We start from the raw sequence: 121,896 nt of genomic DNA, 5'->3' as shown, positions 1-121,896 counted from the left end.
GGACCTATATACTGGGCGGTGTCAGAGGAAGGCCCAAAACTTGTCAAAGACTCCAGTCACCCAAGTCATAGACGGTTCTCTCTGCTACCGCACGGCAAGCGGTACCAGAGCGCCAAGTCTAGGTCCAAAAGGCTCCTTAAAACCTCTCTGGGGTATGTGGGACGCTATTCAACAGCCAGTGAAATAGCAGGGCACCAAATTCAAAACAACAAAAATCTCATAATTCAAATTTCTCAAACATACAACTATTATATCCCATTTTAAAGATACACTTCTCGTTAATCCAACCACATTGTCCGATTTCAAAAAGGCTTTACGGCGAAAGCATAACATTAGATTATGTTAGGACAGCGCCTAGACAAGAAAAAACACACAGCCATTTTCCAAGCAAGGAGAGCCGTCACAAAAACCAGAAATACAGCTAAAATTAATCACTAACCTTTGATGATCTTCATCAGATGGCACTCATAGGACTTCATGTTACACAATACATGTATGTTTTGCTCGATAAAGTTCATATTTATATCCAAAAACCCCATTTTACATTGGCGTGTAATGTTCAGAAATGTTTTGCCTCCCAAAACTGCCGGTGAATGAGCACATCAATTTACAGAAATACTCATCATAAACGCTGATAAAATATTAAACTGTTATTCAAAGAATTATAGATACACTTCTCCTTAATGCAACCGCTGTGTCAGATTTCAAAAAAGCTTTACGGCGAAAGCAAACTTTGCAATAATCTGAGTACAGCGCTCAGATATCAAAACAAGCCATACAGATACCTGCCATTTTGGAGTCAACAGAAATGACCAAAATTACATTAGAAATATTCACTTACCTTTGATGATCTTCATCGGAATGCACTCCCAGGAATCCCAGTTCCAGAATAAATGTTTGTTTTGTTCGATAAAGTTCATCTTTATGTCCAAATACCTCCATTTTGTTCACACGTTCAGTCAAGTAATCCAAATCCACCGTGCTCGCGCAGTGAGTTCAGACGAAAAGTCTAAAAAGTTATATTACAGTTCGTAGAAACATGTCAAACGATGTATAGAATCAATCTTTAGGATGTTTTTATCATAAATCGTCCATAATATTCCAACCGGACGATTCCTTTGTCTTCAGAAATGCGCGATTGAGCTCATGTCATTTTCTCAGTCATCTGACTCCATATGCTCATATTCTCTCCCCATTCACAGTAGAAGCATGAAACAACGTTCTAAAGACTGTTGACATCTAGTGGATGCCTTAGGAAGTGCAAAATGACCCCATTGACACTGTGTATGAGATAGGCAATCACTTGAAAAACTACAAACCTCAGATTTCCATACTTCCTGGTTGGATTTGTTCTCAGGTTTTTGCCTGCCATATGAGTTCTGTTATACTCACAGACATCATTCAAACAGTTTTAGAAACTTCAGAGCCTTCTGGGCCTGAGTAGCAGGCAGATTACTACGGGCACGCTTTTCATCCGGATGTCAAAATACTGCCCCCTACTCCGATGAAGTTAACAGCTTCTATCCCCAAGCCATAAGACTGCTGGCCACCCGGACTATTTACATTGACACCCCCCCACCCCTTTGTTTTTACACTGCTGCTACTCGCTGTTTATTATCAATGCCTAGTCACTTTACCCCTACCTACATGTACAAATTACCTCAACTAACCTGTACCCCCACACATTGACTCGGTACCAACCCCCTGTATATAGCCTCGTTATTGTTTTTCATTGTTACTTTTTATTACACTTTTTACTTAAGTTTATTTAGTAAATATTTTCTTAACTCTATTTCTTGAACTGCATTGTTGGTTAAGGGCTTGTAAGTAAGCATTTCATGGTATTCGGCGCCAGTGACAAATACAATTGGATTTGTTTGCTGTCACTCACAATTTACCATAAGGTGTAAAAAAAAATACCAAACAAAATTTGTAACTAGCACTTAAGTAGTTTTCTAACCGGATACTTATTTACTCTTACCTGCCTCGTTTCTTAAGAGGGCTACTTTTACATTTTACAAATTACAATCTATGAAACAGTACTTTTTCTTAAGTACATATTTTTTGTATTCTACAATTTTTTTGTGAACTACAATTCCGACACTGTATTTGAACATTTTAGAAATGTCAATCATTGCTTGCGAAACGGGTTTCCAAACATATGCTGATATTCCCCTTATCTTTCATATCAGTGAGAAAGAATCTTTCAAATAAAGATACACTTACTGTAGCAGTTTTGCGCAGATCCATTTACATTTATATTTACGTCATTTAGCAGACACTCTTATCCAGAGCCATATGCTGTATGCCTCCAGTTGACAAACTACATTTCCTCCCCAGTTACGATTGCACACGTGTTCGGCATGCTAGACAGCTAATTAGCACAGGTGGCTGCCTATGTCTTCCGTAAACAAGCGCTGTTCAGTGGCAACCCGTTCAGTGCAGGTGGGGCATTCAGTGCAGGTGGAGCATTTAGCAAAAATAAATAAATACAAAATATACTGCTGAAAAAAATAAAGGGAACACTTAAACAACATAATGTAACTCCAAGTCAATCACACTTCTGTGAAATCAAACTGTCCACTTAGGAAGCAACACTGATTGACAATAAATTTCACATGCTGTTGTGCAAATGGAATAGACAACAGGTGGAAATTATAGGCAATTAGCAAGACACCCCCAATAAAGGAGTGGTTCTGCAGGTGGTGACCATAGACCACTTCTCAGTTCCTATGCTTCCTGGCTGATGTTTTGGTCACTTTTGAATGCTGGTGGTGCTTTCACTCTAGTGGTAGCATGAGATGGAGTCTACAACCCACACAAGTGGCTCAGGTAGTGCAGCTCATCCAGGATGGCACATCAATGCGAGCTGTGGCAAGAAGGTTTGCTGTGTCTGTCAGCATAGTGTCCAGAGCATGGAGGCGCTACCAGGAGACAGGCCAGTACATCAGGAGACGTGGAGGAGGTCGTAGGAGGGCAACAACCCAGCAGCAGGACCGCTACCTCCGCCTTTGTGCAAGGAGGAGCAGGAGGAGCACTGCCAGAGCCCTGAAAAATGACCTCCAGCAGGCCACAAATGTGAATGTGTCTGCTCAAACGGTCAGAAACAGACTCCATGAGGGTGGTATGAGGGCCTGACGTCCACAGGTGGGGGTTGTGCTTACAGCCCAACACCGTGCAGGACGTTTGGCATTTGCCAGAGAACACCAAGTTGGCAAATTCGCCACTGGCACCCTGTGCTCTTCACAGATGAAAGCAAGTTCACACTGAGCACATGTGACAGACGTGACAGAGTCTGGAGACGCCGTGGAGAACATTCTGCTGCCTGCAACATCCTCCAGCATGACCGGTTTGGCGGTGGGTCAGTCATGGTGTGGGATGGCATTTCTTTGGGGGGCCGCACAGCCCTCCATGTGCTCGCCAGAGGTAGCCTGACTGCCATTAGGTACCGAGATGAGATCCTCAGACCCCTTGTGAGACCATATGCTGGTGCGGTTGGCCCTGGGTTCCTCCTAATGCAAGACAATACTAGACCTCATGTGGCTGGAGTGTGTCAGCAGTTCCTGCAAGAGGAAGGCATTGATGCCATGGACTGGCCCGCCCGCCCGTTCCCCAGACCTGAATCCAATTGAGCACATCTGGGACATCATGTCTCGCTCCATCCACCAACGCCACGTTGCACCACAGACTGTCCAGGAGTTGGCGGATGCTTTAGTCCAGGTCTGGGAGGAGATCCCTCAGGAGACCATAAGCCACCTCATCAGGAGCATGCCCAGGCATTGTAGGGAGGTCATACAGGCACGTGGAGGCCACACACACTACTGAGCCTCATTTTGACTTGTTTTAAGGACATTACATCAAAGTTGGATCAGCCTGTAGTGTGGTTTTCCACTTTAATTTTGAGTGTGACTCCAAATCCAGACCTCCATGGGTTGATAAATTGGATTTCCATGTATTATTTTTGTGTGATTTTGTTGTCAGCACATTCAACTATGTAAAGAAAAAGTATTTAATAAGATTATTTCATTCATTCAGATCTAGGATGTGTTATTTTAGTGTTCCCTTTATTTTTTTCAGCAGTGTAAAAATAAATTTTTTGGGGGGGCTTGCCTGTTTTGCTTGTTATTTTGGCATTAATACGTGTCACGTATCAGTTTACAAACAATGTAAAAAAAAAAATATATATATATATATATATATATATCATTGAGTTAATAAAGCCACATACAAACATGGTCTCTTTTTTGTTTTCTTGAGTAAGTCAGCTCCAAAATGCAGGTGTTTCAGCCTAACTCAGTGTTTTCTGTGGTGGTGGGGCAAGCCAGCAGAAAATACAGAGCATTACTCCGCGATTGGATCAGTGTTCTGTCACTCAGGGGGACACTACTTCACCGCCAAGTTTAAGGGTAGAGCTAAAAAATTCAAGCCTCTTGGTTGCTGCCATAAAGTTAGAAGTGCCCATCCAAGAAGGCTCAAGGTCATTGGCCCCAGATAAAATGACATCAAATCACGTTATATCTACAGTAGCGTTGATTGGACTGATCATGTCAACATCATATTTTCCAAATCTTAGCTAGCAGTCATCATCATGAATCAAGTCGACAATCTACTGGAAAATCTTTTTTAATCCTTGTCATATGAAGATAAATGATAGATAAAATGTATCGGTGCTCATCGGCCATTGGACATAAACATTACACAACAAGTTGGAATTCGCAAATTCAGCAATGAGTGGTTTGGAAGGAAGCAGTGGCTAACTGTAAGCATTGCACATTGCAAAGCAATCATTAGCCTGCTATTCAGTGGAGTGGCTGTGTAGTCCCAAGTCTAAGATTAAGGGCCTTTTTTCCTAGTTAAAAATGATAAACATTCAACATTGGCCATGCTGTCAATGAAGCATAATTTCTGCCGTGCTCAAAACAACTTAACTCGGAACTGCAAAATCTGACTTTAGTGAGTTCAAGACAACTGGGAGCTCGGGGAAAACGAGCTACGACTGAGAAAATACATTTTGAACTTTCATCTAACTCGGAATTGTTAATCGGGAGCTCGGGCCTCTTTCTAGAGCTACGACCTGAAGATCACTGACGTCATCACGATTCAACCTTTTTCGAGTTCCCATTTGTCTTGAAAGCACCATAAAACCAGAGAATGCCAGACTTTGATGACAAAATTTGCCCACGAAGGACTGCCACCTTCCTGTTCAAGTGAGTCCAAAAATGTTTTGTATGCTGCTGCTTAAATTATGTAATATGCCAGGGAGATATGTATACTGTAGCTAAGAAAGTAATTCTAAGTGGATGTTGTGTAGTAAGCTGTTTGTAGCCCATGTGCCTTACCCTAATAATTTGGTCTATTTACCACGCTTAATTTCACCTATTGTTCTGACTTGGTGGTGAACATGTAGCCTATAACCTGTTTTTGAGAAATGTAATAATCTAATATTGTAAGAGCTTTCATTATCTGCTTATATGCCCCCTTTATTTATCCTACGGTTCTGAATTGGTGTATAGGGAGAACACTGTAAGAACAGTCCATGTTCTGAATTCTGTCGCTGTACATTTCAAAAGTGCTGAACAAATAGTTATATTGACTACGTCCGTCCTAGCTCGCTCATTAATGTCTTAAACGAAATTACGGATTGCCTCTTATCCACTTGTCGTCCCCTTATGCCATAGTTTGTACATCACAATTGTCAGTAGAAACCACATTTGTTTAAGCAAGTCAACCACATCAGCTATGTTTTCACTGCCAGACAAGGCTCATCTGATAGCCAGGTGTAGCAGTGGTAAGGTGTTGGGACTGCTGTTGGGGCTCTGCTGTTGGGACAGCTTTATGTAGGCCCTAACAGTTTGTGGGCAACGTTTGTCACCGTTATAGTGCAATTAATGTATTGTTTAGTGTTGTGTTGTGTAGTGGCTTTGCTGGCATGCATCCCACATGTTTTGATATTTGCATCACCAAGATTGACATGCTAAATTCGCCACTGGTGCTGTTACATGGAGATATGGCTGTGTGGGAACACTACACAGAACCCTATAAAGGTGTGTAGTAATTTAATGCCTAGTGTAGGGTTGAGAAGCTACTGGAAGTGTTGTTGAATCCAATAGGTTGCTTTACCATTAGCTAGCTTAGCATGCTGACAAAAACAGCAGTTTAATTAAAAACTTGCAGGTATTTCAATCTTTTCGTTTCACCTTTCATCCTTACTGGATGATTAGCAGTACAACAATATATTCCATCCCAGAATTATTAAGGTACATTTTCCCAGCCAAACACCATGTGGTCTGGCTGACCACATACCGGCATAGCACCGTTCCGACTCAAGATAAATGAACGAGAGTCTAATCGTTTTGGCTACATTGCACCGCACCCAGACAAAAAGAGTTCACAGAGAAAGGCTTCTAGTGGCCAAAAGGCTGTATTAGAACGGTTAGCGCCATTGAGGCCCAACATCATTGGCTTATTCCTCCTGGTGACCCTGTTGGAGTCATGTCCAACCGCGTCATCAGGAGGGTTCAGCCAATTGTGAATTAGAAAATGAACTACTTTAAAATGGAGACCATTTCGAATCCCACCATACCCTCTCTCCTATGCAATCTGGTTTCCGAGCTGGTCATGGGTGCACCTCAGCCACACTCAAGGTCCTAAACGATATCATAACCGTCATCGATAAAAGACAGTACTGTGCAGCCGTCTTCATCGACCTGGCCAAGGCTTTTGACTCTGTCAATCACCGCATTCTCATCGGCAGACTCAATAGCCTTGGTTTCTCAAATATCTGCCTCGCCTGGTTCACCAAGTACTTCTCAGATAGAGTTCAGTGTGTCAAATCAGAGGGCCTGTTGTCTGGACCTCTGGCAGTCTCTATGGGGGTGCCACAGGGTTCAATTCTCGGGCCGACTCTTTTCTCTGTATATATCAATGATGTCGCTCTTGCTGCTGGTGATTCTCTGATCCACCTCTACGCAGACGACACCATTCTGTATACTTCTGGCCCTTCTTTGGACACTGTGTTAACAAACCTCCAAACGAGCTTCAATGCCATACAACACTCCTTCCGTGGCCTCCAACTGCTTTTAAATGCTAGTAAAACGAAATGCATGCTCTTCAACCGATTGTTGCCCGCACCCGCCTAACATCACTACTCTGGACAGTTCTGACTTAGAATATGTGGACAACTACAAATACCTAGGTGTCTGGTTAGACTGTAAACTCTCCTTCCAGACTCACATTAACCTCTCTTGGGTAGGGGGCAGTATTTTCACATCCGGATGAAAAGCGTGCCCAAAGTAAACTGCCTGTTACTCAGGCCCAGAAGCTAGGATATGCATATAAATAGAAAGATAGAAAACACTCTAAAGTTTCTAAAACTGTTAAGATTATGTCTGTGAGCATAACAGAATTGATATGGCAGGTGAAACCCCGAGGACAAACCATTAAAAAAAAATAGATCCAGCCTACTACTGTTTTCAATGGCTGTCACTTTTATTATAAGGCGAAATCCTCCCAGATTGCAGTTCCTAGAGCTTCCACTAGATGTCAACAGTCTTTAGAAAGAGTTTCATGCTGGTTTTTGGAAAAATTTCCCAGAAATTGTAGTTTTTCTAGGTGGCTCCCATTTTGGCTGTAGTGTTTCCAAGTGCGTGGAAGAGAACGCGTTCTTTGGTATTTTTCTCCGGGAAAGACAATAACGATTCTCCATCTTAAATTTGATCGTTTATTTACGTATTAGGGTACCTAAGGTTTGATTATAAATGTTGTTTGACTTGTTTGGAAAAGTTTATTAGTAACGTTTGGGATTCATTTTCTATGCATTTTGATGGAGGGAAACTGGGTTGATTATTGACTGAAGCGCGCCAGCTAAACTGAGTTTTTAATGGATATAAAGAAGGACATTATTGAACAAAAGGACCATTTATGATGTATCTGGGACCTTTTGGAGTGCCAACAGAAGAAGATCATCAAAGGTAAGGCATTTATTATATCGCTATTTCTGACTTTCATGGCGCACCTGCCTGGTTGAAATATGTTTTTCATGCTTTTGTATGCGGGGCGCTGTCCTCAGATAACCGCATGGTGTGCTTTCCCCGTAAAGCCTTTTTGAAATCTGACACAGCGGCTGGATTAACAAGAGGTTAAGCTTTATTTTGATGTATTACACTTGTGTTTTTAAGAAAGTAAAATATTTATAATTCTGTAGTTTGAATTTCACGCTCTGCAATTTCACCGGATGTTGGCCAGGTGGGACGCTATCGTCCCACCTGCCCGTAAGAAGTTTAAGCATCTCCAATCCAAAATTAAATCGAGAATTGGCGTCCTATTTCGCAATAAAGCCTCCTTCACTCATGCTGCCAAACACCCTCGAAAACTGACTATCCTACCGATCCTTGACTTCGGCGATATCATTTACAAAATAGCCTTCAACACTCTACTCAGCAAATTGGATGTAGTCTATCACAGTGCCATCCGTCACAGTGCCCCGCCTTATCGCAGCTCACTGGTAACCAATAACACCCACCCGTAGCACACGCTCCAGCAGGTATATTTCACTGGTCATCCCCAAAGCCAACACCTCCTTTGGCCACCTTTCCTTCCAGTTCTCTGCTGCCAATGACTGGAACGAATTGCAAAAATCACTGAAGCTGGAGTCTTATCTCCCTCTCTAACTTTAAGCATCAGCTGTCAGAGCAGCTTACCAATCACTGTACCTGTACACAGCCCATCTGTAAATAGCACACCCAACTACCTCATCCCCATATATATATTTTTTGTTGCCCCTTAGCACCCCAGTATCTCTACTTGCACATCTATCACGCCAGTGTTAATGCTATATTGTAATTATTTCGCCACTATGGCCTATTTATTGCCATGTATAACTGTTGTTTTTGTCGCACTGCTTTGCTTTATCTTGGCCAGGTTTGTAGTTGTAAATGAGAACTTGTTCTCAACTGGCCTACCTGGTTAAATAAAGGTGAAATTAAAAAATTAAAAATAAATAGCATCTTATGTATTAACATGCAAAAACATTTAACACTTTCATTCAATACTCAGACACAACTAGACCTTCATAAACGTTTTTATTTTATTGCAAAACGTTACAGTAACTGGTTTAAAGTTGTACTTTATTTGAAGAGCGCAGCATTTCATGTCGCTAAATAAAATCATACCTGTTTCCAATCGATTATTCTGTGTTCAATACAATTCTACTAGGCGCTAGTGATGGGCATTCCGGCGCTTTTCAGTGAGCCGGCTCGTTTCAGTGAGCCGGCTCGTTCAGCTCAGCTCACCAAAAAGCGCCGGCTCTTTTGGCTCTTTAAAGAAAATATGTTTTGTATTTTTTCAAGTCAAAGTTTGCGTTAGTTTGACTATGATTGGTGTTAAAACAATTCTAATTAAATTATTAAATGAAATCATGCTCTACCTTAACCACAATGTATTTAAAAATGCATTGGTTTGTTATGAAAAATAATGCTATTAAACATTTGCATTTAAAGTACTTTTGAGTGTATATATTTTGAATGTATATAAACAAAGTGAATATAAAATTAACCACTCAAAACGAATACAATATGAACAGCATAATAGAATATTGCACCATATCAAAGAAAAATAAATAACGTGCAAAACTGCAGCATCCCACAAATTGAAATGTAAAAAAGGATGCTATTACACATGTGCATTTAAAGTATAACTTTAATGTATATAAACAAAGTGCATATAAATGTAACAATTCAAAACGAATACAATCTGAAAAACATAAGAATATTGCACCATAAAGAAAAATAAATGTGCAAACTACAGCATCCCACTTAAAACATTAAACTAGTCCCTCTTTTCTCTTTCATTATTGCCATGTTATAACCAGCAGCACACAGCAATGCTGACCATATTTTGCTTTTATGAAAGATTTGCATTCAGAAATGCAAGCTGCCTCACTTTAGAGGGGCTGATGCGGTTTCTTCTCTCAGTAATTATTTGTCCCGTTTTCGAGAAGACCCTATAAGGGAACAGATTTTGCCACAATGCAGAGTCTCCCTGTCATGACTTTAGTAAGCCGTGGGTAGACAGAGGCCTTGTTCTTCCACCAGCTCAGAGGATCTGCAGATCTTTGGAGGGGCTCCTCCAAATAGGATCGGACCTCCATTATGGCATCTGCTGAGGGATTCCTTCGTGCTGCATCCCCAGTTGCTCTCTCATCAAACAGCATCCAAACAGCAGACATTTGTGGCACTACTGCTGGTGCTTCTGCTCCCTCTTCTTCCTGTTTCCCTGGTGCCTGAGCTAGCTGACTGCTGGGGCTGTCCCTCCCTGCTGCGGTGATTATTCTTTGAAGTGCCTCATCAATCGCTCTGGCATCACTGAAGGCTAACTTCTTAAACCTGGGGTCAAGTGCAGCGGTTTCTGATAGCACGTGATTATATTCCATTCTGTGGAACTTTCTGTCCATTGATGAACATAGGGTGTCCATCAACTCTGTCACATGTCCAGTGGTTACATTTGCTTCTCTCTGGCAGCTGGCTGTGATTTGCTGCAGATCCTTACACAGGAGTATAATTTCAGGCTGTCACATAGCTGAAAAGAGAGAACAGCAACTTATTAGTTCAGGTTTATGTTTGTCTACTGATACTACATTCATCTACATATATAATACTGGATTAAATGATGTACAGTAAGCAGTTATTACAACCTCCCTCCACAGTGACCTGCTCAAAGGGTTCCAGGACTCTGCACACCTCCTCCACCAACTCCCATTCCTCTTGGGTCAGAGCATCAACAGGTGCATTGACAATGGCCAGGGTAGAGACGATGGCATCCTTTGATTCAAGAAACCACTTCAACATATAAAATGTTGAATTCCACCTTGTAGTGCAGTCTTGTTCAGGCCTCAGCTCTGGCATCCCCATCTGGCTTTGTGTAGACTTTAGTTTTTCAGCACCTACTGTGGTCCTGTGGAAGTACTCCAACAGCTGCTTTCACTTTGTCCACAGTGGGCTTCACCTTCAGAGCATCTCTTACAAATCAGGTGGATTGTGTGGGCAAGACATGGATGATGGGTCCATTTTAAAATGTTCATGCTTTGGTTATGTTAGCTGCATTGTCGCTAGCACAACATACCACTTTTACATATACTTGCCATTCTCTGGCCACTCTCAACAGTTCCTCTGCCAAGTTCTCTGGCGTGTCTGTCGCTGAACTGAAAGCAGTCCAGAAGACAGCTAGACATCAATATCTTCAATGAAGTGACATATAACCGACACGTAAGAAGTTGTGTTACCCTTGCTGTTCAGCAGTCAGTGGTAAGGCAAACTGCAGTAGCTTTTTGGACTCTTTCCCGCATTGAAGCCTGTGTGCTCTCGTACAGTTGTGGAATAAGTGATTTTGAGAGTGTTTTCCTGCTTGGAATTGTGTACATTGGATTTAGACTATTGCCATAATTTTTAAAACCTCTGATTATTCATATCTCAATTGTTTTATATTTTTATGAATAGATTCGGCTCTTCTGATATGCGACCCGGCTCCCAACATTCACCTACAAGAGCCGGCTCTAAGAGCCGACTCGTTCGCGAACGAACCGTCACCACCACACATCCAGTACTAAGCGCAAGTGAGATAAGGCTCTGCTTCGTTCATCACAGGCTCGCACACCCTGTCATTCATTCTGCCCTCCCTCGCTTCGGCGCACGCTGCATTCCTCCGGTAGTTTTTGGATAGCGCATAGCGATGTTTCTCTGCAGAACGGCCTGGCAAAGATGTGGGCATTTGGCAAGGAAGTCAGCCTACCAGTTATCTAGAGATGGTGAGTATGACAAAATCGGTTCAAATGATAGCGAAGTCTTACCACATTAAAGTTGTAACGTTACATGAGACAAGATGGCAACTGTATCCCTGTTGGCTTTTCTTTCCTCTCTATGTATAGGCTAAAGGTAGCCTGTGGGTAGAGGAATATGCGTACATTTCAGAATATAACATTTTGTTCTCATGTGGTTTGGCTTAACTAAAACCGTCTCATCCCAAATTTGAAAGATGGCACCTGTTTTACATGACAAGGGACGTGAAGGTCAATTGGAATGTTGGCCAATTATGCTCTAAATCTTTTCGTTGTGTTAATTTTGATATTGGAGCGTTAAATTGTTAGATTACACATTTTAAAGAGAAACTCGTTTCCCCCATGTTCAATCCACTCCCTCAAATTATCCAAACGAGATGGGCCCCATGTAATTTTGTTACGAAATTGTTACTATGCAGAGTCCGTGGTGGACTGTGCCAACAAATCTTTAATCCTCTCCAATCGTGAATTACTTTGTTTCCTTGTCGGTGCCAGTTTGTCACTTTCCTGTCGAGGACGATTGCATGGCCTAGGTGTGCATATGATACATTATTAACCGTATTTACGAAACACGAGCTTGGAAGGCAACAATTAACTGGTTACATAACCTTGTTATTAAACATCCTTAATATTTGACCTTAACTAAATCGGAGGCGGTATAGATATGGTTCCTACTTTTGCTCACGTGGTAAAGAACGTGTGACGGGCGTCTCAATGTATGGACTGCGGACAAAAGCACGCGTCACCATACAGCGCCCTCTGCGGGACCACGCACCAATGAACTTGCATTCTCCTGAACAGAAAACGGTAACTCATTGCATTTCGACGCCGCTTTAAACCTTAATATAAAATACTTTCACTAGTCATCGATTTTAGAAATCAGACAACCATATGCTGTGCTGACAACTACAGGTAACTGCCATTCTGGGCGTTTTTATACGTGACCCTAAGCATGATGGGATGTTAATTGCTTAATTAACTCAGGAACCACACCTGTTTTCAACATACTTAGTATTAATCAAGTGTTTATTTTTATTTTGGTAGTTATTTACAGTTAAGCTTCTGACAGAAAACCTACTAAATGTTTCCCTGTGTGCTTTACCTTGCACTATTTTCCTTCACCTTTCAGTGGAATCTACACACTGTTTGTTGGCACCATGGCATTGCTCATTCTTTGCTGTAGCCCCTGCAGAAACTGGTTTAGCTACTCTTAGAAATGGCCCAAGGGCTAAGCAACGATAGCAACATGACATGAGCTTTTGCTCCAGCATTCTCCCCACTGACACACACACACACAAATATGAGCTTGTCCGATGTCCTGCTACCAAACACCATTGGTGGCATTTTAGGGGATTACGCAACACTGGCCCCTGATTTGCGTTTGTACAGCATACAACTCTACATGCACAAAAGGGACTCATGTTATCGCAGTGGGACCCTTCCTGCCCACTCCCCTCCCTTGACCAGTATTTAGGCACAGGGCGGGTATCATAGCTTAATCCTATGACATTGATCCACGGCCACTTGTGTTATCACAATCCCACGCCACTATAACCCTGGGACTGCAGTGGGGGTTGAACCGATTAGCTGGTCTAGAGCCTTGTTACAGAGGTAGGGCCACAGTGATTGGATTACAGGGATGAGAACTTTGAGGGTTAAAATCCCCCTGCAGTGACACTCCCTATTTTGCCATCGGGGTGTTCCTTTTTGAAAGGAGAACCTACTGGTGCTCTTCCAATGGGACTAGTTATGTCTTGACTAAACTCTAGACAGAATTTAACTTGAGCCTAAATAACTGGTCCCCCACTTATGCTCACTCATTGTGAAAGGCTTGCAGGCTCTCCTGTTAGTTTGGGGTGTGCTTGTTTGCTGTACGAGTGAAACCGGGGAGTGACTTGCTGTACATTGTGTCCTCAACTGTAGCTACTTGACCCATTTTATTTCCACCGTGGCAAAGCTGTAACAAGTGCAAGTCTGTCTGCACGATAGCTGTATATGCACGTCTGTCTTCGTGGGTTGTGTGTGTCAGTCACAAAGACAGTCGTCTAGAAGTGCGTGCTTGTGGTGTTATAAGTGTGCGTAAGATTGTCCATCTTTGTTGTCCGTGTCTATGCCGTTTGTGCGCCTGTCTGCCATGAGGGCAGGGCACTGAGGAGGAAACGCTGACTCTGGTCCAAGTCTTGGCGTAAGTAAGCAAAGCGCCTGGCTACACTGTTTTTTTCTGCTGATGTAATGGCACTCCGGGAAAGCAAAGTGAAAGAACTATGTGAAATGACAAAGCATCCCCTTGTGCTGATTATCATAAGAAATATGCTGCAGGAGAAAGAGGAATATTGGTGGTGGGTCATTTGACCTGCTTTTGAATATTGCTATTGCACTGACCTTCTAGGCAAATTACGTTAGCTAGAATTCGACAAAACTTTTATTTTACACTAGCCTATTTCGCTTTATTCCTTTTGCCTAGTGTTAGTCTGGTTGGAGTTCTACCAGCCGACCACTGTTTTTCAGTTGGAGTCAAATGAGCACTGACAGGCATATTCCTGGACACCTAAACCCGTTCCACCTAATCCAATAAAAAATCCAGGGATCACGCTTCAACAAATCCTCTGTCCTCATGCTTCCCTCTCACTGCATTAGGTCGATCCTATTGTAATCTTTTTAAACCAATCTCGTGCGGTCAAGATCAAATGTTGAATATCCTGTGACATCTACCGTGTTTCCTGATTACCTCTGAAGGCCGGGTGACCTTTACTGATTTTTTTTTTGTAGTGCTGCCACGGCGACAGATGTCGTCGCTCCCCGGTGGTACTGGGGATAACATCATCTATGCCCTGCTGTGTGGTGGGGCCTTTGTTGGAGCAGTCGCCTATGTGAGTATACACTTGTAAATGTATACTTTTATCTGTTTGAGTTTAGATGACGTAGCTCATAGGGGGAAAAATAATACCAGACTGGCCTTTTTCCATAAACCTTTTAACTTTATAATGTGCTCTTTTATTCTGTTACATGGCTAAAGTTGCCCTCAGAAGAATGTTATAATGTGTTTCATTGGTAGAGTTAAATATGTAACTATTTTGAGCATTGAAATTATCTTTTGTTTCTTCTAACAGACGTACAGCACTGTGACCACAGACCACGCCAGATTCACCGACCGTGTGGCGGATATCAACGCTCGTCCCAAGGCTGAGTGGGTTCCCAAACCATGGCCCCCCAAGAGTAAGTCTCCCCTCACCCACCGTCTTACCTCACAACCTCACCCACCGTCTTACCTCACAACCTCACCCACCGTCTTACCTCACAACCTCACCCATCGTCTTACCTCACAACCTCACCCATCGTCTTACCTCACAACCTCACCCACCGTCTTACCTCACAACCTCACCCACCGTCTTACCTCACAACCTCACCCACCGTCTTACCTCACAACCTCAACTAACCCCTCGTGTCATTCACCTCCCAGGTTATTGGATTAGACCCTGTTTGGTTTGGGGTTTAACGACTGTGACCCCCCCCCCCCCCCTCCCTTCCCTCAGTTCAGTGGCCTCAGCTCTCTCTATTCATGAGTCATGGTTGGCAGTGCAGCTCAAAGGCCGTCCTGTCTGTGTGAGGCAGAAAGAGATGTGAGCCAAGCTAGAGTTTGTGGGACAGCAGGCCTGGATAATCCTCTACTTATGACCAAGGAATGTCACTGAGTGACCACGCACCTACAACTATAGCCTGGCTATTCGGTGTGTGTCCCCCCGGGAGAGCCTTTCTGATGCAGTAGACAGCCTGCTGAGTTCATTAGAATTCACACACACGCTGATAGTTGTCTCCGTCCCCCCCCCCCCCCCCCTGTCGTTGTCATAGTGTATTAATAACTGTTGACCCAGACGGGACAGCCCAGTCAACTCTGTTGGCGGCAATAACAAGCGGTCAGTAGTTTTGGCCAGACCACCATTGACTCTTAGCCAAGCGGGCCAGCCAGCCCCCCCCCCCCCCCCCCCCCACGTTCTCCAGGCAGCTGTCGGAGCCCTGCATATCGCTCTCAAGTCATCCCACTATCACTCCTCACTTTAGCCATAATCACTTCCTACAAACACACTCCGTGTCCAATACCGTTCTATTTATATGACCAGCTATTATGTCATCCAACAGTGGCCAGGCAGTTGGGTATTGATACTGGGAGAGGTCCATAATTGACTACTTCTGCTGTATAAACAGTTGAGATAAGATGTATAAGTACAGTACCTTTTGTTGTCCAGTGGTAATGGGTGTTTATTTTGGCAGGCTACAGCATAACCATAAACTCCCAACGACACAGATATCACACAAGCGCACGGCTGTCACGCTAATACAAGTGTGTAAAGATAAAACCCACCGTGCCTGTATCATATATCATAACTGGGTACAGATCAGACATGCCTACTAAGACAACCTCCTTCATATACGTACACGATTTATACACGTATCAGCCGGATCACTATAATCATACACTCCATATAATCCACATGTAAACCTGTGACAATGCGTTTCTGTCTGTTTCCAGGCAGGGATGAGGAAGAGGAGGGTGAGTTCCTATGTGTGGCTTTTATAGCTAATGTCCTTCATTTATTATAACTCACAGCCTGTTAAATAACTCTTTCTGAATGACCAATGAAACTTAGTTTTTAGACTGACTAAGCGTACCTTGGCATGGATTTGATTTTTATTCACTTTCTCTCACTGATTGCCTTGAAATGTATCTGTTTCTCTATAGTTACACTCACAAACCTAGGTTTTCCTCTTGACACGTTCACAAAACGCATTCTGAGAACCAATGCTGGCGAAAAGGAGTGGATTCAGAAATGGGTGGAGTCTTCACGTATTGCATTTCAGTGATAAAACCCCCCCCAAATGCTATGAAATGCCACGATAATCTACTTTATGGTTATTAGTGACGTCTCCACTCATCGTAGGGTTCCTTAATCCTCATTGGTTATTCACTGCAGAGCACCAATCACATCGATTCTTACACCCACGCTAGAAGGTCTCCCTGTTCTGGTTGAAAACTGCCTGAGCCATTTGCCTCATCTGATCAATCTTCAGTCAATGAATTGATCAGCAACGAGTTCTACATGCTTTTAACCTTTTTAGTCTTTAATGTGTTAAAGCATAGTGTAAATGGGATAACTGTCTGAGATTAACATGTTTATTTTAATTTAAACCCAGATAAGATGTCGGGTCTAGAACAGGTTCTGCTCTTAGAGTTTTCTGGAGTTGGTCTTGGCTTTCTGTCATTAGCTAGGTTTCCATCCAGTTCGCAACAGTCTGCAAAAATAAAATTGTGATTTTCCCACCACAGATGGTGGGAAAATGGGTTAAATTCCCATGTACAGAAAACAAGTTAAATAGGTTTCCATCGCATTCTCAGAATTGTTTTGTGATATATAGCACATGTTCCCACTCTGGTATTGGCATGTGCACGCTAGCCAACCGCTCACAGATACAGTGCTGGTATAGCCTACATGAGATTATTATGGACAATAGAGCAAGATTATTTTAATTGATGCTAGGCTGCAGTTTCACAAATCATCATGTCACCAGAATAAGACCCTTAATATTTATTGGAAAGGAGCATCAAGGTCATCACCTTGCACTTTCACCACCCTGTGAAGTTCATAATTTATTTCAGCTGTAGCCTAATAAACTGCATGCTTTCCTGAGTCGTAGTGGGAGGACCTTATATTTGTACTTTTTTTATTTCACCTTTATTTAACCAGGTAGGCTAGTTGAGAACAAGTTCTCATTTACAACTGCGACCTGGCCAAGATAAAGCAAAGCAGTGCGACACAAACAGCAACACAGAGTTACACATGGAATAAACAAACATACAGTCAATAATACAATAGAAAAAGTCGATATACAGTGTGTGCAAATGAGGTAGGATAAGGGGGGTAAGGCAATAATAGGCCATAGTGGCAAAATAATTACAATATAGCAATTAAACACTGGAGTGATAGATGTGCAGAAGATGAATGTGCAAGTAGAGATACTGGGGTGCAAAGGAGCAAAATAAATAAATAGCAGTATGGGGATGAGGTAGTTGGATGGGCTATTTACAGATGGGCTATGTACAGGTGTAGGGATCTGTGAGCTGCTCTGACAGCTGGTGCTTAAAGTTAGTGAGGGAGATCTGAGTCTCCAGCTTCAGGGATTTTTGCAGTTCGTTCCAGTCATTGGCAGCAGAGAACTGGAAGGAAATGCGGCCAAAGGAGGATCAGAGAATCACCAGCAGTACGAGCGGCATCATTGATGTATACAGAGAAGAGAGTCGGCCCGAGAATTGAACCCTGTGGCACCCCCATAGAGACTGCCAGAGGTTCGGACAACAGGCCCTCCGACTTGACACACTGAACTCTGTCTGAGAAGTAGTTGGTGAACCAGGCGAGGCAGTCATTTGAGAAACCAAGGCTGATGAGTCTGCCGATAAGAATGTGGTGATTGACAGAGTCGAAAGCCTTGGCCAGGTCAATTTTTATTTATTTTTATTTTATTTATTTCACCTTTATTTAACCAGGTAGGCAAGTTGAGAACAAGTTCTCATTTACAATTGCGACCTGGCCAAGATAAAGCAAAGCAGTTCGACAACATACAACAACACAGAGTTACACATGGAGTAAAACAACATACAATCAATGATGCAGTAGAAAAAAAATAAGACTATATACAATGTGAGCAAATGATGTGAGATAAGGGAGGTAAAGGCAAAAAATGACATGGTGGCAAAGTAAATAAAGTATAGCAAGAAAAACACTGGAATGGTAGATTTGTAGTTTGAAAAAAGTTCAAAGTTAAAATATAAATAATATGGTGCAAAGGAGCAAAATAAATAAAATAAATAAATACAGTAAGGGAAGAGGTAGTAGTTTGGGCTAAATTATAGATGGGCTATGTACAGGTGCAGTGATCTGTGAGCTGCTCTGACAGCTGGTGCTTAAAGCTAGTGAGGGAGATAAGTGTTTCCAGTTTCAGAGATTTTTGTAGTTCGTTCCAGTCATTGGCAGCAGAGAACTGGAAGGAGAGACGACCAAAGGAGGAGTTGGCTTTGGGGGTGACCAGAGAGATATACCTGCTGGAGCGCGTGCTACAGGTGGGTGCTGCTATGGTGACCAGTGAGCGGAGATAAGGGGGGACTTTACCTAGCAGGGTCTTGTAGATGACCTGGAGCCAATGTGTTTGGCGACGATTATGAAGCGAAGGCCAGCCAACGAGAGCATACAGGTCGCAGTGGTGGGTAGTATATGGGGCTTTGGTGACAAAACGGATGGCACTGTGATAGACTGCATCCAGCTTGTTGAGTAGGGTATTGGAGGCTATTTTGTAAATGACATCGCCGAAGTCGAGGATTGGTAGGATGGTCAGTTTTACGAGGGTATGTTTGGCAGCATGAGTGAAGGATGCTTTGTTGCGAAATAGGAAGCCAATTCTAGATTTCACTTTGGATTGGAGATGATTGATGTGAGTCTGGAAGGAGAGTTTACAGTCTAACCAGACACCTAGGTATTTGTAGTTGTCCACAAATTCTAAGTTAGAACCGTCCAGAGAAGTTATGCTGGACGGGCGGGCAAGTGCAGGCAGCGATCGGTTGAAGAGCATGCATTTAGTTTTACTTGTGTTTAGGAGCAGTTGGAGACCACGGAAGGAGAGTTGAATGGCATTGAAGCTCGTCTGGAGGGTTGTTAACACAGTGTCCAAAGAAGGGCCAGAAGTATACAGAATGGTGTCGTCTGCGTAGAGGTGGATCAGAGATTCACCAGCAGCAAGAGCGACATCATTTATGTATACAGAGAAAAGAGTTGGCCCAAGAATTGAACCCTGTGGTACCCCCATAGAGACTGCCAGAGGTCCAGACAGTAGGCCCTCCGATTTGACACACTGAATTCTGTCAGAGAAGTAGTTGGTGAACCAGGCGACGCAATCGTTTGAGAAACCAAGGCTACTGAGTCTGCCGATGAGGATGTGGTGATTAACAGTCAAAAGCTTTGGCCAGGTCAATGAATACGGCAGCACAGTATTGTTTCTTATCGATGGCGGTTACGATGTCGTTTAGGACCTTGAGCGTGGCTGAGGTGCACCCATGACCAGCTCTGAAACCAGATTGCATAGCGGAGAGGGTGCGGTGGGATTCAAAATAGTCGGTAATCTGTTTGTTGACTTGGCTTTCGAAGACCTTAGAAAGGCAGGGTAGGATGGATATAGGTCTGTAGCAATTTGGGTCAAGAGTGCCACCTCCTTTGAAGAGGGGGATGACAGCAGCTGCTTTCCAATCTATGGGAATCTCAGACGACACGAAAGAGAGGTTGAACAGGCTAGTAATAGGGGTTGCAATAATTTCGGCAGATAATTTTAGAAAGAAATTGAGAGATTGTCAAGCCCAGCTGATTTGTAGGGGTCCAGATTTTGCAGCTCTTTCAGAACATCAGCTGAATGGATTTGGGAGAAGGAGAAATGGGGAGGCTTGGGCGAGTAGCTGTGGGGGGTGCAGTGCTGTTGAATGCAGTAGGGGTAGTTAGGTGGAAAGCATGGCCAGCCGTAGAAAAATGCTTATTGAAATTCTCAATTATAGTGGGCTTATCGGTGGTGACAGAGTTTCCTATCCTCAGTGCAGTGGGCAGTTGGGAGGAGGTGTTCTTATTCTCCATGGACTTTACAATGGCCCAGAACTTTTTAGAGTTGGAGTTGCACGAAGCAAATTTCTGTTTGAAAAAGCTAGCCTTGGCGTTTCTAACTGCCTGTGTGTATTGGTTTCTAACTTCCCTAAAAAGTTGCATATCGTGGGGGCAGTTCGATGCTAATGCAGAACGCCACAGGATATTTTTGTGTTGGTTAAGGGCAGTCAGGTCTGGGGAGAACCAAGGGCTATATCTGTTCCTGGTTCTAAATTTCTTGAAAGGGGCATGCTTATTTAAAATGGAGAGGAAGGCATTTTTAAAAAATAACCAGGCATCCTCTACTGATGGGATGAGGTCAATATCCTTCCAGGATACCAGGGCCAGGTCGATTAGAAAGGCTTGCTCGTTGAAATGTTTCAGGGAGCGTTTGACAGTGATGAGTGGAGGTCGTTTGACCGCTGACCCATTACGGGTGCAGGCAATGAGGCAGTGATCGCTGAGATCTTGGTTGAAAACAGCAGAGGTGTATTTAGAGGGCACGTTGGTTAGGATGATATCTATGAGGGTGCCAGTGTTTGCGGCTTTGGGGTTGTACCTGGTGGGTTCATTAATAATTTGTGTGAGATTGAGGGCATCAAGCTTGGATTGTAGAATGGCTGGGGTGTTAAGCATGTCCCAGTTTAGGTCACCTAGTAGCACGAGCTCTGAAGATAGATGGGGGCAATCAATTCACATATCGTGTCCAGAGCACAGCTAGGGGCCGAGGGGGGTCTATAGCAGGCGGCAACGGTGAGAGACTTGTTTTTGGAGAGGTGGATTTTTAAAAGTAGAAGTTCAAATTGTTTGGGTACAGACCTGGATAGCAGGACAGAACTCTGCAGGCTATCTCTGCAGTAGATTGCAACACCGCCCCCTTTTGTCGTTCTATCTTGTCTGAAAACGTTGTAGTTAGGGATGAAGATTTCACAGTTTTTGGTGGACTTCCTAAGCCAAGATTCAGACACAGCTAGGACATCCGGGTTGGCAGAGTGTGCTAAAGCAGTGAATAAAACAAACTTAGGGAGGAGGCTTCTAATGTTAACATGCATGAAACCAAGGTTATTACGGTTACAGAAGTCATCAAAAGAGAGCGCCTGGGGAGTAGGAGTGGAGCCAGGCACTGCAGGACCTGGATTCACCTCTACATCCCCAGAGGAGCAGAGAAGAATAAGTATGAGGGTACGGCTAAAAGCTATAAGAATTGGTCGTCTGTGACGTCCAGAATAGAGAGAAAAAGGAGCAGGATTCTGGGGGCGATAAAATAGCTTCAAGGTATAATGTACAGACAAAGGTATGGTGGGATGTGAGTACAGAGGAGGTAAACCTAGGCATTTAGTGATTATGAGAGAGATATTGTCTCTAGAAACATCATTGAAACCAGAATATGTCATAGCATGTGTGGGTGGAGGAACTGAGAGGTTGGATAAGGTATAATGAGCAGGGCTAGAGGCTCTACAGTGAAATAAGCCAATAAACACTAACCAGAACAGCAATGGACAATGCATATTGACATTAAGGAGAGGCATGCTTAGCCGAGTGATCATAAGGGTCCAGTGAGATTCAGACAGCTAGCCGGACCATAGGTAGCAAGCTGGTGGAAGATGGGAGGGAGGTCTGTTTTTAGCCACCTCGTGCGTTTCCGTCTGTGGGTTAGTGGGGTTCCGTGTGGAAGGGGGGACCTGTCCAAGTTGGCAAAATAGTTAGTTATAGTGGCCCAAGAAAAGTGTCCGATAGACCTATTCAGATCGCAGCCGAAAAGACAGCTAACGATTAGCCGGCCGCAGATGGGCGATCAGGTTACGTCGCGACGGAGGGGCCAGTTGGATAACCCCCTCGGGCAGATAACGTCGGTGGTCCAGTCGTGAAGACCCGGTGGGGCTCCGCATCGGCAGTAAAACGGGTCAGGATAGGTGAGTTGTAGCCCAGGAGACACTTCAGCTGGCTAGCTCAGGAATAGCCCACGAGTGGCTGACGGAACTCTTCAGCTGGCTAGCTGGCTAGCTCCGTAATAATGTGTTAATTCCGTGACCGACGTTGCCAATAGTCACTCAGGTAGCAGCTAGTTAGCTGCAAGATCCAGGTGTAAATGTCCAGAGCCTGCGGTAGAAATCGGGGAAAGGAGAGAGAATAGGTCCGATATGCTCTGGTCTGAGTCGCGCTGTACAAAAACTGGCGATAGCTTTTCGAGCTAATGGATAGCTGAGGACAGCTAACCGTGGCTAGCTGAACTTCAACGTTAGCCAGTGAAAATGGCTAACCTCTGGCTAGCTTCTGTTGTGGAATTCAGATGAGGTAAATAATACTTTCTTTTTAAATTGGTGAGGCGGGTTGCAGGAGAGTGCTTTGAGGTTGAGTATTTAGAATAAAAAAAAAGTAAAAAGATAAGTGAAGAAAAAAATATGTAAATATATATATACATGGGACACGACAGGACGTCTGAACTGCTACGCCATCTTGGATTAGTTGCCAATGAATACAGCTGCACAGTATTGTCTCTTATCGATGGCGGTTATGATATCGTTTAGGACCTTGAGCGTGGTTGAGGTTGTTGGGCTGTTGACCGAAGTAGGGGTAGCCAGGTGGAAAGCATGGCCAGCCGTAGAGAAATGCTTATTGACATTCCCAATTATCGTGGATTTATTGGTGGTGACAGTGTTTCCTAGCCTCAGTGCAGTGGGCAGCTGGGAGGAGATGCTCTTATTCTCCATGGACTTCAGTGTCCCAGAACTTTTTGGAGTTTGTGCTATAGGATGCAAATATCTGTTAGGAAAGCAAAGGCTAGCTTTTTCAAACTGCTTGTGTATATTGGTTCCTAACTTCCCTGAAAAGTTGCATATCGCGGGGGCTATTCGATGCTTATGCAGTATGCCACAGTATGTTTTTGTGCTGGTCAAGGGCAGTCAGGTCTGGAGTGAACCATGGGCTATATCTGTTCCTGGTTCTACATTTTTTGAATGGGGCATGCTTATTTAAGATGGTGAGGAAAGCACTTTTAAAGAATAACCAGGCATCCTCGACTGACGGAATGACATCAATATCCTTCCAGGATACCCGGGCCAGGTCAATTAGAAAGGCTTGCTCGCTGAAGTGTTTTAGGCAGCGTTTGACCGTGATGAGGGGTGGTCGTTTGACCGCAGACCCATTACGGACACAGGCAATGAGGCAGTGATCGCTGAGATCCTGATTGAAGACAGCAGAGGTGTATTTGGAGGGCAGGTTGGTTAGGATGATATCTATGAGGGTGCCCGTGTTTACGGATTTGGGGTTGTACCTGGTAGGTTCATTGATAATTTGTGTGAGATTGAGGGCATCAGGCATAGATTGTAGGATGGCCGGGGTGTTAAGCATGTCCAAGTTTAGGTCACCTAACAGCACGAGCTCTGAAGATGGATAAGGGGCAATCAATTCACATATGGTGTCCAGGGCACAGCTGGGGGCAGAAGGTGGTCTTTTTGGAAGCAGCAACGGTGAGAGACTTGTTTCTGGAAAAGTGGATTTTTAAAAGTAGAAGCTCAAATTGTTTGAGCACAGACCTGGATAGTAAGACAGAATTCTGCAGGCTATCTCTGCAGTAGATTGCAACTCCGCCCCCTTTGGCAGTTCTATCTTGTCAGAAAATGTTATAGTTAGGGATGGAAATTTCTGTGTTTTTGAGGGTCTAAGCTAGGATTCAGACATGGCTAGGACATCTGGGTTGGCAGAGTGTGCTAAAGCAGTGAATAAAACAAACTTAGGGAGGAGGCTTCTAATGTTAACATGCATGAAACCAAGGCTTTTACGGTTACAGAAGTCAACAAATGAGAGTGCCTGGGGAATGGGAGTGGAGCTAGGCACTGCAGGACCTGGATTAACTTTTACATCACTAGAGGAACAGAGGAGCAGTAGGATAAGAGTACGTCTAAAGGCTATAAGAACTGGTCGTCTAGTACGTTATGGACAGAGAGTAAAAGGAGCAGGTTTCGGGGCACGGTAGAATACATGTCATAGCGTGACTCCCAAGTTTACTTCGATAGGATGGTTATTATATCAATATTTGCGCATAAAAAGCATTTTCATCACCATTTCTCTAATTAATTTTACAGACACAAAAAGATCCCACCTTGTCTAGCGTGTTTTGTCGACGTTTGGAAAGTTTAGACTTGCTGTTTCAATCAGGCCTGTCAAAAAAATTCTGACACGTACTTTTAACATGCATAAAAAGGTTGGCTGGAAACCTGGTTAATGCCAGAAAAGATTGTTAGGGGACCATAAGCATCTGGTTGGTGTAAAACCTACTGTTGATGGTAATATTTGGAAGGACCTGTTCAGAAATAGTTTGCCTGCACAAAATATTTAGGTTTCTCTAGATTGTAAACTTAAGACTAATGCTGTTGATGACTTTGATATATACATTTTATTGGTGGTCCTTTGGATTCTGAAAGTAAACTCATTTTTTCCCTATCTGATCCCACCCCACCCAGCTTCTCCCATCTGACCCTAACCTATCCTTTTGTCTGAAATACCTGTTAATCAGAACAGGGGGTCCCCCTCCTTGACACTACTCCTTTCCTATTGGACGATCCATCCCAAAACACGTGTCCCCCTTCTCTTTCACTTTTAATCCTCTGTCTCCCCTTACCTCTTTAAAACCTGTACCTCTTTATTAGAGGCTCTTTATTCGCTACCAAACAGAGACAACAGGTGATGTCATCTTAGTGCGCCCTTAAGGGGGTTATGCACCTAGAATGCTAACGCACTGTTAGCATTATCAGTGCATTGCACAAGCAAGAGAATCGCGTAGGGAATTGATTATCATATTCTTGGATGTTGAACTTTAATTTTCTATAATGGTGATATTTTTATCTGATTTTAAAGTTATTTTGGTTAAAGGTTCTCTTCCTCCCTTTCCGCTAACTCTCCTATTTTTACTCTTTTCAGTGTAAAAGTAAATTGCCTACACATCAGGGGACTTTATAGCCTACTGGACTGTTTGGATGAATCTGAAAAGGGGGAAATCTCTTCTACTTTCCTGCTACGTCCCATACATTCAACTATTGTCTGTTTCTGAAAGTTTCTCTGCTGGATGCTCCCTCCTCTTATTTCCCTATTTTTGATTTGACGAACTCTTGTATGTGGCCTCTTCCAGGATGGATTAATGTTAATGGGTACATTTTAAAATTAAATATGCACAAACCACCTTGGTTGTCTCTGTGTTATTGTTGGAATTTCCAGGTACTGGTAGCTTTGAGTGGATGGTAAGATTTGCCATCTTTATCCTCTCACCCTCTACCCTCTGACCTGACCCTGTCGACCTTCACTATGTCACTTTAATTTTGCCTGCCTCCCTCTGTCATTTTTCTTCTTCTCTCCCTCCCTTTCTGTCTTTGGGTTTGCATGTGGTTCTGTAGTGAATTCTCCTGTGCAGTGATTTGCTTTGCTGGGGTTTTCCCCTTCTAGGTGGAGTGTGGTATGAGCCGGAGGTGTGGTAAGAGGAGTGGCATGGGCATGTGTGACGCGGTGTATGATTGAGTGTGTAGTTGTGCACACGGCAGCTCAGGATACAGAACTAGATCAGAGCTACACATGATCAGATATAACTTAGAAATAGTTCTTTATGTGAATATTCTGTTATTGTAGGTGTTATGTAGGGAAATTCACATGCTCTGTAAATCCACTTATTTCTTTGAGTATTGTGTTGTAGAGCATGGCTTACTCGGGCAGTGTGGTGTTGGTGCCCTTCAACGATCGATGCCATCTTTACTGATTTATACATTTTTCCCTCCCCCCCTGTTTCAGGTGAGGAAGCAGTAGCCGATGGAGAGGAGGAAGCAGAGGAGGCGGCGGCTGGAGAGGAGGCTGCAGCTGAAGAGGCTGTAGAGGCGGAAAACGTAGCAGAACCTGCTGAAGAGGCCGAGGCAGTCTCTGAAGAACCTGCTGTGGAGGCAGCCGTAGAGGAAGTGGCTGTAGTAGAAGCAGAGACTGTGGTGGAGGAGATCGCAGAGGCTGTCGCCGAGGCTGCTGAAGTCATCGTCGAGGTCGCTGAGGAGGTCGTTGAGGTGGCTAAGGAAGTAGAGGCGGCAGCAGAGGAAGTGGTCATAGTGGCCGAGGCTGTGGAGGATGCTGCAGAGGCCATTGCCGTGCCCACCATCGCCGAGGAAGCAGTTGCTGTGGCAGAGCTAGAGAGCAATGGTACGGCCGCACAGGAGGAGGTAGCTCACGAGGCTGCTGTTACTGCGGAGTAACAGGCGCGTACACTGTCCTTCACCACCAGCCCAACACACATACACACTGATAGACAAGCAACTAGAAGAAGGTTAGGTGTGCACTATTTACCCACACCATATAATACAGTACCACCTAAAACTGATCCCACCTTTTCCAAAAACCACTTTAGCGCTTGACTCCTCAGATATAAAGGTTCTTCTCTGGAAAGAACACATTTTATTTATTAGAGTTTATATAGATGGCAGAGGTGTAATTAATGATATGACTGATTAAGTTAAAGTGAGAAGACTGAGTAGAATATTGTTATTTCCCCCCTTCACACTAGAAGCTTCCAGACTTTGTGGGGTTTGATTACTTTATGTAGTTCAGTCTCTCCTGGCTGTGTACAGTATAGTTGTTGTGATTCCTGGAGATGGTAAAAGCCCTAAAAAGCTTTCACTGCTGAGGCTGTTTTTTCCTGAATTCCCTATCCAATCAGAACAGCAGATCGCCACAGTGAGACCCTTTAGAAAGTGTCAGTGATGTCATCAATGCTATCTCTTACACAGTCTCTTGCACAGATGTAATGGTTTCAACCTTGTATCATTACAGTAAGGATAAAACTACACAGCTGCAAATCACTTCTCCCTCCAAACTACCTTTTCACCCTTCTCCCTTCCTCTCAAACATTGCCCACTCATCTTTCACCATTCTGTTTACGATCTCCACTGACCTAGCGTATCAACAATCTTTAAGCTCTCACCTGCCTTGCCTCAGAGGCCCGCCGTCTCATGCGAACACAATCAGGAAAACACCTCCAACGAGCCATTTGATTATTTTGTTTGTAATGTGTACGCCCAGTCCACGGCTAACCAATGACTAATACTCAGGGTTTATTTGGGAGATATTACATTTACTGTACTTTTTTTAAGCCTCTTTTAATACGCTTCTCTGCCAGATATCACCGAGTTGGTACACGCCGACGTAATGATAAAAGCTTTGTTTAACCTAACCCGCTGCACAGCTCATGCAGCCATGTGATAGCTTCTGCTAGTACAGAGAACCCTACCTGTGCAAGCTCTGTAACTGTAACACAACAAACTGTTGCCGTGTGTTTTATTCTTCACTGTAAAACTGGAACTTTGAGGGAAAGACCTCGTAAGGTTAACTTGATGAACTCAACCATTCAGATTTTGCTCTTTTTTTAAAAACTGGTTAACGCAGTGAGTCGTTGTGTAATGGGATTTCATCGAGCCAAACAATAAAAGTATTGAGAAACTGGAAAGATCCCTTACCGTGTTTAATTTGTCTGGAATTGGTTTGCTTGCGCTAGTACGCTACGCTTGTAGGGCTTTTTTGCTGCAGAATATCATTGTCTTTCCAAAACAATAGTTTCCATCACAAGGAAAAATAATGAGACAATCTGCCTTCAGAATGTTATAAATGTGATAATTGCGTAAATATCGAACACCTTTAACTAAACATTATAATATATTTTGATATAATATACTATAGCTTTACCATTAAGGACCTGGGGATAAATCCACCACACTGACACGAGTTAATTCTTCTCTGCACTGTTGCCCCACGAGTCTACAACTTATTTACTTTAGACCAGCACACAAATCAGAATATCCCTAGTTGTGAAAATATGTCAAGACCAATGTGTTTCAAATCAAACCATTATCCCATTTGGTGTGTGTGTGTGTTTGTGTGCCTTTGTGATATTTGGCAGGAAGGCATTTTATTTGAGGTGGCCTCTTTTTATAAAGGGTGGTGGACAACATGCAAAAATATGGTCTTTACATGTATATTCTGATACACTTATTTTAATGTCTGTATTCACATTGGACATGACTCATTCACACTTCTATTCTTACAAGGCATTTTGTGCTGCATACATGCACTGTATGTGGAATTTTTATGCTCAGTTAACTGCTATTCCAGACACTTCCTTCATCACTTCCTGTACCCTCATCTGCTCAAGGGAACGATGTAGTGGTACACTGCAATGCCTTTCTTTGCTATGCCTGCTATCTGCACCTATGCCACTGCTGGTTGGAGGTGCTATTGCAGGACTGGCTCAATGGAATGGAGTCAAACGTGGTTTCCATATGTTTGAAACCATTCCATTCATGCCATTCGGACGTTAAAATGAGCCTGTCCTATAGCTCCTCCCACCAGCCTCCACTGTGTAGGGGTTGAAATTCTGCACCTGTAGGCTCCATCCTAACCCACTCAACACCACCCATTCTCCTGCGGTCACTCAGTGCTCTGGTGGGTACATTCTTTCCGTTGTCTGTTAGCCCGCATTGGTCAAATGCATTTCTGCTTTGCATTATTCACCGAAAATGTGCCCCCCAAAAAATGTACATGTCTTAGTTGAAATGTGGGAATTTTGGAAAACAAGTGAGGAATAATAGAGGTCAATGCCACAATGCACGGTGAAGGTCTATGTTCACCTCGAACTGGACAATATTGATGCAAATGCAAAAAATAGTCTCAACCCATTTGGATTGCCATTTTCTCTCTGAAGTAGCACTAGCTAACGCCTGTCTGTCTTTCGTTTTTGCAAAGATGTAACTTTGTTTGTACAACACAAGCTACCTTCTTCGGTTTAGTCTCACTGCGTCTTTCAACTAGCATGGCTTCCCTGTAAGTCATTGACTTCTGTCTGGCTAATGGCTAAGTGGTGTTTGTCTGCTCTTGTTCGTATTCTCCCTAACCCATGAAGTCCAGTGATGGTAACGTTTCTGGTTAAACTGCACTTTTATAACAAGAATGTGTCACCATCTCTTGGGATTTGTACACAAAATACTACAACTTCCATGATGGCATGGCTAACTGCTTCTATTTTTCTCGGTCGCCTTTTTACGCATCACAATGGGTGAGTGTGGTACAGTGACTTATTCCACATTTTGTTATGTTACAGCATTATTCTGAAATGGACAAAAAAATAATAATCTAGACATTACCCATGATAAAAACAGGTTTAGAAATGTTTGCAAATGAATTAAAAAAATAAACTGATATCACATTTACATACAGTACCAATCAAAAGTTTGGACGCACCTACTCATTCCAGGGTTTTTCTTTATTTTTCCTATTTCCTACATTGTAGAATAATAGTGAAGACATCAACTATGAAATAACACATGGAATCATGTTGTAACCCAAAAAATGTGAAACAAATCAAAATATATTTGAGATTCTTCAAAGTAGCCACCCTTGGCCTTGACAGCTTTGCACACTTTTGCCATTCTCTCAACCAGCTTCATGAGGTAGTCACCTGGAATGCATTTAAATTAACAGGTATGCCTAGTTAAAAGACAATTTGGGGAATTCCTTAAATGCTCAAATAAGAAAAGAGAAAGGACAGTCCATTATTACTTTAAGACATGAAGTTCAGTCAATCCGGAACATTTCAAGACTTCAAGTGCAGTCACAAAAACCATCAAGCTCTATGATGAAACTGGCTCTCACGAGGACTGCCACAGGAAAAGAAGACGAGTTACCTCTGCTGCAGAGGATACATTCATTAGAGTTAACTGCACCTCATATTGCAGCACAAATAAATGCTTCACACAAGTAACAGACACATCTCAATATCAACTGTTCAGAGGAGACTGTGTGAATCAAGCCTTCATGGTCAAATTGCTGCAAAAAAACACTACGAAGAAGAGACTTGCTTGGGCCAAGAAACACGAGCAATGGGCATTAGACCGGTGGAAATCTGTTCTTTGGTCTGATGAGTCCAAATTTGAGATTTATGATTCCAACCGCCTTGTCTTTGTGAGACGCAGAGTAAGTGAATGGATGATCTCCTCGTGTGTAGTTCCCACCGTAAAGCATGGAGGAGGCGGTGTGGGGGTGCTTTACTGGTGACACTAGTAACCAGCATGGCTACCACAGCATTCTGCAGCGATAAGCTATCCCATCTGGTTTGCGCTTAGTGGGACTATCATTCGTTTTTCAACACGACAATGACCCAAATACACCTCCAGGCTGTGTAAGGGCTATTTGACCCAGGAGAGTGATGGACTGCTGCACCAGATGACCTGGCATCCACAATCACCCGACCTCAACCAAATTGGGATGGTTTGGGATGAGTTGGATCGCAGAGTGAAGGAAAAGCAGCCAACAAGTGCTCAGCATATGTGGGAACTCCTTCAAGACTGTTGCATTCCTCATGAAGCTGGTTGAGAGAATGCCAAGAGTGGGCAAAGCTGTCATCAAGGCAAAGGGGGGCTACTTTGAAGAATCTCAAATATAAAATATATTTTGATTTGTTTAACACTTTTTTGGTTACTATATGATGCCATATGTTATTTCATAGTTTTGATGTCTTCACTATTATTCTTCAATGTAGATTTTTTTATTATTTTTTTTAAACCTGAAATTAGTAGGTGTGTCCAAACTTTTGACTGGTACTGTAAGTAGTTAGACCCTTGACTCAGTACTTTGTTGATGCACCTTTGGCAGCGATTACAGCCTTGTCTTGTTGGGTATGACGCTACAAGCTTGGCACAACTGTATTTGAGGAGCTTCTCACATTTTTCTCTGCAGATCCTCTCAAGCTCTGTCAGGTTGCATGGGTTGCGTCGCTGCACAGCTATTTTCAGGTCTCTCCAGAGATGTTCAAGTCCCGGCTCTGGCTGGGCCACTCAAGGACAATTAGAGACTTGTCCTGAAGCCTCTCCAGCTTTGTCTTGGCTTTTTGCTTAAGGTCGTTGTCCTGTTGGAAGGTGAACCTTCGCCCCAGTCTGAGCGCATTGGGGCAGGTTTTCATCAAGTATCTCTCTGTACTTTACACCGTTCATCTTTCCCTCGATCCTGACTAGTCTCCCAGTCCCTGCCACTGAAAAACATCCATACAGCATGATGCTGCCACCATGCTTCACTGTAGGGATGGTATTGGCCAGGTGATGAGCGGTGCCTGGTTTCCCCCAGATGTGACGCTTGGCATTCAGGCCAAAGAGTTCAATCTTGGTTTCTTCAGACCAGAGAATCTTGTTTCTCATGGTCTGATGGAGGCATCTGTGTTCTTGGGGACCATCAATGCTGCAGAAATGTTTTGGTACCCTTACCCAGATCTTTGCCTTGACACAATCCTGTCTCGGAGCTCTACAGACATTTCCTTCGACCTCATGGCTTGGTTTTTGCTCTGACTTGTACTGTCAACTGTGGGACCTTTTATATAGACAGGTGTGTACCTTTCCAAATCATGTCCAATCAATTTAATTTACCACAGGTGGACCCCAAATTGTAGAAACACCTCAAGGATGATCAATGAAAACAGGATGCACCTGAGCTTAATTTCGAGTCTCATAGCAAAGGGTCTGAAAACCTGTTTTGTCATTGTGTGTGTTGATTGAGGATTTTTATTTATTTAATCCATTTTGGAATTCGGCTGTAACGTGACAGTGAGGAAAAAGTTGAGCTGTCTGAATACTTTCCGAATGCACTGTATGTTGATTGAGTTGGAGATATTGAGTCTTTTTGTGACATGAGTGTGAGTGATGTATCGGCGCTTGGTTCTGTTTTTCAGTGGCACCAGTCGCTATGGCAGCAGCCTCTGCTTTGGCGGTGGCAACAGTCGCTGAAGTAGTTTTAGAAGTCAAGGAGGCTGCCCCAGTGGAGGCCCCAGCTGCAGAAGAAGCAGCTCCAGTCGAGGCCGCACCCATAGAAGAGGCTCCAACTGCAGTCGAAGAAGCTCCAATTGAGGCTGCCGCAGCAGAGATTGTGGAGGCAGACGCTGCACCTGTGGAGGCAGACGCTGCACCTGTGGAGGCAGACGCTGCACCTGTGGAGGCAGAAGCTGCACCTGTGGAGGCAGACGCTGCACCTGTGGAGGCAGACGCTGCACCTGCGGTGGAAGAGGCGCCAGCTGCGGTGGAAGAGGCGCCAGCTGCGGTGGAAGAGGCGCCAGCTGCTAAGGAGTACATTGTAGTGGTGCTGGAGGGAGCGAGCAAGTCAGACAAGAGGCCCAAAGTCCTGGGGGTTGGCCCCATGACCGGCAGGATGATCCCAGACGAAGATGAGGCCCCTGCTGCTGAGGTAACAGGTAATTTGACAAATAAACAGGATGCAACTGATCAGGTAGCCTAGCCTAGCGGCAGGTAGCCTAGTGGTTAGAGCGTTGGACTAGGAACCGAAAGGTTACAAGATCGAATCCCCGAGCTGACAAGGTAAAAATCTGTCATTCTGCCCCTGAACAAGGCAGTTAACCCACTGTTCCTAGGCTGCCATTGAAAATAAGAATTTGTTCTTAACTGACTTGCCAAGTTAAATAAATAGAATGTCTGATCAGTTGGATGAGTAGATTATTAAAAACAAAAATAGGACTGACACTGTTTATAAATGCACAGGCATTCAGGATTTTGTTGAAAATGATCTATTTGAGCTAAATGTAACCGATGATGCGACCCAGTCATACTAGTACTCGTAGTTGTACAGAGGTAGGATCTTAACTTGACCCCTTTCTCACAGCAGGAAAATAATCCTGCAGCAACCGGAAATGTGAATTATGTGGATTATAATTCATGGACATTTTTGGTAGGGGTTGATACATTTTTAGTTGGGGCAAATTAAGTCTGAAATGTTTAAGAAGAAATTACAAACTTCAGATGCCTTTTTTAAACCTTTTAATAGACTACACGTTTGCCGTTCCTGCTTTGCAGTTTTTTGTCCTGCAACAACCGGGTGATCAAATTTAAGATTCTGTATCTCACATTTTGAAACCTAGATTAACAGGCTACTGCCATTTCAGTGTTAGTCAGAGTATTGTGATCTCATGTGATCTCACCACGTTGGTCTTCAGGGCAAGCGACGGGGCCTTAGGATGAAGATGCAGTTGAACCAACTGACAGGTATTGAACTTCTGTAGTCACTTCTCTAAGTAGGCATCTATTCACCAGGGGAAAACACTACACAGGTTTAGGTTAGATTACAATACGCAAGGAACATTTCCCTTTTTGTGTAACCTAAAACGATAGTGTTTTTCCTTGGTTATTAGATGCATACTTGTTTATATTACTTTTTCTGTCTCTGGTCTGTCATGCACCAGTCTTGATGCCATGTGTTTTTATGTCACTTTTCTTCTCATTCTATTCATCACAGTAAGCACTTGGAGCCCCTGGATGATATATCTACCCTGAGGAAGACAAGGGATGTGCCTTCCCCCACACTTTAACCCTTCCACGCACTTTGGCCCCTAACCCTTGATTTTTATCTGTATTATAAAACTTGTCTCCCCGTCTTGCATCGGGGAATTGTCTGTGTATATGTTCAGATAATGCCTGCTTTATGGAAACAAAAGTCTGATATATTATTCTAATGTACTCCACCTGTTCCAAGAAGAGGTACATCTTCCGATTGTATCACATCGGAGCCGTTTAGAAATGGTCCATCTATATAGGCTTCACAACCGAACATGTGACACTGCAGATAGTCAGTCATATAGTACAATACATTACTCTTCTCAACTTTTTAGATGCGCACAGTCACAAAACCCCTGGGAGTTTACTACTGGTTCATCTGCACAACCTTTATAAGGAGACCATCTTTCTCACAATGGGAGTTCTATTTTCTTAGTTTTCAGTATGGTTACAGCTGTGAAGGCTAAGGATACTCTCACAGCATCGTATGTCATAGTTTACTTCACCCAAGAAACCTCACACTAGACTCACTCCAATGGTGTTTTATGATTTTCACCATCCAAGGCAGTACTACACATCTGATGCTCAGCCAGCAATTGCCTCATGTCCGGGTAGGAATGCGACCAGCATTCTTTAACTATCCTCATGTTTTAACTCTTTGGGCTGATTCCAATGTGAACATCACAAGTATTTAACTCTCAAAGGGAATTCGATCAGACTGCTTTTGGAAATCACTCTATTTCTGAGTCACTGACTTGTTTTTGGGAGACCAGTATTAATTATCTTACCACCTCAGTATTCCTCCAGCTTGTGATCCACAGACCTTTTATCAATGCAGTGTTACAGTTGAACAAACCTTCTCAGTTGCATGCCAGACATGTGATTCATATTGGGAAAGGAGCATGACAACGAATGAGTCAGGTTTTTACAGTCGGTGATGTCTCTTCAAGCTAGACGCCATTGCGTAGTCCATGATGTCGCTCTTCAAGATTTCATAAGGCAGACATTTTCATCTCTCTTTTTACTTTCTCCCTCCCCCTCTGTTGTAGAGCCTTTCTCTGCTCAGCACCATGGCTATAGAGTACACAGCTGTTAGATAGTCCATTTATTTAAGTGACCCTCTATAGCTTATTGTGGTGAAAAGCTGTATCTGAAATAGGAAAAGCCATGATTTGAGTGTATAGCATGTTTTCGTAGGCTGGTATAAACAGTTGAGTGTTGTGCTTGTTATCATATGAAAGTAGATTTTTTTTTACTCTGCAGTCAGGCTTATGTGGTGGCATACGTTAATTCAGCGCTTGATATGGCTCACTAAGTGTTTCTAAAGTTTTTTTCTGCTTTTCAAATTAGATGACTTACTAGTTAGTTTAGATTCATAAATACATGTTCATAACTTTGTCAGAACCAGTTAAAATAATCTGCAGGCCATACAAGGCTTTCACTGTAGACAGACATACTCTACATATGTGTTGTAGGACTAGTTTCCTCACATATATTTTATTTTTGCTGTGTTAGGCATATTTGAAACGGTACCGAGACCGTTGATAAGAAGTGAATGTAGGATAATTCCTAATTAAGGAGTGGGATAATTCAGTGTGTATGTCCTAATGTTTGCAGGCAGGTTTTGAATGGGCTATATAGTGGCTTGTCATGTGAGTGAATGGCTTCATGCTGTGCATCTGGCCTAGCATGGGCTACAAACTGGGACTATTTGAAACATTGCTGTTTTTCTGAAATAAAGGAATATTTCAGTTTTGTCTACTGCTTTATTTTGTGTGTGTGTGTGTGTCAACTGAAAAACCTGTCTGCTATTGAAAATACACCATGACAAATGATGTCCTATATATGAGCATTCACTATCGTTGTCATAGTAAACCCAAAAACCCTCCCCAGGGTCATATATATATATATATATATATATATATAGTTAAAATGGTGAAATGCTCAGTTATCCAGCAATCACAAAGCCATTTCTATTTACAGAAGTGTGTCTGGAATAACAAAGCCATTTCTATTTACAGAAGTGTGTCTGAAATAACTTATTTATCGATAAATAACTTTTTTGTAACGTCAGGGCCACCTTTGGATGGGTCCACTGCCAGGGGATAGTAGCGCGATGCTCTGACGTCATCGTGGCCAATGTGTCATTCGCTAGCGGGCTACAGAAGGTTGGCCCGACTTCCCTCAGCAAAGAGACGGCGCGCAGGAAAGTAGTGAGATCGAAACAGCCTGTAAAATAGGACTAACTTAAAACAAATGCAATATACAGCATTTCAGTATTGTTTGTCGGTGAAAATCAACCTAAGAGCACATAGCAAGCTATTTGGCTGAAATATTGTGCAAGCTTGCAAACACTTGAGAGTATTCAAATTAAGGAGCGCGTCGACGTCGGCCTGGTCAATTTGGCTAGCCAGCTAGCTTTCAGAGCTAGACCTATCTTGAAGTTATCGACTGCAGGACAAGCAACATAAGAGGCAAGGAACGTTATTTTGCCAAATTTTACGTAATAACATGATTGGATCTGTGGTGTTCAACGGGCAAGGATGGCCATATGACAGCCAACCGTAGCTAGCTGGCGCTGCTAACTGTAGCTAACAAGCGAACTAGGTTAGCCGCTAACAAACGAACTAAAATATTATTAAACATTTCCTGTATAGTAGTTAGTTCGGCAAGTTAACTTAACGTGTCATCTCTGATAACACAACTTGGAACACACCTATCTACCAGTCAATGTACATTAAAGCTACAATGTAGAACCTATAGTTAGCTAGTTCGAACGTTACTAACTAGCTGGCTAATGTAGCTACAACCTAGATACTGCACAAATGATGTAAACATTGGGGTCACGCTTGTGAACGTGAAGTGCTTGTGAACGTGATGCGCAAAAACCAACTATCGCATTCTACAGAGTGTGCAGAGTTTCCTCAGCCCTATTGCTGAACATGGTCAATTGTAGCTAAATTGATGTTTGTTCTTGTTACTGTTGCAGTGTAAGCTAGCTAGTTTCGTTTATCCGTTAGCTGTGATGACAACGCTAGTGCATACTACAGGAATCAGGGCCCAATACAGAACTGTTCCTAGTCTGTGTGATGGATTGTGGTTGGGGAAGAGGCTGCCTCTGATTCCGTGTTTTATTTTCATAGGAATGAGTGATGACCTCTGTTGTGGTGGCAGACGGTGGAGGGAATATGGTGGAGTACATCACTGTCATGGAAGAGACTGAGCAGGTAAGAGACAACCGGCCCTAACCTTCCCTATGCAACATTTAAAAGGTGTTTTACTTGCAATACCACTGCCACACACAAGCCCATTCCAAGCTTAAAGCACCAGGGTCAGGGCTGATATAAATATCTTATTGACATTAATAATATTGTAAAGTGAACCAATGAATAACATGTTTTCTGGTGACCATGGTATCTCTGTTATCCTGATATTATAAATGATTCAACAAATGTTCAAATACACAAAACACATGATGTACGTTTCAGCTTGCGCTCCCTTCAATGTGTGTCTGTTCTTTTTCCAGAGTGAGGAGAACCTCTGTGAGGAGGGGGAGGTGGTGCAGGAGATGGTGGAGACTGTAATAGGGGAGGATGGGGAGGAGTATCCTGCTGTGGTGGTGGAAGAGGTGCCCAGTGCCCAGTTGGAGCAGTGCTACGCTGCCCAGGTGCTGGTCTATGATGACGGGACCTACCTGATGCAGGACGTGGGAGACGAGCAGGAGGTGGTCACAGAGGTAGTGGAGACAGGTGAGAGGGAGGGTGGTGCAGGATTGTGATTTTTTTGTTTTGCAGTTAGAGGGTTTGGATAGTGTTTTTGAAAGATTGCTTTAGAGGAGTGTGGGTGTAAAAGGCTGTAGCCCCTGTACAGGCCCTCCCGCACTCACCTATCGTCAAACCAATCATGTCCACACGGAGCTATACGGAGCCCTCTGCATTGTTAAAAAATTTGGGAGGTGTACAGCGATGCGGTACGGTGCTCGAGTTGGCCTCCGGAGGCTCCGCAATTGTCACACCCTACGTACAGAGCCTCTGGATCGCATTGCCTGAACAAGCATAAATTTGGTTTTAGACTTTCCAATATATCAGGAGTATTATTTTCTTCTAGGACCACCTCAAGAAGGACATCTAGTGGTGTATGAACTGAGCCCATTGGAAGAGTGACAGAAGTCATTGAGGTTTGAGTGAGGGGACAGCTATATTGGATGTTGACCAATGACCATCCTCAAGATAGATCTTCTGTAGGCAGTAGTTACTATGCACAACCAAACATGGAATGGGGGAGGGTTGTGAATGAGTGAGATAAAGAGCGGGGAAATAGAAGACTTAGGGTGATAGCTGGTGCAGGCTACGTCACTCCTCTCCAGAGCTACAAGGATAAAGGCTACACGGTTTACTATCAGTGTCCCAAAAGTACAGGTTCACTTAGCCTAACCTCTCATTATTTCATGAAAGGAAACATCCATCTTGCCCAGCTAACTGCTTCCAAGGGTGAACGTCCATGGTATCTGCTGCTGTAGGGCCCCAGGCATAGGAAGATACGGTTGAATACTCATTGAAACAAAGTAATTGAATGAACATTACATTGAAATGAAATGTCAAATGTATTTTCGCCACTCCTTTAACCTACCCCCGTCCCATCTCCTGTGTTGTTGTAGTAGAGGTGTCATCACACGGGGGCATGGTGTGCTTTGATAAGACCTTCGAGGCGGCCGAGGCCCTTCTTCACATGGACTCCCCCAGCAGTTTCCATGGAGACCGCAACAACACAGGTAACAAACCCTCCTCCATTGGCCTTGCCGGGGGCCAGGCATTATAAGTGGGTGGCAGGCCATGATGTCGGTTGAAAAATATGAGCGTAAAATGTGGCAAAGTTTGTTCTACCACAAAGTTTTTGTGACCATTTGGCAGTCTGAGTTGAATCTTCACACTGCTCTGTGGCTGTAATAATGAACTATTGTCTGTATGTGTCTCAGTGGAGGACGTGATGATGGAGACGGTGGTGGAGGTGTCTACAGAGTGTGAGCCCATAGAGGAGGACAGCTTCCCTATACCCCCCGACTATGAGCCTCCGTCTGCCAAGAAGAAGAAAGGTCTGCCTCAGACACAACCAAATGCATTCTTACCATCTGTCTCTGTGTTGGTCACTGTGTGCAACCCAGTATTAAAAGTTCATTTTATATAATATACAACTTTCCGAAGTTATGTTTGGTTGGTTTCCTTGCAGGGGGACGGAAGCCGAAGACACAACAGCCTCAGCCTGACACCAACGGAAACATTGACCTGGGAATCAGGCAGAGACCCAGAGAGGGAAAAGGTACCACACACACAGCGAGGGCTAGGGTTTGTCAAGCCCATGAAGGGATTCTTCTCTACGTAAAGCAACTCAAGATGGGACCATATCCCTTCAGTAGTTAGCCTGTGTGTGAGCGATCCTCTGTATGAATGACGTTGGTCTTCTCTCTCCCTCCGTCCTCCAGGGAGCACCACCTACCTATGGGAGTTCCTGTTGGATCTCCTCCAGGATAAGAACACCTGTCCCAGGTACATCAAGTGGATGCAGCGGGACAAGGGAATCTTCAAGCTGGTCGACTCCAAGGCCGTGTCCAAGCTGTGGGGCAAACACAAGAACAAACCTGACATGAACTATGAAACCATGGGCAGGGCACTCAGGTAACTATGGGATACCATTCTACTATATTGGATAGCCAATTCCTCACTATAGTTAGTAAGGCTTACTGTTGGCCCAACATATCTTTACTATTTTTATGCTAAGGAATGAGTAATGCAATTTTTGATTTGTGTCTGTTTAAAATGCATGCATTTAACCCTTAAGTTCCCCTTTTAAAATGCATGCAACAGTATGACACTTAGGTTAGGTAAACTGAGTGTATTTCCGCAAGTATTGTCAGTGTAAGTGCAGTCGTCTGCCTGGTACGGTTGTTCCTGTCCAGGTATTACTACCAGAGGGGGATCCTAGCCAAGGTGGCGGGCCAGAGGCTAGCCTACCAGTTTAAAGACATGCCCAAGAACATCAGGGTGCTCGACGATGACGGGGAGGAGGAGGAGGGGGAAGCCTCTGATCACCACCAGACACTGATTATTGACCCTGCCACCTCCACCCAGACACAGCAGAGTTACGTCACCGTCATCCCCACCTCGTCCGGCAACAGGTGAGAGGCATGATTGGAGAAGTCATGAAATAATTATAATAAATTTTTTGTAGCGCTCCCCCCCCCCCCCCCCCCCCCCCCAGGTGAAAATCATCCAAATGCACGGTGAAGTAGTTACATCTTTGTTTCTGTCTTATGTACAGGACCATGCGTTTGGCCATGCCCATGGTCATGACGACGACACTGGGTCAGATGACCATCAACTCCTCCACCGTTTTCACCACCCAGGCTCCCATCACTCTGGGCAACGCCCACGCTGGCGGGCCCAAGCTGGTGATCCAGACCCTGCCCGCCATGATGCCCGCTGGGGCCAAGAGCGGTGAGAAGATCACCATCATCACCATCCCGGCGGCCCAGCTAGCTCAGCTAACGCAGGGCAACCTCTCAGCCCAGCTCTCAGGCCAGCTAGCTCAGCTCATACAGGCTAAACCAGTCACCCAGCTGGTGCAGGCTAAACCAGTCACCCAGCTGGTGCAGGCTAAACCAGTCACCCAGCTGGTGCAGGCTAAACCAGTCACCCAGCTGGTGCAGGCTAAACCAGTCAACCAGCTGGTGCAGGCTAAACCAGTCACCCAGCTGGTGCAGGCTAAACCAGCCCCTCCACTCATACTGGCAAAGCCTGTGACTGTGACCCAGCAGCCACCTGCCACCTCCCCTGTAGGTAAACCACAGCTCCCTCCCTCCACCACAATCACAATCCCTGTACCTACCCCCTCTACACACCCTGAAAAAGAGGCCATCTCATCCCACACAGCCCTCCCAGAGTCCACCCCTTCAGTGAGCACAGCGCTCCCCCAGTCTAGCCCGGAAGACCCCTCTGACTCGGAGTCGGCACAGAACCCAGTGGACCCTGAATCTTGAATTCGAGGCCAAGGGGCCCGACAGCTACTGACTCCATATTGACCCTGTGTTTTGAAGTGGAGTCTTCCCATCCTCCAATCACTGGGCAGTGGAGCTGTAGGACCTTACAGAGGAGGAGAGCTCTGAACTGAACCTCAGCTATGGAGCTCCTAGTTACCAGGGAGCTAGTCTTCAAACTGGAGCTGCAATGCCATCCCTCCCTCCACATCAGAAAACCAGGAAAAGAGATGAGAGGATAAAGGGACTTCGTATACATAATACATAGCTACACTCTCCTACTTATTGATTTGGACAGTGAAGTTAACCTTTAATTTGGCTCTATACTCCAGCATTTTGGATTTTATTAATTATTTAATGTGAGGTGACCGTACAGAATGTGACCTTTTTTATTTGAGGGTATTTTCATGCATATATTTTCACCATTTAGAAAGGAAATCACTTTATGTATCTAGTCCCCCCACTTGAAGGTGTTATAAGTATTTGGACAAATTCACTAGTATGTGTATTAAAGTAGTCAAAAGTTGAGTATTTGGTTCCATATTCCTAGCACGCAATGACATCAAGCTTGTGATTCTGCATTTGCAGTTTGCTTTGGCTGTGTTTCAGAATTATGCCCAATAGAAATTAATAGTAAATAATGTGTTGTCATTTTGGAGTCACTTTTCATTGAAATATTACAGAATGTTTCTAAACACTTATACATGAATGTGGATGTTACCAAGATTACTGATAATGGTGAATAGGTGAGAGGCATAAATATCATACCCCCAAAAAGTGATGAGAGTTTAGCCTTGGGGGTATGATCTTTATGCCTCTAACTTTCTAACTCATCATTGTTCATTCAAGATTATCAGTAATTATGGTAGCATCCACATTTAATGTAGAAGTGTTCAGTAAGATATCACATTTATATTTTTTGTGACTCCAAAATGACACTACATTATTTACCATTTCTATTGGGCACAACATAATCCGAAACAAGAGAGTCACAAGCTTGATGTAGTCATTGCATGCCAGGAATATGGAACCAAATACTAAACTTGATTACTTTAGACAAATTCACTTATGTATATTTTAATACTGATACCTTCAAACGGACTGGTGTTTTCATTTAACGGTAAAACCAATATGTAGGAAAATACCCTCAAATAACAGGTGACATTCTGAACGGTCCCCTCATATGAAACAATTTGATCTCAAATTTTAAATGCTGGAGTATAGAGCCAAATTAAAAGTTTTAGCTTCACCGTCCAGATAAATATGTAGGAGTGTGTACATGCTTTAGAAGCTCTTTGGATCTCAAACGATGGGCAAGCCTTAGATTGTACATTGAACATGCTTCTTTTAATCAAAAACATAATATAAAGGAAGCCTGAAAGATTTGTGCAAACTTTTTGATACTCTGCAGCAGGTTACGTATGATGTATTCTAAGTTCAATGCAAGTGTAGTTCTTTTGTCTCGTAGTTGAAATCTTTGGGTTTTCCTCTGACTGGTTGGTTCCCATCATCTGGCTATGGAAAGTAGTCTAGTCCTCCACAGCACTGTCCCTCCACACTCAATGTTTTTTTTTGTGTTATTATATATATTTTTTACTGTTCAGAAAAGGGAGCGAAAGGATGTTTGTGTTAAGAAAAGACAGATCCAGATGGTATATTCCCACATTTGAAGCATATGCTATTTTCATGTACTCTCAAAGTGTATTGATGTAGATTTTACTGAAGTATGTATTATAAAAAAACAAACATGAATTGAAACATCTTGTCTTGGTCAATACTTGTTGGCACTGAATCTCTTTCAGACGGAGTTGAAAAACGTAAAGGACGAGACAAATCAAAACCGTGTATGCTAGATCACCTGGGTGTCAATGAATGGTGACGTTTCACCAAGTAAAATTGTCAGAAAATGATAGCCGGTGGTCAGTCGCGGTAGACCGGCAGTGGTGGAAAAAGTACCCAATTGTCATACTTGAGTAAAAGTATAAATACCTTTTTAATTGAAAGTTACTCAAGTGAAAGTCAGCTAGTAAAATACTACTTGTCTAAAATTATTTGGTTTTAAGTATCAAAAGTAATTAAAATTACTCAAATATACTTAAGTATCAAGTAAAAATAATAGAAAATTACTTATTAAGCAAAGCAGACAGCACCATTTTTTTTGTTTTTAAAGTGTATGGATAGCCAGGGGCACACTCCAGCACTAAGACATTATTTACAAAAGATGCATTTGTGTTTAGTGAGTCTGCCAGGCCAGAGTCAGTAGGGATGACCATGTGTTCTTTTGATAAGTGCTTGAATTTGACAATTTTCCTGTCCTGCTAAGGATTCAAAATGTAACTTTTGGTTGTCATGGAAAATGTATGGAGTAAAAAGTACATTATTTTCTTTAGGAATGTAGTGAAGTAAAAGTTGTCAAAAATATAAATAGTAAAGTACAGATTCCCCCAAAACTACTTAAGTAAAAATACTTGAAAGTACTACTTAAGTACTTTACACCACTGTAGAATGGCAACCCACAGCTGATGTTTGTGTTGGTCTTCAAACTCAGCTGGATACCTTTTACTGTCAATGACCTTGTATTCAATATACAGTGCACTTAAAGTATTCAGATGCTTTCCCCTTTTCCACATGTTATTACATCCTTATTCTAAAATTAATTAAATAAAACATTTTCCTCAATCTACACACAATGCCCCAAAAGCAAAAACAGGTTTTTAGAAATGTTTAAAAAAAATATATACTGACAATATATCCCTATTTGGTGAAAGAACAAGTCCATATTATGAAACAGCTCAAATAAGCAGAGAGAAATGACAGTCCATCATTACTTTAAGACATGTAGGTCAGACAATCCGGAAAACTTCAAGAACTTTGAACATTTCTTCAGGTGCAGTCACAAAAATCATCAAGGGCTATGATGAAGCTGGCTCTCATGAGGACCGCCACTGGAAAGGAAGACAGAGTTACCTCTGCTGTAGGGGATAAGTTCGTTGGAGTTAACTGCACCTCAGATTGCAGCCCAGAGTTCAAGTAACAGACACATCTCAACATTAACTGTTTAGAGGAGACTGTGAATCAGGCCTTCACGGTTGAATTGCTGCAAAGAAACCACTAAAGGACACCAATAAGAAGAGAGACTTGCTTGGGCCAAGAAACACAAGCAATGGACATTAGACCGGTGTAAATCTGTACTTAGGTCTGAAGAGTCCAAATTTGAGATTTTTGATTCCAACCCCCGTGTTTTTATGAGACATAGAGTAGGTGAACAGATGATCTCCACATGTGTAGTACCCACCATGAAGCATGAAGGAGGTGTGTGGGTGCTTTGCTGGTTACACTGTCAGTCATTTATTTAGAATTCAATGCACACTTAACCAGCATGGTTACCACAGCATTCTGTAGCGATACACCATCCAATCTGGTTTGCCCTTAGTGGGACTATCATGTGTTTTCCAACAGGACAATGATCCAACACACCTCCACGCTGTGTAAGGGCTGTTTGACCAAGAAGGAGAGTGATGGAGTGCTGCATTAGATGACCTGGCCTCCACAATCACCTGACCTCAACCCAATTGAGATGGTTTGGGATGCGTTGGACTGCAGAGTGAAGGAAAAGCAGCCAACAAGTGCTCAGTATATATGGGAACTCCTTCAAGACTGTTGGAAAAGCATTCCAGGTGAAGCTGGTTGATAGAATGCCAAGAGTGTGCAAAGCTGTCATCAAGGCAAAGGGTGGCTACTTTGAAGAATCTCAAATATAAAATATATTTAGATTTGTTTAACACTTTTTTGGTTACTACATGATTCCATATGTGTTATTTCTTAGTTTTAATGTCTTCACTATTATTCTGTCCAAAACCAAGCCATGAGGTCGAAGGAATTGTCCGTAGAGCTCCGAGACAGGATTGTGTCGAGGCACAGATCTGGGGAAGGGTACCAAAACATTTCTGCAGCATTGAAGGTCCCCAAGAAAACAGTGGCCACCATCATTCTTAAATGGAAGAAGTTTGGAACCACTAAGACTCATCCTAGAGTTGGCCGCCCAGCCAAACTGAACAATTGTGGGAGAAGGGTCTTTCTCAGGGAGGTGACCAAGAATCTGATGGTCAGTCTGACAGAGCTCCAGAGTTCCTCTGTGGAGATGGGAGAACCTTCCAGAAGGACAACCATCTCTGCAGAACTCCACCAATCAGGCCTTTATGGTAGAGTGGCCAGACGGAAGCCACTCCTCAGTAAAAGGCACATGATAGCCCCCTTGGAGTTTGTCAAAAGGCAACTAAAGGACTCTGACCATGAGATTCTCTGGTCTGATGAAACCAAGATGTAACTCTTTGGCCTGAATGCCAAGCGTCACATCTGGAGGAAACCTGGCACCATCCCTACGGTGAAGCCTGGTGGTGACAGCATCATGCTGTATGGATGTTTTTCAGCGGCAGGGACTGGGAGACAAGTCAGGATTGAAGGAAAGATGAACAGAGCAAAGTACAGAGAGATCTTTGATGAAAACCTGCTCCAGAGCGCTCAGGACCTCAGACTGGGTCGAAGGTTCACCTTCTAACAGGACAACAACCCTAAGCACACAGCAAAGACAACGTAGGAGTCGCTTCGGGACAAGTCTCTGAATGTCCTTGAGTGGCTCAGCCAGTGCCCGGACTTGAACCCGATCGAACATCTCTGGAGAGACCTGAAAATAGCTGTGCAGCGACTCAACCCATCCAACCTGACAGAGCTAGAGAGGATCTGCAAAGAAGAATGGGAGAAACTCCCCAAATACAGGTGTGCCAAGCTTGTAGCGTCATACCCAAGGAGACTCTAGGCTGTAATCGCTGCAAAAGGTACTTCAACAAAGTACTGTGTAAAGGGTCTGAATGCTTAAGTAAATGTGATATTTCAGATTTGATTTCTTTTTCCAAAATGTCTAAAAACCTGTTTTCACTTTGTCATTATGGTTTATTGTGTGTAGATTGAAGAGTTAAACAAACAATTTAATACATTTTAGAATAAGGCTGTAACGTAACAAAAAGTAGAACAAGTCAAGGGGTCTGAATACTTTCCGAATGCACTGTAAATGTCCTATCCTGGCCTCAAGAACATCTGAAACTACTTGACACATGAATGGTATATGATAAAAAGATGCACACAATATTGGTAGTAACCCATCGTCACATCACATTTACTGTCAAAGTGCCTATTTACGAGGATCATTTTTTATTTTACCAGGTCATTTGACTGAGAAGATATTCTAATTTACAGCAACGACCTGGGGAATAGTTACAGGGGAGAGGAGGGGGGATGAATGAGCCAATTGGTGCAGACATTCTGTGCAGTCGTTTACCCATCATTGCAGATGGAGGAGAAATGCTAAGGACTTGGATCACTGCACACTGTGCTATTAGGTATTCATTTACCTTCTGGGCTCCGTCACCTGTTATATCCCAGTGTTATGTCCTCTCACAGTACGGCCTGATGGGATTGGAAGGGATCAGGTGAGATCAGGGTTAGAGGCCCCATGTAACTTCCTGTCCACACATTCCCTCACACTCACCCTATTCTGACTCACCATTGTGTCCAGAGTCATGCTCAAGGGCAGCAGACTTAAGGGCTAACCGGCTGAGGGGTCATTACCACACACACACACTTACCTATGGTCAGCCTCCGATGCAACTAAATGTTTTCTTTATTATCCATCTCTGTGTTGTCCACTGTCCCTGTGTGTCTGTAATAAACATGAAGTTGTATATTATATGAAGTGTACTACCGGTAAGTTATATTTGGTTGGTTTCCTTGCAGGGGGAAGGAAGCCGAAGACACAACAACCTCAGCCTGACGCCAACGGGAACATTGACCTGGGGAGACTTGGAGAGGGAAAGGTACCACACACACCCGATTACTTATGCAGGGTGTGGGGGTCTTTCTCCAGTCCCTGTGGTGCTGGTTGGAGGGCTGTGATGCTCTCAAGTCCCTCTGAAAGTGCAACGTTTCACACAGTGACAAATATCCCTGTGAACAGTATACAAAACTTTAAGAACACCTGCTATTTCCATGACATACACTGACCAGGTGAAAGCTATGATCCCTTACTGATGTCACTTGTTGAATCCACTTCAATCAGTGTAGACGAAGGGGAGGAGAAAGGCTAAATAATGATTTTTAAGCTTTGAGACAATTTAGACATGGATTGTGTCTGTGTGCCTTTAAGTACCTTTGAACAGGGTTTGGAAGTAGGTGCAAGGCGCACCGGTTTGTGTCAAGAACTGCAACGCTGCTGGGTTTTTCCCGCTCAACAGTTTCCCGTGTGTATCAAGAATGGTCCACCACCCAAAGGATATCCAGCCAATTTGATACAACTGTGGGAAGCATTGGAGTCAACATGGGCCAGCATCACGTTGGAATGCTTTTGACACCTTGCAAAGTCCATGCCCCTATGAATTGAGGCTGTTTTGAGGGCAAAAGGGGGTACAACTCAATATTAGGAAGGCGTTCCTAATGTTTTGTACACACATATATATATATTGTACCAGTCAAAAGTTTGGACACGGTCTACTCAGAGTTCCTCTGTCCAGTGTGTGTGTTCTTTTGCCCATTTTAATCTTTTCTTTTTATTGGCCAGTCTGAGATATGTCTTTTTCTTTGCAACTCTGCCTAGGCCAGCATCTCGGAGTCGCCTCTTCACTGTTGACGTTGAGACTGGTGTTTTGCGGGTAATATTTAATGAAGCTGCCAGTTGAGGACTTGTGAGGCATCTGTTTCTCAAACTAGACACTCTAATGTACTTGTCTTCTTGCTCAGTTGTGCACCGGGGCCTCCCACTCCTCTTTCTATTCTGTGAAGGGAGTAGTACACAGCGTTGTACGAGATCGTCAATTTCTTGGCAATTTCTCGCTTGGAATAGCCATCATTTCTCAGAACAAGAATAGACTGACGAGTTTCAGAAGAAAGTTCTTTGTTTCTGGCCATGTTGAGCCTGTAATCGAACTCACAAATGCTGGCGCTACAGATAGTCAACTAGTCTAAAGAAGGCCAGTTTTATGCTTCTTTAAAATCAGAGCAACAGTTTCCAGCTGTGCTAACGTAATTGCAAAAGGATTTTCTAGTGATCAATTAGTCTTTTAAAATGATAAACTTGGATTAGCTAACACAACGTGCCATTGGAACACAGGAGTGATGGTTGCTGATAATGAGCCTCTGTACACCTATGTAGATATTCTATTATAAAAAAAATAACAGCTGTTTTCAGCTACAACATCTACACTATTTCTGATCAAGTTGTTATTTTAATTGACAAACAAATGTGCTTTCTTTCAAAAACAAGGACATTTCTAAGTGACCTCAAACTTTTGAACGGTAGTGTATATAAATTTTTTTTAGGAATTCAGTCGGGGTCTCAACCTACTGTTGAGTTTGTAGTAGAATACACAAGGTGCAATTTCAAAATGTGCATTGTCTTTATGCCAGTCACTAAATTAGCATGTCAATTCAATATTAGGAAGGTGTTCCTAATGCTTGGTACAGTGTATGCTGTCAAGCTGCTAGTTCTGCTTTCTACACTACATGGCAGTATTGTTAATAGCCTGCTGTTGTTGCCTGATAGGTGCTGTAGACTAGCTGCTGTAGACTAGCTGCCCAACCAAAGGCTGCAGAAGTGAGGTGGGAGGCTAAAGTCATGCCTGTTTTATTCTCAACAGAGATTTGAGGGGGAGGCCCCAAGACAACGTGGCGCAGAACAATGGAGACTGAGCTCCAACCATATATAAAACATGTTATATTGTCGATGGCCACAACATCATCAGCAGAGCTGGGTCACAGTGGAGAAGATGGCCTGAGACCGTCAGAAGTGGAGAACAATTGCTGCTTGCCTATGCACCAGCCGGAAAGACGGGGATGAGTGAGAGAGATTTTTCAGAATGTTTGTGGTTTGTGCTTAAGCATTTAGTAAATACACTGGGCAAATTTGACATCAAGGACATTGTGTCATAAACAATATTAACAGGGCTGGGAATTTCCAGCAAACCTCACGATACCATCACGATCCTTAGGTGCCGATACGATATGTATTGAGATTCTCACGATTCTATATATGTATTGCGATTCTATACTGCGATTTGATGTTCCAAACAGATTGCTCACTATATGTCTGCTGCAGCAGCGAGACATGACAAAACTAGTTTTAAAATCAGTCATGGAAGTACGTGCTGAAAACATGTTGGCTCACAAAAAAGAAGCAAAACAAAAACAATTGCCACATACATTTTACCGTTTTAAAGGGTCAGCCATAACAGAGCTACTGGATGTAATGACCAGATGCTTATGTCTCCGCCCTATCAAACGGATTCGTTGTCCACAGAGCGGAATGGCGGGCTGTCAAACTCCTGCCTATTCTTCTCTTTGGATTGGTGGATACATCTCGTTATTTGAATATTTGATGAGGGTTGTTGACGTCAACTGCCTGTAATCAATGGAGAGTGAGATGTTACGCTACCCTCCTGAATATGCATAGACTGTCTCAAGTTACATGTTCATCTTAGATACAAAGTGTTGCCGGGGTGTCACGTGCATCACATTTATCAGGACAGTCGTAACAACCTAAGGATTGCAAAATTTCTATTCGATCAAATAAGAAATTCATTTTTATCTTGACTAAATTCGACACATTGCCCCCACATACAAAAACTTAACTTGCTTAACAATGAATGATCTGCCTAATGTGGCCAGATCTTGGGAGGAATAAACCCTCTCGCGGCACCCCTGGAGCAAATTAGACTTAAGAGCACATCAGATTTTAGCTCAAGAGCACATCAGATTTTTCACCTTGTTGGCTCGGTTATTCGAATCAGCGATCTTTCGGTTACTGGCCCAAGATGATGGAGAACAAGCTATAGGATGAAAAATACCGGAGTTTTTGCCCAGGTAAAGCAGACCAGCGCTAGCTAAAACAAATAAAAAAATTGTTTTTACAAATCGATATTTGTAGTCGAAGTATCGCATTAATATCGTCCAAAAATATTTTGTGATAGGTAACTGTATCAACCCCCCCATCACTAAATATGAACATACAAAACTACCCAAGTATTAAAACACTAAAATAATTAAGTAAACATGACATGAACAAAAATAAAAAAACAAGATGCCTAAGTATTTTATTTTGACATGCTCATTGGCATTCTTGCTGCCACAGCACTGAAAATAATAGCAGTTACAGTATTGATATGATCCTATTCTCCAGTTCCTTTAAAACCCGTTATATACCTCATATGAAGAAAAACGATCATGAGGGATAATATCTCACTTGACAGAAAACAAGTACTGGTTTAAAAAATAAATAAATAACTAACTACTCTCTGGTGTCAAGTCTGCAGAATCAAATTGCAGCACCAGGTCAAGTAAAATAAGCATTCACTTCTCCAGTATCACACTCCCACACGTTGTTTGATCCAGTTGATTCTTCCTGCATTGTCCTGAACTGGGACCCTATTGGCCGATGCCGCTGATAGGCAACCTACATCAGCCTATGAGGTTGGTCCCTGGGCTCCCTGAAGCTGACATCACAGAGCAGTGAGAGGTGGTCGGAGGGGTAGTGGTATGAGGGCAGGCGGTCAGGTCCTATCTGTTCCTCAGTGGGTATGTCCAGCAGGGTGTCCACAGTGAAAGCACCGTGAGAGTACCAGATGTAGTCCAGGGTACAGCAGCTCTCCCCTGAGGGACGGATCTTCCAGGTAGTGTAGGCCGGCTCCGTCTGCCCGTCTGCACTCAGCAGCTTATAGGCGGAGTCCAGACCCAGGGGGGAGGACATAAAACGCCTGTACACGTCCTCCGTGGGCTCAGCGTTAAAGTCCCCACACACTATCAGAGGCACCCCCTCTGTCCCACTCCCTCCCCCAGGTCCCCTACTGACTGGGTCTGACCCAGCCGCCCGCGAGGTGATAGCCTTTAGGCTCTGCAGCAGGTCAGCCCCTTGGGCCCCCCTCAGCCTCTCCCAGCCGCTCCTTGCCTTCAGGTGGGTCACGGCCACGCACAGCCTCTGGCCCGTCTCCCGGCAACGCAGCGTCTGCACGATGGCCACCTGATTGGTAGGCAGCATCATGGCAGAGAGGCGCAGGTGGGAGGTGTGGAGGAGGCTGAAGCGGGCGCGGCGGTAGAAGAGTGCACAGCCGTCAGGGCCGTTGTTGCTGGCCACGTCCAGGCAGGGGGACCAGGGCTTGGGCAGGAATGTGCTGTGGTAGCCCAGGCTGGCCAAGATGGGCTGGAAGGTGTCGTAGTAGTGGTCCACTTCCTGGAGACACAGGATGTCAGGGCGGTAGGTGAGGATCTCTTCCAGGATCAGGTACTTCCTCTCAGCCCAGTTCAGAGCATCCAGAGGACATTGCACAAAGCCATCCTTACCCTCCCCTAGAGCTGAGAGGAGGAGAGAGGACAGTTACCAGACATTAGCAGTAGACATTACTGTATAGCGTTGTACACTTCACCCCATTTCTGATCGAAAGCCATTGTGAGCACTGAGCAGTACGATGGTCTGAAGTCTTAAGAGCTAGAGTCTTGGATATTCATAGAGTGTACAAAACATTAAGAACACCTGCTCTTTCCATGACAGACTGACCAGGTGAATACAGGTGAAAGCTATGATCCCTTATTGACACCACTTGTTAAATCCACTTCAAATCAGTGCAGATGAAGGGGAGGAGACAGGTTAAAGAAGGATTTTTAAGTCTTGAGACAATTGAGACATGGATTGTGTATGTGTGCCATTCAGAGGGTGAATTGGCAAGACAAAATATTTAAGTGCCTTTGAACGGGGTATGGTAGGTGCCAGGTTCACCGGTTTGTGTCAAGAACTGCAACGCTGCTGGGTTTTTCACACTCAACAGTTTCCTGTGTGTATCAATAATGGTCCACCACCCAAAGGACATCCAGCCAAACTCAATACAACGTGTCAACTGTGGCAGGCATTGGAGTCAACATAGGCCAGCATCCCTATGGAACGCTTTTGACACCTTGTAGAGTCCATGCCCCAATGGGGCTGTTCTAAGGGCAAAAACTTGGGGGGGGGGGGTGCAACTCAATATTAAGAAGGTGCTCATACAGTACATGTTCTGCTCTGGTGGTCTTCTGTAATATATAGTCTATCATCTATCAGAGGTCTATGTACCTTGAGCTAGGATGTTCCATGTCATGACCCGTATGGATGGCGTTTGCTGCTGCTCATTGTTCCTGTATTGGTGCTGGTGTTTTGGGTCTGCAGGGTAGACCAGGTCCCGGTGTGGACGGGCCGGCCGGTTCTGGAGGATCTCCTCGCACTCCTTGAGCAGCTGGTCTGGGTCGGCCTGCTCCAGGCCCTCCGGGTCCTGGTCTGAGTCCTGGTGCTCTGGGTCGTAGTCCTGCTGGGCCAGTGGAGCACTGTTCAGGGTCTGGGCCAGGGTACCAAACAGCCTGCTGCTGCTACTGCTGCCCATCAGACACACTGAGGACAAGGAGACAACATATTAGAGAAATACAAAACACTGCACACATACAGCAGGCGCACATAATCACACACACCCACACACACGAGACATTGTAAAACATGAGTGCTGTCATGTTACCCTGCAGTCAGCAGAGACTGTCTCTCAGGCTCTCACACGAAAGACCATGTCTGAATCAGACTAAATAAATAATCTGTAACCACTTGTATATGTGGCATGCAATATGCTCTTAGGTGGACGAGTCAACAGCGATACATTATTTTGCTCCGTTTACCAAAACAATGCCCACAGATTAAAAAGGCTAGCACATTCACAGGACGACAGACAGGCAGACACTCCCTCGTGAATTAGGCTCCGACTCATCCTCTGCGTTCCTTGGAAGCCATTTTGTGAGCGAGAGTAGCTAGAAAAAGAATAGTTAGAGTGGATCTAAAGAGAGACATACATAAATAAGCTTGATAGAACTGTGGTCAAACCGATCATCTCCGTCCTTAGACTACGTACGTCACTGTGGTTTAGTGAAATCCTCACCACTGTTTTGTCTCGTTTATCTCGGTGTCTGAGAACAGCAGCACTACTCTCTAGCTCTATTCCTCTCGCTGTTTTGATGACTCCTTCACTGTCTTTCTCCTCCTTGTACTTCAGTTTCTTCTGATTTTTTTCCCCCCACTCAGTCGATTTTCAGACAATCCGACTCCTTCCACTTTAGTTCTCTGCTGCTTTCAGTTTGTCGTACTCAGTCTCTCTCCCCCTCTGTCTCAGTCCCTCCCTCAGTTTTTGTGTCAGTGTGACATTCCAGCTAGTGACAGCGTGACTGTTTAGACACAGTTAGTCTGTGTGAGACTGATGGGAGGACAAGGGAAGGGAGAGAAAGGAAAGGAAGGGGGAGGATATGAGGTCATCACCATGGCTAGTCATATGTCAGGTGGAGCTGACAGATCGATGCATCCGGACACTTGGAAAACACACAGGGGAGTGGAAGGTGGACAGTAACACACTTGAGTTGCCCACACACTTGAGTTGCCCACACACTTGAGTTGCCCACACACACACACACACACACACACACACACACACACACACACACACACACACACACACACACACACTTGGAGTGCATGGGGGCAAGGGTTGGCGAGTTACTCAATACCCAGGACACAGTGTTCTAGTGCAGGATCATGTTTACACACTATAAACTTCTCCAGAGAGAGAGAAAAGCAGGGAGGAAGAGCGCAGTATTTATTTGCTACCATTTGCTGACCTCTAGTGGAGCTGCAGTTTGGATTCTGGAGTTATTACTTATTCTTCTCATCTGAAACGTTTTTTTTTACCTACAGACACATTTCAGATGTGAACACATATCTTCACATCTTACAACTATTTCTTAGAGCGCTCTTAAATACGGTCCAGACAATTTTCTCAGTCGAACACTCAGTTTTTCCGATTGAGTTGAGAGATGATAGACAGTTACTCACAAAGAAAACGTAGAGTCGATGGAGAAGAATCACACACGCCCTCTTTTAAAAATCTTGCTTTGTGATTCACGCTCGACCCAGTGTCCAGGCTGTCTCCATGGCGCTACATAGAGCACTCTCTCTCGTGCCTCCTCTCTGTTTCTCTCTCCTTCTCTTTCTCCAGGGGTTCTTTCTCCTGAGAGAGATTGGACTCTTCTGAAACTGATGTATTGACGTGAAAGAATGTTCCGGAGCAAGCGGATGTGACTCTACTGCTCGGTGTGTGTGAGAGTATAAGAGACTGGACTGCTCTGTGTGTGTGAGAGAGAGAGAGAGTTTTCGAGAGACGGGGATTCTGCGAGCTACCGAGCATTCCTGAATAGACCAGTGTCAAACTCACTCTCCTCTCTTCATCCCCACTCTGCTCATCTGGCTGCCACAATGGCTTATTATAACCGTCCCGTGACGGTCACACACATGGCATACAACCACTCGCATAGAGATATGGCACACAAACATCATAAATGACCAAATTAAATGAGATTAGTGTGGCTTGTCCTTAGTTAATCTGTGTGATAGAGGAGAGACTCAACTGAGTGGAATGTGATTCAATAAGCTGACTCAGTCTGCTGCTCATAGAGCACATACACTGGAATGCTTCAGGGCCCCATTCAGCACGAGTATTGAACTGCTGCATGTACAATATGTTGAATGTACATACGGTATGTGGCATCCGAGTGTAGGTGTTTCCCAAACATAAGGTTAAAAATAGCTGGAAACACCGGTGGAGTGGACATTATGTTTCTGACTCAACTGAGAAAGAACATGACTGTTTCTGTGTTTTCAGTTGGCTATACTTACTTTACTTAGCATCTCCCTAGAGGACAAAAGCTAAAAGAAAGGAGACGAAGGAAACTGTTTCAATAATTGGCATGTAGACCTACTCAATTATACTGTAGACCTAAAATCTGTTGTTCTCCATAAAAAAAATACTGCGTTGACAGCACAGCAGGCCAGGCCTATCTACGGGCCTACATTTCAACTGGAGAGCAGAATCTCTCCATAGGAATGTTGGTGACATCAGCGTTGAATGAGACAATCACATGACTGCTCCAGGCAATTATCAAATGAAGGATGGGAGCATGACAGAGATTAGGTAGCCAGGTAGACTAAAATTCAAACATTTGGGAAGCAGGGGGTCAATGCCCCTTGAAGTCCTGTCCATGGATAGGAAGGAGATGTAAGGGGAACAGCAAAATAGCCTGGTCCCCTCATTTTCAGAGTGTTTCTGAGTGTGTGTGCGCCTGAGTGTTTGCTTGTTTCAAAGTTTGTCACTTGCACAGGACACAGCAGGTGTAAAACAGTACAGTGAAATGCTTACTTGCAAGCTCTTTACCATCAATGCAGTAATAAAACTAATAATAAAAGGTAAGAAAACACAAGAAATATGAGACAAGAAAAAACTAATTGTGTGCATTCTTAAAGCTGGACTCCTTAGTTGAAATAAAGTGTGTTTTGGTAAACAGCTGAGGGATGAACCTGGACAAATGTAAGCACTCATATTCAAAGTGAGAGCTATGTATGCAAGAACTGACCATCTATGATATCAAAATTATAGTTTTAACCATGTTTTGGAGGCAACAGTATTTGTTTACATTTACTTTGTTTACAAACATTGGAGTATAACAATCTTATATTTTGGGTTCTGATAGGGTATGACAGTTGAACTAAGCTCATGAGACATTTAAGTTATATTCTTCAAGAATCAAAATCCAAAATGGATGTAGCAACTTAGGATTCTAGCTTCAATAAGGAAACCTCTCGAGTCGTAACACAGTTATGCACCACTAATCTCATTAAAACAGGCAGCACTCCAAGGAAGAAACCAAATTAAGCTATTTTGGTTTATACTTTATACCCCCATCATCATTAGATAAGTTTAACCCACTGGTGGAGTCAAACCAATAAACCCCCTCATCCACACTCTAGACATTAATATATCAGTGTACTGTTAGCTGAGAGGTACAAGGGCTTCTCTCACCATGACCTGATTTTACGGACATGACAGAACCTAAAATAACTTAACCCTTCTGACCTCCTCCTCAGTCAGCACGGGTAGGAAAAGGTGTGCTGCCAGTTTTAATGAGATTAGTGTTGCATAACAGTAATGAGGTCGGCTTTTATTTTTTGGTCTGACCTTTTGTCTTGTTGGAGCCATTTAGCGGAGTGGTTGAACAGAGATGGCATAGGAAACATACCAGATCTCCAGCCTTTTTTATACTACAGTAAATGGTTACAGGCTAGACCAGGGGACTTGAGCAGAGGGTTGGGACATCATAAATCATTTGTACACTGCAAGTTGACTGCAAGAAGCAGATATAGTATGACAAAAACAATGATTTCCAACATGCTTACATTGGGAACAGATTTCCTAAATTAAAATCACTGAGCTGATTTCCTGGTGATTTTACAGTATTTAAAAAAGGGTAGGAAGCATGAGTTTGCACTATACACCATTTCTCAACGTCATATGGAGAATCTACTCTGTGCTCCCATGTTCATTTGCTAACTGTAGCTAGCTCAAGCGCTTCACGGACTGTGTGGCTGTGTTATCTAGTGGGAACTCGTTAGCACGGCAGGCTCTGGTGCCTTCTTGCGCTAATTGTGTAGTTCCTTGTCTGTTATCTATTTTGTTTTGTCAACTTTTTGGCATGTTCTCTTTGAAGTAGGCTATGGGAGTTCCGTAACCTTTCCCACCTTGGCTTAGTGCTAGTGCGCTAGCTGACTGACATCTGGAATCTATTTTGGTTCTCTCTCACTATATAGCTATTGGATTTCCCTCACCGACTCTCCCTCGGCCCGGTGAAGCACCTGCCTCCCCCTGGCTTTGGTAGCTAACTCAGCCTGCCCTCTTTCATTATTGGATGGGCCCCAGCCAACAATCTGCAAGTCTCTGCTCTCTCTTTGCTTGTGGTCTGTGGTTATGTTTTAGTTGTGTTCTAGCTGGTCTCCAGTTGTTGGGCCCTGGCTTGCCAACCATAACTGTGATGGTTGGCTAGGCTGGCTAATATCTAGTTGGCTAAAAGCTAAAGTTAGCTGGCTGGCTAAGATAACTGCATATAGCTAACATTCTTTAGGAATAAGCTGGCTTCCCGGGTCCTCCATTTTACATCACACCCATGAAAAACATTTTCCAACATGACTTTGGCATTCTGATCAGTTTTATGTAATAACTCCAAAAACAGAAAAGTGAGGTGTAACTTTGCATTGGGACTTTTGATGTGTATACTAATGCAAATCCATTTGTTACCAGATGCTACCCTCCACAGCATAACCTTCACTCCAGATCAAAATGCCAAACCTACAACCTAATTTTGGACAGACCAGATACAACTTCAATTAGCACTGAGGCATGAAGTGAAAGGTATCGAAGCCTTTGAGCCCAACACATGGCAGGAGTCTCACAGGATACCCCTCCCAAATCCAGAGGCCTTGAAGCACCCTCCTGCTGTTCAGGGCCATCCACTGACATTTTCTACAAGAAATCTGCCTCCAGAAATAAAGCTTCTCCCAAATGGGTGTGACTCCTACTCCCGCTGCCTGCTGCTTGGATTCCACCTGGCGATCTGTTCACCGTCTGCCATGGCTTGTCTCCCCCTGTCTGGTACAGGTACCTCCACCACACCCCCCCCCTACCAAGCTTTCGCTCGCCTCCAGCACACAGGCACTGTATGGGGCGAGTGACTCTGAACTTACAATGGCTAGCCCCAAGTCCATTTAAAAAAAAAAATTGTGCATTTTGCCTCATGACTCCTGCATGCTTTGTTGGCTATGAACTTTCTTGTTTACCCTACCGTGGGACAGACTGTTTGTTCCCACACTCAGGACGCTGACTCTCTAATGGTTACACAGACTTTTGGCCCCCCATCCTATTCTAATCACCTCTCGCTGGCTTTGTATTCATGTTACCTGATGAAATTGCTGTATATTATGATCCTGTTGCCATCTAATGCACATTCAAATGTCAGAAATCAACACTGCAGAGCTCTCCCTGTCCTCTGCCGTGCCTTGATTGTTTTACTGTTGTTGATATCTGGAAATGTGCATGTACAGCCTGGCCCATCTACTGTTGCTAGCCCCAATTCTGACTTGTGCTCTGATATCTGTTTCACTGATTTCTGCTCTCGTAAAAGACTGGGTTTTCTGCACGTTAACACAAGAAGCTTATTACCTAAAATGGATCAATTGAAAGTGTGGGTTCACAGCTCCAATCCAGATGTGTTGGTCATTACTGAGACGTGGTTAAGGAAGAGTGTTTTGAATACTGATGTTAACCTTTCTGGTTATAACCTTTTTCAGATCTTCCAAAAGTGGGGGAGTGGCAATCTTTGCCAAGGATCACCGTCAATGCTCGGTTGTCTCCACCAAGTCTGTCCCCAAACAATTTGATTTGTTGGTTTTAAGCATTAAACTTTCAAATAGCTCCTCATTGACTGTTACGGGGTGTTATCATCCTTCATCAGCCCCGGCCTGTACCCTACCTGCCCTAAGCTCTCTCCTGGCCCTTTACACTAAGTCTGAATTTGTCCTGCTAGGTGACCTAAACTGGGACATGCTTAAACTACCTGACCAAGTCCTAAAGCAATGGGACTCCCTAAATCTTTCTCAGATTATTACCAATCCCACAAGGTGACTCCAAAACACCCAGATGCTACTCTCCTCGATGTTATCTTCACAAATAATCCTGATAGGTATCAGTCTGGTGTTTTCTGTAATGACCTTAGTGACCACTGTTTTACAGCCTGTGTTCGTAATGGCTGCTCAGTGAAATGTCCTGTCCTGATTTGTCATAGACACTTGCTAAAAACCTTTAATGAGCAAGCCTTCCTTCTTGACCTGGCCTCTGTAAATTGGTATAGAATAAGCTTGATATTGCTAACAAACATGCCCCATAAAGAAAATTTGAATTAAAAACTGGTTCAGCCCCTGATTCGACCATGATCTGGCAGAGTTACTCCACCTCAAGAATTGCATTTGACGAAAGGCTCGGCACATGCATACTCAGGCTGACTGGCTCTCGTTCAGGCAAATGAGAAATAAGTGCACTCAGGCTATCCGGAAGGGCAAAGTTAGTTACTTTAAGGAGCAGTTCTCTCTCTGTGGGTCTAGAACCAAGAAGCTCTGGAAAATGGTTAAAGACCTGGAGAATAAAACACTCCTCTTCACAGCTACCCATGTCCCTTAAAGTTGATGTGGTTGTAACTGACAAGAAGGACATGGCTGAGCTCTTTAAAATCACCACCTCATTAAGTCAGGATTCCTATTTGGCTCAGCCATGCCTCCTTGCCCATCCAACATTTCCTCATCTCCCACCCCTTCTAATGCGACTAGCCCTGATGATCCTCCCTCTTTTTCCCCTGCCCTACTACAAAGTTTCTCCCTGCAGGCGGTCACTGAGTCTGAGGTGCTAAAGGAGCTCCTTAAATTTGACCCCCAAAAAACATCTGTGTCAGATGGTTTAGACCCTTTCTTCTTTAAGGTTGCTTCCCATATAATAACCAAGCCTGTCTCTCCTCTCTGGGGAGGTTCCCATTGCTTGGAAGGCAGACACCATTAGTCCTTTATTTAAAGGGGGAGATCAAGCTGATCCTAACTGTTATAGGCATATTTCTATTTTGCCCTGTTTATCAAAAGTGTTAGAAAAACTTGTCAATAATCAACTGACTGGCTTTCTTGATGTCTATAGCATTCGCTCTGGTATGTAATCTGGTTTCCACTCAGGTTATGGATGTTTCACTGCAACCTTAAAAAGGTCCTCAATGATGTCACAATTTCCCTTGATTCTAAGCAATGTTGTGCTGCTATTTTTATTGACTTGGCCAAAGCTCTTGATACGGTAGACCATTCCATTCTTGTGGGCCGGCTAAGGAATATTGGTGTCTCTGAGGTGTCTTTGGACTGGCTTGCTAACTACCTCTCTCAAAGAGTGCAGGGAATAAAGTCAGAACATCTGCTGTCTTAGCTACTGCCTGTCACCGAGGGTGTACACCAAGGCTCTCTCCTATGCCCCACGCTCTTCTCAATTTACATCAACAACATAGCTCAGGCAGTAGGAAGCTCTCTCATCCATTTATATGCAGATGAGTCACTCATCTATATGCAGTCTTATACTCAACTGGCCCCTCCCTGGATTTTGTGTTAAACGCTCTACAACAAAGCTTTCTTAGTGTCCAACAAGCTTCCTCTGCCCTTAACCTTGCTCTCAACACCTCCAAAACAAAGGTAATGTGGTTTGGTAAGAGGACTGCCCCTCTCCCCACAGGTGTGATTACTACCTCTGCGGGTTTAGAGCTTGAAGTAGTCACCTCATACAAGTACTTGGGAGTATGGCTAGACAGTACACTGTCCTTCTCTCAGCACATATCAAAGCGACAGGCTCAAGTTAAATCTAGACTTTGTTTCCTCTATCGTAATCTCTCCTCTTTCACCCCAGCTGATAAACTAATCCTGATTCAGATGACCATCCTACCCATGCTAGATTATGGAGACGTAATTTATAAATCGGAAGTAAGGGTACTCTCGAGCGGCAGGTAAGGGTGCTCTCGAGTGGCTAGGTGTTCTTTACCATTCGGCCATCAGATTTGCCACCAATGCTCCCTATTAGATCACGTCACCGCATTCTATACTCTTCTGTAAACTGGTCATCTCTGTATACCCGTCGCAAGACCCACTGGTTGTTGCTCATTGATAAAACCCTTTTAGGCCTCACTCCCCCCTATCTGAGATATCTACTGCAGCCCTAATCCTCCACATACAACATCCATTCTGCCAGTCACATTCTGTTAAAGGTCCCCAAAGCATACACATCCCTGGGTCGCTCATCTTTTCAGTTCGCTGCTGCTGCTGCTATTGACTGGAATGAGGTGCAACAAACACTCTTTATCTCAATCTTTTCATTCAAAGACTCAAATCATGGACACTCTTACTGACAGTTGTGGCTGCTTTGCGTGATGTATTGTTGTCTCTACCTTCTTGCCCTTTATGCTGCTGTCTGTGCCCAACAAATGTTTGTACCCTGTTTTGTGCTGCTGCCATGTTGCGTTGCTATCATGTTGTGTTGCTGCTATGCTATGTTGTAAAGTGTTTCTGCCATGCTGTGTTGTAAAGTGTTGCTGCTATGCTATGTTGTCATCTTAGGTCTCTCTTTATGTAGTGTTGTCTCTCTTGTCATGATGTGTGTTTTGTCCTATATTTTTATTTAATTTATTTTTATTTCCAGCCCCCATCCCCGCAGGAGGCCTTTTGGTAGGCCGTTATTGTAAATAAGAATTTGACTTGCCTAGTTAAATAAATAAAAAAACCTGATGGTTATGATTATGTTACCTACCCTTTTAAATGTCCAACAATGAAATAAATACATTTACAATTATATATATATATATATATATATATATATATATATATATATATATATATATATATATATATATATATATATATATATATATATATATATATATATATATATATATATATATATATATAAATAATGATAGAAAATCAATGAGGCAGAGGCAAACCTGTACGCTAGGAGGAAATAGCCTACCCATACAAAATGTCATTTTATTTCTATGGAATACCCTCGGACTGTTTTTACTGGTCCAGTCCTTTGCGGTGAACAAGCTATCCAGGACAAGCAGCGTGAGGGAGAAAGGCCACAGGAAAGGAGACCCCCTTGAGATGCTGAAGAGGTCAACCCTGAGCCTCTCAGTGGCACGGTTGTTGCGTAATGCTGTTCTGGTCAATTTTGTCAACAATTATAGTGACTAAAATATTCATCAAACACCTATTTTTCAGTGGCAATTGACTATAACTGACTAAATAGACCTAGAAAAAACTATCAGTAAACAAAAATGATTTTTCATTTCAGTTGACTAAAACAAGATTAAATTATCTCACTGACTAAAATATGATTACTAAATAGACCGGACAAGAGTTTAGAGAGATAAGCACAAATAATAGCAGCATAGATGCACAGTTCTGTTCAGCAATGGGAGGGACTTGCCACACCCAGCACACGCAAGTGGTGAGTGTGGGCAGACAGGTTCCACTCCGGATTATACATCCCCGTCACCACCAGCTTTCTAGTTAGCTACACTTTGCCTGGTTAAGAAAGCTGCTTTACGAAATTAAAAACAATAATAGCATTGAGTTAATTAATTAAACAGTCTAGCTATGTTTTTCTCTCTCTTGAGTATAGAAAAGTAGGCGGTCTTTGAATTTGTAGTCTTACTCAACACTCCTACATTCTCCACTGCATTTCATAGCCAGGTTATGTAGGCCAATAGTCTCCCTCTTTTCCTCTGAGAAAACAGCCTGATTCCTTACCGTTCAAAAGATATGATCCAAAATACCAGCGCGTAGTTTTTTCTGTCTGTCGTGAATTGGTGTGCGGCATTTTACATTTATCCAGGACCATTTTAAAACTAGGCTACTTGCGGATCGGACCGTTATTAACCATGTTTAGGCTACATCTTGTTCAGCCATGTTACCTCATTACATAGCTTTAGATAACAACCTGGGGCGTGTTCAGCAGGATGCAGTGTTTTGTAACGTTCAGATTTAAGCTATATAGAACAAGCATGCCTCTCTGACATGTTGAATAAGGAATAACTTTGTCTCTACTCATGGAATTTCTATCTGCAACGTTTAAGAATGGTTTGCAACTGATCGTGGTCCTAGTAACATTACCAGTAGCCTATATGCAAACATTTGGTGGCACAGAAAGAAAGAAAAAGGGATAGCTAAAATGTCTTGACTAAATTCCTCTTGCCACTACACTAACTTTATTTTGAGTTAATGTGGACCCAATGACTCAGACTTGAGCACTGGGACTTCAGCCATAGGGACTTGTGACTCAAGCACAGGAGACTCAATTCGGACCAAGGTTTAGTGACGCGACTACATCGCTGTTCATTAGCCCCCATTCTACCTTTGGACATCAATAAAATAAAAAGTGCCAACAATTAAGTCTTGAACTAACATTGTTATGAAAGTGACATGGGACAAACTAAAAACAATAAAACAAACTCTCTCTCTCTCTCATATTTTCCACGTTTTGAATGTCTGAAGATGTAGAAGCGCATATGAGACTTCACATAGGCCTAATCGGTTTGAATAATAATTCTGGCCAAACAATAGAAATACACCCCTCCCAACCGTAGGCAATATTGTTTAGAATGTTATTTAAAACAGAACCCAACAAAATGTATTATATAATTGTCATTATTTTTAAACAGACATGAGAAAGGTCTAATAAGATGCCTCCTGAACACTGAACATGCCTACCTGGTATAGAGCTCACTGACGCGGGCGATGAGCCGCGTGATTTCACCTGTGGCTTGCAGCGTCTGCCGTCTTCTCCTCCGGTGTGACAGTGCCGTGGAGCCGGGAGGGATAATTTCTTCGGAGGTGGCTGTTTCTTAGCTGCCGGCCCCAGGGAGGAGAGACAAAACGCTGCCAAGTCTCGGTGGAAGAAGGAACACCGACGAGCCGGATACATGCCTCGCGCCGGTTCTGCTACAACTAGTGTGGCCAAATGAACGAGAGAGCGGTGAGAAGATACTGTAATAGCCTCACTTCAGTCCCAACACTCGATAATCCTGTCAAATAATAACTATTTGTATACAAATAGAGATATCATTCTACGGACACAAAATGTTGGTCACTGCGGCATTCTTTCACGTTTGTATCAGAAACAAAGTAGCCGGCAAATGTTTCATCATATTTCTGACAGGCTCTTTGAACTAGAGTTTCGAGGGTGGATAACGAAGAAGGAGGATTTTAAAACCCTAAATACAGAGGCTGGAAAATATCTTGTCAATACAAATATATCCTTAGTAATTATTAGTTTAAAGATACCCGTAATCAAACCACATTACGCATTATATTGAGAGATTTAAAGCAACTTTCGCAAAGAACCCCCCTAATTCAAACTGCCAATGGATTGATCTGTACAGTAGCGTTTTCATAACAAACAGGAAGAGGGCGGGTTTAAGGGTAGGGAGAGGGCGTGGTCTCACCTCTGATCTAATCAGAGGCCAGTGCGCGTGTTGGAAAAACAGCATAATGACGCAAATCTCTCCAAACAAAACGCCACCTCTCCTCCCGCGCCCACATGCTTATGCAATGTCCTGTTATGTCAGCAACTGTACGTTTGGACTAGGCTAATAGCGTTCTAAAAACAGCTTTACACACAACATAACCTACACAAGCATTGTAATACAAATAGTGAAATAAACAATATCAAATAAGGTAGGCCTAGTGAACAAAACAACCGTTTTACAAGGCATACTTAGGGCTTTTGCATTCAGACATTTCCTATCAGTAACATATCCATTAAAGTTGGGCATGCCAGATAATCTATGACATTGGTTTCCAGACTTGTGGTCGGTACCCCATGTGGGGTCCCCTGAAATTGAAATGTTGCCTGCTTGAGAAAATCTTTAATCTTATCAAACAAATGAATAACCGTTTTCTCTTTAAATGGGTTGACACCTTTTAGTGTCAACTAAGAACCTCTTAGACTCTTACAATATGCTTTCATGTCATGATTATGTGTTGGGGCAGCCTGTGGGACCTAAAATTGAGTAAATATGCCCCAACAACTATTGGATGATGGTTAAGTGGAATTAATAATTTATTATCTAATGTTGTTATATAACTTACCAGGCGGGTCAAGGGTCTTCAGTAGTCAAAGTTTACTCCAGTTAATCATTGATCAGGGGGGATCATTTACATACACACCACCCAGACAGGGGTTTTCTAGTGCAGCAATCCTGCCTTGAAATATCTGCATTTATGTAACATTGTTATGAACAGCAGAATAGACCAAACAACAACAAATAACAGGTTTCTTATTGCCTGCACATGTACAGTACGCTTTGCTGTAGAGAACAGGAGCTAAAGTAGAGAGAAAGTTCTATACACGTTGGCACATAGGAGATGGATGAGCGTTATATATTGCGTGTGTGTGTAATGCTGACAGGTGTGCGGCTGAATTAAGACACATGCCCATGTCTCTCTCTGTCCGTTCTCAACACAGGGCTGCAGGTGGTAAAACTGATTACATTTTAATCTGGTTTCATTGAGGGGGACAATGGCTCTGTAAGTACAGCCGCTTGGCAGAAAGAGACTGAGATGAAAAAGAAAGAGAGAGGAAAATCTCCCCAGCGATAGTATCTCTCTCACTCAGGCCTATTAAATTATGAATTATGAAATTAATGGGTTAAAGAGGAGAACTAAGACACACACACACACACACACACACACACACACACACACACACACACACACACACACACACACACACACACACACATTTCCCTCAATGGAACATGAGTGAACCTTTGCCCCAACCAGCGTACCATCTGTAATGTACGGTGCATTTGGAAAGTATTCAGACCCCTTTACTTTTTCCACATTTTGTTACGTTATAGTTTCTCTCAAGCTATGTCAGGTTGGATGGGAGCATTGCTGAACAGCTACAGTGGCAAGAAAAAGTATGTGAACCCTTTGGAATTACCTGGATTTCTGTATAAATTAGTCATAACATTTGACCTGATCTTCATCTCAGTCACAACAATAGACAAACACAAAGTGCTTAAACTAATGACACACAAATCATTGTATTTTTATTTTCTATATTGAATACATCATTTAAACATTCACAGTGTAGGTTGGAAAAAGTATGTGAACCCCTAGGCTAATGACTTTTCCAAAAGCTAATTGGAGTCAGGAGTCAGCTAACCTGGAGTCCAATAAATGAGACGAGATGGATATGTTGGTTAGAGCTGCCCTGCCCTATAAAAAACACTCACAAAATTTGAGTTTGCTATTCACAAGAAGCATTGCCTGATGTGAACCATGCCTCGAACAAAAGAGATCTCAGAAAACCTAAGATTAAGAATTGTTGACTTGCATGAAGCTGGGTTTCAAAAGTATTTCTAAAAGCTGTGGTGTTCATCATTCCACGGTAAGATAAATTGTCTATAAATGGAGAAAGTTCAGCACTGTTGCTACTCTCCCTAGGAGTGGCCGTCCTGCGAAGATGACTACAAGAGCACAGTGCAGAATGCTCAATGAGGTTAAGAAGAATCCTTGAGTGTCAGCTAAAGACTTACAGAAATCTTTGGAACATGCTAACATCTCTGTTTACGAGTCTACGATAAGTAAAACACTAAACAAGAATGTTTTCATTGGAGGACATGACGGAAGAAGCCACTGCTGTCCAAAAAAAACATTGCTGCACGTCTGAAGTTCACAAAGAGCACCTGGATGTTCCACAGCGCTTCTGGTAAAATATTCTGTGAACAGATAAAACTAAAGTTGAGTTGTTTGGAAGGAACACACAACACTATGTGTGGAAAAAAATCTCATCCCAACTGTAAAGTATGGTGGAGGGAGCATCATGTTTGGGGTTGCTTTGCTGCCTCAGGGACTGGACAGCTTGCTATCATCAACGAAAAAATGAATTCCCAATTTTATCAAGACATTTTGCAGGAGAATGTAATCTGTCTGCCAATTGAAACTCAACAGAAGTTGGGTGATGCAACAGCACAACGACCCAAAACACAGAAGTAAATCAACAACAGAATGGCTTCAACAGAAGAAAATACGCCTTCTGGAGTGGCCCGGTCAGAGTCCTGACCTCAACCTGATTTAAAATACTGTAGCATGAACTCGAGAGCGGTTCACACCAGACATCCTAAGAATATTGCTGAACTGAAACAGTTTTGTAATGATGAATGGTCCAAAATTCCTCCTGATCGTTGTACAGGTCTGATCCGCAACTACAGAAAACGTTTGGTTGAGTTTATTGCTGCCAAAGGAGGGTCAACCATTTATTAAATCCAAGGGTTCACATACTTTTTCCACCCTACACTGTAAATGTTTACACAGTGTGTTCAATAAAGACATGAAAACGTATCATTGTTTGTGTGTTATTAGTTTAAGCAGACTGTGTTTGTCTATTGTTGTGACTTAGATGAAGATCAGATCACATTTTGTGACCAATTTATGTAGAAATCCAGGTAATTCCAAAGGGTTCACATACTTTTTCTTGCTGCTGTATTTTCAGATCTCTCCAGAGATGTTAGATCAGGTTCAAGTCCGGGCTCTGGCTGGGCCATTCAAGGACATTCAGAGACTTGTCCCGAAGCCACTCTTAGATTGTCTTGGCTGTGTGCTTAGGGCCATTGTCCTGTTGGAAGGTGAACCTTCGCCCCAGTCTGAGGTCCTGAGCGCTCTGGAGCAGGTTTTCATCAAAGATCTCTCTCTACTTTGCTCCGATCTTTCCCTCAATCCTGACTAGTCTCCCAGTCGCTGCTGCTGAAAAACATCCCCACAGCATGATGCTGCCACCACCATGCTTCACCGTAGGGATGGTGCCAGGTTTCTTGCAGATGTGATGCTTGGAATTCAGGCCAAAGAGTTCAATCTTGGTTTCATCAGACCAGACAATGGTCTGAGAGTCCTTTAGTTGCCTTTTGGCAAATTCCAAGAGTCATGGTCTTTTTACTGAAGAGTGGCTTTGGTCCTTCTACCATAAAGGCCTGATTGGTGGAGTGCTGCAGAGATTGTTGTCCTTCTGGAAGTTTCTCCCATCTCCACAGAGGAGCTCTGGAGCTCTGCCAGAGTGACCATCAGGTTCTTGGTCACTTGACCCTTCTCCCCCAATTGCTCTGTTTGGCCGGGTGGCCAGCTCTAGGAAGAGTCTTGGTGGTTCCAAACTTCTTCCATTTAAGAATGATGGAGGCCACTGTGTTCTTGGGGACCTTCAATGCTGCAGACATTGTTTTGGTACCCTTCCCCAGATCTGTGCCTTGACACAATCCTGTCTCTGAGCTTTATGAACAATTCCTTCGACTTCATTGTTTGGTTTTTGCTCTGACATGCATTGTCAACTGTGGGACCTTATATATACAGGTGTGGGCCTTTCCAATCATGTCAAATCAATTACATTTACAACAGGTGGACTCCAATCAAGTTGTAGAAACGATCAATGGAAACAGGATGCACCTAAGCTCAATTTCGAGTCTCATAGCAAAGGGTCTGAAAACCTGTTTTTGCTTTGTCATTATGGGGAATTGTGTAGATTGATGAGGAAAATGTGTATTTAATACATTTTAGAATAGAGCTGTAATGTAACAAAATGTGGAAAAAGTCAAGAGGTCTGAATACTTTCCGAATGCACTGTATGTTTACCCATGGTTTGACCACACCCCACACCCCTCACATCTGTCCTCTCATCACCTCCCCACTGGGCACAGACATCATTTTAACGTCTAGTTTTGATTTACGTCTGGTTGAGTTATCAACTAACGTGAATTAAATGTGAAATCAACAAAATATCACCGTCATTGGATTTAGGTTTAAAGTTTGGTGAAAAAATATATGAATTTCCCTGACATTTGCAAATCCAATCAGTATTCCACGTTGATTTAACGTCATCATTTCAACAACAAAATTAAATGTGATGTAGAAACAACATTGAATCAACCAGTTTTTGCTCTGTGGGTCACCTCTCTTTCACTTCTACCTCCTCTCTTTCTCCTGCAATCTCTCTTTCATTCTTTCCTGCGGATTTAGGGAGAGAACCAGCTAAAACGAGAACAAGCTGTAAGTGAGATTTATACCTCGGTCTCACCTTCCCTTCCCTCATCACAGGATGAGCAGGCAGAGCTCCGCTCCCCTCAGCATGCTAACAGCTTACAGTACCTGAGCAGAGCTTTCTGTAATTAGTATCTTTTTGAAGCCTGTCTGGGAGGGATTGCTGCTGTGCTGAGTAGGAGAACAAGAGGACTTACAGGGCATACAGCAGATCCTTACCCTAACGAGCACGCTCCACAGCACTGGCTCCATCAGAGAAACCTGCTACCCGCAAAATGTGTGTTAGGTGTTTGAAAAATGTGTTTCCTTTGAAAAGAGAGATTATGGTTCAGGCACTTTGCGCTAATTATTTCTTGTCGGTTTGACACGAGAAACATGCATTCATTCTTCTTCTTCCATCCCAAAAGAGCTTTTAGATCTTAGGAAAAATGAGGAAAAATAAGACTGTTGAGGGGGGGGGGGGGGGCGAGAGAGAGCGATTCCGATAATTGATGAGGAAAACATTTTATTTAATACATTTTAGAATAGGGCTGTAATGTAACAAAATGTGGAAAAAGTCAAGGGGTCTGAATACTTTCCAAATGCAATGTATGTTTACCCATAGTTTGACCACGCCCCTCACATGGCTGTCCCCTCATCACCTCCCCACTGGGCACATAGAACATTTTAATGTCTAGTTTTGATTTACATCTGGTTTTGATTTACATTACGGGGCGGCAGGTGTTTAGAGCATTGGGCCAGTAACCGAAAGGTTGGTTGATTGAATCCCCGCGCTGACAAAGTAAACATTTGTCCTTCTGCCCCTGATCAAGGCAGTTAACCCACTGTTCCTAGGCTGTCATTGTAAATAAGAATTTGTTCTTAACTGACTTGCCTAGTTAAATAAAGGTTAAAATAATAATAATTCAAGGAGCTAATTTATCTTCATAAAGAGGTCGTGCATGTAGGTACAGAAGCAGACACACATGCATAGGGTAGCTACCTAACACGCGATTGAACAAGAGAAAGATTCAGCTTGATAAATGACAACAGCTAACATCAAATGTTAGGCAGTGTCAGTATGGTAAACAGAGTGAGAGTTTTTGACCTTGGATTCTAGTGAGTGGTTTATGAACAACCTGTACTAGCCTGCTTAACATAAGAGCATTTCCTCATGATTTTCCAAGCCATTGCCTTGGACATGCTGCTAAAGCAAAAATGGCTTATTGTGTGTGTGTTTGTGTGTGTGCGCGTGCGCGCGCGCGCGCGCACATGCAAGTTATGGTCAACGACCATTGACTTGCCCCCTTGTCTGACACTAACCTTCTGGTTAATTAATCATAACAGGGCCCTCAGTCATTTAAGTGGAGATTTAGTGGCCTCCCCATTTAGACTGATACACATTGAATGTGATCTGACATTACTATTAGACATTTGGTTGACTTATAACAACTAACATTAGCCTAAATGTATGAAAAAGAGGAACTGAGCATCGAACCACAGAATGTAGAGCTTACCGTCTCTATATGAGTAGATTGGGTGTTGTTCAGTGGTGGTTATATTTGCATGGATAACAGCTATCACAAATCACACTTAAAACTGCTAGACTGTGTGTCAATTTTGATATTTGATATTTTATAGATGATTAACCACTGTGTGTGTGCCACAGTTTACGTGCAGTTTTAGAAATGATACAGGTTATATCTATACTTAGCACTGGGTGGCGCTCCAACCCCACATTTGACCAACGTTCTGATAACTGCTCGGGAAAAACAGAAAATACTCTCGTATTATCAAGTGCCACACAAGAAAAGGGTGTTTCCTACATAACTATACCATGTGGTATGCTCTTTGTCAAATTACAAAGTAGGCCTAAAGTCTTGATATGTGTAATTTGAATTGACATGTACATGAACACCCGTCTGATATGTACTTCCAGGACTGAAGCTGTGTCTGTGGCACAATGGTCATTTGTAGTGCCCCCCCTCTCTCTTTCTCCCCCTCTGACCTGTTGAACTTTCTATAATTCCTTGTATTACTACCTCATCGTTCTGAAGACGTCTGAGATCCAGACATAGATCAGACATCTGTTCATCACACACAGTGGCATAGATATGAAATAAACTCAATTCAATATGAACATAGAAACAGTAATAAAAGTGATGCCCTGAAGCAGCTCTCCTAACAGACACAGATAGCTAAGGCATACGTACAGACAGACACAGTATTGTACTGTGAGGCAATTGATTATTTTTCTCTCCGCTGTTAGACATTGCCTGCATTGATTAATTCTCCCTGTGTAGCGGAGGTGTTGGCTGAGTGAGGATGTTGCCTGAGGGAGCGGAGAAGAAAAGATTCAAAAACAGAAAGCAGCCATGGGTGCCTACTCCTATCTCCTGTTGAGATGTGGTGTGGCCTGACGAGACTAGAGTGGGCTGCCAAGGTCGCAGGGGGACACTTCGTAACCTTTCCACACCGAGAGATGGATAGTTTCTGAATTCAAGAAAGCTTTTTGGAACACAACACCGATGCACTCTCGGCTCCTGCTATTGCCTCTCTCTGCCTCTCTCGCCTCTACATGTGAACGTGTCTCTTCTCCTGCCGTTCTTCTCTGGTGGAGGAGAAGTTCTTAACCCAGAGGCGCCTGAAAGGAAGATGACGTGTTGTGTTGTAGCTCAAGGCTGGAGGCTACAGAGGCTCCTTCCAGGACAGGCTCAGCTCCTCGTACATACACTCACAACCAACAGTTTTTTGATGAGTTTGACGTCTTTCCGCTTGACATCTAAATCAAAAGGGTTGAGCGCTCTAAAAGCTCAGGCAGAATCCACAGGGGATAACTTTGATCTTTTTGTGTCTTTCCACCTCCTCTCTCTTTTTCTCTTGTTTCATTTTTTCTCTCTCTGTGATTGATTGATTTTTCACTGTAGTGTGTGCAGGTGCTAACACGACCCAACCCATCAACCCTTCATCCTGCCCTGCTCTTTCCCTCTCTCTCTCTCTCTCTCTCTCTCTCTCTCTCTCTCTCTCTCTCTCTCTCTCTCAGTGGCGGTTCTAGACCATTTCAACTGGGGGGGGGGGGGGCCAAGCTGGGGCCAGTTGTACTGTTAAAGGGGCCAGTTACATTAGACGTTATTGTTGTCATATCGTTTTCTTCACTGCATTGCAGGCATTAGCAGGCAAAAGAGACCATGTTCATAATTATTAGTGTTTCGCGTTGCCACTGTCTAATAACGGATGTAAAAAAAGAACGATAGCAAAAATTAGTTATATAAAAATGATTTCATACTCCACATTTAGGGGGGCCACAAGGGGGTCCAAAATTGTTGTCACAGGGGCACTGGCCCCCCCTGCCCCCCCCAGAACCGCCCCTGTTCTCTCTCACTCTCTTTCTATCTCTCTTTCACCCTCCCTCTTTCTCTTTTCCTCTTAACATGGTCCCTGTTCTCCTCCTCTGATGCAGAGAGCTGAGCGGACGGGAGGAACAAACAGGAAAAAATCAATGCTGGAGTAGATTAGCTATGAACAGTGTATGTTTCAATACATGTGTTTGTTTTTGGTGCGTGCGTGCGTGCAGTGGAGGTGAGTGGTGAAAAGGTGTGAGGGACAGCTCAATGAGTGTATTAAAAGGGGAGAATGAATATGTCATAGTATATGTATGTGCGTGTATTTGTGTGAAAGGTGAATGAACAGCCTGGTCACCAGAAACACACGCGATTTCGGCTGTTTAAACCCGGTAACCATGCAGAATGAACCCTGTAACCACGCAGAATTAATGGGTTAAAATTAGACGTTCATCCACATTACGTCAAACTTGAAGCTATGAGATCAGGTTGCAGTGAAGTGAACAGAAGAGAGTGAGTGCTATTTAACTTTTGACCTCTGATGCTCTCTGTGCTCTGTGCTTTGGCCTTCAAATGCTGGTAAGGAAAAGGATTGTCAAAGAGGAGAATACACATTAGTAAGTAATTTATTTTTCAAAGTAGGTGACTCTCTGAGGCATTGACACTCGTACAATTTCACACACACACACACACACACACACACACACACACACACACACACACACACACACACACACACACACACACACACACACACACACACACACACATACACACACACACACACACACACACACACACACACACACACACACACACACACACACACACACACACACACACACACACACACACACACACACAACCAAACCTACATATACAGAATAGAAACATCTCTCTTATCGCAGACCAGGATCCCAGCCCATATTTCCTCCTTCTCTCCCTCATCTATCTCCTTGTAAGGTACTATGAGTCAGTGTCCTGAGGGCTCGGGCTGCCCTCTGTTTTGTATTCAGGGTTGTTGTAAATTAACCAGTAGAGTATGTTTTTTATATAACAGCCTCCATTACATGGGCTAATGAGAGAGGACCGAGTACACATGTACTCACACATAATGCATGCACACACGTAACACATACAGTGGGGAGAACAAGTATTTGATACACTGCCAATTTTGCAGGTTTTCCTACTTACAAAGCATGTAAGTATGTAGGTAGCATGTCTGTAATTGTTATCATAGGTACACTTCAACTGTGAGAGACGGAATCTAAAACAAAAATCCAGAAAATCACATTGTATGATTTTTAAGTAATTCATTTGCATTTTATTGCAGCTTGGTGAGAAGGCAACAACTGTTGGCAATTATTAGAAAATGGAAGAAGTTCAAGATGACGGTCAATCACCCTCGGTCTGGGGCTCCATGCAAGATCTCACCTCGTGGGGCATCAATGATCATGAGGAAGGTGAGGGATCAGCCCAGAACTACACGGCAGGACCTGGTCAATGACCTGAAGAGAGCTGGGACCACAGTCTCAAAGAAAACCATTAGTAACACACTACGCCGTCATGGAATAAAATCCTGCAGCACACGCAAGGTCCCCCTGCTCAAGCCAGCGCATGTCCAGGCTCGTCTGAAGTTTGCCAATGACCATCTGGATGATCCAGAGGAGGAATGGGAGAAGGTCATGTGGTCTGATGAGACAAAAATAGAGCTTTTTGGTCTAAACTCCACTCGCCGTGTTTGGAGGAAGAAGAAGGATGTGTACAACCCCAAGAACACCATCCCAACCGTGAAGCATGGAGGTGGAAACATCATTATTTGGGGATGCTTTTCTGCCAAGGCGACAGGACGACTGCACCGTATTGAGGGGAGGATGGATCGGGCCATGTATCGCGAGATCTTGGCCAACAACCTCCTTCCCTCAGTAAGAGCATTGAAGATGGGTTGTGGCTGGGTCTTCCAGCATGACAACGACCCGAAATACACAGACAGGGCAACTAAGGAGTGGCTCCGTAAGAAGCATCTCAAGGTCCTGGAGTGGCCTAGCCAGTCTCCAGACCTGAACCCAATAGAAAATCTTTGGAGGGAGCTGAAAGTCCGTATTGCCCAGCGACAGCCCCGAAACCTGAAGGATCTGGAGAAGGTCTGTATGGAGGAGTGGGCCAAAATCCCTGCTGCAGTGTGTGCAAACCTGGTCAAGAACTACAGGAAACGTATGATCTCTGTAATTGCAAACAAAGGTTTCTGTACCAAATATTAAGTTCTGCTTTTCTGATGTATGAAATACTTATGTCATGCAATAAAATGCTAATTAATTACTTAAAAATCATACAATGTGATTTTCTGATTTTTGTTTTAGATTCCGTCTCTCACAGTTGAAGTGTACCTATGATAAAAATTACAGACCTCTACATGCTTTGTAAGTAGGAAAACCTTCAAAATCGGCAGTGTATCAAACACTTGTTCTCCCCACTGTACATGCATGCCAGAGGAAGATTGTGGGAGGAGCTATAGGAAGACAGGCTCATTTTAATGGCTGGAATGGAATTAATGGAACAGAGTTAAACATGTGCTTTGACAACATTCTATCTATTCCATTCCAGCCATTACAATGAGCCTGTCCTCCTATAGCTCCCCCCCCACCAGCCTCCTCTGATGCATCCTTACACACACTTTGATTTAGCAATAACATTTTCTCTCTGTTTTACCTGCAGCCTGAGTAGGCTATTTATCAATTAACATTATAACTGAATTTTGTTCCCCAAGAATAGATCATCTTCTAGGTTTATAGGAAGAGTAGCAGATACGCCATTGCTCCAGGCTGCTTATATATTACGTTAAACTAACCACTACTCGTCTTGCAATCATCTCAAACTCACTTTTATCCTCAAGCCTTTCTTTCTAGAGTACCCTCCCTCTCTCCCTTCCTCTCCTCTTCCCTGCCTCTCTCTGTATCCTCTCTCTCTTATCCTTCTTTACCTCTCTCTGCATCTTTTCTCTCCGTTCAGGGAAAGGAAATAGCACATAAACACATTCAGTGTTATGAATTAAATATGTAAAATAAATAATGTATTCTTCTGTTATTGGGTTTTCTTGTCATCCTTTTATGCAAACTGTGTTGTGAGGCGACTATTGAGTTGTGTTGCAGGCCCATTAAATTTGATTGTTACCGCGGTTACATGACGTTTATTAAAATGTCCCTGGCTGGCTCTGCTCTGGCATGTGTTAAGTTGGTTATTTTTAGAGGGTGTTAATGGCTTACAAATTGTAGCGGGTTGTGGAACAGACGGCAGAACTTTGTAATAAGACTTAATGGAAGATGAACCTTTCAGATTTGCTCTTGTTTCAGAAGTGCTGTGCTCTCTTTCTCTTTCTCTCTCTCTCTCTCTCTCTCTCTCTCTCTCTCTCTCTCTCTCTCTCTCTCTCTCTCTCTCTCACGTCTAGATAAGTAGCTGTTTATCAAACCAACCGGATGGAGAAAAAGATTGATTCTAGCATAGAAATTACTGTTAGCGATTCGGGAAAGAGGAGAAAAGTGTTATTCCTCAGACCGCTGCTCCCATAGGGCGGCGCACAATTGGCCCAGCGTCGTCCGGGTTTGGCTGGGGTAGGCCGTCATTGTAAATAAGAATTTGTTCTTAACTGACTTGCCTAGTTAAATAAAGGTTAAATCAAAAAATCTAAAAAAATAAACATTTATGTTTGCAGGAAAACATAAAGACTGCATGATGCTAGATTCTCATTTGAAAGCGTCTCTCAGAGATTTGGATGTTTGTCTGGCACACATATGCCACTACACTTAATAGAGATGGCTTTTTAGAACAGGGACTCTGAAGAGGTTGTGGCCTTTCCCAGTCTATTGGTGATAACTGTTTGTCAAACATAAGGGAGAAATCATTTTTTATAAGAGATGCCATTGAATGTTTTTAGTTCATCCAGTAGTATAACACAGCCCAACGCATTGCCTCACAAATATGAAAGCTTACACAGTAAAAGATTTCCATTTATTTGAAGTTTCCTCTTCTCTCTATGAACTTGCCAAGCCAGCCAACTGCCCTTGACTCCAACACCTTCCTTCTGTGACTGTTCGGGCTGCTTTCCTTTTATGGGAAACATTGAAATGTACTTGTGCTACAGAAGATTGTTAAAAGTGTGAATTCAACGATTTGTTTGAGTGATTCATCCTCTCCCATTCCTCTCTTTCTTTCTTTCTTTCTTTCTTTCTCTCTCTCTCTCTCTCTCTCTCTCTCTCTCTCCCCTCTTCCCCCTCTCCCATCATATCCATCCCTCTCTCCCTCTCTCTCACACCTTGCTCTTTGTCTCTCTCCTTCTGCATCTCTTGCTCTTTGTCACCTCTCCTGCATCCTCCGTCTCTCCTCCTCTCCATCCATCTCTCTCTCAGCAGGGTGCAGCCCGGCTGGTGGGGTAATATCTGCTGTGGAGCTGGCTGGCGGATCCTGGTGTGAGGTAGAATGAATGCGGACACAGAGAGAGCACAGTGTGTTTGTCTCTGGCTGCACTCTCATCTACGTGAGCCTCTGTAGCATTACAGCAATAACACACCTCTCCTGCATTCATCAATAACACTAAAGACAACATGGCACAGATGTCAAACCATAATATTTATGATGAGACCGTGTTGAGATAGACTTAGGGGCTCTGCAAATGGAAGTTCAAAGATTTTCATTTGTCAAGAATACATTGTTTTGAAACGTGAGCCTTGACTTTTATAATCAGATGGCGTGCCTTTGTATTGGTGAGTGTTCTGTGTGTGCGCGCACACACACACACACACACATACACACACACACACACACACGCACACACACACGCCCCCCTCCCCCCACCACACACACACAGACAATCAACTCCTCTCCGTTTCAGGTGTCTGCTGTTTCTCCCTCTGAGTTTCCAACTCATTTAACTTGATCAGTTCATTAAGGCCCCCTAATGAGTGCTTAATTCTGAGAGAGAGCAGATTGCCTCGACTGGCTCACAATCTAATTGGGAGGGGAGAGAGGGCAAATCAAAAAAGAAGAGAGAGAAAGAGAGAATGGGAGAAAGGGGAAGTGAGTGATGTGATAAACAACTTTCAGTGATTCTCAGAGACATGCTGATTGAAAAACAAGCAGACTGTGTTTGCGTGTGTGTGTTTGTGTGTTTTTTGTGTGAGAAAGAGAGAGAAAGAGAGATATGAGCTCATGCTGTGTGTGTGTGTGTGGTGTGGGAGGGTGTTTTTAGGAACATATTGGTTCTCGTTGTGAAACGAAAACATTCAATGAGATCATTTTGTGGATGGTTTCTATTCAGCGGTAATTGACCCTTGAACTAACTTTCAGAGAACCCTGCCATTTCTCAGATATTAAGGTCACCAACGTCACACACACACATTCTTCTCTGGACCCCCGCAAGGTCAGAGTTCCACTCCCCCCTAAAATAAAATAAAAACAGAATGTGTCAGCCAGACAGCCACTCACAAAGTATAGACTACCGCTGTCCATGGTGCTGAAATTGCTACATGTCTATGCGGCTGCCTTTCGAATCGATGATAGGCTTTCTGTGGTGCCAGGGTATGTAGCCTATAGCTTTGCTTTAGCTAATGGATAAATGTTTATTGGTAGAACTATTTGAACATAATTTTCTCATGTTATGCCAAACATTTCACGAAGCTGTACATGATGTTGCCAGGCTGCCATTTAGACTGCTGTCTGTCAGCAATAATGTCATTAATGTTTCAGTAATTCAAGTTGGAAATTCAAACATTGCAGATTGTAAAATGTATTTTTGATGCAACAGCATTTAGATGCAAATCCTGTCATTTCATTCCTCTCTCTGGTCTCCCTACTGCTCTCCAGGTCACTGAGACACTATTCCAGCAGGTCTTCTGGCATTATGGCCTTCTGGAGGATATCGTCTCCGACCGTGGCCTTCTGGAGAGCCTTTATGGAGTTGCTTGGGGTCAAGGTCAGCCTCATTTCTGGGTATAGGCCTCAGTCCAACTGGCAGGGGGAGAGGATGAACCCGGAGCTGGGGAGGTTCCTGAGGAGTCACTGCCAGGACCGGCAGGGGAAGTGGGCCAGCATTTGTTACGTCACTCCTCCACCGGGCTGACTCCCTTCTAGTGTGCTCTGGGTTTTCAGTCAGCTCTGTCTCCCTGGCCCTCGGGCCAGACCGAAGCTCCTGCGTTTGATGAGTGGTTCAGGTGCGCAGAGGAAGTGTGGAGCGAGGCTCGCGTGAGACTCCAGCGTGCCGTCCACCATCAGAAGGAGCAGGCAGACTGCCACCGCAGTGAGACATCCGTGTTACATCTTGGGGATAATGTATGGCTCTCTACCAGTAACCTCCCACTCCGCCTGCCCTGCAAAAACCTGAGCCCCCAGTTTGTTGGGCCGTTCAAGGTTCTCCGGCGAGTTAACGAGGTGACATATAGGCTACAGCTTCCCAGTGACTACCGTAGCTCACCTTCTTTTCATGTCTCAGGCCGGTGGTTCCTGGTCCCTTGGCTGATGCTGTCCCCCACGACACCTCTCCTCTCCCCATGGATGTCGAGGGAGCTCCCGCCTATGCCATCAGATCCCTACTGGTCTCCCGACGTCGTGGTTGTCGGGTCTAGTACCCAAAGGAGTGGTGTTGGGTTCCAGTGGAGAGCATTCTGGATCCCAACATCATCCATGATTTCCATCTTCGCCCGGACCGGCCCGCTCCTCGTCCTCGGGGCCGTCCCTCTGGTCGGCATCATCCTGCGGCTGGAGCCGCGCGTCAGGGGGGTATTGTCATGTCTACTCCCGCTCCTCCCCTCCGGCGTTCGACGTTGCTGGTTTACTAACCACTGGTCCTGGGAACCATCATTACGCGCACCTGGCTTTCATCATTACACACACCTGCGCTTCATCTTTAAGCACACCTGGACTCCATTACCTCACTCATTACCTCCCCTTTATCTGGCACTCCCTTAGGGTCCTTCCCCAGGCAGTATTGTTTCTGTTGTTCATGTCTAGATGCTACTCCTACGTTGTATCGTTCCATGTTATTTGTTATATTAAACCTACCACCTGCACCTAACCTACGTTACACTATATGTGACTCACCACCTGGATTCGGTCTTATGTAGCAACATTAGAATTTCTGTTTTTTACATTGGATAAAAGTAGAGACTCAGAGCTACAAAATGGTATATCATACACTGCATTTGAGGAAGCAATGGGAAAGTAATTCTGTAGCTAGATAGCTAGCTAGGTAAAAAATTAATCCCAACGTATGATGTAACATTAGTTAGCGAGCCAGCCAGCTTACATTAGCTTTGTCAAAATTAGAGTGGAATCTTTTGTTAAGACATGTTGCTAGCTAGCTTAACAATGGACCATAATCACAACTCATGACGTTACTACCCTGCATGAATCTGCAGGTAGCTAACCAAACAGGTTCTATGGCTATAACTAGTCAAGCAAATGTGTCTGAGATACGAAGAATAAGATCATATGCATAACGTTAGCCAGCAACCCAGCCAGCTATTGTTAGCTAGCTAACAGTACTTGAAATGAAACCACTTTCTGTCAAAATTAGAAATGTGTAATATCTGAAAATCTTACCAGTATACATCATGGTTGGACATGTCTCCTGTATGATGTCATGCATGGTTGCCTTAGTTTGACGATGTAATCCAGACTGGTGTTTTCTCCATCTCCTTAGCTATCTTTCTCGAATTCCACTGATTTCAAAACTCCGACCTCCAGAAAGTGGAGAGCATACACATTGTTAGCTAGCTAACAATACACTTTAACTTGACATTAGGTTAATGCTGTTTTGCTACGCAATACTTTTTTTAAAAAGCCGCCTTTGACACGATTACCTAAACATACTGACCAGCTCCAATAGACAGACACGTGCTATATGGTAGACCAATCCAAACTCATCTCTCGGCATGTACATCCCACTCATTATCTCAGCCAATCATGGCCAACGGGAAGGTTGCTCACTTTTTCTGTGGCTAAACCAACTAGGCTCGTAATTTAACAATTTTATTTGTATTTACAGACAAGTTTGACATTGAGGCACGTGAAAGTTCACATGTTCGAGAAGGCACTTCTGCCCCAAAAATGTTTTAACGTTCAAACAGCTCTCCTGTGAATTTGTGACTTGCGACATACACCTAGTTTCCTGAATCAGGTCACCTATATAGTATTTAGTTGCTATTTACATGCTATTTCTAAATTGTTTATAAAAAGTGACACATCAAATAGCCAACAATGAAGAAGAGGATGAGGATGAATTCAGCAACTATTTATTGTTGGACTCAGTGGGTTTTGTCTGGCTAATAGCCTACAGAAATGGGTTGCGATCAAGGTAAATTAAATGTAATCAAATTAAATTAAATCCAACTTCAGATACTCCCCTGGTCTCCTGAAGAGCTCCTTGCTGCTTCTCTCTCTGTCTCCTTTTTCTATTTCTTTCTCTTACATATCTTTGTGTCTGTGCTTATCTCTCTCTTTTTTTCTACGTAGAGGCCTATTACCTACAGTATGCGACTGTGTCACTTGCATTTTTGTGAGCAAATGTTTTCACCACAGCCTGTATGTCCAGGTTGCTGGCCCGATTGTATAGGCCTACTGAGTATTGCCAACACAGGCAGTCTTTCCTGATACATTGTGCATTATATGTCCCTTGCGCTGCACACAGTTGAAACTTTGTCTTGAATGATCCATGCCAAGATATACCAGAGATAAGGGACTGTTGATATTGCAACCACACAACTCAACTCGGGGGCTGCGGGGGCGTCTGGTACGCCAGTGCAGCCTTTTAGAAACACAGAAAGGATTATCATCATGACTCATACGTCTGTGTTGATTCTCTCTCCATGGCTGTGCCCACACTCCTCCTCTCCCAGACTGAAACAGAGCACAGAGCAAAAGACACATCAATGTGAGTCTCTGTGATTATTTTTATGTGATAGGGTCCATTGAATAGAAAAGAGAAGGTAATCAGTTAATAGTATATGTTAGGTGTTGTATACAATATATTGTATTTGATACTGTGATTGAACATCCAAGGAATTTAAGTTATTTATCTGACAGAAATACAGTCAACTAAAAATGTTGAGGAGCTGAATAAATATTGATTTCTAAGTTGGTTGGAAAGGTATTCAAAGGCATTCAATGGCAAGTTCCATCATAATTAATTATCCTAACTATAGAAGTATTTCATGAGAGAAATAGTAGCTAAAATATGATGAATCAGTTGTTTGCAATTAAAGGGGTAATTGATGATCTACCCAGCAACTACTTTGATCTATTCTGATCGGTCAGATGTTGGTTAATGTGGAAGAGAATAGAAAGTAGTTGCCCTGATGCATGGCTGTGAATCACTGAGGTCTATATGATCTGGAGCAGAGAGGAATAAGCGAAGCGAGAGGGTCCACTCCCATCAAAATATGTCCACAGGGCAATACAGCGATAAGCAGACTGATAACTAAACCGATAAGCAGACTGCCTTTTGGACAATGACTCCCATTGTTAGGGTGGAGACAAGCCCATCTTGTCATTATATACTGTATCTTTGACTGGAGACAGCATCCAAGATGGTCGAACATTGTTTTCAACATAATATACTCACGTTCGCATACACCGTTTCGTGGGGGTTGCCATCTGCTTTACAGAGCGCACAGGAAGCAGTGACGACCTCATCACGTCATCCAGAAACATGACAGACATTGGATTAATATAAAACGTAAATATATTCTGCTGTGAGTGATGAAAAGAATATCTGCCTCAAAGACAATTACTTCAATAATTCAATGGATACTGTTGCCACAAAGCTGATTATGAAAGTGTATTTTTTAATTTTCAAATTTGACTTCTCTGTGGGTCTGTCTATGGGAATTGTCCTTTTGGGCTCAACTTTAGCTAAACTGCAGTACTGAAAGTGCCCTCTGACCACAGTGGAAAGTGTGCTTCCAGACTGGATTCCTGGCCTCCTGTGAATGTGGTCAGTTCATCATTAATTACTGTCCATCCAGTGTTAATCTACATAGATAGTCATCCATTTACCTTCTAAAGAACCCTCAAAGTGCACAAATAAAGAAGTGAAGTTGAGGGCATCAGATGGGTCTATTTCCTGCTGAAAAGCTCTGGTATGTGTCTGGCCAATGGTGAAAGCATTGGGATATCCAATACTTACTCATCTTGTAAGGTCATTTCATCCACATAGAGAATAGAGACACCTGTGACATCCCTTTACCCTATCACATCTTCAAAAAAATATCTTCAGAGAGAAAGAGAGAGAGCGAAAGGGAGTGTGTTCAGGAGGAAGAGGAGGGAAATTACAGGTAGAGAGGGTACAGGTGCCACACAGCAAATGGCGGTACCTTTGAATCTCTGAAATTGGAATCTGAATGTCTCTCCTTTGCCCCAAGTGCAATAAACACTGCTGCTAACTCACTCTCCAACCAAGGTGCATGAATTGAGAAGCAAACTAAAGTGAAGAGGAAATCCTTGGGCCCAAGGCAGAGGAAGGTAATTAAAGTCATGGTACAATTGTGTTGGATTGAAAGGAAGAATAAAAATATGAATAATCCCAGAGAAACTTCCATTTCATGTTGTATCAGAAACTGACGCAAATTGCTCCGTGTGTGGGTGGAGGAAAGAGACAAACTCACTCAAGCTCAAGGCTATTATGTTTTCTGTTTTTATATTACTTTTTATTTCTGTTAGTTTTCACTTTTTATTTTAAATTCAGTTTAGTTTCAGTTAGTTTTCCGACTTGATTTACTAGTTTTTTTATTCAGTTTGACTTTGATAGAAACATTCCCATTTCGTTTTTATATTATTTTATTTGGTTTCAGTTTTAGGGACAGGAAGTAGCCTATGCATGGGAGGCTAGCAGCCATTTATGTGTTGTGGGTTGTATTTCTTCCATTAGCTAGTGATAGCTAGCAGTCTCCTGTTAGCTAGTGATAGCTATTAGTTTCCTGTTAGCTAGTTATATCTAGTAGTCTCCTGTTAGCTAGTGATAGCTATTAGTTTCCTGTTAGCTAGTTATATCTAGTAGTCTCCTGTTAGCTAGTGATAGCTAGTAGTTTCGGAAATCCCAGACATAGAGCAACAGCACTAGGTCTGGGGAGGCTGTCGGATTCTCTTGAAGATTTCAGATTATTTTAGACTGACAACTCTCCCAACAAATCACGAGTTTGGGTAGGCGGGCCAAGCTTGAAAAATCTAACTTTTTCTGTAGCATGTAGACAGACATCTCAGAATGTCGCGATTTGAAACCAAAGTTTGCAGGCCAAACCTTGCAGTGTTTTAGTGAAGGTAGATGATGCAAACTAGCTACTTATGAAAGGCACTCATTAAAAATAACCTCTGCGTTCTCCATCTTGCTAGCTAGCTACTACTTTGTGTACAGTGGAGATGTTGATGATAGGGCAAAAAGCGGATAAGGCCGTTATGTCACTGTCTAAGGCAGTGACGCACTTCTCTGTTCCATAGAGATGTATAGAGATCATTACATTGCAATAACCCATTTTTGCATGGACATTGCCATTGAGGGATTCCACCATTTTGAAGTAGTCAACTGGGTTGGGATCCTATGGATTGGGAACTATCAGCCAATGATCAGAGCATTGTCTTCTTCAAATTGGTTTTCCTAGTTTGTAGATGGCTTTAAGCTATATCACCACCATCTAGTGGCCACAATAAATGAATTACACACAAGGTTTGATTCAAGACTACAGCACTGCAGGTGGTGGTAAGACACCATTATTAGCTTTACACTTTTTTCACACATCAAAAGAATAAGAAAATGTATTAATTTAAACTGGAGATAGCATCAATGGCGATGACCATGCTGTCACAGATGCCATAACGGCATAGATACAACTTGCGATCTCTATACATCTCTATGTCCTACTCTGAATGATTTAGATACAGTACTTGTATAGACAAGATGTGTATGCTGGAACCATAGAGAGCGCTCACAGACACCAATATCTCGTCCACCAGCCTCTCAACCATCTGGTTTCCAAGTGCCTCAGAACAGGACTTGACTGGAAGCCTATGGCGCTGGAGGGTAGGGCTGCCGTCTTATCGGCTCTTAACCAACCATGCTATTTTGTTAGTTTTTTCATGTTGTTCGTAACTTGTTTTGTACATAATGTTGCTGCTACCGTCTCTTATGACCGAAAAGAGCTTCTGGACATCAGAACTGGGATTACTCACCTCAAATTGGACGAGGAGTTCTTCAATGAGTTGGATGTGAGGGATATACTACGGACACTACTATATAATACGGATACTAGGCCCAGATCCCCGTGATTCACTGGAAAAGGAAATGTAGGTTTCGCGGAAAGAGATCAGGATGCCTTGTGAGAATCAGGCAAAGAATGGCTAATCTAACCCTTAACTTCCATTCTGCTAGCTAACGTTCAATCGCTGGAAAATAAATGGGACAAACTGAAAGCGTGTATATCCTACCAATGGGACATTAAAAACTGTAATATCTTATGTTTCACCGAGTCGTAGCTGAACGACGACATGAAGAACATACAGCTGGCGGGCTGTACACTCTATCGGCAGGACAGAACAGCAGCCGCTGGTAAGACACGGGGTGGGGGCCTATGCATATTTGTTAACAATAGCTGGTGCACGATATCTAAGGAAGTCTCAGGGTTTTGCTCGTCGGAGGTAGAGTATCTCAAGATAAGCTGTAGACCACACTATCTACCTAGAGAGTTTTCATCTGTATTTTTCGTAGCTGTCTACATACCACCACAGACCGAGGCTGGCACTAAAACCACACTCAATGAGCTATATTCCACCATAAGCAAATAGGAAAACACTCATCCAGAGACGTCGCTCCTAGTGGCCGGGGACTTTTATGCAGGGAAACTTAAATCAGTTTTACCTAATTTCTATCAGCATGTTAAATGTGCAACCAGAGGGAAAAAACTCTGGACCACCTTTACTCCACACACAGAGACACGTACAAAGCTCTCCTTCGCCCTCCATTTGGCAAATCTGACCATAACTCTATCCTCCTGATTCCTGCTTACAAGCAAAAATGAAAGCAAGAAGCACCAGTGACTCGGTCTATAAAACAATGGTCAGATGAAGCAGATGCTAAACTACAGGACTGTTTTGCTAGCACAGACTGGAATATGTTCCGGGATTCTTCTGATGGCATTGAGGAGTACACCGCTGTCGTGTCTTTGGCTATGCCGGATTAAGTGATATGACATGCTAACTTATAAAATTATTTCTCTGTAATTGATATTACCTGATTAAGCTAATCATGTAAATGTAATTAACTAGAAAGTCGGGGCACCACAGAAGAACGTTTATAGAGCTGTTATCCTCTGAATAAACTCTTAAAATACTTAGTAATATTTTACATCGATAGCAGTCAATCTTAACCCGTATGTTGTTTCAGTCTCATCATGAAAGTTGTAATTCTTGGTTATCTGCACGAACCCAGTCTTTACTAAAATCATCCATACATCAATTGTCTTAAAATCATTTATTTACTACACTAAGTAATTAACAGAAAACATACAAACAGTAATTATCGTCACACAGGATTGGTAGGGGAATCTGCCCTACTGGCTAACAAGCATGGCTGGTCTGTTAGACAATGGGTCATAAAACGGTAAGCTGAGAAGTTACACAGAGTTCATTAATATTAACAATTGCCAATTGAAGGCTCACTCATTCGGGAACCTTTGCAATCAATATATATTTACGCTCATGTGTCGTCGGGATTCTTGTTGGAGAGTTTTGTTCTGATGGAGAGTTTGTCAGCGTTCTCTCTCTCTCTCGGTTAGAATGGATCTGTCAGAGCGACATTCATGAATGTCGTCATAGAATGGATGTGGTTGGTCTTCGCGTTCGATGATATAATTTACTTAGCTGCAGACTAATAATTAATATCAAAGACTTGTTCTTATTCTGTCGGTCTCGATAGTAAAAGTTAACCACGTGGTATAGTTCACTTTCAGTAGAGTACTTGGATGGTCAAACCTATGAGCCAACTCGCAATGGAGTGTAGGCCTGGTCTGTAGAAATGTAAATCAGGGGGTCTTTTATAGTACCCAGAGAACAGGCTTGTCAAATGACGCCTGGTCCTGTATGTGTCCCTGGGGGCGTGCCTATGACTGAGCTAGACTTGGTTACAGAAATATAATTCTATCACATTAACATCAGTACATAGCATCTCAATGTATTACAAATAGCTTTATCCTTAATAATACATTGTATACACCCATGTGGATTCAGTCTCATCGCTGAGGCTATCCTGTAGACCGTTTTAGGGTAATATGGCTATATTGTCTCTTCTGAGTATCACAAAATTGTACCAAGCGGATCAGTTCGTAGCTGGAGTCTTCATCAATCTTCCATATCTTCTCCAGAACACACATGTCGCTAGGTTCTCCAATTCTATGAGTTGGAAGAATTTCCTTTGTCTCTCTATGAAACATGTTGTAGTAGATTCTCCTCTTGGAATTTTTACAACCCTGGGTTGGGGGGGAAGGTAGGTTGGGTGATGGTACAAAGGGGAGGGGGTCAACTGTCCTTCCTGTACCCAAAGAGGCCAACGTCATGACACCGCCATGGATTAAAGGCAACATCCACACTGAGCAAAAGGGTAGAGCTGCTGCTTTCAAGGAGCGGGACTCTTACCCGGAAGCTTATAAGAAATCCCACTATGCCCTCCGACGAACGATCAAACAGGCAAAGCGTCAATACATGACTAAGATCGAATCGTACTACCCCGGCTCCGACGCTCGTCGGATGTGGCAGGGCTCGCAAACTATTACAGACTACGAAGGGAAGCACAGCCGAGAGATGCCCAGTGACACGAGTCTACCAGACGAGGTAAATAACTTATTTGCTTGCTTCGAGGCAAGTAACACTGAAACATACATGAGAGAATCAGCTGTTCTGGACGACTGTGTGATCACTCTCTCCACAGCCGATGTGAGTAAGACCTTTGAACAGGTCAACATTTACAAGGCCACTGGGCCAGACGGATTACAAGGCTGTGTACTCCGAGCATTCGCTGACAAACTGGCAAGTGTCTTCACTGACATTTTCAACCTCTCCCTGTCTGAGTCTGTAATACCAACATGTTTCAAGCAGACCACGAATGTCCCTGTGCCCAAGAAAACTAAGGTAACCTGCCTAAATGACTGCCGACCCGTAGCACTCAAGTCTGTAGTCATGAAATGCTTTGAAAGGCTAGTCATGGCTCACATCAACACCATTATCCCAGAAACCCTAGACCCATTCCAATTTGCATAATGTACCAACAGATCCACAGATGATGCAATCTCTATTGCACTCCACACTGCCCTTTCCCAAAAGGAACACCTATGTGAGAATGCTATTTATTGAGTACAGCTCAGCGTTCAACACCATAGTGCCCTCAAAGCTCATCACTAAGCTAAGGACCCTGGGACTAAACACCTCCCTCTGCAACTGGATCCTGGACTTCCTGACGGGCCTCCCCCAGGTGGTAAGGGTAGGTAACAACACATCCGCCACATTGATCCTCAACACAGGGGCCCCTCAGGGGTGCGTGCTCAGTCCCCTCACTCATGACTGCATGGCCAGGCACGACTCCAACACCATCATTAAGTTTGTTGATGACACAACAGTGGTAGGCCTGATCACCGACAACGATGAAACAGCCTATAGGGAGGGGGTCAGAGACCTGACCATGTTATGCAACAACCTCTCCCTCAACTTTATCAAGACAACGATGAAACAGCCCATAGGGAGGAGGTCAGAGACCTGACCGTGTGGTGCAACAACCTCTCCCTCAACTTGATCAAGACAAAGGAGATGATTGTGAACTACAGGAAAAGGAGGACCGAGCACACCCCCATTTTCATCGACGGGGTTGTAGTGGAGCAGGTTGAGAGCTTCAAGTTCCTTAGCATCCACATCATCAACAAACTAACATGGTCCAAGCACACCAAGACAGTCGTGAAGAAGGCACGACAAAACATACTCCCCTTCAGGAGACTGAAAAGATTTGGCATTGGTCCTCAGATCCTCAAAAGGTTTTACAGCTGCACCATCAAGAGCATCCTGGCGGGTTGCATCACTGCCTGGTATGGCAACTGCTTGGCCTCCGACCGCAAGGCACTACAGAGGGTAGTGCGTACGGCCCAGTACATCACTGGGGCCAAGTTTCCTGCCATCCAGGACCTCTATACCAGGTGGTGTCAGATGAAGGCCCTAAAATTGTCACAGACTCCAGCCACCCTAGTTTTAGACCGTTCTCTCTGCTACCACACAGCAAGCGGTACCGGAGCATCAAGTCTAGGTCCAAGAGGCTTCTAAACAGCTTCTACCCCCAAGCCATAAGACTCCTGAACAGCTAATCAAATGGCTACCCAAAATATTTTCATTGCCCCCCCCCACGCTGTTGCTACTCTCTGTTATTATCTATACGTAGCCACTTTAATAACTCTACCTACATGTACATAATTACCTCAATTACCTCGACACCGGTGCCCCTCGCACAATGACACTGGACCGGTACTCCCTGTCTATAACAACGCTATTGTTATTTACTGCTGCTCTTTAATTATTTGTTATTCTTAGCTCTTACTTTTTGGGGGATTTTCTTAAAACTGCATTATTGGTTAAGGGCTTGTAAGTAAGTATTTCACTGTAAGGTCTACCTACACCTGTTGTATTCAGCGCATGTGACAAATAACATTTGATTTGATTTGAGTGGACAAAACAACCACCGGTTTTAATTGGCTGATCTCTCAGTCCATCACCATCTAGTGCAAGCTGTAGAACCTACGTGCTGCATCCGGGGGCCAGTACTGTTTTTTTGTTTGTGTGCAACAAAGAGAATTTATGCAATATGGATATTCTCTTTCTCTAAATAAACTGCCTATTCTCGCTGATTCACAGCAGCTTTTATAGTATCTTCTAAGAAGAGTTCTAAGAAGTGCAACCCTTTTTGCAAACTGCCAGTGGCAAGCCGTCTCCCATAGAGATGGGTCCAACAATCTCCAGTGCTTTACAGTAGTCATAGCGTTCTGCATCATTGACATTGGTACAGAAAGGACTGTGCTTGTACTTTTTACTGCAATAGCGTTCTGCACAACCACGACATCATTCTGCTTTTTATGGCATCTTTACTTTTTCTACAAGAATACATTAGTGTTCACTGTACATCACGTTACAGGATGGCTAGCAGAGTTACGCTGGCTAGCCATTAGCATCAACGGTGATGTCAAAGTTGGTTAAGTAGTTTAAGAACTCTGTGGCAACATGTTCCTACTACCTCTGGTTATTTTCATGGTGCACCATAACAAACACTTTTCCGCCTTGACTTGGAGCCACGCCTCATAGTCGTGTGATTTACTCAGAATTTGATTTGATTATCATGTCACTCAGTAAATCCACACCCCCTAAGTCACAAAACAGTTGCACACTGTAACCAGGATCTATGTGCCAACAATACATCTGCGTCTACTTCTGCATTGCTTGCTCTTTGGGTTTTTTGGCTGGGTATTTGTATAGCACTTTGTGACTGCTGATATTTAAAAAATATTGATTGGTTACGGACACCATAATGGGACAGATACAACGCTGTGCTCTCTATTCATCTCTATGGTTGGAACATTGTTACATTGTGTGAGGCAACCCATCTGTCTAGAGACTAGGTAACTAGTGATAGTGAAGCTAGGCTTATTTGAAACATCACCATCTCCTGTCAGCATTTACCTGCCAGATTCAGAAGCTTGATAACCCCATTAGAAAAAAAATGATTTAAAACATTAGATTTTTCTTCAAAGTTTAGAAGAGAAAAAAATAAAACTGAACATAATTTATGATGGTTTTATTAGATTTTGGAGTCAAAGATAATAGTTTCAGTATAATTTTAGTTTTTCAAATGGGTTTCTTAATTATTTTATTTAAGTTTACTAAATCATTTTTTCATGATTAGTTTTAGTTTCAATTTTAGTTTACTATAATACCCTTAAGGTTACCTGAAGTTGAAGTTACCTCAAGCCTGAGACAGTTTTTGAAACGCAACACAAACTAACAAGAAAACGAAATTACCACGTTTATCATAGCCAGGAAGGACTCAGCAGGAAGGCCAGGATACAGCTCCACACCTGTAGGATTGGCTGTTGTCAGCAGGAGACACCAACAAAGAGAAGCCTGAAGAGAGTTTCAGTTCTAACAAACCTGTTGCAAAAGCAGCAGCTACTCTTCCTGGGGTCCACACAACACATGAAACATAATACAGAATGACATAATACAGAACATCATTAGACAAGAACAGCTCAAGGACAGAACTACATACATTTAAAAAAAATCACATTTAGTCTACATATCAATGCATACACACAAACTATCTAGGTCAAATAGGGGAGAGGAGTTTATCTGTTTTTTGAAACCAGGTTTGCTGTTTATTTGAGAAATATGAGATGGAAGGAAGTTCCATGTAATAAGGGCTCTATATAATACTGTATGTTTTCTTGAATTTGTTCTGGATTTGGGGACTATGAAAAGACCCCTGGTGGCATGTCTGGTGGGATAAGTGTGTGTGTCAGAGCTGTGTGTAAGTTGACTATGCAAACCATTTGGGATTTTCAACACAATGTTTCTTATAAAAAGAAGAAGTGATGCAGTCAGTCTCTCCTCAACTCTTAGCCAAGAGAGACTGGCATGGATAGTATTTATATCAGCCCTCTGATTATCCAGGCACTTGTCATCTCCCGTCTGGATTACTGCAACTCGCTGTTGGCTGGGCTCCCTGCCTGTGCCATTAAACCCCTACAACTCATCCAGAACGCCGCAGCCCGTCTGGTGTTCAACCTTCCCAAGTTCTCTCACGTCACCCCGCTCCTCCGCTCTCTCCACTGGCTTCCAGTTGAAGCTCGCATCCGCTACAAGACCATGGTGCTTGCCTACGGAGCTGTGAGGGGAACGGCACCTCCATACCTTCAGGCTCTGATCAGGCCCTACACCCAAACAAGGGCACTGCGTTCATCCACCTCTGGCCTGCTGGCCCCCCTACCTCTGAGGAAGCACGGTTCCCGCTCAGCCCAGTCCAAACTGTTCGCTGCTCTGGCACCCCAATGGTGGAACAAGCTCCCTCACGACGCCAGGACAGCGGAGTCAATCACCACCTTCCGGAGACACCTGAAACCCCACCTCTTTAAGGAATACCTGGGATAGGATAAAGTAATCCTTCTAACCCCCCCCCTTAAAAGATTTAGATGCACTATTGTAAAGTGGTTGTTCCACTGGATATCATAAAGTGAATGCACCAATTTGTAAGTCGCTCTGGATAAGAGCGTCTGCTAAATGACTTAAATGTAAATGTAAATGTAAATGATTACTATTAAGAGCAAAACGTGTCAGTCTGTTTTGGGCCAGCTGCAGCTTAACTAGGTCTTTCTTTGCAGCACTGGACCACACGACTGGACAATAATCAAGATTAGACAAAACTAGAGCCTGCAGAACTTGCTTTTTGGAGTGTGGTGTCAAAAAAGCAGAGAATCTCTTTATTACGGCTAGACCTCTCCCCATCTTTGCAACCATTGAATCTATATGTTTTGACCATGACAGTTTATAATCTAAGGTAACACCAAGTAATTTAGTCTCCTCAACTTGTTCAACAGCCACACCATTCATTACCAGATTCAGCTGAGGTCTAGCACTTAAGGAATGATTTGTACCAAATACAATGCTCTTAGTTTTAGAGATGTTCAGGACCAGTTTATTACTGGCCACCCATTCCAAAACAGACTGCAACTCTTTGTTAAGGGTTTCAGTGACTTCATTGGCTGTGGTTGCTGATGCGTATATGGTTGAATCATCAGCATACATGGACACACATGCTTTGTTTATTGCCAGTGGTAGGTCATTGGTAAAAATAGAAAAGAATAGAGGGCCAAAGGAGCTGCCCTGCGGTACACCACACTTTACGCGTTTGACATTAAAGAAAACCCTTTGAGTTCTATTAGATAGACAGCTCTGAATCCACGATATGGCAGAGGTTGAAAAGCCATGGCACTTAAGTTTTTCAAACAACAGGTTATGGTCAATAATATCAAAAGCGGCACTGAAATCTAACATACAGCTCCCACAATCTTCTTATTATCAATTTATTTCAACCAATCATCAGTAATTTGTGTCAGTGCAGCACATGTTGAGTGCCCTTCTCTATAAGCATGCTGAAAGTCTGTTGTTAATTTGTTTACAGAGAAATAGCATTGTATTTGGTCAAACACCATTTTTTCCAACAATTTGCTAAGAGCTGGCAGCAAGCTTATAGGTCTGCTGTTAGAACCAGTAAAGGCCGCTTAACCCCTCTTGGGTAGCGGAATTACTTTGGCTTCCCTCAGGCCTGAGGACAAAGACTTTCCTCTAGGCTCAGATTAAAAATATGACAGATAGAAGTGGCTATAGAGTCAGCCACCATCCTCAGTAGCTTTCCATCTAAGTTGTCAATGCCAGGAGGTTTGTCTTTATTGATAACAATAATTTTTCCACCTCTCCAACAATGTGCTGTAAGTGTTACTATAAGGGCACAAGGCTAGACCCAAATACAGACACAGGAGGCAGATGGTTGAGATCCGATATTTATTATACCAAAACGGGTAGGCAAAAGGCAGGTCGGGGACAGGCGAGAGTTCATAAACCAGGTCAGAGTCCAAACAGTACCAGACGTTAGGTAGGCTCGAGGCAAGGACAGGCAGGGGTTCAGTGAACAGGTCCGAGTCCAAACAGTACAAGGGGATAGGCAGGGTCGAGGTCAGAGCAGGCAGAAAGGTCAGGCAGGCGGGTACGGCATCAGGACAGGCAAGGGTCAAAACCAGGAAGACTAGGAAAAAACAGAGACTGGGGAAAATAGGAGCTAGGAGAAACGCTGGTTGACTTGACAAAATAAGACGAACTGGCACAGAGAGACAGGAAACACAGGGATAAATACACCAAGGACTAATGGGGAAAACAGGAGACACCTGGAGGTGGGTGGAGACAATCAAAATGACAGGTCAAACAGATCAGGGCGTGACAGTTACTGTACAATACCTTCAGAAAGTATTCACACATTTTGTTGTTACAAAGTCGGATTAAAATGGATTTAATTGTAGTTTTTTGTCAACGATCTACACTAAAACCTCAGTCAAAGTGGGAGAAAAATTCTAACATTTGAAAAATGTATAAAAAAGAAAACACTAATATACAGTATCTTGATTAGATAAGTATTCAACCCCCTGAGTCAATACTGTACATCTTAGGTTTATCTTTGGCAGTGATTACAGCTGTGGGTCTTTCTGGGCAAGTCTCTAAGAGCTTTGCACACCTGGTTTGTACAATATTTGCAGATTATTATTTTTTAAATTCTTCAAGCTCTGTCAAGTTGGTTGTTGATCATTGCTAGACAGGCATTTTCATGTCTTGCCATAGGTTTTCAAGCCGATTTACATTAAGTCAAAACTGTTACTAGGCCACTCAGGAACATTCAATGTCGTCTTTGTAAGCAACTCCAGTGTTTATTTGACCTTGTGCTTTAGGTTATTGTCCTGCTGAAAGGTGAATTTGTCTCCCAGTGTCTGTTGGAAAGCAGACTGAACCAGGTTTTCCTCTAGGATTTTGCCTGTGCTTAGCTCTATTTCGTAAATTTGTATCATAAAAATAACTCCCTAGTCTTTGCGGTTGAATCTGTGTTTGAAATTCACTGCTCGACTGAGGGTCCTTACAGATAATTGCATGTGTGGGGTACAGAGATGTGGAAGTCATTCAAAAATCATGTTAAACCCTATTATTGCACACATAGTGAGTCCATCCAACTTATTTAGTCACTTGTTAACCACATTTCTACTCCTGAACTGATTTAGGCTTGTCATAACAAAGGGGTTGAATACTTATTGACTCAAGACATTTCAGCTTTTCGTTTGTAAACATAAACAGGAATTCTACTTTGACATTATGGGGTATTATGTGTAGGCCAGTGACCCCCCACAAAAAATCACAATTCAATGCATTTTAAATTCAGGCTGTAACACAACAAAATGTGGAAAAAGTCAAGGGTTGTGAATACTTTCTGAAGGCATTTACAGTACATACAGACATTCAAGGTTTCACTCATACAGAATCAATAAGCTTGAAAATTGTATTTAAAACAAAACACTTAAACTACCAGTGAACCCATCTTTGAAACATATCCCAATAGGATAAATAAGTAGATACTGTAGTTAGCCTAGATATGCTTTTCATCTTCTTGACTAGATTATAAAATGTTGGCAAAACATTTCCATACAGACTTGGTGAGCAGCCAGCTGAACACTTTCCGAGAGTTAAAACAAAAAACTCAACATCCCAAACTGCAGATAAGCATTTCTTAGTAAACTTTATCCATTAAGGTTTTTCATTTTCTCCACCTTTTAAGACACAATCTGACATTCTCGACCTTGATATGTCCTCTAGTTTCTAGCTGTTCTTCAGACCATCATAAATAGTCAGTTCCAATCCCCTTCAGATAGCAGGGGTTTAGTTCCCAGATTAGTTTATAATTCTCCCTGTGCACTGCCATTTGATCCAGCATGTTGGATGGCATTCCAGGGTAATGGGCTATAAGCTGTTAAAACTCAAAGACTCTTTCTTCTTAAATGAGAAGCTCAGGGGCTACAGCCTCATCTAGCTTTTCCTCCTCCTCTCCTCCTCATCTCCTCCTCTCCTCCTCCTCTCCCTGGGTTTGGGAGCACTCTAGCACTCGATTAAAGGGCTCAGGTTGCTGTCCACATGGAGCGTTCGCCTCGCCTCGCCCGCCCGCCTCTCACCTGTTTAGACACCAGCGTTTTCAGGGAATTAAATCCTCAGATGTGACGGCCCACTCTCCTCTCCACTGGTGGGCGATGATGATTCTTCTTCTTTTTCCCTGTCCCTACATCTCTCCTTGTCTTGTCTGTCCTTTTGTCCTCTCTCTCTTTTCTCAATATCGTCTTTATTTCTTGCCTCTCTACCTCTCTATGTTATTTCTCCTCCTCTTCTTTTTGAGCGGCAGCCATTCAAGTGGTTGTGTCCTTGAGCTGAAAGCTGCTTGGCTGCGATAGAAACAGGAGAAAGCCAGCAGGTCAGAGTGGGACATGGCTATCAATATCACTATCATTACCTTCCCACAGCTGACACTTTCAACATGCCCAAAAACTAACAACACAACACAGAAAAGCAGTAGATTTTAAAGAGAGGATCCACAATCTTTGTATGTCACTGTCTGTCTTTTCTGTCTCTCTCTCTATCTCTTGCTCTGTCTCTTTATGGCCTTTCTCTTTCCATCGGTCTTTTTCTGTCTCTCTCCCCCTCTCTCTGAAGTTTCTCTTCAAGTCAAGTTGGGCAAGATTTTCTCAAAGGCATACATTATTGAACAGGAATGCCTTCCAAGTTCTTTGAGTGATCACCAGTTTTTGCCAGAGTACTTTTTCCCAAACGGGTCTTTTTCCCTTTGACAGCACACTGAGTTGTGAGTTAGTTCTCCGACAGCCAAATCACAGCAGTAAGGCTGAAGGGAGGTCAACTTCTCCAACGTGAATAGGAACGAAGGGAAAAGTTGAAGATCACCAAGTGATTATAGAGCAATCCAACCTGTCAAAGCTCAGGGATCAACTCTGAACGCTTTTAGAAAGACCGGGACGGACCGTGCAAAATATGACACATTAAACTAAAGCCTGTAGGAGCTTGCCTGTTTCAAACTTGAGCTATTATGGTGTAATAGTTGTTTTTTGTGCACGGCACCCGTGAGGTGAACAGTGACAGTATTACAGTAAACAACCCGAGGCAGTGTGATTGATGTGTGAACAGGTGTCGTATTAGCAGGGGGGGAGAACATTGTGTCAGGTCGCTAATTTAGACACAACAACATAAACCACACATATGAATGCCCTGAGGGAAGAATCATGTCAGTCTCAGCGCCATGCCAAATGCTAACAAAGACAACCTTAATTGGGACATCATACTTTGTCTCATGTCAAGATAATTCTTTGTCTTATTTGACACATGCAGTAAGTAGATGTAAGATCATGTGACAGTATTGAGTTGAACTTAATGGTGATAAAATGTCACCCTAAAGGGGCTTGTGTATCCATTTAATTCCTGTGTGTTGTGTTGTTCCACGTGTCTGAATGGTAACAGTCTCCAGTTTTATCCAGAACAGCTTTTCCTTGGAACGCTGAGGCTCTACAGTCTATAAGTCTAATGTTTTTATGTCTTGTTGAAGATGTGAATGATCACTCTTTAATCATTCAGACCAGGGCTCGGTTTCCCAAAAGCATCTTAAGGTTAAGTTACTCGTTAGAACCATAGGATCCTATGGCGCTAACGATGAACTTAGCCTTAAGATGGTTTTGGGAAACTGGACCCAGTTCAGTTCATGAGCGCAGTAACTTAGGGAACCAGGTAAAGGGGCTCTGGCAGACCTGTTGAGCACAAAGCAGAATCCATCAACCAGAATCTATTGCTAGCAGAACCTCTACAATCTGGGACTGCAGCTGCTCCTCCACTGCTCCAATTCTACACCATTTCTTTAGAGGGGGAATCCATATTTATTAACAGAAACCCCCAAAAATTCTTAGGTTCTGACACAATAAATTATATTGAACTCGAGTACTCAATTTTTTACATTTTTTATCTAGGCCTATATGCCAACAGTGCGCAACGAGGCCTAATTTGACATAACCATTACAGATAACAAATCCTAATTGACACATTTCCCCATATATATTCAGTCAATAAAAAAACAAGTGCCATTTTTAAGATTGGTTTATTGAAACTGCAATATCAACTAGTTAATTAACACAATAACACAATTTTCAAAAAGGCAGTAACCTCAGCAGTGGAGCTTGCTCGTAGAAGCCTATGGCTGTGCAATGGTCTTACATTTTACATTTGAATCATTTAGCAAAAGCTCTTATGCAGAGCGACTTACTGACTTACTGCATTCATCTTTAGATACACTACCGTTCGAAAGTTTGGGGTCACTTAGAAATGTCCTTGTTTTTTAAAGAAAAGCAAAAACAAATTGTCAATTAAAATAACATCAAATTGATCAGAAATACAGTGTAGACATTGTTAATGTTGTAAATGACTATTGGAACTGGAAACAGCAATTTTTTTCTTTTTTCTACAGAGGCCCATTATCAGCAACCATCCCTCCTGTGTTCCAATGGGATGTTGTGTTAGCTAATCCAAGTTTATCATTTTAAAAGGCTAATTTATCATTAAAAAACCTTTTGCAATTATGTTAGCACAGCTGAAAACTGTTGTTCTGATTAAAAAAGCAATACAACTGGCCTTGTTTAGACTAGTTGAGTATCTGGAGCATCATCATTTGTGGGTTTGATTACATGCTCAAAATGGCTAGGAACAAAGAACTTTCTTCTGAAACTCGTCAGTCTATTCTTGTTCTGAGAAATGAAGGCTATTCCAAGCGAGAAATTGCCAAAGAACTGAAAATCTCGTACAACGCTGTGTACTACTCCCTTCACAGAACAGCGCAAACTGGCGCTAACCAGAATAGAAAGAAGAGTGGGAGGCCCCGGTGCAAAACTGAGCAAGAGGACAATTACATTAGAGTGTCTAGTTTGAGAAACAGACGCCTCACAAATCCGCAACTGGCAGCTTCATTAATTAGTACCTGCAAAACACCAGTCTCAACGTCAACAGTGAAGAGGCGACTCCGGGTTGCTGGCCTTCTAGGCAGAGTTCCTCTGTCCAGTGTCTGTGTTCCTTTGCCCATCTTAATCTTACAGTTAAAGTGAAATGACAACATTTGCTCATGGTGCACAACACCCTGAGTGCATCTGACATGAAACAACGATACAAATGTAACAGCACAACAAAATAGATAATACTTGTGCTTTCTAACTGCACTGAACCAGGAGAGCGGCGAGCGGGAGGAGTGCAAAACTTTCTAGTGGGCAAAACCATTCATCTTGAGGCGAGGAGGTGCAAAATACAATCTGTTAGTTATTATATAATATATAAATGGACATATCTATTTTAATACAGACTAGCTCAAAACATGACTAATCATCGAAAATGACAAATTACCCAATGGGTCATGATACTTTTCTGGAAAAAGTATAACGTGCACCCTTATTCTGAAAGTAGGGATGCAGCGGCTCCGTTTGCTCCATTGCTCAGGCACCTATGGTGGTGATGATGGTGTGAGGATGATGAATAATCAGCATATGACACTGAGAGATGTGTTGATATTCTGGGTGTATCCACAGAGGATTGTAGAGATGGATGGAGGGATGAATAGGAGATAATGAAGTCTGTCTTTTGGCAAAGAGAGAGAGTGAGTGATGAGTGTGTCAGTAGAGTAGAATGATAATAGAAAAGTCAAGATTGATTTTCTACGCTTTGCTGTTTTGAGTGTTGAGACTCTGAAACTGAAAGAACTTCTGGACAAACATAATTGTATGAATAGAAGTGCATACAAAAAACACATTCTCAGGACACACTGAGAGAAGTAGGAAATAACTTGCATGGTTATAATCGGGTTTGTACAGGAAGAACAAAGACCAACCAAATACACAAACAAAGACACAACACCACAAAGTGCTGTGTGCTGTGTACAGAAGTACAGAGCAAGAAGTGTGTGTGTGTGCGTGTGTGCGTGCGTGCGTGCGTGCGTGCGTGTGTGTGTGTGTGTGTGTGTATGAGCAGCCTAGGAAGCTCTCTATATTTGTGAGACTTCACTCACGTTGGCTGTTTGAAACATTCCATTTGAAACATCACTAGGCGTTTGGGACATCAGTTCCTCCTCTATTTCCAGTTCCACCCACAACACAAACACAATAAAAACATGAATAAGGGACACCTGGACAGTGCTTCATAGGTACTCCCTCCTCAACCCTGCCCCACACCCCCATTTTTACACCCACTGCTCTGTGTGGTCCCCCTGTTTACCTCAGAAGGTCTCCCCTCTAGTCCCCCTCTCCCCCTGAAATATAGTCCCTCTTTCTAAGAGCTGTTTGTGCCTTTCAACCTCAAAAACGTTGTTGTTTTTCACACTGTTCTTTCATCTGCCCATCTCTCTATTTACCCAAGCTTCTATGGTAGTGAGATCTGTCGATGCAGTTCAAATGCTGTCCTTTTTTCTTTCTGTGTTCTGTCTATCGCCATCTCTCATCTACCCCCCTCTCTTCCTCCCCCTCGGTGTGGAAAAAGGACAAATGACATTTCCCTAGATGCCACGTTTATAATTATTTAAGTAGGACTTTCGCTGATGAGGAGGGGTAGTGGGTATCGAAGCCTGGCTCCATAGAGAACTATATATTACACCTATCTGTCCTCTCCCAAATTACAGTCCATTGGGCTCTATTTCGGCTATCGTTAATGCGGCGCTAGTGTCAAACGCATGTAGTTTACAATTTCGTCATGTAAAAACTGGCGCACTGTCATTTTCCAGCCCTAACGCCAGGGTTGGTAATGTACTTGCCTTGAACAGCTTGCTTGCGCTGAGGTGGTAAGGGTGGCAATATTTGAAGTGTGTCAATTTCAATCAGTGCTACTGGGGATATTAAAGACTTACTAAAAGCTGGTCTAACGCTTCTAACACACCGACAGTGTTGTTGCGCAAAATAGTACGCAGCATCATCTGGATATGTATGCAACACAATTTACCAAAGCTACCATTTCTCTGAAGCCTTCTATGCATACAGTTTGACACATATGTTCGATAAATCACACCGAACGCATTGCAACTGCCTCTGCAATGCAATGCTGCAAGGCAAACGCAACGTTTCATTGGAAATAAATGTAATTCTGGTTTTACCAAAATGCAACGACGCTGTCGGTGTGTTCGAAGCGTTAGTGGTAACGTAATTGGTTATGGCACTGACTGCCAGCAGATGAGCACAATAGCCTAATCAGTAGGTTATAACCAATGCTTTATTAAAATATCACGAGCAGCAAAACAGTCAACAGATAGTGAAGTTCTTTCTTCATTTTAGACATTATTTTGTCCATGCAGCTTGTGGGGGATACATTGGTCCTATGTGTGATGCCCATTGAATGAAAGGTGTCAGTGACTGTAGCTTTAACATGGAAAAGTCACTGACAGGGCATACATTATGATATCATGCTCTGACCCGATCCTATTTAGAAATATTGTTGCCTAGACACACCCACAACTTGTTTATGCATCAAAACCCACCCCTTTAGCGCCACCGCCAGCTACTGTGCACAATTCCGAATGTGAAAATAGCAAAAATATTTCTGACATGTTTCAAGTTTTGTTAGTTGTATGTATGCACGGGATAAACATGGTATACACCGTCCACGAAATGCTTACTTGCAGGTTCCTTCTCAACAATGCAACAATAAATGGCTTAGTAGAATAGAACACATTTCTGAGCATAAGTATAATACAGGAAGGCACAGTTTATGTGGCTGGGGTGTGTTGGGTCCTTGATGATGCTACGTGCCTTCCTCAGGCACCATTTAGACTAGATTTCCTGGATGGGTGGGAGCACGGTCCCAGTGATGTACTGGGCCATCTTCACCACTCGCTGAAGGACCTTGCGGTCGTGGTTGGAGCAATTCCTGTACCAGGTTGTGATGCAACCGGTCAGGACGCTCTCGATGGTGCAGCGGTAGTCTCTGGTGAGGACCCAGGGTGGCATGCCGAATTTCTTCAGCCGCCTTAGGAAGTATAGACGCTGTTGCACCCTTTTGACAAGAGTGGTAGTGTTGTTGGTCCATGTCAAGTCCTCTGTGATGTTGACGCAGAGGAACTTAAAACTGCTGACTCTCTTTACTGTAGTCCCGTTGATGTGGATTAGTCATTTTCCATCCTCTGCTTCCTGAAGTCAACAACCAACTCCTTTGTTTTGCTGACGTTGAGGTAGAGGTTGTTGTCCTGTCACCACAATGCCAGTTCACTTACCTCCTCCCTATAGGCTGACTTTTCGTTGTTGGTTATCAGGCCTACAACTGTGGTGTTGTCAGCAAACTTGATGTGTTGGTGTTGTGCAAAGCCCACAGTCGTGGGTTAACAGGGAGTACAGCAGAGGGCTGAGTACACACCCCTGGTGGGCCCTTGTGTTAAGAATCAGTGTGGAGGAGGTGTTGTTGAGGGTGGTGTCCTGACCAAGGGCTCTGAGCTTGGTGTCGAGCTTGGAAGGGAACAATAGTGTTGAATGCTGAACCGTAGTCAATGAAGACCCCCAAACCTAAGATTTACCATTGTGTTAAATTTGTTAAAATAGAGCCCATTAAATCATTGATCTTAGATAGACAGCTATCAACTAGGAAGGGAGAGAGGGATGTTGACAGAGTAAGACAGTCTGATAAAAATACTTTAGCTATAGAGAAAAAGGAGAGAGGAGAGTGTCATGGTTCGTATTTTGCTGGCAAAAAAAGGCCTGTGTGCCGTCAATACATCCAGTTCTTACAAACACTCAGACAGACACAGTGAGTCTAGAGCAGAGGCTTCTCACATCTCAACAGACAACCTATTGTTCCAGTGGTATGAGAGGATGACTGGCATCACGCCCTGCTCAACTCGGACAGCAGGGGGCACTGATGGACTATCACACACTGACTAGGATGGGGTCTGCTGAGTTCATAGGGCTGTGCGTTACACATACACTTACACAAATAGCATATAGTATACACCCACACACAGACTAACGCAGGCACATGCAAGAAACCACCTAAACCCAGACACAGGCAGAGACACAGACAGAAACAGACAAACGGACATACATAGACAAAGTGAGCCAATGCCATGTAATAAGGCACAGTATGTCTTGGGTATATTGTATGTTTTGGGTATATTGTATGTTTTGGATGTTTTAGGTATATTGGATGTTTTGGGAATATTGGATGTTTTGGATGTCTTCGTGGCCCTTAAAACATCAGTACACAGAATCTCAGACTGCGCATGTGCAGGCCGTCAAATCAAAGGCACTTCTTCAATGTCACGTTGTTTTTTGACGAAAATGAAAACATGTCAGTTTGTCACTTTCACAAGGTTTTAGTAGTGACAGTTTCAGCTACTATAGACATTGGCTCCAATCTAGGTTTTGCCTTTTGACTTTGAGAAAATGAACAGTTAAGAATAACTTTTTCACTTCTCCCATTGACCTGCCAAAAACCAAACCCTGTTCTGTGGAGTCTACTTCGTGAGGCATTCCCGGAAGTATTACCCTGTTGGGCCTCTGGGTTTGAAAACTCTTCGGATATGCGATCAAAGCAAAGGTTTCAAATTTAAACGTGAATAAAATAAACACTTCTCTCTTTCTCGACCTGGTAAGACCTTTTCTCCTCTAAGCTACAAACAAACAAACAACCAAACAAACAAACTCAGAATAATTCAAATGCCAGGATGCAGATAATAAACAGATGATAAACAGAGGCTGTGTTAAAAATAATGATATGGATGTATCTAATTGGCTGCTCTGTCCATTACATCATTCTGCCCTCACTACCTCAGAAAGTGATAAGGAAAGCCTATTAAAAGGAGGCGCGGCGTGGAAGAAGGCAGCTGACAATTTGCCGTGCCAAAAAGGGAGAAATTATGTGAAAACTAAACTAATTGGGTTCCCATCAATTGTGCTGACAGCCTGTGCCTTGCAGCAGGAAATTATTCTGATTTTCGACGCACACAAACACACACAGACCGAGACACATGTACAGACACACACAGACAGATTACTTGCAGCTCAGTGTGATAACGCTAGGAAGTCACGCTACGCTACCACTGACCCACATGCATTAGCTCACCAAGACCTGTATCTGTGTGTGTGATCTTGTGATGACACAGACCTCTGTCTCATCCCCCGCCTGTCCACGCAGCTCCCAGAGTCGTGGTGACCAAACTCTCCTAATCAAAGATGGCACTTGTGACCTTCAAGACAACAGACCCTAGACTTCTCCCACAACCTCGCTATACTCGAAACCCTTAACATGCTACACACACATCCTGCCAATCTCTCCTATACAACCTCTGTCGCCCCCGTGTCCCCTCGTATACTCTCTATACACCCTGCCTAAACGGACTTCCTAATGCAACCTTTAATGTCATAACCTTTCGGTGTTAGTATAAGAGCATACCTCTCCTGGATCCATTGCAATGAGAAAGCAGCAGGGGAAGTGCGTGCCTGTCTATTGACAGCAGCTGCAGTGAATCACAGTGGCTGTATTTCTGGATCTCTGGATCTCAGCAGTTAATGAAAGCGGTCTCCTCAGCTCCACCACAGGAGGAGAAGGATAGGAGCGTAATAAACCCACACTTTCTCATTAAGACATACTGTGTGTGTGTATATGTGTACTGTATGTGTGTGTGCATTTATATGTTAGCCCTGCCTGGGACTAAATAAGCGTGACAGACAGAGACAGCAAAAGGAAAGGAAAGAGAAGGAAAGGAGAGAGGAGGAGAGGAAAGGATAGATCGAGTGGCACTATATATGAAGACAGATAATCATTGTCTCGCTCAAACGATAATGAACTTGGAGCTCTTTTTTCATTGCTTTCATTGCTAATGCCTAACCATACGGTGGGCCTGTGAGTGACATATTGGGGAATGGCTTTTTAATGAGACCCAAATGGACGTGGAGGTAATTTGAGGGAAAGGGGAGAGAATATGACCTCATCATCATTTCAACTTCCCAAGTACTTATCATCAACATTAACTACCATAGAAAGAGAGCGACACACCAACACACACAGACTCATAAGGCAGGTTTCCATTGACCCAGGTTTATTAGACAAAAGTGATGTCACAAAAAAAAATCATAGCAACGTGTTGGAAATTGCAGATATAGGAGAAATGTTCTTTAGAGCAACAATATTTTTATCGGTTCGAGAGGGGTCAATTTTTCTCTTGTCTTACTTTATTGCCACAAATGACGATGGAAACTGTGTTTTCAAATAAATTAGGTTTGCCAAATAATTTTGAAGGTATAACGGGCACGTGATGCAAACACTTTTTTTTTTTTAATTTAGGGGGTGTAATTGTCTGCATCACTTCCAATTTTGCAAATATATATATATATATATATATATATACACACACACACACACACACACACACAAATACATACAGTTGAAGTTGGAAGTTTACATACACTTAAGTTGGAGTCATTAAAACTTGTTTTTCAACCACTCCACACATTTCTTGTTAACAAACTACAGTTTTGGCAAGTCGGTTAGGACATCTACTTTATGCATGACACAAGTAATTTTTCCAACAATTGTTTAAAGACATTATTTCACTTGTAATTCACTGTATCACAATTCCTGTGGGTCAGAAGTTAACATACACTAAGTTGACTGTGCCTTTAAACAGCTTGGAAAATTCCCGAAAATGATATCATGGCTTTAGAAGCTTCTGATTGACTAATTGACATCATTTGAGTCAATTGGAGGTGTACCTGTGGATGTATTTCAAGGCCTACCTTTAAACTCAGTGCCTCTTTGCTTGACATCATGGGGAAATCAAAAGAAATCAGCCAAGACCTCAGAAAAAAATTGTAGACCACAAGTCTGGTTCATCCTTGGGAGCAATTTCCAAACGCCTGAAGGTACCACGTTCATCTGTACAAACAATAGTACACAACCACGCAGCCGTCATACTGCTCAGGAAGGAGACGCGTTCTGTCTCCTAGAGATGAACGTACTTTGGTGCGAAAAGTGCAAATCAATCCCAGAACAACAGCAAAGGACCTTGTGAAGATGCCGTATGAAACAGGTACAAAAGTATCTATATCGACAGTAAAACAAGTCCTATATCGACATAATCTGAAAGGCCACTCAGCAAGGAAGAAGCCACTACTTCAAAACCACCATAAAAAAGCCAGCCTACAGTTTGCAACTGCACATGGGGACAAAGATCGTACTTTTTGGAGAAATGTCCTCTGGTCTGATGAAACAAAAATAGAACTGTTTGGCCATAATGACAATCGTTATGTTTGGAGGAAAAAGGGGGAGGCTTGTAAGCCAAAGAACACCATCCCAACCGTGAAGCATGGGGGTGGCAGCATCATGTTGTGGGGGTGCTTTGCTGCAGGAGGGACTGGTGCACTTCACAAAATAGATGGCATCATGAGGTATGACAATTATGTGGATATATTGAAGCAACATCTCAAGACATCAGACAGGAAGTTCAAGCTTGGTCGCAAATGGGTCTTCCAAATGAACAATGACCTCAAGCATACTTTCAAAGTTGTGGCAAAATGGCCTAAGGATAACAAAGTCAAGGTATTGGAGTGTCCACAAAGCCCTGACCTCAATCCAATAGAAAATTTGTGGGCAGAACTGAAAAAGCATGTGCGAGCAAAGAGGCCTACAAACCTGACTCAGTTACACCAGCTCTGTCAGGAGGAATGGGCCAAAATTCCCCCAACTTATTGTGGGAAGCTTGTGGAAGGCTACCTCAAATATTTGACCCAAGTTAAACAATTTAAAGGCAATGCTACCAAATACTAATTGAGTGTATGTAAACTTCTGACCCACTGGGAATGTGATGAAAGAAATAAAAGCTGAAATAAATCATTCTCTCTACTATTATTCTGACATTTCACATTTTTCAAATAAAGTGGTGATCCTAACTGACCTAAGACAGGGAATTTTTACTAGGATTAAATGTCAGGAATTGTGAAATACTGAATTTAAATGTATTTGGCTAAGTTGTATGTAAACTTCCGACTTCAACTCTATATGTATGTATGTGTATATGTACAGTTGAAGTTTACTCCAATTCGGGGAGGGGTGGTAGGAAAACAAAATATATATATAAAAAATGTGTTTAAAATATTTTGTTTTCCTACCACCCTTCCCCGAATTGGAGTAAACTAGTTAACAACAACACTTAGGCTTCTACTTCCAGCTTATACATACTATATACATTTTACGGGCACAGTCTATTTTACAATTGTTACATTTCATTTGTTTTTACTCCTGTCCTGCCTCTAACCTCAACCTCTCCCATCTATTTCTTTCACAAAAGTTCTGAACCTATATACGTTTTACAGACACAGTATGTTTTACATTGGTTATCTTGTTGTTATTAGCTGTTATTATTCCCAACCTTCAGCTCCATTCAACCCCTCCCATCTATCTCTTAACACCATCCATATTGGATTTCTATATGCCATATATTTTTCAACTGTGCTGTGAGGTTTCACAAAAGTTCTGAACATTTCTAGTCTCATAATTTCTATAGATTGTAAATGAAAAATAAACATTTGATGCCATCACTTTACCCTAACTATGAAACGTCACTCCACATGTAATTCTAAATGCCTGCTAAATAAAAAAACAATGTTTCTTTGCAGGATCTTTGTCCTGACATTCAGGAATGGCTGAATTGCTTCGACTTGCTTTTCTGGTTGGCTGGATGCAAGTTTCACTATTGCACGGACCGTGGCAATACGTTGGCACATAAGAATTATTAGAATATGGCAAATATTACTCAATTATTGCATTCTATCCTTTTGCAGGCATCCTGAGACATGAAACAGTTAGGTGGGAGGGCATACAGGCTGTCACCAATGTATTACTTTTCAATTTGCTTAAATGGGTATGTAACGATCGTCAAAAGGAGTAGACCAAGGTGCAGCATGGTATGTGTTCATCTTGATTATTTATTTAACTCTGAATACTTAAACAAAATAATTAACAATGGAAACCGACCGTCACATCTTGCAGGCTTCACAAAGCAGTACACAAATAAGATCCCACAACTACAGGTGTGGAAAGGCTGCCTAAGTATGATTCCTAATCAGAGACAACGATAGACAGCTGCCTCTGATTAGGAACCATACTCGGCTCAACACAAAGAAATTGACACCATAGAATGCCCACCCCACACCCTGACCTAACCACATAGAGAAACAAACCGTCTCTCTCAGGTCAGGGCGTGACAAGGTAGTGGAAACACTTCATCCACTTCAGTTTTATTAGGCACTGTATTATTATTATTTTTGATGTGACATCATCAGGTCCAGCTGTTTTTATCAACACAAGATTGTTAAATGGAAACACACCATAGCAGGCAGCTGTCAACTCTATTACGGTATCTATGCAAACTTTCTAAATGTTCAAATAGTATTTGAAATCCTACATCTTTCAAGTGCTTTCGTTGTGCTTGATTGAGCTTGCCTTGCGCAATGGAACTAATGCAATAGTGCCAAACGTGCAAATCCCGCTCATCTGCCACTCCAGGCAGACTCAATCAAACCCTCCAGGTATTTGATAGATTTTTCAAACTATTTTCTAACTATTTGAACCTAGCAGGTAGGTTTGATAATGCTCTATGTAATCTATGTTTGCAGAGTTTTATTCTCACTCTGAAATATTAAATAAGGTCTTGGAAGTATTAATAAACTCACCTTTGATGCCCCGGCCTATGCTCATTAGTAGAGTTCCAATGTGTGTGTGTGCGTGTATGTGTGTGGTGCTATGTGTTTGTGTGTGTGTGTGTGTGTGTGTGTGTGTGTGTGTGTGTGTGTGTGTGTGTGTGTGTGTGTGTGTGTGTGTGTGTGTGTGTGTGTGTGTGTGTGTGTGGCCCTTGGGTGACGGTTGTGCCAGAATCAGGGAAATGCATAATTAAAGTCCTAACTATCTTTGACCTCTGACCCCTGCCTGTGACACATCTGGTTAGTGACTGGGCTTCTAATTGCTGACCCTCTCCCTCGCTTTCCTCAGGTTGGGGCCAGTCATACCTTCTCTAGTCTTTCATCCCACACAGACAGACTGACAGACGGGTCATCAATTAACCTCAAACCTGCATGTGAGTGTGTGAGTGTGAGTGTGTCTGTGTATGTTGAATATCAGTTGATTTACCACTGTGTGTGCCTCAGTAATATACACATAATAGTCAGTGGTGGAAAAAGTACTCAATTGTCATACTTGAGAAAATGACTCAAGTGAAAGTTACCCAGTAAAACACTACTTGAGTAAAAGTCCAAAAGTATTTGATTTTAAATATACTTAAGTATCAAAAGTAAAAGTAAAGGTATAAATCCTTTCAAATTCCTTATATTAGGCACACCTGACGGCACAATTTTCTTGCTTTTTAAATTTATGGATAGTCAGGGGCACACTCCAACACTGACATAATTTACAAATTAAGCATTTGTGTTTAGTGAGTGCGCCAAATCAGAGGCATTAGGGAGAAGCAGGGATGTCTCTTGATAAGTGCGTGAATTGGCCCATTTTCCTGTCCTGCTAAGCATTCAAAATGTAACGAGTACTTTTGGGTGTCAGGGAGTAAAAATGTAAGGACTAAAAAGTACATTATTTTCTTGAGGAATGTAGTGAAGTAAAAGTACAAGTAATTGAAGATATAAATAGTAAAGTACAGATACCCCAAAAAACTACTTAAGTAGTACTTTAAAGTATTTTTACTTAAGCACTTTACAACACTGATAATAGTGTTGTGTGCATAAACAATACCTACAAAGGTTGTTCCATCTTGTTTTTTAGCAAAATAACAATTTGACTGTGTCGACAACCCTAAAACCTATATTTGAATTCTAATGAATACCCGGCAGGTTTTATCACGTCCCTCCTGGTGCTTTTATTAGGCTTTTCTAGGTGTGTTATCCTTGTTCTTCCTCACATAGTATTTGTTCTATTGTTTGTCTGGGTGTTTATCAGGGTGCATTGTGGGAGAGTGACAGAAGGACAGAGATAAACGTTGCATTGTTTTGATCCCTGTTTGTGGTACTAATGTATTGGTCTCCATGGAGACAGAATTAATGAGCACTCCTGTGTATACTCAGGGATTAAAGTTATTATATTTATTATATTCTGTGAAACAAAAAAACACATTGTTTTGGGTAAAACACACTTAAAACATTCTCCGTTCTCTCCCCCTGGGTATTTAGTGTGTCAGCTTCTCCCTAGTTAGTTCCTTTATGTTGTTTTGTTGTTCATGGCAGAAATCCACCACGAAAACAAGGGTAAAAGCTGAACATAGCTGCCAGCACCAGTTATGAGTTTCACCTTCTAGAAGATGGAGACTTTAATCGAAGTGTAAAAATTCTAAATAGCGGTAAATGTAAATTGGTTTGCAGGACATGTTGTGAACATTTGTATTTTTGGTATTTTATTAGGATCCCCATTAGTTGTTGCAAAAGCAGCAGCTACTCTTCCTGGGGTCCACACAAAACATGAAACAATACAGAACACTAATAGACAAGAACAGCTCAAACCTAAGCTGCAAGTGTTGAGCTACATTTGAACTAGACTGCATTAAACTACCCCGCAATAAGTTCAAGAAGAAAAGTAGCCTAATCAAAGTATTATCTTATATTCTTTACTTCTATGAAATAGAAAACAATTAATGTTCTGTTTTATTTTTTAGACCTTCAGCATGACTTTCGTTTTTTACCTTTTTTTTATATTGCGTTGGTACTATTTTCACAAGTATGTGGTCAAACCTTAGTACAAAACTCCAAACTGGTCACACTTGTAACATAACCAGTCTTTCATTCAAAAACCTGTCATTGTGCATTCATTTGGATTGTAAACATCACTCACAACACAACCATTGAGTCAAAAATGAGTTTATTGTGAAATGTAATGAGAACATTGGTTTAATCACCAAAACTCAACTTAATTATTTTTTTTTCAATTTAGTCGTTTTAATTACCAGTTAATCCAATAGCAAACAATACAAGATACCGGTTTCAAATCACCCTTAGAAGTGATGAAAGTAATATGCTGCAGTCCTGTAAATGACAGTAGATTACACAGTTCACATTAGGCAATAGACTTACATTACCCAACAAAATTGACAGAAAATCTATAATTTCCATAATAGCTATCCAATGTGTAATGAAAAGGTGTGATCAATGAAGACATCCTCTACAATAATTCATTAATTTTTTTCCCTCCCAGATATAATTGCAACATAGGTGTACTGTCTGTAATCAAATGTAAGAAATTAAATAAAACAAATTAAATAAATGGAAATAAAACATAACGTTTAGCACACATTCATTTGCATCAAGCCTGTCTTATCATCCACAACACGGTGAATGTCCTCATTGTTCACGCACCGCAGGAAAAAACTTTTGGAATGGCGAATCCAAGCTTGACATTGGTCTGCATTTATGTTGTCGCATGCCTCATCTATGGCAAGAAGGAGGGTGGCACGCTCATGGGGATGGCGATCGTACACCTTCCATCTCCATGCTGAAAACAAATTGAGGAAAGGAGAGTATGGGGGCAGGAATAGGGTCATGAATCGGGGATGGGCCCGAAACCATGCCTGAACCACCTCTTCATGGTGAAACCTGACATTGTCCCACATAATGACACACTGTAGGTGACCCCTTCTCCTTGACAGGCCTGCTCAATTTAATTGAGAAAGACAATGTGTGCAGCGTTGTAGGATCCAAGTAATGGCCTACGTCCTACCACACCATCTTCAGAGATAGCGCCTCACATGGAGATGTCTCCCCCACGTTGTCCAGGCACTTGGACGGTCGCTCTGTTAGCCGATGAGGTTCCAACCACAGCGTTGAGTTTTGGCCCGGTTGAAGCCCGTTTCATCCACAAAGAAATACTTGTGATGGTTCACAGCAGCATCAAACACCATCACCCTCTAAAATATATTTTGGGTAGTTATTTTTACAGTATAGTTCCAATATGATATTGTGAAGTAGCATGTGCATCAAATAGTAACAGTAATACAGTATATAGTGCTGTAACTGAACATACTCGGCCCGCAGTTCTTTCACTCGGTTGTTGTTTCTCTCAAAAGGCACCAGGTAAATGTGTTTCATTTCAAAAGGCAGACAATTGTTAGTAGGCTGATGGATGCCACATTGGTCAATATGTATGGTTATTATGTATCATCCATGTAATTTAGATGTTTATATCTTACAAACACTCATTTTATTTCTGTACTTCTCAAAATCCATATATAGTAGACAAACCAGTTAACCGTTTGGTAAACCTATCAATTGTTAAGTAATTAACCATTAAGCGCAGTTGCATTAAGTGATGGTCAAATGTATTTAAACAAATGAGAAGAGAATCATATGAAAAGTATTGTGAGCATTGCATTGTGAAAGGCAATTACTTTATATAAAAGGTATTTCTAGATGAAACAATGATTAGGTTTGGTGTAGAGTTACTGTGTGATTTTGTGTGTTGTACTTAGTCAATTGAAAATGTGCTTAATGTTTGGGAAAAACTGCCTTTTTGATGATCTGTTTTGAGTTTTGCACTAATGTTACGAACCGGCTTGTAGCCCGTAACAAAGAGGGAGACAACACGGAGATAAAGAAATAACAAACATATATGTATTAAACAAAGTAAACTATATTCAAGTAACAATGGGGTGGCAGGTAGCCTAGTGGTTAGAGCGTTGGGCCAGTCCCTGAGCTGACAAGGTAAAAATCTGTCATTCTGCCCTTGAACACTGTTCCCTGGTAGGCCATCATTGTAAATAAGAATTTGTTCTTAACTGACTTGCCTAGTTAAATAAAGGTTACATTTCAAATGTAAAAACAATGTTGTATGTGTGCATAGATGGTGATAATGAGGGGTGTTGAGGTGCCCAAACACAAAGAACAGTGTATTGTCATAACTCTCCTGACAGTGGATCAAAAGACCCATCAGCTAGGCAAATGTTTGAAGATAGCCAGACCTCTGGTCTTAACACTGGGTTGTAAATTTAGAGAGAACTTTCTCTTTTTTGCCCTGCAGTATTGGAAAAGAAATCCCTTTGTCTACAGAAGACCTTTGCCGCCAAAAACTCTAACGGCTAAAGAATGAACTTTGGAACAATATTCATAAGATAGGAATATTAAGAATGGTTCATGGGGATCTAAAGAAACGTCCTGTCATATGGTTTATTATTTTGTGATGTCTTTAAGGATGATATGACAAAGTAACTGTAACTCTGAAAGTGTTTACACAGACATTGTGTCGGCGTGATGGAATGCCCCTTTTGGCCAGAGTGCTTAAAAGGACTCGCTAACGAAATGGTTTAAAACTACGAGACCAAAACATGCCGGGTTGCTGCTGGCATGTAAAGTGGTCAGGAGCTGAACCCTGAATAATCAACCATTGATACCAAAAGACTTGAGATGTTAGTCTACATGTTGAAATGGTGAGAAACTCTGGAGCTCTCAACCTCAACACTAGAAGAGAAGATAACATCACCTAGGAGACCAGAAACATTCACAGTCTGCAGCTGTGCATGTAAAATGGTCCTGGAACTTTGACTACAAGGTGGGAAGTAGAATCCCCACAGACAACCATTGGTACCTCTGATGTACCTCTTCTAACAAACACTCCACTACCAGAGAAGCTCCACAAAGAAGAAGGACATTGTGACCTCTGATGGACAACCAGAGCCTTACATTGAGCCACTACCCATAGACGGATCGATTGGTTTCAACAGAGAGACGACAGAGAAAGACAGCTACGTGTAAATATATATTGCATTTCTAATCCGAATGAGCGGTGGTTAGGGTGCTATGTATTCTGGTTACTGTGAGCGTAGTTTCCAAATGTATGTACGATAAGTTGACTCTCTTTGTCTCTCCCTCTCTTTCTTTCCCCACCCCCTTTCCATTGTGTAACAAGCTATCATATCGTGTCAGTCCACTAGGGACTTTTATCTCATGTAGGTGTGTATGTGTATTCTGTGTTATTATTTAGTTAGTTAGTAAATAAATGATTAAATCAATTTGTGTAGTACTGAATATTCAGAAGGGCTAGGGTTCTTGCAGATATCAAGGATTATGCGACGTTCAGTATGAGACTGATGAGTTAATAATTAATAATTCACTGTTATTGACCTAAGAGATATCTATATGTCTTTAGAGTTTAAGTCGGGAGATAGTAACTCGTTAAACAACTTTTCCCGTGGTGCCCCAAATTCCTAATGAGTTAATTGTTACATGGTTAATTTAATTGAGTAACAATTAAACATAGTTAGTTGATAAAATAAATAATAGTTATCAGATTAATGATAGTCACGTCATGACTAGGGTCTGTGTGGAAAGAGTCTCCTCGATGTATGGGGGAAAGGTGTATTTATCCCCGGGACACACCCAAGCCCAGGTGTGTCCCATTTTGCTGAAGACCCTCACTGCTCCGCCCACCGACATCCTACTAAGGAAAACAAGAGTATAAAGGCAGAATTCGGCAGACAGAGTGGGAGGGTCGTCACACTAAGACTTGTGAAATTTTAACACATATTGTACTTTACCACATACATACTAGTACCAAAGCCATTAAACAAACTGTAATGAGGTCTGAAATGTGGGCTAATAGGCTCATCATAACAGGTAGTCTCTGGGTTTGACTATTCATGCCTGGGCCTGTGCTCAAGGATTCTGTGACAGCCAGGCATTATACAAATGAAAAATGATTACCTGACTGACTGATTGGGTGATCAATCGAGTGACGAGCGATCATCTGACTGCAGACTTTTAACAGGGCTGATGAATTCTCCCAGTCAGAGCGCTGCCTGGGTCTGAATGTAAAAAATCTGAATGAGGATCAGCTCTGCCACTTACAGCAACAGGTGACACACAGGGCTTTAAATTAATGAGCTGTTTGATTTCCTGTGAAGCCCCCCTCGTGCCCCCCTCCCTTCCCCTTTACCTGCGGTCTGCTAAGCAGTCCACACCATCTCTCTGCTCTAATTGGCTGTTTGCCTCATCATATCAATAGGCGGGCAAGAGCTCAGAAGTTCACCCAAAGTTACTCTAAATGTTTCCTTTGCAGTCTTCTGCGAGAGAGAGAGCAGTTTTGTCTTTTGAATATTCAGATATTCATAGTCACTGCAGCTATCTCTCCACCACTCTGCATCCTCTGATTGCTCTTTTCAAGCTAGGCAGTGTTCAAAACGAGATATTCGACCCTTCTGACCCTGAAAGTATGTGGGTGCCCTGAAAGTATGTGGGTGCCCTGAAAGTATGTTGGTGCCCTGAAAGTATGTGGGTGCCCTGCAAGTATGTGGGTTCCCTGGAAGTATGTGGGTGTGTGGCAGTTGGTGGCAGCCAGAATGTGAATCATTGTTCTATTCTAACAGCTGCAGGAGATGGAGTTGGATTGATCCATTTAGGGTTTCTTCCCATTTGTCAAGACAGTGCTACAATGACTCACCTTTACATAACCGTCTGTATTATTCTGGAGCCCATTCATTGGCGAAAGCTTTAGTGTTCTGTGCTGTGGAGAAATGTAGAGAAAGGAGTGCTTTCTGGTTAAAAAAAAATCCCTGTAAATCTTCAAAATTGACTGTATTTGCAATCCAAAAGATAGATTTATGTCAGTAAGTGTTGGTTTATTCCTGTGATGGGAAAATCACAGCACTCAATCACAACGCTGGCGGCTATAAGCCCTGAGACAGGCACAGTGAGGGAAGTCATGTTCAGCTGATGAGTCAGCTCTTAAATAGACCTGTTTCATTCTACTGCCCCCTCCCCGCTTTCTACCTCCGCCTTCACTCTACACAATCACAGGCCTATATAAGCTATGTGATTGAAAACACAGAGGGAAGGAGAAAGGTGGTGGGATGCAAATAGGAAGTGTGTTTGGTTGTGAAAACGTGTGTGTGTGTGTGTGCGTGTGCGTGCGTGCGTGTCTGTACGGGGTGTCTAAGACAAAGAACGACATAAAGAGAGAAACATTTACTGAAAGGAAATCACTATCTTTGGGCCCGGCTCCAGAAAAAGAAGAGGAGAGGAGAGGGGAGGTCTCTTGGGGCTGTCATTTGATTTGGTAGAGATGGTGTAGCGCTTTAAACTGATCATACTGGAGCCCTGTCTTCACATTTCCCTATGAACACCTTGTCTTATCTCCCTCCTTTTCTCATTGTATTCAATGGAAAAGCAGAGTGTGCGAAATAGAAAAGGCTGTATGAGACTGTATGAGATGCGCTCACGAGGTTAAAAAAGGAGAGAGCAAGAAGCAAGAGCAAAATGTTTGGCATTGTATACCGTGTGAATGTTAATGTACTGTACTTGGCTAAGGGGATTTGTGGGGTATGGTTGTGTGTCAGTTTGTGTGTTTGTTCACTATGCTCCTTTCGTTGCTGTGCTCAAGCAGGGTATTGGTATTCGACGGGCAGCAGCAGCAGCTTTGCTGATTTAAACTATCCCATTCATTCTTCTCTCTGTCTGGGACAGATCACAGCTATTTGTTAGCCTTTAGAGCCTCAAGCCTCTGTGTGTAAGAGAGCATGTGTGTGTGTGCGTTTCAACGTACGTTCTTTCCTGATCATTTCTTCCTTTGCGTCTATCAAGCCTGAATATATTGTACAACATGTCACCAAAGATCATCTCTTTACTGTGCACTTACCTCACCCCTCCACATATGAATTGAAAATACCTTCCATGCCTCGTGTTTCTGAGAACCCAGCAAGGGAGAATGCAGGAGAGCGAGAGAGAGGTCGAAAAAACGGGAAAGAGAAAATTAGAGAAAGGGGACAGAATGAAATGAGGGGGCAGAGAGGGAGAGAGAGAGGAAGAAAGAGGGATAAAGAAAGAGACAGGGAGAGCGAGAGTGGCTGGGAGAGAGAGAGCAGAGAGAGTGAGTTGTGTGAGAGAGGTAGAGAGAGACAAAGAAAGCTTAGTGTTGGCATTGGCCCCTGAGTTTGAGGGAAGGCAGTTATTTCAGAGGAAATGAGCTGTCACCCAGATGAAACTGGCAGCACATAACGAGGCTGAGCTGAGCTGGTCGCCTCACAGTGAAGTAGTGCTGATCATTCTCTCTCACTGAGCAGAGCTTGGGCTAAACGCAGGTATTATCATGTTAGGGTGGTCTTGCTACCTCTTACCAATGATTCCATTTCTCTGTCTCTCTACTTCTTTCTCAATTCAATTCAATTTCAATTTAAGGGGCTTTATTGCCATGGGAAACATATGTTTATATTGCCAAAGCAAGTGAAATAGATGAACAAAAGTGAACTAAACAATAAAAATGAACAGTAAACATTACACTCACAAAAGTTCCAAAAGAATAAAGACATTTCAAATGTCGTATTATGTCAATATACAGTGTTGTAATGATCTGCAAATAGTTAAAGCACAGAAGAGAAAATAAATAATCATAAATATGGGTTGTATTTACAATGGTGTTTGTTCTTTACTGGTTGCCCTTTTCTTGTGGCAACAGGTCACAAATATTGCTGCTGTGATTGAACACTGTGGTATTTCACCCAATAGATATAGGAGCTTATCAAAATTGGATTTGTTTTTGAATTCTTTGTGGGTTTGTGTAATCTGAGGGAAATATGTGTCTCTAATATGGTCATACATTTGGCAGGTTAGGAAGTACTGCTCAATTTCCACCTCATTTTGTGGGCAGTGTGCACACAACCTGTCTTCTCTTGAGAGCCAGGTCTGCCTTTGGTGGCCTTTCTCAATAGCAAGGCTATGCTCACTTAGTCTGCACATAGTCAAAGATTTCCTTAAGTTTGGGTCAGTCACAGTGGTCAGGTATTCTGCCCCTGTGTACTCTCTGTTTAGGGCCAAATAGCATTCTAGTTTGCTCATTTAAAAAACATATGTGTCAAGTAATTATCTTTCTGTTTTCTCATTAGGCTACCCTGGGGTGGCAGGGTAGCCTAGTGGTTAGAGCGTTAGACTAGCAACCGAAAGGTTGCAAGCTCAAATCCCCAAGGTAAAAATCTGTTGTTTTGCCCCTGAACAAGGCAGCCAACCCACTGTTCCTAGGCTGTTATTGAAAATAAGAATTTGTTCTTAACTGAAAATAAATTGGTTGGGTCTAATTGTGTTGCTGTTGTGGGGTCTGTTTGTGTTTGTGAACAGAGCCCCAGGACTAGCTTGCTTAGGGGGCTCTTGTCCAGGTGGATTTCTCTGTAGGTGATGGCTTTGTTATGAAAGGTTTGAGAATCGCTTCCTTTTAGATGATTGTAAAATTTAACGGCTTTTTTCTGGATTTTGATAATTAGTGGGTATCGACCTAATTCTGCTCTGCATGCATTATTTGGTGTTTTACACTTTACAATGAGGATAGTTTTGCAGAATTCTGCATGCAGTCTCAATTTGGTGTTTGCCCCATTTTGTGAATTATTGGATGGTGAGAGGACCCCAGAAACCATAAAGGGCAATGGATTCTTTAAATGATTCAAGTATTTCTAGCCAGATCCTATGTCAAATGTTATATTCCTTTTGATGGCATAGAAGGCCCTTCTTGCCTTGTCTCTCAGATTGTTCACAGCTTTGTGCAAGTTACCTGTGAAGCTGATCTTTAGGCCGAGGTATGTATAGTTCTTTTGTGTGCTCTAGGGCAAACGGTGTCTAGATGGAATTTGTATTTGTGGTCCTGGCTACTGGACCTTTTTTGGAACACTATTATTTTTGTCTTCCTAAGATTTACTGTCAGGGCCCAGCTCTGACAGGGCCCAGGTCTATCAGGGCCCAGGTTTGTCAGGGCCCAGGTCTAACAGAATCTGTGCAGAAGATCTAGGTGCTGCTGTAGGCCCTCCTTGGTTGGGGACAGAAGCACCAGATCATCGGCAAACAGTAGACATTTGACTTCAGATTCTAGTAGGGTGAGGTCGGGTGCTGCAGACTGTTCATTGATATATATGTTGAAGAGGGTGGGGCTTAAGGGGCTTAAGCGCTCTCTCTCTCTCTGCCTGTCTCTCTCTCTCTCTGCCTGTCTCTCTTTCTCTCTGCCTGTCTCTCTTTCTCTCTGCATGTCTCTATGTACACTACATGACCAAAGGTATGTGGACACCTGCTTGTTGAACATTGAACATCATTCCAAAATCATGGGCATTAATATGAAGTTGGTCCCCCCTTTCTCTGCTATAACAGCCTCCACTCTTCTGGGAAGGTTTTCCACTAGATGTTGGAACAATGCTGCGGGGACTTGCTTCCATTCAGCCACAAGAGCATAAGTGAGGTTGGGCACTGATGTTGGGCGATTAGGCCTGGCTCACAGTTGGCGTTCCAATTCATCCAAAAGGTGTTTGATGGGGTTGAGGTCAGGGTTCTGTGCAGGCCAATCAAGATCTCCTACACTGATCTTGACAAACCATTTCTATATGGACCTCGCTTTGGGGAAAGGGCCTTCCCCAAACTGTTGCACAGAATTGTCTAGAATCGTCTAGAATGTCATTGTATGCTGTAGCTTTAAGATTTCCCTTCACTGGAACTAAGGGGCCTTGCCCGAACCATGAAAAACAGCCCCAGACCATTATTCCTCCTCCACCAAACTTTACATTTGGCACTATGCATTCAGGCAGATAGTGTTCTCCTGGTATCCGCCAAACGCAGATTAGTCCGTCGGACTGCCAGATGGTGAAGCATGATTCATCACTCCAGAGAAATGTTTCCACTTCTCCAGAGTCCAATAGCGGCGAGCTTTACACCACTCCAGACAACGCTTAGCATTGCGCATGGTGATCTTAGGCTTGTGTGCGGCTGCTCGGCCATGGAAATCCATTTCATGAAGCTCCCGATAAAATATCATACAGTTATTGCGCTGTTGTTGATTCCAGAGGCAGTTTGGAACTCGGTAGTGAGTGAGAACAGACAATTTTTATGCGCTACGCGCTTCAACACTTGGTGGTTCCATTCTGTGAGTTTGTGTGGCCTACCACTTCACAATAACAGCACTTACAGTGGACCGGGGCAGCTTTAGCAGGGAAGAAATTTGATGAACTGACTTGTTGGAAAGGTAGCATCCTATGACGGTGCCATGTTGAAAGTCACTAAGCTCTTCAGTAAGGCCATTCTACTGCCAATGTTTGTCTATGGAGATTGCATGGCTGTGTACTCAATTTTATACACCTGTCAGCAACGGGTGTGACGGAAATAGCCAAATCCACAAATTTGAAGCGGTGTCCACATACTTCTGTATATATAGTGCATGTCTCTCTTATCTCTCGCTCCTTTTCCCTCTCTCTTTCTCCATCGCTCTCCCTGTAGAGCATTGTGAGGTGTGCTATTACTCCTGTGAGGTCCTGGTGGGTTGTGCAGGTGTTGAAGGACACAGGGTCTCATTTTTTTCCTAAAGGTACACCGTGTTCATATCCCTCTATCAGGTAATCATAATGGAGTCTACCGGTGGTTCAGCCACAGGGCCTAATTTCGCACTCTGTACCCTCTCTCTCCTTTCTCCCCTCTCTCTGTATGTCACTTTCTTTACATTCTCTGACCAGTAGTGCACTCAGCTCTGGTTCTCAGTACTTCTGAAATCTCCATCTCTGCTAAAGGAGAGTCATTATCTACTGTTCAGAACAGAGGCTGGGAGGTGGAGGCTGGGGGAGTAGGGGGAGGCTGGGGGAGTAGGGGGAGGTAGGAGGAGTCGAGGGAGGTAGGGGAAGTAGGGGGAGGTAGGGAACATAGGGGGAGGTAGGGGAGTAGGGGGTGGATAATAGCCTTTGAAATCAGTTTTAAGCCGGGAAGAGATGAGAAAAGAGGACAGGTGCTGCCGCTTTCCAGATTTCATTGCTAATATGCCGTGCAAAGGTTGGTTCATTCTGGGTGGGGGGGAGAGAGAAAAAAAGTGAAAGAGAAATGGGGGAGAGAGAGAAGAGAGAAAGAGAGAGAGTGGAAGAGAGGGAGACAGACAGAGAGAGAAAGATAAGAGGAGTAGTTAGGAGACACAGAAAGTGAGATCATTACATTGACTTTTAAGCATTGATGGGTAATCGTGTTTTATTTTGGGTTTGTTTCTTTGTTGTCCGATGCCAGAGACAGCATGAGAAGTGATTGAGTTTGATAGTGTGAGTTATTGGGAGTGTACTGTGCATTTGATTCCCAATGATTAACTTTGTTTATGCCTCTCTGTGCTTTAAAAATGTTTCATTGGAGACTTCTTTGTTAGAAGATGCTGACAATGCATCCACTCCAACATGCCTTACAGACCACTTCAATGTCAACCAATTACACCCTATACTCCAATTGTCAGCTGTTAAAAAGAGAATTAAAAACAGTGACAAATCATCTATTCCTTCCTCTCCGGTTGTTCATAGTTTTTTTTATGAGGCGACATTACGTGTAGTCGACTCTGCAGTCCATCTCTCTTGCTGTGTGCGTATCCCACTCTCCCACTCTCCCTCTCAGCCTCTCTCTTATTTCTCCATCTGTACTAGAAGAGAGGGCTCCCTGTCTGAATAGTAATGACACACAACTCTCTCTCACAGGGAAGAAAGAAAGAAAAGAAACAGTCTGTTGTGTATGGAGGGAGAGAGAAAGAGAGGGAATGTGAGATAAAATATCTCCAGAGAGAGAGAGAGAGAGAGAGAGAGAGAGAGAGAGAGAGAGAGAGAGAGAGAGAGAGAGAGAGAGAGAGAGAGAGAGAGAGAGAGAGAGAGAGAGAGAGAGAGAGAGAGAGAGAGAGAGAGAGAGAGAGCAATTCTGTATCAAGCCTGGCCATAATGTCCTCAGGAGTCTATTCTCTAATTGGTAGGATTAGTCAACTCCTGGGCAGCAAACATCAAATCCAAGGGACAAAAAGAAATATGACCGTAGGACGAGTCATGCTAATAATCTGGCCTGTTATTCCTGGAGGTTATGTCCTGACTTAAAGGCATCTACTCAAAGGTGAGTCTAATGATGTACAAGGCTGGATTATATCACAGCCAAACTCTTGTAGCTACTGGGGCTAAGCTGAAGTGCATGACATACCATCGCCATGGCAACCCTAGGACCTTATCAGTCTGTAACACCTCTAATTTTATCTACTACTCCACAACATTGACCTCAGGTAGCATGACTACTGCCTTCCTGAGACTTGAAGTACTGTCACCCGGGGACCACATATGCCTTGGCTGCTCTGGGTCAGTGATATTGACTGTGCTGTGTCGTTCGTTGTGGCATTGGTTCAAATACCGGGTCGGCTGTGGCACGGATACAGAGCACTTATACCTCCTGGTTATCCAGGTATTTCATTTGGAAGGCAGGAGTATTGTTTCATCTAAATAAATACATAAAAAGTGTGTGGAACACAGGGGAGTGTTGCTGCGGAACGTTCTGTCTCTCTCTGGTGACGACATCCGCCAATGTGGTGTGTGGACGTCTTCCACAGCTCTCCCCGTATGAGAACAGCAGGACACTGATGTGTCATCAGTGTGTGTGTGTGTTTTTATTTGCACTTTGTTTGTCTGTCTCTATACGTGTTAAGCAGAACAGGCTCACAGTTTTCTTCTAGTGGCCCAGTAGGGAGCCCCATAAGGAAATTCTGCTATTAAATCCTTGGTAAAACTGTTCTCCAGTCCTATAGGCACAGACCCACTACTGTATACTAGGGTAAATGTAATACAAACAGGTGAAAAGAGTTTAAAACAGAAGTGAATATCAGCAGTCCTATTGGACAATTTCAGGTAGAAAGTAGCCTGCTGTAAAATGTTTTCTCACCTTCCCGTGCCAACTGAATGTGAGGTTTGATGCCAGGTATAGACAGTGGGGAGCTGTCTAGGAGACAAAACACTTTCCATTATGAAGACAGATCTAGAGGTCCTACTACACCACTGGTTCCCAAACCTTTTCCCTCAGGTCCCCCTTCCAGCATTGGGGAACACCCCGCACCCCCCCCCCCCTGTCTATTTCTGTGGGCACAGGCACTGTTCATGGCACAAACTGTTCACAAACCTCTTGTTGGAGGAGAGAAAAATGCCTTTTGCCATGGGATGGAGACTTACAACAAAATCAGTGAGCTAGAAAACCTAGCTAAAAAAACGTGCGCAAAAACGAGTTTGGGAAACCCTTGTCAAAGAGATGATACACTTTTTAAATACAGATCTAATGAGCTTATTAGAGTGGGGATAAAAATCACACTTAGCTGGCTACTGCTGCAGCTCTGACACCCATGTATGTTCACACAATGAGTTGTTACACTGAACCAACCATCATCACTCCTCTGTGAATCACTGTTGTTCAGGGTCTCCATGCCACCTGCGCAGGTATTACGCACTATAGTACTCACTGTGTTGGTGATTATTGTGCTATAGGCTTTGCAGTCAGGTGTTTGGAATAGGGTGAGCAATTGGGGACAGGTTTTACTTCTCGCTCTGATGATCTGTGTTTGTATGACTGGGAGAGCCAATAAATCAATCAGAAAGAGATAGCTCCTGCAGGACTTATTCAGCTAAATTGTCTCCTTATTCGTTTGTTAATTGATCTTGTTCATGAC

At 43.0% G+C, this 121,896-nt stretch overlaps 2 protein-coding genes across 11 annotated transcripts; one reads left to right on the top strand and one right to left on the bottom strand.

Annotated features, from left to right (window-relative positions):
* Nucleotides 1-11,588: 11,588 nt before the first annotated feature.
* LOC115172229 (ETS-related transcription factor Elf-2) lies at nucleotides 11,589-42,630 on the top strand. Of its 8 annotated transcripts, none has more exons than XM_029729455.1 (9): nucleotides 32,684-32,749; nucleotides 36,986-37,069; nucleotides 37,369-37,591; nucleotides 38,500-38,613; nucleotides 38,818-38,934; nucleotides 39,069-39,158; nucleotides 39,322-39,514; nucleotides 39,796-40,014; nucleotides 40,158-42,630. In XM_029729455.1, exons 2-9 carry the CDS (start codon nucleotides 36,995-36,997, stop codon nucleotides 40,873-40,875), a joined length of 1,749 nt encoding a protein of 582 aa, XP_029585315.1. In that variant the 5' UTR covers nucleotides 32,684-32,749; nucleotides 36,986-36,994; the 3' UTR covers nucleotides 40,876-42,630. The 8 variants fall into 8 exon arrangements, with proteins under 8 accessions (XP_029585353.1, XP_029585333.1, XP_029585345.1 ...); XM_029729464.1 differs by lacking the exon at nucleotides 32,684-32,749 and adding an exon at nucleotides 35,986-36,316 and having other exon boundaries at nucleotides 38,503-38,613; XM_029729448.1 differs by lacking the exon at nucleotides 32,684-32,749 and adding an exon at nucleotides 35,986-36,316.
* A 7,354-nt stretch (nucleotides 42,631-49,984) lies between these two features.
* On the bottom strand, nucleotides 49,985-63,783 carry nocta (nocturnin a). Of its 3 annotated transcripts, none has more exons than XM_029729416.1 (3): nucleotides 63,131-63,783; nucleotides 52,016-52,327; nucleotides 49,985-51,264 (listed from the first exon to the last, which is right to left on the bottom strand). In XM_029729416.1, exons 1-3 carry the CDS (start codon nucleotides 63,342-63,344, stop codon nucleotides 50,369-50,371), a joined length of 1,422 nt encoding a protein of 473 aa, XP_029585276.1. In that variant the 5' UTR covers nucleotides 63,345-63,783; the 3' UTR covers nucleotides 49,985-50,368. The 3 variants fall into 3 exon arrangements, with proteins under 3 accessions (XP_029585276.1, XP_029585293.1, XP_029585284.1); XM_029729433.1 differs by lacking the exon at nucleotides 63,131-63,783 and adding an exon at nucleotides 53,804-55,408; XM_029729424.1 differs by lacking the exon at nucleotides 63,131-63,783 and adding an exon at nucleotides 52,860-53,374.
* Nucleotides 63,784-121,896: the final 58,113 nt, after the last annotated feature.

Source organism: Salmo trutta, chromosome 3, assembly GCF_901001165.1.
Source record: "Salmo trutta chromosome 3, fSalTru1.1, whole genome shotgun sequence".
Taxonomy (NCBI): domain Eukaryota; kingdom Metazoa; phylum Chordata; class Actinopteri; order Salmoniformes; family Salmonidae; genus Salmo; species Salmo trutta.
Note: the sequence above shows the minus strand (reverse complement) of the source record. Positions and strands in the feature narration are given on the sequence as shown.

Excerpts from the sequence above, each read along its gene's own strand:
- LOC115172229 (XM_029729455.1), top strand. The coding sequence starts at position 36,995 with ATGACCTCTGTTGTGGTGGCAGACGGTGGAGGGAATATGGTGGAGTAC. Across the intron at positions 38,935-39,068 it reads GTCTGCCAAGAAGAAGAAAG|GGGGACGGAAGCCGAAGACA; the intron begins GTCTGCCTCAGA and ends GTTTCCTTGCAG. Across the intron at positions 39,159-39,321 it reads GAGACCCAGAGAGGGAAAAG|GGAGCACCACCTACCTATGG; the intron begins GTACCACACACA and ends TCCGTCCTCCAG.
- nocta (XM_029729416.1), bottom strand. The coding sequence starts at position 63,344 with ATGTATCCGGCTCGTCGGTGTTCCTTCTTCCACCGAGACTTGGCAGCG. Across the intron at positions 52,328-63,130 it reads GTCAGTGAGCTCTATACCAG|TGTGTCTGATGGGCAGCAGT; the intron begins GTAGGCATGTTC and ends CCTTGTCCTCAG. Across the intron at positions 51,265-52,015 it reads ATGGAACATCCTAGCTCAAG|CTCTAGGGGAGGGTAAGGAT; the intron begins GTACATAGACCT and ends TCCTCCTCTCAG.